Here is a 144,179-nt window from a genome sequence, read left to right as displayed (position 1 = left end):
GTTTACTGTATACCTTGGACATCCTTATTTACGATGAAGCGCTGAAATTGCATCCGAATTTAATACAAAATGCACAATGCCGACTTAAGTACAAGAGGAATGACACTCTAACTTTCTATGATTTGAACCTCTCCTGTGAGTCCAGTTTTAGATTCCGATGCTTCACTTCAGGTTTACTGTATACCTTGAACCTTCTTATTGACTATGAAGAACAGAAATTGCATCGGAATTAAATTCAAAAGGCACAATGCCGACATAAGTACAAGAGGACTGACACTCTATCTTTCTATGATTTGAACCTCTCCTGTGAGTCCAGTTTTAAATTCCGATGCTTCACTTCAGGTTTACTGTATCCGTGGGGCCTTCTTATTGACGATGAAACACAGAAATTGCATCCGAATTTAATACAAAAGGCACAATGCCACATAAGTACAAGTGGACTGACTCTTCTTACATTCTATGATTTGAACCTCTCCTGTGAGACCGGTTTTAGGTTCCGATGCTTCACTTCAAGATTACTGTATCCCTTGGACCTCCTTATTGACGATGAAGCACAGAAATTGCATCCAAATTTAGTACTAAAGGCACAACGCCGACTTAAGTACAAGAGGACTTACTCTTCTTTCTGTCTATGTTTAGAACCTTTCCTGTGAGACCAGTTTTAGTTTCCGATGCTTCACTTTAGGTTTGCTGTATTTCTTGGAACTTCTTATTGACGATGAAACACAGAAATTGCATCCGAATATAAAACAAAAGGCACAATGCCGACTTAAGTACAAGAGGACTGACACTTACTTTCAATGATTCGAACCTCTCCTGTGAGTCCAGTTTTAGATTCCGATAATTCACTTCAGGTTTACTGTATATCTTGGACCTTCTTATTGAGGATGAAACGCAGAAATTGCATCCGTATTTTCAACAAAAGGCACAATGCCGACTTTAGTACTAGAGGACTGACACTTTATCTTTCAATGATTCGAATCTCTCCTGTGTGTCCAGTTTTAGATTCCGATGCTCACTTCAGGTATACTGTATCCCTTGGACCTTCTTATTGACGATGAATCACAGAAATTAAATCGGGATTAAATACAAAAGGCACAATGCCGACTTAAGTACATGAGGACTGACACTTCTTACATTCATTGATTTGAACATCTCCTGTGAGACCGGATTTAGGTTCCGATGCTTCACTTCAGGTTTTCAGTATCCCTTGGACCTTCTTATTGACGATGAAACACAGAAATTGCATCCGATTTTAGTACAAAAGGCACAATGCCGACTTACGTACAAGAGGACTGACACTTCTCACTGTCTATGTTCAGAACCTTTCCTGTGAGACCACTTTTAGATTCCGAAGCTTCGCTTCAGGTTTACTGTATACCTTGGACCTTCTAACTGACGATGAAACACAGGAATAGCATGCGAACGTAATACATAAGGCACAATGCCGACTTAATTACAAGAGGAAAGACACGCTAACTTTCATAATTTGAACCTCTCCTGTGAGTCCAGTTTTAGATTCCGATGCTTCACTTCAGGTTTACTGTATACCTTGGTTCTTCTTATTGGCGATGAAGCACAGAAATTGCATCGGAATTAAATTCAAATGGCACAATGCCGACAAAAGTACAAGAGGACTGGAACTCTAACTTTCTATGATTTGAACCTCTCCTGTGAGTCCAGTTTTAGATTCCGATGCTTCACTTCAGGTTTACTGTATACCTTGAACCTTCTTATTGACGATGAAACACAGAAATTGCATCCAAATTTAAAACAAAAGGCACAATGCCCACTTAAGTACAAAAGGACTGACACTCTAACTTTCAATGATTTGAACCTCTCCTGTGAGCCCAGTTTTAGATTCCGATTCTTCACTTCAGGTTTACTGTATACCTTAGACCTTCTTGTTGACGATGAAACACAGCAATTGCATCGAATTAAATTCAAAAGGCACAATGCCGACTTAAGTACAAGTTGACTGACACTCAAACTATCTACGATTTGAACCGCTCCTGTGAGTCCAGTTTTAGATTCCGATGCTTCACTTCAGGTTTACTGTATCCCTTCGACCTTCTTATTGACGATGAAACACAGAAATTGCATGCGACTTTAATACAAAAGGCACAATGCTGAATTAAGTACAAGAGGACAGACACAGCTTACATTCTATGATTTGAACCTCTCCTGTGAGGACGGTTTTCGGTTCCGATGCTTCACTTCTGGTTTACTGTATACCTTCTACCTTTCTATTGCCTATGAAGCACAGAAATTGCATCCGAATTAAATACAAAAGGCACAATGACAAGTACAAGAGGACCGACTCTTCTTACTGTCTATGTTCAGAATCTTTCCTGTGATACCAGTTTTAGATTAAGAAGCTTCACTTCAGGTTTACTGTATACCTTGGACCTTCTAATTGACGATGAAACACAGAAATTGCATCCGAACTTAATACATAAGGCACAATGCCGACTTAAGTACAAGAGGACTGACACTCTAACTTTCTATGATTTGAACCTCTCCTGTGAGTCCAGTTTAAGATTCCGATGCTTCACTTCAGGTTTACTGTATACCTTGAACCTTCTTATTGACGGTTAAGCACAGAAATTGCATCGCAATGAAATTCAAAACGCACAATGCCGACTTATGTACAAGAGGACTGACACTCTAACTTTCTATGATTTAAACCTCTCCTGTGAGTCCAGTTGTAGATTCCGATTCTTCAGGTTTACTGTATACCTTGGACCTTCTTATTGACGATGAAGCACAGAAAGTGTATCCGAGTTTGATTCAAAAGGCACAATGCCGACTTAAGTACAAGCGGAATGACACTCTAACTTTCTATGACTTGAACCTCTCCTGTGGGTCTAGTTTTAGATTCCGATGCTTCACCTCAGGTTAAATGTATACCTTGGACCTTCTTATTGACGATGAAGGACAGAAATTCCATCCGAATTAAATTCTAAAGGCACAATGACGACTTAAGTACAAGAGGACCGACTCTTCTAACTGCCTATGTTTAGAACCTTCCTGTGTGTCCAGTTTTAGATTCCGATGCTTCACTTCAGGTTTACTGTATACCTTGGACATTCTTATTGATTATGAAGCACAGAAAATGCATCCGAATTTAGTACAAAAGGCACAATGCCGACTTAAGTACAAGAGGACTGACCCTCTAACTTTCTATGATTGAAACCTCTCCTGTGAGACCGGTTTTAGATTCCGATGCTTCAATTCAGGTTTACGGTATATCTTGGATCTTCTAATTGACGATGAAACACAGAAATTGCATCCGAATTTAATACAAAAGGCACCTTGCCGACTTAAGTACAAGAGGACTGACACTCTAACTTTCTATGATTTGAACCCCTCCTGAGAGTCCAGTTTTAGATTCCGATGCTTCACTTCAGGTTTACTGTATACCTTGAACCTTCTTATTGACGATGAAGCACAGAAATTGCATCGGAATTAAATTCAAAAAGCACAATGCCGACTTAAGTACAAGAGGACTGACACTTAAACTTTCTATTATTTGAACCTCTCCTGTGAGTCTAGTTTTAGATTCCGATGTTTTACTTCAGGTTTACTGTATCCCTTGGACCTTCTTATTGATGATCAAACACAGAAATTGCATCCGAATTAATAGAAAAGTCACAATGCCGACTTAAGTACAAGAGGACTGTCACTTCTTACATTCTATGATATGAACTTCTCCTGTAAGACGGGTTATAGATTGCGATGCTTCACTGCAGGTTTACTGTATCCCTTGGACCTCCTTATTGACGATGAAACACAGAAATTGCATCCAAATTTAGTACTAAAGGCACAATTCGACTTAAGTACAAGAGGACTTAGTCTTCTTACTGTCTATGTTTAGAACCTTTCCTGTGAGACCAGTTTTAGATTACGATGCTTCACTTGAGGTTTACTGTACACCTTGGACCTTCTAATTGACGATGAAACACAGAAATTGCATCCGAATTTAATTCAAAAGGCACAATGCCGACTTAAGTACAAGTGGACTTACTCTCTAACATTCTATGATTTGAACCTCTCCTGTGAGTTCATTTTTAGATTCCGATGCTTCACTTAAGGTTCACTGTAACCCTTGGACCTTCTTATTGACAATTAAACACAGAAATTGCATCCGAATTTCAAACAAAAGGGAGAATGCCGACTTTAGTACAAGAGGACTGACACTATAACTTTCAATGATTCGAACCTCTCCTGTGAGTCCAGTTTTAGATTCCGATAATTCACTTCAGGTTTACTGTATATCATGGACCTTCTTATTGACGATGAAACACAGAAATTGCATCCGAATTTGAAACAAAAGACACAATGCCGACTTTAGTACAAGAGGACTGACACATTAAATTTTAAAGATTCGAATCTCTCCTGTGAGTCCAGTTTTAGATTCCGAAGCTTTACTTCAGGTTTACTGTATTCCTTCGACCTCCTTATTGACGATGAAACACAGATATTGCATCCGGATTAAATACAGAAGGCACAATGCTGACTTAAGTACAAGAGGACTGACACTGCTTACATTCTATGATTTGAACATCTCCTGTGAGTCCGGATTTAGGTTCCGATGCTTCACTTCAGGTTTTCTGTATCCCTGGGACCTTCTTATTGACGATGAAACAAAGAAATTGCATCCGACTTTAGTACAAAAGGCACAATGCCGACTTACGTACAAGAGGACTGACACTTCTTACTGTCTATGTTCAGAACCTTTCCTGTGAGACCACTTTTAGATTCCGAAGCTTCGCTTCAGGTTTACTGTATACCTTGGACTTTCCTATTGACGATATAACACAGAAATAGCATCGGAATTAAATTCAAAAGGCACAATGCGGACTTAAGTACAAGAGGACTGACACTCTAACTTTAGATGATTTGAACCTCTCCTGTAAGTCCGGTTTTAGATTCCGATGCTTCACTTCAGGTTTACTGTATACCTTGGACCTTCTTATTGACGATGAAACACAGAAATTGCATCGGAATTAAATTCAAAAGGCACAATGCCGACTTAAGTACAAGAGGACTGACACTCAAACTATCTATGATTTGAACCGCTCCTGTGAGTCCAGGTTTAGATTCCGATGCTTCACTTCAGGTTTACTGTATCCCTTCGACCTTCTTATTGACGATGAAACACAGAAATTGCATCCGGATTAAATACAAATGGCACAATGCCCACTTAAGTACAAAAGGACTGACACTCTAACTTTCAATGATTTGAACCTCTCCTGTGAGTCCAGTTTTAGATTCCGATGCTTCACTTCAGGTTTACTGTATACCTTGAACCTTCTTATTGACGATAAAACACAGAAATTGCATCCGAATTTAAAACAAATTGCACAATGCCCACTTACGTACAAAAGGACTGACACTCTAACTTTCAATGATTTGAACCTCTCCTGTGAGTCCAGTTTTAGATTCCGATGCTTCACTTCAGGTTTACTGTATACCTTAGACCTTCTTATTGACGATGAAACACAGCAATTGCATCGAATTAAATTCAAAAGGCACAATGCCGACTTAAGTACAAGTTGACTGACACTCTTACTTTCTATGATTTGAACCTCTCCTGTGAGTCCAGTTTTAGATTCCGAAGCTTTACTTCAGGTTTACTGTATACCTTGGACCTTCTTATTGATGATAAAACACAGAAATTGCATCGGAATTAAATTCAAAAGGCACAATGCGGACTTAAGTACAAGAGGACTGACTCTCAAACTATCTATGATTTGAACCGCTCCTGTGAGTCCAGTTTTAGATTCCGATGCTTCACTTCAGGTTTACTGTATCCCTTCGACCTTCTTATTGACGATGAAACACAGAAATTGCATCCGGATTAAATACAAGAGTCACAATGCTGACTGAAGTACAAGAGGACTGACACTGCTTACATTCTATGATATGAACCTCTCCTGTGAGACCGGTTTTAGGTTCCGATGCTTCACTTCAGGTTTACTGTATACCTTGGACCTTCTTATTGACGATGAAACACAGAAATTGGATCCAAATTTAGTACTAAAGGCACAATGCCGACATAAGTACAAGAGGACTTACTCTTCTTACTGTCTATGTTTAGAAACTTTCCTGTGAGACCAGTTTTAGATTCCGATGCTTCACTTCAGGTTTACTGTATACCTTGGACCTTCTAATTGACGATGAAACACAGAAATTGCATCCGAATTTAATTCAAAAGGTACAATGCCGACTTAAGTACAAGAGGACTGACACTCAAACTTTCTATGATTTGAATCTCTCCTGTGAGTCCATTTTTAGATTCCGATGCTTCACTTAAGGTTCACTGTAAACCTTGGACCTTCTTATTGACGATGAAACACAGAAATTGCATCCGAATTTAAAACAAAAGGCACAATGCCGACTTAAGTACAAGAGGACTAACACTATAACTTTCAATGATTCGAACCTCTCCTGTGAGTCCAGTTTTAGATTCCGATAGTTCACTTCAGGTTTACTGTATATCTTGGACCTTCTTATTGACGATGAAAAACAGAAATTGCATCCGAATTTTTAACAAAAGGCACAAAGCCGACTTTAGTACAAGAGGACTGACGCTTTAACTTTCAATGATTCGAATCTCTCCTGTGTGTCCAGTTTTCGATTCCGATACTTCACTTCAGGTTTACTCTATACCTTGGACCTTGTTATTGACGATGAAAAAATGAAATTGCATTGAATTAAATTCAAAAGGCACAATGCCGACTTAAGTACAAGAGGACTGACACTCTAACTTTAGATGATTTGAACCTCTCCCGTGAGTCCGGTTTTAGATTCCGATGCTTCACTTCATGTTTGCTGTATACCTTGGACCTTCTTATTGACGATGAAACACAGAAATTGCATCGGAATTAAATTCAAAAGGCACAATGCCGACTTAAGTACAAGAGGACTACACTCGAACTTTCTATGATTTGAACCTCTCCTGTGAGTCCAGTTTTAGATTCGGATGCTTCACTTCAGGTTTACTGTATACCTTGGACCTTCTTATTGACGATGAAACACAGAAATTGCATCGGAATTAAATTCAAAAGGCACAATGCCGACTTAAGTACAAGAGGACAGACACTCTAACTATCTATGATTTGAACCTCTCCTGTAATTCCAGTTTTAGATTCCGAATCTTCACTTCAGGTTTACTGTATCCCTTGGACCCTCTTATTGACGATGAAGCACAGAAATTGCCTCCGAATTTAATACAAATGGCACAATGCTGTCTTAAGTACAAGAGGAATGACAGTCTAACTTTCTATAATTTCAACCTCTCCTGTGAGTCCAGTTTTAGATTCCGATGCTTCACTTCAGGTTTACTGTATCCCTGGGGCCTTCTTATTGACGATGAAACACAGAAATTGCATCCAAATTAAATTCAAAAGGCACAATGCCACATAAGAACAAGAGGACTGACTCTTCTTACATTCTATGATTTGAACCTCTCCTGTGAGTCCAGTTTTAGATTCCGATGCTTCACTTCAGGTTTACTGTATACCTTGGACCTTCTTATTAACGATGAAACACAGAAATTGCATCGAATTAAATTCAAAAGGCACAATGCCGACTTAAGTACAAGAGGACTGACACTCTAACTTTCTATAATTTGAACCTCTCCTGTGAGTCCAGTTTTAGATTCCGATGCTTCACTTCAGGTTTACTGTATACCTTGGACCTTTTTATTGACGATGAAACACAGAAATTGCATCGGAATTAAATTCAAAAGGCACAATGCCTCTTAAGTAGAAGAGGACTGACACTCTAACTATCTATGATTTGACCCTCTCCTGTAATTCCAGTTTTAGATTCCGATTCTTCGCTTCAGGTTTACTGTATCCCTTGGACCCTCTTATTGACGATGAAGCACAGAAATTGCATCCGAATTTAATACAAATATAACAATGCCCACGTAAGTACAAGAGGAATAACACTCTAACTTTCAATGATTTGAACCTCTCCTGTGAGTCCAGTTTTAGATTCCGATGCTTCACTTCAGGTTTACTGTATCCCTGGGGCCTTCTTATTGACGATGAAACACAGAAATTGCAACCGAATTAAATACAAAAGGCACAATGACACATAAGTACAAGAGGACTGACTCTCCTTACATTCTATGATTTGAACCTCTCCTGTGAGACCGGTTTTAGGTTCCGATGCTTCACTTCAAGTTTACTGTATCCCTTGGACCTCCTTATTGACGATGAAACACAGAAATTGCATCCGATTTTAGTACAAAAGGCACAATGCCGACTTACGTACAAGAGGACTGACACTTCTTACTGTCTATGTTCAGAACCTTTCCTGTGAGACCACTTTTAGATTCCGAAGCTTCGCTTCACGTTTACTGTATACCTTGGACCCTCTAATTGACGAAGAAACACAGGAATAGCATGCGAACGTAATAGATGAGGCACAATGCCGACTTAAGTACAAGAGGACTGACACTCTAACTTTCTATGTTTTGAACCTCTCCTGTGAGTCCAGTTTTAGATTCCGATTCTTCACTTCGGGTTTACTGTATACCTTGGACCTTCTTATTGACGATGAAGCACAGAAACTGCATCCGAATTTAATACAAATGGCACAATGCCAACTTAAGTACAAGAGGTATGACACACTAACTATCATAATTTGAACCTCTCATGTGAGTCCAGTTTTAGATTCCGATGCTTCACTTCAGGTTTACTGTATACCTCGGATCTTCTTATTGACGATGAAGCACAGAAATTGCATCGGAATTAAATTCAAATGGCACAATGCCGACAAAAGTACAAGGGGAATGACACTCTAACATTCTATGATGTGAACCTCTCCTGTGAGTCCAGTTTTAGATTCCGATGCTTCACTTCAGGTTTACTGTATACCTTGGACCTTCTTATTGACGATGAAGCACAGAAATTGCATCGGAATTAAATTCAAAAGGCACAATGACGACGTAAGTACAAGAGGACTGACACCTCTTACAGTCTATGTATGGAACCTCTCCTGTGAGGCCAGTTTTAGTTTCCGATTCTTCACTTCAGGTTTACGGTATACCTTGGACCTTCTTATTGACGATGAAACACAGAAATTGCATCCGATTTTAGTACAAAAGGCACAATGCCGACTTACGTACAAGAGGACTGACTCTTCTTACTGTCTATGATCAGAACTTTTCCTGTGAGACCACTTTTAGATTCCGAAGCTTCACTTCAGGTTTACTGTATCCCTTGGACCTTCTTATTGACGATGAAACAGAGAAATTGCATCCGATTGTAGTACAAAAGGCACAATGCCGACTTACGTACAAGAGGACTGTCACTTCTTACTGTCTATGCTCAGAACCTTTCCTGTGAGACCTGTTTTAGATTCCGAAGCTTCACTTCAGTTTTACTGTATACCTTGAACCTTCTTATTGACGATGAAGCACAGAAATTGCTTCGGAAAGAAATTCAAAAGGCACAATGCCGACTTAAGTACTAGAGGACTGACACTTTAATTTTCTATGATTTAAACCTCTCCTGTGAGTCCAGTTGTAGATTCCGATACTTCACTTCAGGTTTACTGTATACCTTAGACCTGCTTATTGACGATGAAGGACAGAAATTACATCCGAGTTTAATACAAAAGGCATAATGCCGACTTAAGTACAAGAGGAATGACACTCTAACTTTCTATGATTTGAACCTCGCCTGTGAGTCCAGTTTTAGATTGCGATGCTTCACTTCAGGGTACTGTATACCTTGGACGTTCATATTGCCCATGAAGCACAGAGATTACATCCGAATTAAATTCAAAAGCACATTGACGACTTAAGTACAAGAGGACTGACTCTTCTTACTGCCTATGTTTAGAACCTCTCCTGTGAGTCCAGCTTTAGTTTCCGATGCTTCACTTCCGGTTTACTGTATACCTTGAACCTTCTTATTGACGATGAAGCACAGAAATTGCATCGGAATTAAATTCAAAAGGCACAATGACGACTTAAGTACAAGAGGACTGACTCTTAAACTTTCTATAATTTGAACCTCTCCTGTGAGTCCAGTTTTAGATTCCGATGCTTCACTTCATGTTTACTGTATCCCTTTGGACCTTCTTATTGGCGCTGAAACACAGAAATTGCATCGGAATTAAATTCAAAAGGCACAATGCTTCTTAAGTACAAGAGTACTGACACTCTAACTATCTATGATTTGAACCTCTCCTGTAATTCCAGTTTTAGATTCCGATTCTTCACTTCGGGTTTACTGTATACCTTGGACCTTCTTATTGACGATGAAGCACAGAAACTGCATCCGAATTTAATACAAATGGCACAATGCCAACTTAAGTACAAGAGGTATGACACACTAACTATCATAATTTGAACCTCTCATGTGAGTCCAGTTTTAGATTCCGATGCTTCACTTCAGGTTTACTGTATACCTTGGACCTTCGTATTGACGATGAAGCACAGAAATTGCATCGGAATTAAATTCAAAAGGCACAATGACGACGTAAGTACAAGAGGACTGACACCTCTTACAGTCTATGTATAGAACCTCTCCTGTGAGGCCAGTTTTAGTTTCCGATGCCTCACTTCAGGTTTACGGTATACCTTGGACCTTCTTATTGACGATGAAACACAGAAATTGCATCCGATTTTAGTACTAAAGGCACAATGCCGACTTACGTACAAGAGGACTGACTCTTCTCACTGTCTATGATCAGAACCTTTCCTGTGAGACCACTTTTAGATTCCGAAGCTTCACTTCAGGTTTACTGTATCCCTTGGACCTTCTTATTGACGATGAAACAGAGAAATTGCATCCGATTGTAGTACAAAAGGCACAATGCCGACTTACGTACAAGAGGACTGTCACTTCTTACTGTCTATGTTCAGAACCTTTCCTGTGAGACCTGTTTTAGATTCCGAAGCTTCACTTCAGTTTTACTGTATACCTTGAACCTTCTTATTGACGATGAAGCACAGAAATTGCATCCGAGTTTAATACAAAAGGCACAATGCCGACTTAAGTACTAGAGGACTGACACTTTAATTTTCTATGATTTAAACCTCTCCTGTGAGTGCAGTTGTAGATTCCGATTCTTCACTTCAGGTTTACTGTATACCTTGGACCTGCTTATTGACGATGAAGGACAGAAATTACATCTGAGTTTAATACAAAAGGCATAATGCCGACTTAAGTACAAGAGGAATGACACTCTAACATTCTATGATTTGAACCTCGCCTGTGAGTCCAGTTTTAGATTGCGATGCTTCACTTCAGGGTACTGTATACCTTGGACCTTGTTATTGACGATGAAACACAGAAATTGCATCCAAATTTAGCACAAAAGGCACAATGCCGACTTAAGTAAAAGCGGACTGACACTCTAACTTTCTATGATTTGAACCTCTCCTGTGAGTCCGGTTTTAGATTCCGATGCTTCACTTAAGGTTTACTGTAACCCATGGCCTTGTTATTGACGATGAAACACAGAAATTGCATCCGAATTTAAAACAAAATGCACAATGGCGACTTAAGTTCAAAAGGACTGACACTGTAACTTTCAATGATTTGAACCTCTCATGTGAGTCCAGTTTTAGATTCCGATGCTTCACTTCAGGTTTACTGTATAATATGGACCTCCTTATTAACGATGAAACACAGAAATTGCATCGAATTAATTTCAAAAGGCACAATGCCGACTTAAGTACAAGAGGACTGACACTCTAACTTTCCATGATTTGAACCTATCCTGTGAGTCCAGTTTTAGATTCCGATGCTTCACTTCAGCTTTACTGTATACCTTGGACCTTCTTATTGACGATGAAACACAGAAATTGCATCGGAATTATATTCAAAAGGCACAATTCCGACTTAAGTACAAGAGGACTGACACTCTAACTATCTATGATTTGAACCTCTCCTGTGAGTCTTGTTTTACATTCCGATGCTTCACTTCAGGTTTACTGTATCCCTTGGACCTTCTTATTGGCGATGAAACACAGAAATTGCATTCGGATAAAATACAAAAGGCACAATGCCGACTTAAGTAAAAGAGGACTGACACTTCTTACATTCTATGATTTGAACCTCTCCTGTGAGACCGATTTTGGATTCCGATGCTTCACTTCAGGTTTACTGTATCCCTTGGACCCTCTTATTGACGATGAAACACAGAAATTGCGTCCAATTTTAGTACAAAATGCACAATGCCGACTTACGTACAAGAGGACTGACACTTCTTACTGTCTATGTTCAGATACTTTCCTGTGAGACCAGTTTTAGATTCCGAAGCTTCACTTCAGATTTACTGTGTACCTTGGACCTTCTAATTGACGATGAAAGACAGAAATTGCATCCGAACGTAGTACATAAGGCACAATGCCGACTTAAGTACAAGAGGACTGACACTATAACTATCTATGATTTGAACCTCTCCTGTGAGTCCAGTTTTAGATTCCGATTCTTCACTTCGGGTTTACTGTATACCTTGGACCTTCTTATTGACGATGAAGCACAGAAATTGCATCGGAATTAAATTCAAATGGCACAATGCCGACATAAGTACAAGGGAAATGACACTCTAACTTTCTATGATGTGAACCTCTCCTGTGAGTCCAGATTTAGATTCCGATGCTTCACTTCAGGTTTACTGTATACCTTGGACCTTCTTATTGACGATGAAGCACAGAAATTGCATCGGAATTAAATTCAAAAGGCACAATGACGACGTAAGTACAAGAGGACTGACACCTCTTACAGTCTATGTATAGAACCTCTCCTGTGAGGCCAGTTTTAGATTCCGATGCCTCACTTCAGGTTTACGGTATACCTTGGACCTTCTTATTGACGATGAAACACAGAAATTGCATCCGATTTTAGTACAAAAGGCACAATGCCGACTTACGTACAAGAGGACTGACTCTTCTTACTGTCTATGATCAGAACCTTTCCTGTGAGACCACTTTTAGATTCCGAAGCTTCACTTCCGGTTTACTGTATCCCTTGGACCTTCTTATTGACGATGAAACAGAGAAATTGCATCCGATTGTAGTACAAAAGGCACAATGCCGACTTACGTACAAGAGGACTGTCACTTCTTACTGTCTATGTTCAGAACCTTTCCTGTGAGACCTGTTTTAGATTCCGAAGCTTCACTTCAGTTTTACTGTATACCTTGAACCTTCTTATTGACGATGAAGCACAGAAATTGCTTCGGAAAGAAATTCAAAAGGCACAATGCCGACTTAAGTACTAGAGGACTGACACTTTAATTTTCTATGATTTAAACCTCTCCTGTGAGTCCAGTTGTAGATTCCGATTCTTCACTTCAGGTTTACTGTATACCTTGGACCTGCTTATTGACGATGAAGGACAGAAATTACATCCGAGTTTAATACAAAAGGCATAATGCCGACTTAAGTACAAGAGGAATGACACTCTAACATTCTATGATTTGAACCTCGCCTGTGAGTCCAGTTTTAGATTGCGATGCTTCACTTCAGGGTACTGTATACCTTGGACGTTCTTATTGGCCATGAAGCACAGAGATTACATCCGAATTAAATTCAAAAGCACAATGACGACTTAAGTACAAGAGGACTGACTCTTCTTACTGCCTATGTTTAGAACCTCTCCTGTGAGTCCAGATTTAGATTCCGATGCTTCACTTCCGGTTTACTGAATACCTTGGACATTCTTTTTGATGATGAAGCACAGAAATTGCATCCGAATTTAGTACAAAAGGCACAATGCCGACTTAAGTACAAGAGGACTGACCCTCTAACTTTCTATGATTGAAACCTGTCCTGTGAGACCGGTTTTAGATTCCGATGCTTCAATTCAGGTTTACGGTATATCTTGGATCTTCTAATTGACGATGAAACACAGAAATTGCATCCGAATTTAATACAAAAGTCACAATGCCGACTTAAGTACAAGAGGACTGACACTCTAACTTTCTATGATTTGAACCATTCCTGAGAGTCCAGCTTTAGTTTCCGATGCTTCACTTCCGGTTTACTGTATACCTTGAACCTTCTTATTGACGATGAAGCACAGAAATTGCATCGGAATTAAATTCAAAAGGCACAATGACGACTTAAGTACAAGAGGACTGACTCTTAAACTTTCTATAATTTGAACCTCTCCTGTGAGTCCAGTTTTAGATTCCGATGCTTCGCTTAAGGTTTACTGTATACCTTGGACCTTCTTATTCATGATCAAACACAGAACTTGCATCCGAATTAATAGAAAAGTCACAATGCCGACTTAAGTACAAGAGGACTGTTACTTCTTACATTCTATGATTTGAACCTCTCCTGTGAGACCGGTTTTAGATTACGATGCTTCACTGCAGGTTTACTGTATCCCTTGGACCTTGTTATTGACGATGAAACACAGAAATTGCATCCAAATTTAGCACAAAAGGCACAATGCCGACTTAAGTAAAAGCGGACTGACACTCTAACTTTCTATGATTCGAACCTCTCCTGTGAGTCCGGTTTTAGATTCCGATGCTTCACTTAAGGTTTACTGTATCCCATGGCCTTGTTATTGACGATGAAACACAGAAATTGCATCCGAATTTAAAACAAAATGCACAATGGCGACTTAAGTTCAAAAGGACTGACACTGTAACTTTCAATGATTTGAACCTCTCATGTGAGTCCAGTTTTAGATTCCCATGCTTCACTTCAGGTTTACTGTATAATATGGACCTCCTTATTCACGATGAAACACAGAAATTGCATCGAATTAATTTCAAAAGGCACAATGCCGACTTAAGTACAAGAGGACTGACACTCTAACTTTCTATGATTTGAACCTATCCTGTGAGTCCAGTTTTAGATTCCGATGCTTCACTTCAGCTTTACTGTATACCTTGGACCTTCTTATTGACGATGAAACACAGAAATTGCATCGGAATTATATTCAAAAGGCACAATGCCGTCTTAAGTACAAGAGGACTGACACTCTAACTATCTATGATTTGAACCTCTCCTGTGAGCCTTGTTTTAGATTCCGATGCTTCACTTCAGGTTTACTGTATCCCTTGGACCTTCTTATTGGCGATGAAACACAGAAATTGCATTCGGATTAAATACAAAAGGCACAATGCCGACTTAAGTACAAGAGGACTGACACTTCTTACATTCTATGATTTGAACCTCTCCTGTGAGACCGATTTTAGATTCCGATGCTTCACTTCAGGTTTACTGTATCCCTTGGACCTTCTGATTGACGATGAAACACAGACATTGCGTCCGATTTTAGTACAAAATGCACAATGCCGACTTACGTACAAGAGGACTGACACTTCTTACTGTCTATGTTCAGATCCTTTCCTGTGAGACCAGTTTTAGATTCCGAAGCTTCACTTCAGATTTACTGTATACCTTGGACCTTCTAATTGACGATGAAAGACAGAAATTGCATCCGAACGTAGTACATAAGGCACAATGCCGACTTAAGTACAAGAGGACTGACACTATAACTATCTATGATTTGAACCGCTCCTGTGAGTCCAGTTTTAAATTCCGATTCTTCACTTCAGGTTTACTGTATCCCTTGGACCCTCTTATTGACGATGAACCACATAAATTGCATCCGAATTTAATACAAATGGCACAATGCCGACTTAAGTACAAGAGGAATGACACTCTAACTTTCTATGATTTGAACCTCTCCTGTGAGTCCAGTTTAAGATTCCGATGCTTCACTTAAGGTTTACTGTATACCTTGGACCATCTTATTGACGATGAAACACATAAACTGCATCGGAATTAAATTCCAAAGGCATAATGACGACGTAACTACAAGAGGACTGACACTTCTTACAGTCTATGTATAGAACCTCTCCTGTGAGGCCAGTTTTAGTTTCCGATGCTTCACTTCAGGTTTACTGTATACCTTGTACCTTCTTATTGACGATGAAACACAGATATTGCATCCGATTTTAGTACAAAAGGCACATTGCCGACTTACGTACAAGAGGACTGACTCTTCTTACTGTCTATGTTCAGAACCTTTCCTGTGAGACCACTTATAGATTCCGAAGCTTCACTTCAGGTTTACTGTATCCCTTGGACCTTCTTATTGACGATGAAACAGAGAAATTGCATCCGATTGTAGTACAAAAGGCACAATGCCGACTTAAGTACAAGAGGACTGACACTCTAACTTTCTATGATTGAAACCTGTCCTGTGAGACCGGTTTTAGATTCTGATGCTTCACTTCAGGTTTACTGTATACCTTGAACTTTCTTATTGACGATGAAGCACAGAAATTGCATCGGAATTAAATTCAAAAGGCACAATGACGACTTAAGTACAAGAGGACTCACTCTTAAACTTTCTATGATTTGAACCTATCCTGTGTGTCCAGTTTTAGATTCCGATGCTTCACTTAAGGTTTACTGTACACCTTGGACCTTCTTATTGATGATCAAACACAGAAATTGCATCCGAATTAATAGAAAAGTCACAATGCCGACTTAAGTACAAGAGGATTGTCACTTCTTACATTCTATGATTTGAACCTCTCCTGTGAGACTGGTATTAGATTGCGATGCTTCACTGCAGGTTTACTGTGTCCCTTGGACCTTCTTATTGACGATGAAACACAGAAATTGCATCCAAATTTAGTACAAAAGGCTCAATGCCGACTTAAGTACAAGAGGACTGACACTCTAACTTTCTATGATTTGAACCTCTCTGTGAGTCCGGTTTTAGATTCCGATGCTGCACTTAGGGTTTTCTGTATCCCATGGCATTATTATTGACGATGAACACAGAAATTGCATCCGAATTTAAAACAAAATGCACACATGCCGACTTAAGTACAAAAGGACTGACACTGTAACTTTCAATGATTTGAACCTCTGCTGTGAGTCCAGTTTTAGATTCCGATGCTTCACTTCAGGTTTACTGTATAATTTGGACCTTCTTATTAACGATGAAAAACAGAAATTGCATCGAATTAAATTCAAAAGGCACAATGTTGACTTAAGTACAAGAGGACTGACACACTAACTTTCTATGATATGAACCTCTCCTGTGACTCCAGTTTTAGATTCCGATGCTTCACTTCAGGTTTACTGTATACCTTGGACCTTGTTATTGACGATGAAACACAGAAATTGCATCGGAATTATATTCAAAAGGCACAATGCCGACTTAAGTACAAGAGGACTGACACTCTAACTATCTATGATTTGAACCTCTCCTGTGAGTTCGGTTTTAGATTCCGATGCTTCACTTAAGGTTTACTGTATCCCTTGGACCCTCTTATTGGCGATGAAACACAGAAATTGCATCCGGATTAGATACAAAAGGCACAATGCCGACTTAATTACAAGAGGACTGACTGTTCTTACATTCTGTGATTTGAACCTCTCCTGTGAGACCGGTTTTAGATTACGATGCTTCACTTCAGGTTTACTGTATCCCTTGGACCTTCTTATTGACGATGAAACACAGAAATTGCATCCGATTTTAGTACAAAAGGCACAATGCCGACTTAAGTACAAGATGACTGGCACTCTAACTTTCTATGATTTGAACCTTCCTGTGAGACCGGTTTTAGATTCCGATGCTTCACTTCAGGTTTACTGTATACCTTGGACCTTCTAATTGACGTTGAAACACAGAAATTGCATCCGAATTAATACATAAGGCACAATGCCGAATTAAGTACAAGAGAAAAGACACTCTAACTATCTATGATTAGAACCTCTCCTGTGAGACCAGTTTTAGATTCCGATGCCTCACTTCAGGTTTACTGTATACCTTGGACCTTCTTATTGACGATGAAGCACAGATATTGCATCCGAATTTAATACAAAAAGCACAATGCCGACTTAAGTACAAGAGGACTGATACTCTAAATTTCTATGATTTGAACCTCTCCTGTGAGACCAGTTTTAGATTCCGATGCTTCACTTCAGGTTTACTGTATACCTTGGACCTTCTAATTGACGTTGAAACACAGAAATTGCATCCGAATTTAATACATAAGGCACAATACCGAATTAAGTACAAGAGAAATGACACTCTAACTTTCTATGATTTGAACCTCTACTTTGAATCCATTTTTAGATTACGATGCTTCACTTCAGGTTTACCATATACCTTGGACTTTCTTATTGCCGATAAAGCACAGATATTGCATCCGAATTAAATTCAAAAGGCACAATGACGACTTAAGTACAAGAGGACTGTCTCTTCTTACTGCCTTTGTTTAGAACCTCTCCTGTGAGTCCAGTTCTGGATTCCGATGCTTCACTTCAGGTGTCCTGTATACCTTGAACCTTCTTATTGATGATGAAGCACAGAAATTGCATCGGAAATAAATTCAAAAGGCACAATCCCGACTTAAGTACAAGACGACTGACACTTTAACTTTCTATGATTTGAACCTCTCCTGTGAGTCCAGTTTTAGATTCCGATGCTTCACTTCAGGTTTACTGTATCCCTTGGACCTTGTTATTGATGATCATACACAGAAATTGCACCCGAATTAAATAGAAAAGGCACAATGACGACTTAAATACAAAAGGACTGACACTTCTTACATTCTATGTTTAGAACCTCTCCTGTGAGACCGGTTTTAGATTGCGATGCTTCACTTCAGGTTTACTGTATACGCAGGACCTTCTTATTGACGATGAAAACAGATATTGCATCCAAATTTAGTACAAAAGGCACAATGCCGACTTAAGTACAAGAGGACTGACTCTTCTTACAGTCTATGTTTAGAACCTTTCTTGTGAGACCAGGTTTAGATTCCAATGCTTCACTTCAGGTTTACTGTATACCTTGGACCTTCTATTTGACGATGAATCACAGAAATTGCAACCGAATTTAATTCAAAAGGCACAATGCCGACTTAAGTACAAGAGGACTGACACTCTAACGTTCTATGATTTGAACCTCTCCTGTGAGTCCAGTTGTAGATTCCGATTCTTCACTTCAGGTTTACTGTATACCTTGTACCTTCGTATTGACGATGAAGCACAGAAATTGCGTCCGAATTAAATTCAAAAGGCACAATGACGACTTAAGTACAAGAGAACTGACTCTTCTTACTGTCTATATTCAGAACCTCTCCTGTGAGTCCAGTTTTAGATTCCGATGCTTCACTGCAGGTTTACTGTATTCCTCGGACCTTCTTATTGACGATGAAGCACACAAATTGCATCCGAATTTAGTACAAAAGGCACAATGCCGACTTAAGTACAAGTTGACTGACACTCTAATTTTTATGATTTAAACCTCTCCTGTGAGACCTGTTTTATTATCCGGTGCTTCAATTCAGGTTTACTGTATACCTTGGATCTTCTAATTGACGATGAAACACAGATATTGCATCCGAATTTAATACAAAAGGCAAAATGCCGACTTAAGTACAAGAGAACTGACACTCTAACTTTCTATGATTTGAACCTCTCCTGTGAGTCCAGTTTTAGATTCCGATGCTGCACTTCAGGTTTACTGTATACCTTGAACCTTCTTATTGACGATGAAGCACAGAAATTACTTCGGAATTAAATTCAAAAGGCACAATGCCGACTTAAGTACAAGAGGACTGACACATAAACTTTCTAAGAATGGAACCTCTCCTGTGAGTCCAGTTTTAGATTCCGATGCTTCACTTCAGGTTTACTCTATCCCTTGGGCCCTCTTATTGACGATCAAACACAGAAATTGCATCCGAATTAAATACAAAAGGCACAATACCGACTTAAGTACAAGAGGACTGACACTTCTTACATTCTATGATTTGAACCTCTCCTGTGAGACCGGTTTAAGATTCCGATGCTTCACAACAGATTAACTGTATCCCTTAGACCTTCTTATTGTCGATGAAACACAGATTGCATCGGAAATAAATTCAAATGGCACAATGCCGACTTAAGTACAAGACGACTGACACTCTAACTTTCTATGATTTGAACCTCTCCTGTGAGTCCAGTTTTATATTCCGATTCTTCACTTCAGGTTTACTCTGTACCTTGGACGTTCTTATTGACGATGAAGCACAGAAATTGCATTTGAATTGAAAACAAAAGGCACAATGCCGAGTTAAGTAAAATAGCACTGTCACTGACAATGATTTGAACCTTTCCTGTGAGTCCAGCTTTAGATTCTGATGCTTGACTTCAGGTTTACTGTATAACTTGGACCTTCTTATTGTCGATGAAACACAGAAATTGCATCGAATTAAATTCAAAAGGCACAATGCCGACTTAAGTACAAGAGGACTGACACTCTAAGTATCTATGATTTGAACCTCTCCTGTGAGTCCAGTTTTAGATTCCGATGCTTCACTTCAGGTTTACTGTATCTCTTGGACCTTCTTATTGACGATGAAATACAGAAATTGCATCCGAACGTAATACATAAGCCACAATGCCGACTTAAGAACAAGAGGACTGACACTCTAACTTTATATGATTTGAACCTCTCCTGTGAGTCCAGTTTTAGATTCCGATTCTTCACTTCAGGTTTACTGTATACGTTGGACCCTCTTATTGACGATGAAACTCAGAAATTGCATCCGAATTTAACACAAATGGCACAATGCCGACTTAAGAACAAGAGGAATGGCACCATAACTTTCTATGATTTGAACCTCTCCTGTGAGTCCAGTTTTAGATTCCGATGCATCACTTCAGGTTTACTGTATACCTTGGACTTACTTACTGACGATGAAGCACAGAAATTGAATCGGAATTAAATTCAAAAGGCACAATGAAGACGTAAGTACAAGAGGACTGACACTTCTTAATGTCTATGTTTAGAACCTCTCCTGTGAGGCCAATTTTAGATTCCGATGCTTCACTTCTGGTTTACTGTATACCTTGGACCACCTTATTGACGATGAAGCACAGAAATTGCATCCGAATTTAATACAAAATGCACAATGCCGACTTAAGTACAAGAGTGCTGACACTCTAACTTACTATGATTTGAACCTCTACTGTGAGACCGGTTTTAGATTCCGATGCTTCACTTCAGGTTTACTGTATACCTTGGACCTTCTTATTGACGATGAAGCACAGAAATTGCATCTGAATTTAGTACAAAAGGCACAATGGCGACTTAAGTACAAGAGGACTAACTCGTCTTACTGCCTATGTCTAGAACCTCTCCTGTGAGACCAGTTTTAGATTGCGATGCTTCACTTCAGGTTTACTGTATACCTTGTACCTTCTTATTGACGATGAAACACAGAAATTGCATCCGAATTTAATTCAAAAGGCACAATGCCGACTTAAGTACAAGAGGACTGACACTCTAACTGTCTTCGATTTGAACCTCCCCTGTGAGTGCAGTTGTAGATTCCGATGCTTCACTTCAGGTTTACTGTATACCTTGGACGTTCTTATTGCCGATGAAGCACAGAAATCGCATCCGAATTAAATTCAAAACGCACAATCCCGACTTAGGTACAAGAGGACTGACACTTCTTACATTCTATGTTTAGAACCTCTCCTGTGAGACCAGTTTCAGATTGCGATGCTTCACTTCAGGTTTACTGTATACCTTGGACCTTCTTATTGACGATGAAACACAGAAATTGCATCCGAATTTAGAACAAAAGGCACAATGCCGACTTATGTACAAGAGGACTGATTCATCTTACTGCCTATATTTAGAACCTCTCCTGTGATTCCAGTTTTAGATTCCGGTGCTTCACTTCAGGTTTCCTGTATACCTTGGTATTTCGTATTGAGGATGAAGCACAGTAATTGCATCCGAATTTAGTACAAAAGGCACAATGTAGACTTAAGTACAAGAGGACTGACACTCTAACTTTTATTATTTAAACCTCTCCTGTGAGACCGGTTTTAGATTCCGATGCCTCAATTCATGTTTACGGTATACCTTGGACCTTCTTATTGATGATGAAGCACAGAAGTTGCATCCGAATTAAATTCAAAACGCACAATCCCGACTTAAGTACAATATTACTGACACTTAAACTTTCTATGATTTGAACCTCTCCTGTGAGTCCAGTTTTATATTCCGATGCTTCACTTCAGGCTTACTGTATCCCTTGGACCTTGTTATTGAAGGTCAAACACAGAAATTGCATCCGAATTAAATAGAAAAGGCACAATGCATACTTAAGTACATGAATACTGACACTTCTTACATTCTATGTTTAGAACCTCTCCTGTGAGACCGGTTTTAGATTGCGATGTCTCACTTCAGGTTTACTGTATACCTTGGACCTTCTTATTGACGATGAAACACAGAAACTGCATCCGAACTTAATTCAAAATGCACAATGCCGACTTAAGTACAAGAGGACTGACACTCTAACTTTCTACGATTTGAACCTCCCCAGTGAGTCCATTTGTAGATTCCTATTCTTCACTTCAGGTTTACTGTCTACCTTCGACCTTCTTATTGACGATGAAGAACAGAAATTGTATCCGAGTTTAATACAAAAGGCACAATGGCGACTTAAGTACAAGAGGAATGACACTCTAATTTTCTATGATTTGAACCTCTCCTGTGAGTCCAGTTTTAGATTCCGATGCTTCACTTCAGGTTTACTGTATACCTTGGACCTTCTTATTGACGATGAAACACAGAAATTGCATCCGAATTAAATTCAAATGCACAATGACGACTTAAGTACAAATGTACTGATTCTTCTTACTGTCTATATTTAGTACCTCTCCTGTGAGTACAGTTTTAGATTCCGATGCTTCACTTCAGGTTTACTGTATACCTTGGACCATCGTGTTGACGATGAAGCACAGAAATTGCATCCGAAATTAGTACAAAAGGCAAAATGCCGACTTAAGTACCAGATGACTGGCACTCTAACTTTTATAATTTAAACCTCTCCTGTGAGACCGGTTTTAGATTCCGATGCTTCAATTCAGGTTAACTGTATACCTTGGACCTTCTAATTGACGACGAAACACAGATATTGCTTCCGAATTTAATACAAAGGCAAAATGCCGACTTAAGTACAAGAGGACTGATACTCTTCCTTTCTATGATTTGAACCTCTCCTGTGAGTCCTTTTTTAGATTCCGATGTTTCACTTCAGGTTTACTGTATACCTTGACCCTTCTTATTGACGATGAAACACAGAAATTGCATCCGAGTTTAATACAAAAGGCACAATGCCGACTTAAGAAAAAGAGGACTGACTCGTCTTACTGCCTATGTTTAGAACATCTCCTGTGAGACCAGTTTTAGATTGCGATGCTTCACTTCAGGTTTACTGTATACCTTGTACCTTCTTATTGACGATGAAACACAGAAATTGCATCCGAATTTAATTCAAAAGGCACAATGCCGACTTAAGTACAAGAGGACTGACACTCTAACTGTCTACGATTTGAACCTCCCCTGTGAGTGCAGTTGTAGATTCCGATGCTTCACTTTAGGTTTACTGTATACCTTCGACGTTCTTATTGCCGATGAAGCACAGAAATCGCATCCGAATTAAATTCAAAACGCACAATCCCGACTTAGGTACAAGAGGACTGACACTTCTTACATTCTATGTTTAGAACCTCTCCTGTGAGACCAGTTTTAGATTGCGATGCTTTACTTCAGGTTTACTGTATACCTTGGACCTTCTTATTGACGATGAAACACAGAAATTGCATCCGAATTTAGAACAAAAGGCACAATGCCGACTTATGTACAAGAGGACTGATTCTTCTTACTATCTATATTTAGAACCTCTCCTGTGAGTCCAGTTTTAGATTCCGGTGCTTCACTTCAGGTTCCCTGTATACCTTGGTATATCGTATTGAGGATGAAGCACGGAAATTGCATCCGAACTTAGTACAAAAGGCACAATGTAGACTTAAGTACAAGAGGACTAACACTCTAACTTTTATTATTTAAACCTCTCCTGTGAGACCGGTTTTAGATTCCGATGCCTCAATTCAGGTTTACGGTATACCTTGGACCTTCTTATTGACGATTAAGCACAGAAATTGCATCCGAGGTTAATACAAAAGTCCCAATGCCGACTTAAGTACAAGAGGAATGACACTCTAATTTTCTATGGTTTGAACCTCTCCTGTGAGTCCAGTTTTAGATTCCGATGCTTCACTTCAGGTTAAATGTATACCTTGGACCTACTTATTGATGATGAAGCACAGAAATTGCATCCGAATTAAATTCAAACCGCACAATCACGACTAAAGTACAATATTACTGACACTTAAACTTTCTATGATTTGAACCTCACCTGTGAGTCCAGTTTTAGATTCCGATGCTTCACTTCAGGTTTACTGCATCCCTTGGACCTTGTTATTGAAGGTCAAACACAGAAATTGCATCCGAATTAAATAGAAAAGGCACAATGCATACTTAAGTACATGAATACTGACACTTCTTACATTCTATGTTTAGAACCTCTCCTGTGAGACCGGTTTTAGATTGCGATGTTTCACTTCAGGTTTACTGTATACCTTGGACCTTCTTATTGACGATGAAACAAAGAAACTGCATCCGAACTTAATTCAAAATGCACAATGCCGACTTAAGTACAAGAGGACTGACACTCTACGTTTCTATGATTTGAACCTCTCCTGTGAGTCCTTTTTTAGATTCCGATGTTTCACTTCAGGTTTACTGTATACCTTGAACCTTCTTATTGACGAAGAAGCAGAGAAATTGCATCGGAATTAAATTCCAAAGGCACAATGCCGACTTAAGTAAAAGATAACTGACACTTAAACTTTCTATGATTTGAACCTCTCCTGTGAGTCCAGTTTAAGATTCCGATGCTTCACTTCAGGTTTACTGTATCCCTTGGACCTTGTTATTGACGATCAAAGACAGAAATTGCATCCGAATTAAATTTAAATGGCACAATACCGACTTAAGTACAAGAGGACTGACACTTCTTACATTCTATGATGTCAACCTCTCCTGTGAGACCGGTTTAAGATCCCGATGCTTCACTTCAGGTTTACTGTATTCCTTGGACTTTCTTATTGTCGATGAAACAAAGAAATTGCATCCAAATTTAGTACAAAAGGCACAATGCCGACTTAAGTACAAGAGGACTGACTCTTCTTACTGTCTATGTTTAGAACCTTTCCTGTGAGATCCGGTTCAGATTCCAATGCTTCACGTCAGGTTTACTGTATACCTTGGACCTTCTAATTGACGATGAAACACAGAAATTGCATCAGAATTTAATTCAAACGGCACAATGTCGACTTAAGTACAAGAGGACTGGCACTCTAACTTCCTATGATTTGAACCTCCCCTGTGAGTCCAGTTGTAGCTTCCGATTCTTCACTTCAGGTTTACTATCTACCTTGGACCTTCTTATTGCCGATGAAGCACAGAAATTGCATCCGAATTAAATTCAAAAGGCACAATGACGACTTAAGTACAAGAGGACTGACTCTTCTTACTGCCTATGTTTGGCACCTCTCCTGTGAGTCCAGTTTTAGATCCCGCTGCTTCACTTCAGGTTTACTGAACACCTTGGACCTGCTTATTAACGATGAAGCACAGAAATTGCATCCGAGTTTAATACAAAATGCACAATGCCGACTTAAGTACAAGAGGAATGACGCTCTAACTTTCTATGATTTGAACCTCTCCTGTGAGTCCAGTTTTAGATTCCAATGCTTCACTTCAGGTTTACTGTATACCTTGGACCTTCTTATTGACGATGAAGCACAGAAATTGCATCCGAATTAAATTCAAAAGGCACAATGACGACTTAAGTACAAATGGACTGATTCTTCTTACTGTCTATATTTAGAACCTCTCCTGTGAGTACAGTTTTAGATTCCGATTCTTCACTTCAGGTTTACTCTATACCTTGGACCTTCGTATTGACGATGAAGCACAGAAATTGCATCCGAAATGAGTACAAAAGGCAAAATGCCGACTTAAGTACCAGAGGACTGACACTCTAACTTTTATAATTTAAACCTCTCCTGTGAGACCGGTTTTAGATTCCGACGCTTCAATTCAGGTTAACTGTATACCTTGGACCTTCTAATTGACGATGAAACACAGATATTGCATCCGAATTTAATACAAAAGGCAAAATGCCGACTTAAGTACAAGAGGACTGACACTCTACCTTTCTATGATTTGAACCTCTCCTGTGAGTCCTTTTTTAGATTCCGATGTTTCACTTCAGGTTTACTGTATACCTTGAACCTTCTTATTGACGAAGAAACAGAGAAATTGCATCGGAATTAAATTCCAAAGGCACAATGCCGACTTAAGTACAAGAGGACTGACACTTAAACTTTCTATGATTTGAACCTCTCCTGTGAGTCCAGATTTAGATTCCGATGCTTCACTTCAGGTTTACTGTATCCCTTGGACCTTCTTATTGACGATCAAAGACAGAAATTGCATCCGAATTAAATTGAAAAGGCACAATACCGACTTAAGTACAAGAGGACTGACACTTTGCATCCAAATTTAGTACAAAAGGCACAATGCCGACTTAAGTACAAGAGGACTGACTCTTCTTACTGTCTATGTTTAGAACCTTTCCTGTGAGATCCGGTTTAGATTCCAATGCTTCACTTCAGGTTTACTGTATCCCATGGACCTTCTAATTGACGATGAAACACAGAAATTGCATCACAATTTAATTCAAATGGCACAATGCCGACTTAAGTACAAGAGGACTGACACTTAAACTTTCTATGATTTGAACCTCTCCTGTGAGTCCAGTTTTAGATTCCGATGCTTCACTTCAGGTTTACTGTATCCCTTGGACCTTCTTGTTGACGATCAAAGACAGAAATTGCATCCGAATTAAATTTAAAAGGCACAATACCGACTTAAGTACAAGAGGTCTGACACTTCTTACATTCTATGATGTCAACCTCTCCTGTGAGACCGGTTTTAGATTCCGATGCTTCACTTCAGGTTTACTGTATTCCTTGGACTTTCTTATTGTCGATGAAACACAGAAATTGCATCTGAATTTAATACAAAAGGCACAATGCCAACTTAAGTACAAGAGGACTGACACTCTAACGTTTATGATTTAAACCTCTCCTGTGAGACCGGTTTTAGATTCCGATGCTTCAATTCAGGTTTACTGTATACCTTGGACCTTCTAATTGACAATGAAACAAAGAAATTGCATCCAAATTTAGTACAAAAGGCACAATGCCGACTTAAGTACAAGAGGACTGACTCTTCTTACTGTCTATGTTTAGAACCTTTCCTGTGAGATCCGGTTTAGATTCCTATGCTTCACTTCAGGTTTACTGTATCCCATGGACCTTCTAATTGACGATGAAACACAGAAATTGCATCAGAATTTAATTCAAATGGCACAATGCCGACTTAAGTACAAGAGGACTGACACACTAACTTTCTATGAGTTGAACCTCCCCTGTGAGTCCAGTTGTAGCTTCCGATTCTTCACTTCAGGTTTACTGTCTACCTTGGACCTTCTTATTGACGATGAAGCACAGAAATTGCATCCGAGTTTAATACAAAGGGCGCAATGCCGACTTAAGTACAAGAGGAATGACACTCTAACTTTCTTTGGTTTGAACCTGTCCTGTGAGCCCAGTTTTAGATTCCGATGCTTCACTTCAGGTTTACTGTATACCTTGGACCATCTTATTGTCGATGAAGCACAGAAATTGCATCCGAATTAAATTCCATGGCACAATGACGACTTAAGTACAAGAGGACTGACTCTTCTTACTGTCTATATTTACCTCTCCTGTGAGTCCAGTTTTAGATTCCGATGCTTCACTTCAGGTTTACTGTATTCCTTGGACCTTCTTATTGACGATGAAGCACAGAAATTGCATCTGAATTTAGTACAAAAGGCACAATGCCGACTTAAGTGCAAGAGGGCTGACACTCTAACTTTTATTATTTAAACCTCTCCTTAGAGACCGGTTTTAGATTCCGATGTTTCAATTCAGGTTTGCTGTATACCTTGGACCTTCTAATTGACGATGAAACACAGATATTGCATCCGAATTTAATACATAAGGCACAATGCCGACTTAAGTACAAGAGGACTGACTCTTCTTGCTGCCTATGTTTAGAACTTCTCCTGTGAGTCCAGTTTTAGATTCCGATGCTTCACTTCAGGTTTACTGTAGACCTTGGACCTTCTTCTTCTTCTTCTTCTTTCGATTTCGGCCATCTTTGGACCACGTTCAACAATTCACTTGCCCGGCTTTTTGATCTTTTTTTATCTCTTCCCAATATTCCCTCATCATTTTCGAGTGGTTCCTCCTCCGCTCTTCCGACCATTTCCTGTTATTATTCTTTAGTTTCGTTCCTTCTGGAAAACACTTAATTTCGTTCACTATTTGTCTAAACTTTTCCCTGTCCCTGATTGACTCACGGGGGACATTAAAATAGGCCAAATCCTTTTTCACCATCTGTATCCATTTATTGTTGGTTTTTTCGTTCCTGTTACTATGTCTAAACACTTTTCTTGTTAGTCTGTTTCCATCCATCCTCGACAGGTGACCATAAATCGTTAGTCTGCGTTTACGCATTGCCTCACTCACTTTCTCAATAGTTTTGTATATTTCCTTATTACTCTTTAGCTTGTACTCTTCTCCAATCTTTCTCGGTCCTAATATTTTTCTCAAAATTTTCCTTTCTTTCTTTTCCATGTTTTCTATTTCCCCCTTTTTGTTAAGAGTTAGGCACTCCGATGCATACAGGCATTCTGGTCTAATGACAGTTTTATAATGTCTTAATTTAGCTTGAATCGAAATGTTTTTTTCGTTATATATGTCTTTGGTTTTTTGAAAAGCAAATTCCATTTTCCTTGCTCTCGCCTGGTTTGCACTCTTGTCTAAACCATTCACTTGAATTATTTCACCTAAATACTTAAATTTTTCTACTCTCTTAATATTGCCGTATTTAGTAATAAGATATTTCTTGTTATTTCTATGATTAGACATATACACGGTTTTTTCAAATGAAATCTGCAGTCCAGCTCTGGCCGAAACTTCTTGTAGTTTCTCCACGTAGTTCTGAGCTATTTCTTCGTTTTCTGTAATTATTGCCAGATCGTCTGCAAAAGCTAAACAGTCCACTTCTATTTTTTCTTTTTTTGTTCCAATTCTGATGTCATTCTTGGTGCCTTTGAGTTCTTCTTTCCATATTCTCAATATCTTTTCCAGTACGCAGTTGAAGAGGATTGGGGATAAACCATCACCTTGTCTAACACCTGTTTTAATTTCGAACTTCCTTGAAATTTCACCCATAAATTTAACTTTGGCCTTACTGTTTGTTAGCGTCTGTTTGATAAATTGAATTGTTTTCGTATCGACCCCAAATTCTTCCAATACTTTCAGTAATGTTTCTCTATCTACCGAGTCGTATGCTTTTTTGAAATCTACAAATACTATTGCAAATCTCTGGCCTCTTGAGATTCTGTAACGAATTAGTGTTTTCAGGTTAAATATTTGTTCAACACAGGATCTACCTTGTCTAAAACCTGCTTGATATTCACCTATTTTTTTATCCAGAACTGGCTCCACGATTTGAAGTAATTTCCTTGACAAAATTTTGTATCCTACTGGTAGTAGCGAGATCCCTCTATAATTATTAACATTCATCTTATCCCCCTTTTTGTGTAGTGGGTGTATCAGGGCACACTGCCAGTCTTCAGGAATTCTTTCTTCGTCCCAGATCTTCTTAAACATATGTTCCAAAACTTGTGGGAGGTTGGTATCCATTATTTTTAGGATTTCTGGTACTATGGAGTCTTCACCTGGGGCTTTATTGTTTTTTAGACTGTGTATTATGTGTTTTATTTCTTCAGCGTCTGGAGGTTTTGACTCGGTATTAGTATTTCGGTGGTTTTCAAAACTCATTTTATCTTTGGGTGGTTCACAATTTAGTAGATTCTCGAAATATTTTGCTAATATTTCACAATTAGTCTTGTTTGTCAAACCTAGCTTGTCCTCTTCATCTTTAAAACATAAATTTGGGGATTGGTATTTGGTTAGCTGTTTTCTAAAAGTTTTGTAGATATCTCTAGAATTATTTCTTTTAAAGTCTTCCTCAATCTGTTCTAGGTTATCCTGAAATTGTCTTCTTTTTTTATTACGGAAAAGCTTAGCTGTTTCTCTTCTCTGGATTTTATAATTGTCAAGATCTTGAGGATCTTTTGTGGAGTTCCATTTCTGCCACAATTTCTGTCTCTTCTCCAGGTTCTCATCACATTCATTGTCCCACCATGGATGTCTTCTTACTCTTTTCACGAAACAATTTTCTTTTGTTATTTCAACTATTTCGTTTTTGATCTCCTCCCATCCCGCTTCCTTATTTATTGTGGATATGCCATCGCTATCTTTGTGCAATGCTCTTTGAAACCGTTGTTTAATTTCTTCATTTTTTAACGTTTCTGTGTTATATTTTGGAATTTTGTAAAAGGTTTTCTTCTCTTTTCGAAATGGGAGTGGTCTGAATTTAATCGTAGTCAAATAGTGGTCTGAATCAACATCAAGGCTTTTCAGCACTTTAGTGTTTTGAATTTCTTCTTGACAATGAAGTGAGATAGCCACATGGTCAATTTGGAATTCTCCGAGAAGTGGATTTGGTGATCTCCATGTTTTAGTTTTTCGGCTCAGCTTTTTGAAATGTGTTGTCATTATTTTCAAGTTGAAATGCCTACATACCTCTATAAGCCTTTCTCCATTTTTTGAAGTTCTTTTGTGACCTAGGAAGAGGCCTACTGTTCCATGGTATTTTTTCTCCCTTCCTATTTGTGCGTTAAAATCGCTTACTAACATTTTTATGTTCTTCTTTGAGCATCTATCCAGTTCCATTTCAAGTATCTCCCAAAATTCTTCAACTTTCTCCGGGTTATTTTTGTTGTCCTGGTTTATGGGTGCATGGCAGTTGATTATAGAGTATCCTTTGTTTTTACATTTAATCTCAAGAATGGATAGTCTCTCAGAACTCGAGTAGAAGTTAGTAACTGAATCTAAAATTGAGTGATGTACCAGAAATGCTGTTCCCAGGTATGGCATTTGTTTCATTAAGATTTTACCTGGTTTTCCTTTAAATAAACGATAGTTTTCAAAATCTAAAGCAGTTTCATCTAAAAACCTTGTTTCTTGTAATGCACATATTAAAATTTCTTTCTGGTTCAGCTTTTCAATCAATAATTTCAATTTTCCTACTTTAATTAGAGAGTTTACATTTAGGGTTGCAAACATAGTTGCTTTCTTAAATTTCAGTGTTGAGGGCTGCATACATGTTGGTTGGGGACCTCCAAAATCCTTTGACCCCTTTGCATTGTTTCTACGAACAACGGAGGATTTGCCATTCGGTCTACCTCTTGGAGTAGTGTCTATCTTTGACGACGTTCCCATCATGCTTTGCAGTAATTGTTGGATAATAAATGGGGGATCGGGTTGCCCCGAATCCGAAAATAAAACCAAGGTAGTAAGCCCTGGAGTTAGCTCTTCCGCTCTCTCTGCCGTTGGGAAATTGTTCCTCTTCCGCCATTGAGACCGTTGGCTGGGTTTCACCTAGTAACCCTAGGCAGGGGCCCTATGACAGGGTGCTACCATCTGGAGCCGGACGGACCCTGGTTTTTTTACGAGGTTGTTACTCCTCCCCCTCCACACTTCCCCATCCTCTTGTTTTTAGATGGGCCCGGGCTTGGGACCGGCTTGCGGCGGTGTTCTTGGACCTTCTTATTGATGATGAAGCACAGAAATTGCATCCGAATTAAATTCAAAACGCACAATCCCGACATAAGTACAAGAGGACTGACACTTCTTACATTCTATGTTTAAAACCTCTCCTGTGAGACCGGTTTTAGATTGCGATGCTTCACTTCAGGTTTACTGTATACCTTGGACCTTCTTATTGACGATGAAACACAGAAATTGCATCCAAATTTAGAACAAAAGGCACAATGCCGACTTATGTACAAGAGGACTGACTCTTCTTACTGTCTATGTTTAGAACCTTTCCTGTCAGACCAGGTTTAGATTCCAATGCTTCACTTCAGGTTTACTGAATACCTTGGACCTTCTAATTGACGATGAAACACAGAAATTGCATACGAATTTAATTCAAAAGGCACAATGTAGACTTAAGTACAAGAGGACTGACACTTAAACTTTCTATGATTTGAACCTCTCCTGTGAGTCCAGTTTTAGATTCCGATGTTTCACTTCAGGTTTACTGTATCCATTTGACCTTCTTATTGATGATCAAACACAGAAATTGCATCCAAATGAAATAGAAAAGGCACAATGCCTACTTAAGTACAAGAATACTGACCCTTCTTACATTCTATGTTTAGAACCTCTCCTGTGAGACCAGTTTTAGATTGCGATGCTTCACTTCAGGTTTACTGTATACCTTGTACGTTCTTACTGACGATGAAACACAGAAATTGCATCCGAATTTAATTCAAAAGGCACAATGCCGACTTAAGTACAAGAGGACTGGCACTCTAACTTTCTACGATTTGAACCTCCCCGGTGAGTCCAGTTGTAGATTCCGGTGCTTCACTTCAGGTTTACTGTATACCTTGGACGTTCTTATTGCCGATGAAGCACAGAAATTGCATCCGAATTAAATTCAAAACGCACAATCCCGACTTAAGTACAAGAGGACTGACACTTCTTACATTCTATGTTTAGAACCTCTCCTGTGAGACCGGTTTTAGATTGCGATGGTTCACTTCAGGTTTACTGTATACCTTGGACCTTCTTATTGACGATGAAGCACAGAAATTGCATCCGAATTAAATTCAAAAGGCACAATGACGACTTAAGTACAAATGGACTGATTCTTCTTACTGTCTATAATTAGAACCTCTCCTGTGAGTACAGTTTTAGATTCAGATGCTTCACTTCAGGTTTACTGTATACCTTGAGCTTCGTATTGACGATGAAGCACAGAAATTGCATCCAAAATTAGTACAAAAGGCAAAATGCCGACTTAAGTACAAGAGGACTGACAATCTAACTTTTATACTTTAAACCTCTCCTGTGAGACCGGTTTTAGATTCCGATGCTTCATTTCAGGTTAACTGTATACCTTGGACCTTCTAATTGACGATGAAACACAGATATTGCATCCGAATTTAATACAAAAGGCAAAATGCCGACTTAAGTACAAGAGGACTGACAATCTAACTTTCTATGATTTGAACCTCTCCTGTGAGTCCTTTTTTAGATTCCGATGTTTCACTTCAGGTTTACTGTATACCTTGTACCTTCTTATTGACGAAGAAGCAGAGAAATTGCATCGGAATTAAATTCCAAAGGCACAATGCCGACTTAAGTACAAGAGGACTGACACTTAAACTTTCTATGATTTGAACCTCTCCTGTGAGTCCAGTTTTAGATTCCGATGCTTCACTTCAGGTTTACTGTATCCCTTGGACCTTCTTATTGACGATCAAACACAGAAATTGCATCCGAATTAAATTTAAAAGGCACATTACCGACTTAAGTACAAGAGGACTGAAACTTCTTACATTCTATGATGTCAACCTCTCCTGTGAGACCGGTTTTAGATTGCGATGCTTCACTTCAGGTTTACTGTATTCCTTGGAACTTCTTATTGTCGATGAAGCACAGAAATTGCATCTGAATTTAATACAAACGGCACAATGCCGACTTAAGTACAAGAGGACTGACACTCTAACTTTTATGATTTAAACCTCTCCTGTGAGACCGGTTTTAGATTGTGATGCTTCACTTCAGGTTTACTGTATACCTTGTACCTCCTTATTGACGATGAAACACAGAAATTGCATCCGAATTTAATTCAAAAGGCACAATGCCGACTTAAGTACACAAGGACTGACACTCTAACTTTCTACGATTTGAACCTCCCCGATGAGTCCAGTTGTAGATTCCGATGTTTCACTTCCGGTTTACTGTATACCTTGGACGTTCTTATTGCCGATGAAGCACAGAAATTGCATCCGAATTAAATTCAAAACGCACAATCCCGTTTTAAGTACAAGAGGACTGACACTTCTTACATTCTATGTTTAGAACCTCTCCTGTGAGACCGGTTTTAGATTGCGATGCTTCACTTCAGGGTTACTGTATACCTTGTACCTTCTTATTGACGATGAAACACAGAAATTGCATCAGAATTTAATTCAAAAGGCACAATGCCGACTTAAGTAAAAGAGGACTGACGCTCTAACTTTCTACGATTTCAACCTCCCCGGTGAGTCCAGTTGTAGATTCAGATGCTTCACTTCAGGTTTACTGTATACCTTGGACGTTCTTATTGCCGATGAAGCACAGAAATTGCATCCGAATTAAATTCAAAGCGCACAATCCCGACTTCAGTACAAGAGGACTGACACTTCTTACATTCTATGTTTAGAACCTCTCCTGTGAGACCGGTTTTAGATTGCGATGATTAAATTCAGGTTTACTGTATACCTTGGACCTTCTTAATGACGATGAAACACAGAAATTGCATCCGAATTTAGTACAAAAGGCACAACGTAGACTTAAGTACAAGAGGACTGACACTCTAACTTTTATTATTTAAACCTCTCCAGTGAGACCGGTTTTAGATTCCGATGCCTCAATTTAGGTTTACCGTATACCTTGCACCTTCTTATTGACGATGAAGCACAGAAATTGCATCCGAGTTTAATACAAAAGGCACAATGCCGACTTAAGTACAAGAGGAATGACACTCTAACTTTCTATGATTTCAACCTCTCCTGTGAGTCCAGTTTTAGGTTCCGATGCTTCAATTCAGGTTTACTGTATACCTTGGACCTTCTTATTGATGATGAAGCACAGAAATTGGATCCGAATTAAATTCAAAACGCACAATCCCGACTTAAGTACAAGATTACTGACACTTAAACTTTCTATGATTTGAACCTCTCCTGTGAGTCCAGTTTTAGATTCCGATGCTTCACTTCAGGTTTACTGTATCCCTTGGACCTTCTTATTGATGATCAAACACAGAAATTGCATCCGAATTAAATAGAAAAGGCACAATGCCGACTTAAGTACAGGAGGACCGACACTTCTTACATTCTATGTTTAGAACCTCTCCTGTGAGACCGGTTTTAGATTGCGATGCTTCACTTCAGGTTTACTGTATACCTTAGACCTTCTTATTGACGATGAAACACTTAAATTGCATCCGAATTTAGAACAAAAGACACAATGCCGACTTAAGTACAAGAGGACTGACACTCTAACTTTCTATGATTGGAACCTCCCCTGTGAGTCCAGTTGCAGATTCCGATTCTTCACTTCAGGTTTACTGTCTACCTTGGACCTTCTTATTGACGATGAAGCACAGAAATTGCATCTGAGTTTAATATAAAATGCAAAATGCCGACTTAAGTACAAGAGGACTGACTCTTCTTTCTGCCTATGTTTAGAACCTCTCCTGTGAGTCCAGTTTTAGATTCCGATGCTTCACTTCAGGTGTACTGTATACCTTGAACCGTCTTATTGACGATGAAGCAGAGAAATTGCATCGGAATTAAATTCCAAAGGCACAATGCCACCTTAAGTACAAGAGGACTGACACTTAAACTTTCTATGATTTGAACCTCTCCTGTGAGTCCAGTTTTAGATTCCGATGCTTCACTTCTGGTTTACTGTATCCCTTGGGCCTTCTTATTGACGATCAAACACAGAAATTGCATCATAATTAAATTTAAAAGGCACAATACCGACTTAAGTACAAGAGGACTGACACTTCTTAAATTCTATGATGTCAACCTCTCCTGTGAGACCGGTTTTAGATTCCGATACTTCACTTCAGGTTTACTGTATCCCTTGGACCTTCTTATTGCCGATGAAACACAGAAATTGCATCCGAATTTAATACAAAAGGCACAATGCCGACTTAAGTACAAGAGGACTGACTCTTCTTAATATTTATGTTTAGAACCTTACCCTGTGAGACCAGTTTCAGATTCCGATGCTTCACTTCAGGTTTACTGTACACCTTCGACCTTCTAATTGACGATTAAACACAGAAATTGCAACCGAAATTAATTCAAAAGTCACAATGCCGACTTAAGTACAAGAGGACTGACACCATATCTTTCTTTGATTTGAATATCTCCTGTGAGATCGGTTTAAGATTGCGATGCTTCACTTCTGGTTTACTATATACTTTGGACCTTCTTATTGACGATGAAACAGAGAAATTGCATCCAAATTTAGTACAAAAGGCACAATGCCGACTTAAGTACAAGAGGACTGACTCTTCTTACTGTCTATGTTTAGAACCTTTCCTGTGAGACCCGGTTTAGATTCCAATGCTTCACTTCAGGTTTACTGTATACCTTGGACCATCTTATTGCCGATGAAGCACAGAAATTGCATCCGAGTTTAATACAAAACGCACAATGCCGACTTAAGTACAAGAGGAATAACACTTCAACTTTCTATGATTTGAACCTCTCCTGAGTCCAGTTTTAGATTCCGATGCTTCACTTCAGGTTTACTGTATACCTTGGACGTTCTTATTGCCGACGAAGCACAGAAATTGCATCCGAATTAAATTCAAAAGGCACATTGACGACTTAAGTACAAGAGGAGTGTCTCTTCTTACTGCCTATGTTTGGCACCCCTCCTGTGAGTCCAGTTTTAGATTCCGCTGCTTCACTTCAGGTTTACTGAACACCTTGGAACTTCTTATTGACGATGAAGCACAGAAATTGCATCCGAGTTTAATACTAAAGGCACAATGCCGACTTAAGTACAAGAGGAATGACACTCTAACTTTCTATGATTTGAACCTCTCCTGTGAGTCCAGTTTTAGATTCCGATGCTTCACTTCAGGTTTACTGTATACCTTGGACCTTCTTATTGACGATGAAGCACAGAAATTGCATCCGAATTAAATTCTAAAGGCACAATGACGACTTAAGTACAAGTGGACTGATTCTTCTTACTGTCTATATTTAGAACCTCTCCTGTGAGTACAGTTTTAGATTCCGATGCTTCACTTCAGGTTTACTGTATACCTTGGACCTTCGTATTGACGATGAAGCACAGAAATTGCATCCGAAATTAGTACGAAAGGCACAATGCCGACTTAAGTACAGGAGGACTGACACTTTAACTTTCTATGATTTGAACCTCTCCTGTGAGTCCAGTTTTAGATTCCGATGTTTCACTTAAGGTTTACTGTATCCCTTTGAACTTCTTATTGATGATCAAATACAGAAATTGCATCCGAATTAAATAGAAAAGGCATAATGTCTACTTAAGTACAAGAATACTGACACTTCTTACATTCTATGTTTAGAACCTCTCCTGTGAGATCGGTTTTAGATTGCGATGCTTCACTTCAGGTCTACTGTATACCTTGACCTTCTTATTGACGATGAAACACAGAAATTGCATCTGAATTTAATTCAAAAAGCACAATGTCGACTTAAAAACAAGAGGACTGACACTCTAACTTTCTACGATTTGAACTTCCCCGGTGAGTCCAGTTGTAGATTCCGATGTTTCACTTCAGGTGTACTGTATACCTTGGACGTTCTTATTGCCGATGAAGCACAGAAATTGCATCCGAATTAAATTCAAAACGCACAATCCCGACTTAAGTAGAAGAGGACTGACACTTCTTACATTCTATGTTTAGAACCTCTCCTGTGATACCGGTTTTAGATTGCTATGCTTCAGTTCAGGTTTACTGTATGCCTTGGACCTTCTAATTGACGATGAAACACAGAAATTGCATCCGAATTTAGAACAAAAGGCACAATACCGACTTATGTACAAGAGGACTGATTCTTCTTACTGTCTATATTTAGAATCTCTCCTGTGAGTCCAGTTTTAGATTCCGATGCTTCACTTCAGGTTTACTGTATACCTTGGAACTTCGTATTGACGATGAAGCACAGAAATTGCATCCGAATTAAGTACAAAAGGCACAATGTAGACATAAGTACAAGAGGACTGACACTCTAACTTTTATTATTTAAACCTCTCCTGTGAGACCGGTTTTAGATTCCGATGCCTCAATTTAGGTTTACTGTATACTTTGGACCTTCTTATTGACGATGAAGCACAGAAATTGCATCCGAGTTTAATACAAAAGGCACAATGCGGACTTAATTAACAAGAGGAATGACACTCTAACTTTCTATGATTTGAACCTCTCCTGTGAGTCCAGTTTTAGATTCCGATGCTTCACTTCAGGTTTACTGTATACCTTGGACCTTCTTGTGGAAGATGAAGCACAGAAATTGCATCCGAATTAAATTCAAAACGCACAATCCCGACTTAAGTACAAGATTACTGACACTTAAACTTTCTATGATTTGAACCTCTCCTGTGAGTCCAGTTTTAGATTCCGATGCTTCACTTCAGGTTTACTGTATCCCTTGGACCTTCTTATTGATGATCAAACACAGAAATTGCATCCGAATTAAATAGAAAAGGCACAATGCCGACTTAAGTACAGGAGGACCGACACATCTTACATTCTATGTTTAGAACCTCTCCTGTGAGACCGGTTTTAGATTGCGATGCTTCACTTCAGGTTTACTGTATACCTTAGACCTTCTTATTGACGATGAAACACTTAAATTGCATCCGAATTTAGAACAAAAGACACAATGCCGACCTAAGTACAAGAGGACTGACACTCTAACTTTCTATGATTGGAACCTCCCCTGTGAGTCCAGTTGCAGATTCCGATTCTTCACTTCAGGTTTACTGTCTACCTTGGACCTTCTTATTGACGATGAACCACAGAAATTGCATCTGAGTTTAATATAAAATGCACAATGCCGACTTAAGTACAGGAGGACTGACTCTTCTTTCTGCCTATGTTTAGAACCTCTCCTGTGAGTCCAGTTTTAGATTCCGATGCTTCACTTCAGGTGTACTGTATACCTTGAACCGTCTTATTGACGATGAAGCAGAGAAATTGCATCGGAATTAAATTCCAAAGGCACAATGCCACCTTAAGTACAAGAGGACTGACACTTAAACTTTCTATGATTTGAACCTCTCCTGTGAGTCCAGTTTTAGATTCCGATGCTTCACTTCTGGTTTACTGTATCCCTTGGGCCTTCTTATAGACGATCAAACACAGAAATTGCATCATAATTAACTTTAAAAGGCACAATACCGACTTAAGTACAAGAGGACTGACACTTCTTAAATTCTATGATGTCAACCTCTCCTGTGAGACCGGTTTTAGATTCCGATACTTCACTTCAGGTTTACTGTATCCCTTGGACCTTCTTATTGCCGATGAAACACAGAAATTGCATCCGAATTTAATACAAAAGGCACAATGCCGACTTAAGTACAAGAGGACTGACTCTTCTTAATATTTATGTTTAGAACCTTACCCTGTGAGACCAGTTTCAGATTCCGATGCTTCACTTCAGGTTTACTGTACACCTTCGACCTTCTAATTGACGATTAAACACAGAAATTGCAACCGAAATTAATTCAAAAGGCACAATGCCGACTTAAGTACAAGAGGACTGACACCATATCTTTCTTTGATTTGAATATCTCCTGTGAGATCGGTTTAAGATTGCGATGCTTCACTTCTGGTTTACTATATACTTTGGACCTTCTTATTGACGATGAAACAGAGAAATTGCATCCAAATTTAGTACAAAAGGCACAATGCCGACTTAAGTACAAGAGGACTGACTCTTCTTACTGTCTATGTTTAGAACCTTTCCTGTGAGACCCGGTTTAGATTCCAATGCTTCACTTCAGGTTTACTGTTTACCTTGGACCATCTTATTGCCGATGAAGCACAGAAATTGCATCCGAGTTTAATACAAAACGCACAATGCCGACTTAAGTACAAGAGGAATAACACTTCAACTTTCTATGATTTGAACCTCTCCTGAGTCCAGTTTTAGATTCCGATGCTTCACTTCAGGTTTACTGTATACCTTGGACGTTCTTATTGCCGACGAAGCACAGAAATTGCATCCGAATTAAATTCAAAAGGCACATTGACGACTTAAGTACAAGAGGACTGTCTCTTCTTACTGCCTATGTTTGGCACCCCTCCTGTGAGTCCAGTTTTAGATTCCGCTGCTTCACTTCAGGTTTACTGAACACCTTGGAACTTCTTATTGACGATGAAGCACAGAAATTACATCCGAGTTTAATACTAAAGGCACAATGCCGACTTAAGTACAAGAGGAATGACACTCTAACTTTCTATGATTTGAACCTCTCCTGTGAGTCCAGTTTTAGATTCCGATGCTTCACTTCAGGTTTACTGTATACCTTGGACCTTCTTATTGACGATGAAGCACAGAAATTGCATCCGAATTAAATTCTAAAGGCACAATGACGACTTAAGTACAAGTGGACTGATTCTTCTTACTGTCTATATTTAGAACCTCTCCTGTGAGTACAGTTTTAGATTCCGATGCTTCACTTCAGGTTTACTGTATACCTTGGACCTTCGTATTGACGATGAAGCACAGAAATTGCATCCGAATTTAGTACGAAAGGCACAATGCCGACTTAAGTACAGGAGGACTGACACATTAACTTTCTATGATTTGAACCTCTCCTGTGAGTCCAGTTTTAGATTCCGATGTTTCACTTAAGGTTTACTGTATCCCTTTGAACTTCTTATTGATGATCAAATACAGAAATTGCATCCGAATTAAATAGAAAAGGCATAATGTCTACTTAAGTACAAGAATACTGACACTTCTTACATTCTATGTTTAGAACCTCTCCTGTGAGATCGGTTTTAGATTGCGATGCTTCACTTCAGGTCTACTGTATACCTTGTACCTTCTTATTGACGATGAAACACAGAAATTGCATCTGAATTTAATTCAAAAAGCACAATGTCGACTTAAAAACAAGAGGACTGACACTCTAACTTTCTACGATTTGAACTTCCCCGGTGAGTCCAGTTGTAGATTCCGATGTTTCACTTCAGGTGTACTGTATACCTTGGACGTTCTTTTTGCCGATGAAGCACAGAAATTGCATCCGAATTAAATTCAAAACGCACAATCCCGACTTAAGTAGAAGAGGACTGACACTTCTTACATTCTATGTTTAGAACCTCTCCTGTGATACCGATTTTAGATTGCTATGCTTCAGTTCAGGTTTACTGTATGCCTTGGACCTTCTAATTGACGATGAAACACAGAAATTGCATACGAATTTAGAACAAAAGGCACAATACCGACTTATGTACAAGAGGACTGATTCTTCTTACTGTCTATATTTAGAATCTCTCCTGTGAGTCCAGTTTTAGATTCCGATGCTTCACTTCAGGTTTACTGTATACCTTGGAACTTCGTATTGACGATGAAGCACAGAAATTGCATCCGAATTAAGTACAAAAGGCACAATGTAGACATAAGTACAAGAGGACTGACACTCTAACCTTTATTATTTAAACCTCTCCTGTGAGACCGGTTTTAGATTCCGATGCCTCAATTTAGGTTTACTGTATACCTTGGATCTTCTTATTGACGATGAAGCACAGAAATTGCATCCGAGTTTAATACAAAAGGCACAATGCGGACTTAATTAACAAGAGGAATGACACTCTAACTTTCTATGATTTGAACCTCTCCTGTGAGTCCAGTTTTAGATTCCGATGCTTCACTTCAGGTTTACTGTATACCTTGGACCTTCTTGTGGAAGATGAAGCACAGAAATTGCATCCGAATTAAATTCAAAACGCACAATCCCGACTTAAGTACAAGATTACTGACACTTAAACTTTCTATGATTTGAACCTCTCCTGTGAGTCCAGTTTTAGATTCCGATGCTTCACTTCAGGTTTACTGTATCCCTTGGACCTTCTTATTGATGATCAAACACAGAAATTGCATCCGAATTAAAAAGAAAAGGCACAATGCCGACATAAGTACAAGAGGACTGACACTTCTTACATTCTATGTTTAGAACCTCTCCTGTGAGACCGGTTTTAGATTGCGATGCTTCACTTCAGGTTTACTGTATACCTTGGACCTTCTTATTGACGATGAAACATAGAAATTGCATCCGAATTTAGAAAAATGGCACAATGCCAACTTAAGTACAAGTGGACTGACACTCTAACTTTCTATGATTTGATCCTTCCCTGTGAGTCCTGTTGCAGATTCCGATTCTTCACTTCAGGTTTACTGTCTACCTTGGACCTTCTTATTGACGATGAAGCACAGAAATAGCATCTGAGTTTAATATAAAATGCACAATGCCGACTTAAGTACAAGAGGAATGACACTCTAACTTTCTATGATTGGAACCTCCCCTGTGAGTCCAGTAGCAGATTCCGATGCTTCACTTCAGGTTTACTGTATACCTTGGACGTTCTTATTGCCGATGAAGCACAGATATTGCCTCCGAATTAAATTCAAAATGCACAATGACGACTTAAGTACAAGAGAACTGACTCTTCTTTCTGCCTACGTTTAGAACCTCTCCTGTGAGTCCACTTTTAGATTCCGTTGCTTCACTTCAAGTTTTTCTGTATACCTTGAACCTTCTTATTGACGATGAGGCACAGAAAGTGCATCGGAATTAAATTCGAAAGGCACAATCCCGACTTAAGTACAAGAGAACTGACACTTAAACTTTCTATGATCTGAACCTCTGCTGTGAGTCCAGTTTTAGATTCCGATGCTTCACTTCAGGTTTACAGTATACCTTAGACCTTCTTATTGACGATGAAGCACTGAAATTGCATCCGAATTAAATTCAAAAGGCACAATGACGACTTAAGTACAAGTGGACTGATTCTTCGTACTGTCTATATTTAGAACCTCTCCTGTGAGTACAGTTTTAGATTCCGATGCTTCACTTCAGGTTTACTGTATTCCTTGGACCTTCTTATTGACGATGAAGCACAGAAATTGCATCCGAATTTAGTACAAAAGGCACAATGCCGACTTACGTACAAGAGGACTGACACTCTAACTTTTATAATTTAAACCTCTCCTGTGAGACCGGTTTTAGATTCCGATGCTTCAATTCATGTTAACTGTATACCTTGGACCTTCTAATTGACGATGAAACACAGATATTGCATTAGAATTTAATACAAAAGGCAAAATGCCGACTTAAGTGCAAGAGGACTGACACTGTAACTTTCTATGATTTGAACCTCTCCTGTGTGTCCTTTTAGGATTCCGATGTTTCACTTCAGGTTTACTGTTTACCTTGAACCTTCTTATTGACGAAGAAGCAGAGAAATTGCATCGGAATTAAATTCCAAAGGCACAATGCCGACTTAAGTACAAGAGGACTGACACTTAAACTTTCTATGATTTGTACCTCTCCTGTGAGTCCAGTTTTGGATTCCAATGCTTCACTTCAGGTTTACTGTATCCCTTGGACCTCCTTATTAACGATCAAACACAGAAATTGCATCCGAATTAAATTTAAAAGGCACAATACCGACTTAAGTACAAGAGGACTGACACTTCTAACATTCTATGATGTCAACCTCTCCTGTGAGACCGGTTTTAGATTCCGATGCTTCAATTCAGGTTTTGTATACCTTGGACCTTCTTATTGATGATGAAACGGAGAAATTGCATCCTAATTTAGTACAAAAGGCACAATGGCGACTTAAGTACAAGAGGGCTGACTCTTCTTACTGTCTATGGTTACAACCTTTCCTGTGAGACCCGGTTTAGATTCCAATGCTTCACTTCAGGATTACTGTATACCTTGGACCTTCTAATTGACGATGAAACACAGAAATTGCATCAATATTTAATTCAAACGGCACAACGCCGTTTTAAGTACACGAGGACTGACACTCTAACTTTCTATGATTTGAACCTCCCCTGTGAGTCCAGTTGTAGCTTCCGATTCTTCACTTCAGGTTTACTGTCTACCTTGGACATTCTTATTGACGATGAAGCACAGAAATTGCATCCGAGTATAATACAAAAGGCACAATGCCGACTTAAGTACAAGAGGAACGACACTCTAACTTTCTTTGATTTGAACCTCTCCTGTGAGCCATGTTTTAGATTCCGATGCTTCACTTCAGGTTTACTGTATACCTTGGACCATCTTATTGACGATGAAGCACAGAAATTGCATCCGAATTAAATTCCAAAGGCACAATGACGACTTAAGTACAAGAGGACTGACTCTTCTTACTGTCTATATTTACAACCTCTCCTGTGAGTCCAGTTTTAGATTCCGATGATTCACTTCAGGTTTACTGTATTCCTTGGACCTTCTTATTGACGATGAAGCACAGAAATTGCATCCGAATTTAGTACAAAAGGCACAATGCCGACTTAAGTACAAGAGGACTGACACTCTAACTTTTATGATTTAAACCTCTCCTGTGAGACCGGTTTCAGATAATGATGCTTCAATTCAGGTTTACTGTATACCTTGGACCTTCTAATTGACGATGAAACACAGATATTGCATCCGAATTTAATACATAAGGCACAATGCCGACTTAAGTACAAGAGGAATGACACTCTAACTTTCTATGATTTGTACCTCTCCTGTGAGTCCAGTTTTAGATTCCAATGCTTCACTTCAGGTTTACTGTATACCTTGGACGTTCTTATTGCCGATGAAGCACAGTAATTTTATCGGAAAGGAATTCAAAAGGCACAATGCCGACTTAAGTACAAGAGGGCTGACACTCTAATTTTCTATGATTTAAACCTCTCCTGTGAGTCCAGTTGTAGATTCCGATGCTTCACTTCTGGTTTACTGTATACCTTGGATGATCGTATTGAGGATGAGGCACAGAAATTGCATCCGAATCAAATTCAAAAGGCAGAATGACGACATAAGTACAAGAGGACTGACTCTTCTTACTGCCGATGTTTACAACATCTCCTGTGAGTCCAGTTTTAGATTCCGAGCTTCACTTCAGGTTTACAGTATACCTTGGACCTTCTAATTGTCGATGAAACACAGAAATTGCATCCGAATTTAAAACAAAAGGCACAATGCCGACTTAAGAACAGGAGTACTGACTATTCTTAATATCTATGTTTAGAACCTTTCCTGTGAGACCAGGTTTAGATTCCGATGCTTCACTTCAGGTTTACTGTATACCGTGGACCTTCTAATGGACGATGAAACACAGAAATTGCATCCGAGTTTAATACAAAAGGCACAATGCCGACTTAAGTACAAGAGGAATGACACTCTAACTTTCTATGATTTGAACCTCTCCTGTGAGTCCAGTTTTAGATTCCAATGCTTCACTTCAGGTTTACTGTATACCTTGGACGTTCTTATTGCCGATGAAGCACAGTAATTGCATCCGAATCAAATTCAAAAGGAACAATGACGACTTAAGTATAACAGGACTGACTCTTCTTACTGCCTTTGTTTAGAACCTCTCCTGTGAGTCCAGTTTTAGATTCCGATGCTTCACTTCAGGTTTATTGTGCTCCTTGGACCTTCTTGTTGACGATGAAGCACAGAAATTGCATCCGAGTTTAATACAAAAAGTACAATGACGACTTAAGTACAAGAGGACTGACACTCTAACTTTCTATGATTGAAACCACTCCTGTGAGACCCGTTTTAGATTCCGATGCTTCAATTCAGGTTAACTGTATATCTTGGACCTTCTAATTGACGATAAAACACAGAAATTGCATCGGAATTAAATTCAAAAGGCACAATCCCGACTTAAGTAGAAGAGGACTGACACTTAAACATTCTATGTTTAGAACCTCTCCTGTGAGACGGGTTTTAGATTGCGATGCTTCACTTCAGGTATACTGTATACCCAGGACATACTTATTGACGATGAAACACAGAAACTGCATCCAACTTTAGTACAAAATGCACAATGCCGACATAAGTACAAGAGGACTGACTCTTCTTACTGTGTATCTTTAGAACCTTTCCTGTGAGACCAGGTTTAGATTCCAACGTTTCACTTCAGGTGTACTGTATACCTTTGATCTTCTAATTGACGATGAAACACAGAAATTGCATCCGAATTTAATTCAAAAGGCACAATGCCGACTTAAGTACTAGAGGACTGACACTCTAACTTTCTATGATTTGAACCTCCCCTGTGAGTCCAGTTGTAGCTTCCGATTCTTCACTTCAGGTTTACTGTCTACCTTGGACCTTCTTATTGACGATGAAGCACAGAGATTGCATCCGAGTATAATACAAAAGGCACAATGCCGACATAAGTACAAGAGGAATGACACTCTATTTTTCTTTGATTTGAACCTCTCCTGTGAGCCATGTTTTAGATTCCGATGCTTCACTTCAGGTTTACTGTATACCTTGGACCATCTTATTGACGATGAAGCACAGAAATTGCATGCGAATTAAATTCCAAAGGCACAATGACGACTTAAGTACAAGAGGACTGACTCTTCTTACTGTCTATATTTACAACCTCTCCTGTGAGTCCAGTTTTGGATTCCGATGCTTCACTTTAGGTTTACTGTATTCCTTGGACCTTCTTATTGACGATGAAGCACAGAAATTGCATCGGAATTCAGTACAAAAGGCACAATGCCGACTTAAGTACAAGAGGACTGACACTCTAACTTTTATGATTTAAACCTCTCCTGTGAGTCCAGTTTTAGATTCCGCTGCTTCACTTCTGGTTTACTGTATCCCTTGGATGATCGTATTGCCGATGAGGCACAGAAATTCCATCCGAATCAAATTCAAAAGGCAGAATGACGACTTAACTACAAGAGGACTGACTCATCTTACTGCCGATGTTTAGAACGTCTCCTGTGAGTCCAGTTTTAGATTCCGATGCTTCACTTCAGGTTTACTGTATACCTTGGACCTTCTAATTGTCGATGAAACACAGAAATTGCATCCGAATTTAAAACAAAAGGCACAATGCCGACTTAAGTACAAGAGGACTGACTCTCCTTAATATCTATGTTTAGAACCTTTCCTGTGAGACCAGGTTTAGATTCCGATGCTTCACTTCGGGTTTACTGTATACCTTGGACCTTCTTATTGACGATGAAACAGAGAAATTGCATCCAAATTTAGTACAAAAGGAACAATGCCGACTTAAGTACAATAGGACTGACTCTTCTTACTGTCTATACTTAGAACCTTTCCTGTGAGACCCGGTTTAGATTCCAATGCTTCACTTCAGGTTTACTGTATACCTTGGACCTTCTTACTGACGATGAAGCACAGAAATTGCATCCGAATTTAGTACAAAAGGCACAATGCCGACTTAAGTACAAGAGGACTGACACTCTAACTTTTATGATTTAAACCTCTCCTGTGAGACCGGTTTTAGATTGCGATGCTTCAATTCAGGTTTACTGTATACCTTGGACCTTCTAATTGACAACGAAACAAGGAAATTGCATCCGAATTTAATACATAAGGGACATTGCCGACTTAAGTACAAGAGGACTGACACACTAACTTTCTATGATTTGAACCTCTCCTGTGAGGTAAGTTTTAGATTCCGATGCTTCTCTTCAGGTTTACTATATACCTTGAACCTTCTTATTGACGATGAAGCACAGAAATTGTATCGGAAAGAAATTAAAAAGGCACAATGCCGACTTAAGTACAAGAGGACTGACACTCTAATTTTCTATGATTTAAACCTCTTTTGTGAGTCCAGTTGTAGATTCCGATTCTTCACTTCAGGTTTACTGTATACCTTGGAACATCTTATTGCCGATGAAGCACAGAAATTGCATCCGAGTATAATACAAAACGCACAATGCCGATTAAGTACAAGAGGAATAACACTTTAACTTTCTATGATTTGAACCTCTCCTGAGTCCAGTTTTAGATTCCGATGCTTCACTTCTGGTTTACTGTATACCTTGGACGTTCTTATTGCCGATGAAGCACAGAAATTGCATCCGAATTAAATTCAAAAGGCACAATGACGACTTAAGTACAAGTGGACTGACTCTTCTTATTGCCTATGTTTGGCACCTCTCCTGTGAGTCCAGTTTTAGATTCCGCTGCTTCACTTCAGGTTTACTGAACACCTTGGACCTTCTTATTGACGATGAAGCACAGAAATTGCATCCGACTCTAATACTAAAGGCACAATGCCGACTTAAGTACAAGAGGAATGACACTCTAACTTGCTATGATTTGAACCTCTCCTGTGAGTCCAGTTTTAGATTCCGATGTTTCACTTCAGGTTTACTGTATACCTTAGACCTTCTTATTGACGATGAAGCACAGAAATTGCATCCGAATTAAATTCAAAAGGCACAATGACGACTTAAGTACAAGTGGACTGATTCTTCTTACTGTCTATACTTAGAACCTCTCCTGTGAGTACAGTTTTAGATTCCGATGATTCACTTCAGGTTTACTGTATACCTTGGACCTTCGTATTGACGATGAAGCACAGAAATTGAATCCGAATTTAGTACAAAAGGCACAATGCCGACTTACGTACAAGAGGACTGACACTCTAACTTTTATAATTTAAACCTCTCCTGTGAGACCGGTTTTAGATTCCGATGCTTCAATTCAGGTTATCTGTATACCTTGTACCTTCTAATTGACGATGAAACACAGATATCGCATTAGAATTTAATACAAAAGACAAAATGCCGACTTAAGTACAAGAGGACTGACACTGTAACTTGCTATGATTTGAACCTCTCCTGTGTGTCCTTTTTTAGATTCCGTTGTTTCACTTCAGGTTTACTGTATACCTTGAACCTTCTTATTGACGAAGAAGCAGAGAAATTGCATCGGAATTAAATTCCAAAGGCACAATGCCGACTTAAGTACAAGAGGACTGACACTTAAACTTTCCATGATTTGAACCTCTCCTGTGAGTCCAGTTTTAGATTCCGATGCTTCACTTCAGGTTTACTGTATCCCTTGGACCTTCTTATTGACGATCAAACACCGGAATTGCATCCGAATTAAATTTAAAAGGCACAATACCGACTTAAGTACAAGAGGACTGACACTTCTAACATTCTATGATGTCAACCTCTCCTGTGAGACCGGTTATAGATTCCGATGCTTCAATTCAGGTTTACTGTATACCTTGGACCTTCTTATTGACGATGAAACAGAGAAATTGCATCCTAATTTAGTACAAAAGGCACAATGCCGACTTAAGTACAAGAGGACTGACACTTCTTACTGTCTATGGTTACAACCTTTCCTGTGAGACCCGGTTTAGATTCCAATGCTTCACTTCAGGATTACTGAATACCTTGGACCTTCTAATTGACGATGAAACACAGAAATTGCATCAGAATTTAATTCAAACTGCACAATGCCGACTTAAGTACAAGAGGACTGACACTCTTACTTTCTATGATTTGAACCTCCCCTGTGAGTCCAGTTGTAGCTTCCGATTCTTCACTTCAGGTTTACTGTCTACCTTGGACCTTCTTATTGGCGATGAAGCACAGAAATTGCATCCGAGAATAATACAAAAGGCACAATGCCGACTTAAGTACAAGAGGAATGACACTTTAACTTTCTTTGATTTGAACCTCTCCTGTGAGCCATGTTTTAGATTCCGATGCTTCACTTCAGGTTTACTGTATACCTTGGACCATCTTATTGACGATGAAGCACAGAAATTGCATCCGAATTAAATTCCAAAGGCACAATGACGACTTAAGTACAAGAGGACTGACTCTTCTTACTGTCTATATTTACAACCTCTCCTGTGAGTCCAGTTGTAGATTCCGATTCTTCACTTCAGGTTTACTGTATACCTTGGAACATCTTATTGCCGATGAAGCACAGAAATTGCATCCGAGTATAATACAAAACGCACAATGCCGATTAAGTACAAAAGGAATAACACTTTAACTTTCTATGATTTGAACCTCTCCTGAGTCCAGTTTTAGATTCCGATGCTTCACTTCAGGTATACTGTATACCTTGGACGTTCTTATTGCCGATGAAGCACAGAAATTGCATCCGAATTACATTCAAAAGGCACAATGACGACTTAAGTACAAGTGGACTGACTCTTCTTATTGCCTATGTTTGGCACCTCTCCTGTGAGTCCAGTTTTAGATTCCGCTGCTTCACTTCTGGTTTACTGAACACCTTGGACCTTCTTATTGACGATGAAGCACAGAAATTGCATCCGACTCTAATACTAAAGGCACAATGCCGACTTAAGTACAAGAGGAATGACACTCTAACTTTCTATGATTTGAACCTCTCCTGTGAGTCCAGTTTTAGATTCCGATGTTTCACTTCTGGTTTACTGTATACCTTAGACCTTCTTATTGACGATGAAGCACAGAAATTGCATCCGAATTAAATTCAAAAGGCACAATGACGACTTAAGTACAAGTGGACTGATTCTTCTTACTGTCAATACTTAGAACCTCTCCTGTGAGTACAGTTTTAGATTCCGATGATTCACTTCAGGTTTACTGTATACCTTGGACCTTCGTATTGACGATGAAGCACAGAAATTGCATCCGAATTTGGTACAAAAGGCACAATGCCGACTTAAGTACAAGAGGACTGACACTCTAACTTTTATAATTTAAACCTCTCCTGTGAGACCGGTTTTAGATTCCGATGCTTCAATACAGGTTAACTGTATACCTTGGATCTTCTAATTGACGATGAAACACAGATATTGCATTAGAATTTAATACAAAAGACAAAATGCCGACTTAAGTACAAGAGGACTGACACTGTAACTTTCTATGATTTGAACCTCTCCTGTGTGTCATTTTTTAGATTCCGATGTTTCACTTCAGGTTTACTGTATACCTTGAACCTTCTTATTGACGAAGAAGCAGAGAAATTGCATCGGAATTAAATTCCAAAGGCACAATGCCGACTTAAGTACAAGAGGACTGACACTTAAACTTTCCATGATTTGAACCTCTCCTGTGAGTCCAGTTTTAGATTCCGATGCTTCACTTCAGGTTTACTGTATCCCTTGGACCTTCTTATTGACGATCAAACACAGAAATTGCATCCGAATTAAATTTAAAAGGCACAATACCGACATAAGTACAAGAGGACTGACACTTCTAACATTCTATGACGTCAACCGCTCCTGTGAGACCGGTTTTACATTCCGATGCTTCAATTCAGGTTTACTGTATACCTTGGACCTTCTTATTGACGATGAAACAGAGAAATTGCATCCTAATTTAGTACAAAAGGCACAATGCCGACTTAAGTACAAGAGGACTGACTCTTCTTACTGTCTATGGTTACAACCTTTCCTGTGAGACCCGGTTTAGATTCCAATGCTTCACTTCAGGATTACTGTATACCTTGGACCTTCTAATTGACGATGAAACACAGAAATTGCATCAGAATTTAATTCAAACTGCACAATGCCGACTTAAGTACTAGAGGACTGACACTCTTACTTTCTATGATTTGAACCTCTCCTGTAAGTCCAGTTTTAGATTCCGATGTTTCACTTCAGGTTTACTGTATACCTTAGACCTTCTTATTGACGATGAAGCACAGAAATTGCATCCGAATTAAATTCAAAAGGCACAATGACGACTTAAGTACAAGTGGACTGATTCTTCTTACTGTCTATACTTAGAACCTCTCCTGTGAGTACAGTTTTAGATTCCGATGATTCACTTCAGGTTTACTGTATACCTTGGACCTTCGTATTGACGATGAAGCACAGAAATTGAATCCGAATTTAGTACAAAAGGCACAATGCCGACTTACGTACAAGAGGACTGACACTCTAACTTTTATAATTTAAACCTCTCCTGTGAGACCGGTTTTAGATTCCGATGCTTCAATTCAGGTTATCTGTATACCTTGTACCTTCTAATTGACGATGAAACACAGATATCGCATTAGAATTTAATACAAAAGACAAAATGCCGACTTAAGTACAAGAGGACTGACACTGTAACTTGCTATGATTTGAACCTCTCCTGTGTGTCCTTTTTTAGATTCCGTTGTTTCACTTCAGGTTTACTGTATACCTTGAACCTTCTTATTGACGAAGAAGCAGAGAAATTGCATCGGAATTAAATTCCAAAGGCACAATGCCGACTTAAGTACAAGAGGACTGACACTTAAACTTTCCATGATTTGAACCTCTCCTGTGAGTCCAGTTTTAGATTCCGATGCTTCACTTCAGGTTTACTGTATCCCTTGGACCTTCTTATTGACGATCAAACACCGAAATTGCATCCGAATTAAATTTAAAAGGCACAATACCGACTTAAGTACAAGAGGACTGACACTTCTAACATTCTATGATGTCAACCTCTCCTGTGAGACCGGTTATAGATTCCGATGCTTCAATTCAGGTTTACTGTATACCTTGGACCTTCTTATTGACGATGAAACAGAGAAATTGCATCCTAATTTAGTACAAAAGGCACAATGCCGACTTAAGTACAAGAGGACTGACACTTCTTACTGTCTATGGTTACAACCTTTCCTGTGAGACCCGGTTTGGATTCCAATGCTTCACTTCAGGATTACTGAATACCTTGGACCTTCTAATTGACGATGAAACACAGAAATTGCATCAGAATTTAATTCAAACTGCACAATGCCGACTTAAGTACAAGAGGACTGACACTCTTACTTTCTATGATTTGAACCTCCCCTGTGAGTCCAGTTGTAGCTTCCGATTCTTCACTTCAGGTTTACTGTCTACCTTGGACCTTCTTATTGGCGATGAAGCACAGAAATTGCATCCGAGAATAATACAAAAGGCACAATGCCGACTTAAGTACAAGAGGAATGACACTTTAACTTTCTTTGATTTGAACCTCTCCTGTGAGCCATGTTTTAGATTCCGATGCTTCACTTCAGGTTTACTGTATACCTTGGACCATCTTATTGACGATGAAGCACAGAAATTGCATCCGAATTAAATTCCAAAGGCACAATGACGACTTAAGTACAAGAGGACTGACTCTTCTTACTGTCTATATTTACAACCTCTCCTGTGAGTCCAGTTGTAGATTCCGATTCTTCACTTCAGGTTTACTGTATACCTTGGAACATCTTATTGCCGATGAAGCACAGAAATTGCATCCGAGTATAATACAAAACGCACAATGCCGATTAAGTACAAAAGGAATAACACTTTAACTTTCTATGATTTGAACCTCTCCTGAGTCCAGTTTTAGATTCCGATGCTTCACTTCAGGTTTACTGTATACCTTGGAGTTCTTATTGCCGATGAAGCACAGAAATTGCATCCGAATTACATTCAAAAGGCACAATGACGACTTAAGTACAAGTGGACTGACTCTTCTTATTGCCTATGTTTGGCACCTCTCCTGTGAGTCCAGTTTTAGATTCCGCTGCTTCACTTCTGGTTTACTGAACACCTTGGACCTTCTTATTGACGATGAAGCACAGAAATTGCATCCGACTCTAATACTAAAGGCACAATGCCGACTTAAGTACAAGAGGAATGACACTCTAACTTTCTATGATTTGAACCTCTCCTGTGAGTCCAGTTTTAGATTCCGATGTTTCACTTCTGGTTTACTGTATACCTTAGACCTTCTTATTGACGATGAAGCACAGAAATTGCATCCGAATTAAATTCAAAAGGCACAATGACGACTTAAGTACAAGTGGACTGATTCTTCTTACTGTCAATACTTAGAACCTCTCCTGTGAGTACAGTTTTAGATTCCGATGATTCACTTCAGGTTTACTGTATACCTTGGACCTTCGTATTGACGATGAAGCACAGAAATTGCATCCGAATTTGGTACAAAAGGCACAATGCCGACTTAAGTACAAGAGGACTGACACTCTAACTTTTATAATTGAAACCTCTCCTGTGAGACCGGTTTTAGATTCCGATGCTTCAATTCAGGTTAACTGTATACCTTGGATCTTCTAATTGACGATGAAACACAGATATTGCATTAGAATTTAATACAAAAGACAAAATGCCGACTTAAGTACAAGAGGACTGACACTGTAACTTTCTATGATTTGAACCTCTCCTGTGTGTCATTTTTTAGATTCCGATGTTTCACTTCAGGTTTACTGTATACCTTGAACCTTCTTATTGACGAAGAAGCATAGAAATTGCATCGGAATTAAATTCCAAAGGCACAATGCCGACTTAAGTACAAGAGGACTGACACTTAAACTTTCCATGATTTGAACCTCTCCTGTGAGTCCAGTTTTAGATTCCGATGCTTCACTTCAGGTTTACTGTATCCCTTGGACCTTCTTATTGACGATCAAACACAGAAATTGCATCCGAATTAAATTTAAAAGGCACAATACCGACATAAGTACAAGAGGACTGACACTTCTAACATTCTATGACGTCAACCGCTCCTGTGAGACCGGTTTTACATTCCGATGCTTCAATTCAGGTTTACTGTATACCTTGGACCTTCTTATTGACGATGAAACAGAGAAATTGCATCCTAATTTAGTACAAAAGGCACAATGCCGACTTAAGTACAAGAGGACTGACTCTTCTTACTGTCTATGGTTACAACCTTTCCTGTGAGACCCGGTTTAGATTCCAATGCTTCACTTCAGGATTACTGTATACCTTGGACCTTCTAATTGACGATGAAACACAGAAATTGCATCAGAATTTAATTCAAACTGCACAATGCCGACTTAAGTACAAGAGGACTGACACTCTTACTTTCTATGATTTGAACCTCCCCTGTGAGTCCCGTTGTAGCTTCCGATTCTTCACTTCAGGTTTACTGTCTACCTTGGACCTTCTTATTGACGATGAAGCACAGAAATTGCATCCGAGTATAATACAAAAGGCACAATGCCGACTTAAGTACAAGAGGAATGACACTTTAACTTTCTTTGATTTGAACCTCTCCTGTGAGCCATGTTTTAGATTCCGATGCTTCACTTCAGGTTTACTGTATACCTTGGACCATCTTATTGACGATGAAGCACAGAAATTGCATCCGAATTAAATTCCAAAGGCACAATGACGACATAAGTACAAGAGGACTGACTCTTCTTACTGTCTATATTTACAACCTCTCCTGTGAGTCCAGTTTTAGATTCCGATGCTTCACTTCAGGTTTACTGTATTCCTTGGACCTTCTTATTGACAATGAAGCACAGAAATTGTATCCGAATTTAGTACAAAAGGCACAATGCCGACTTAAGTACAAGAGGACTGACACTCTAACTTTTATGATTTAAACCTCTCCTGTGAGACCGGTTTTAGATTCCGATGCTTCAATTCAGGTTTACTGTATACCTTGGACCTTCTAATTGACGATGAAACACAGATATTGCATCCGAATTTAATACATAAGGCACAATGCCGACTTAAGTACAAGAGGACTGACTCTCTAACTGTCTATGATTTGAACCTCTCCTGTGAGTCCAGTTTTAGATTCCGATGCTTCACTTCAGGTTTACTGTATACCTTGAATCTTCTTATTGAGGATGAAGCACAGAAATTTTATCGGAAAGGAATTCAAAAGGCACAATGCCGACTCAAGTACAAGAGGGCTGACACTCTAATTTTCTATGATTTAAACCTCTCCTGTGAGTCCAGTTTTAGATTCCGATGCTTCACTTCTGGTTTACTGTATACCTTGGATGATCGTATTGCCGATGAGGCACAGAAATTGCATCCGAATCAAATTCAAAAGGCAGAATGACGTCTTAAGTACAAGAGGACTGACTCTTCTTACTGCCGATGTTTTGAACGTCTCCTGTGAGTCGAGTTTTTGATTCTGATGCTTCACTTCAGGTTTACTGTATACCATGGACCTTCTAATTGTCGATGAAACACAGAAATTGCATCCGAATTTAAAACAAAAGGCACAATGCCGACTTAAGTACAAGAGGACTGACTCTTCTTAATATCTATGTTTAGAACCTTTCCTGTGAGACCAGGTTTAGATTCCGATGCTTCACTTCAGGTTTACTGTATACCTTGGACTTTCTAATTGACGATGAAACACAGAAATTGCATCCGAGTTTAATACAAAAGGCTCAATACCGACTTAAGTACAAGAGGAATGACACTCTAACTTTCTATGATTTGAACCTCTCCTGTGAGTCCAGTTTTAGATTCCGATGCTTCACTTCAGGTTTACTGTATACAATGGACATTCTTATTGCCGATGAAGCACAGTAATTGCATCCGAATCAAATTCAAAAGGAAAAATGACGACTTAAGTACAACAGGACTGACTCTTCTTACTGCCTTTGTTTAGAACCTCTCCTGTGAGTCCAGTTTTAGATTCCGATGCTTCACATCAGGTTTATTGTGCTCCTTGGACCTTCTTATTGACGATGAAGCACAGAAATTGCATCCGAGTTTAATACAAAAAGTACAATGACGACTTAAGTACAAGAGGACTGACACTCTAACTTTCTATTATTGAAACCTCTCCTGTGAGACCCGTTTTCGATTCCGATGCTTCAATTCAGGTTAACTGTATATCTTGGACCTTCTAATTGACGATGAAACACAGAAATTGCATCGGAATTAAATTCAAAAGGCACAATCCCGACTTAAGTAGAAGAGGACTGACACTTAAACATTCTATGATTTGAACCTCTCCTGTGAGTCCAGTTTTAGATTCGGATGCTTCACTTCAGGTTTACTGTATCCCATGGACCTTCTTATTGATGATCAAACACAGAAATTGCATGCGAATTAAATAGAAAAGGCACAATGCCGACTTAAGTACAAGAGGACTGACACTTCTTACATTCTATGTTTAGAACCTCTCCTGTGAGACGGGTTTTAGATTGTGATGCTTCACTTCAGGTTTACTGTATACCCAGGACATACTTATTGACGATGAAACACAGAAATAGCATCCAAATTTAGTACAAAAGGCACAATGCCGACATAAGTACAAGAGGACTTACTCTTCTTACTATGTATGTTTAGAACTTTTCCTGTGAGACCAGGTTTAGATTCCAATGTTTCACTTCAGGTGTACTGTATATCTTTGACCTTCTAATTGACGATGAAACACAGAAATTGCATCCGAATTTAATTCAAAAGGCACAATGCCGACTCAAGTACTAGGGGTGACTCTCTAACCTTCTATGATTTGAACCACTCCTGTGAGTCCAGTTTTAGATTCCGATTCTTCACTTCAGGTTTACTTTATACCTTAGACCTTCGTATTGACGATGAAGCACAGAAATTGCATCCGAATTAAATTCAAAAGGCACAAAGACGACTTAAGTACAAGAGGAATGACACTTCTCTCATTCTATGTTTAGAACCTCTCCTGTGAGACCGGTTTTAGTTTGCGATGCTTCTCTTCAGGTTTACTGTATACCTTGGACCTTCCTATTGACGATGAAGCACAGAAATTGCATCCGAATTAAATTCAAAAGGCACAAAGACGACTTAAGTACAAGAGGAATGACACTTCTCTCATTCTATGTTTAGAACCTCTCCTGTGAGACCGGTTTTAGTTTGCGATGCTTCTCTTCAGGTGTACTGTATATCTTTGACCTTCTAATTGACGATGAAACACAGATATTGCATCCGAATTTAATTCAAATGGCACAATGCCGACTTAAGTACAAGAGGACTGCCACTCTAACTTTCTACGATTTGAACCTCCCCTGTGAGTCCAGTTGTAGATTCCGATTCTTCACTTCAGGTTTACTGTCTACCTTGGACCTTCTTACTGACGATGAAGCACAGAAATTGCATCCGAGTTTAATACAAAAGGCACATTGCCGACTTAAGTACAAGAGGAATGACACTCTAACTTTCTATGATTTGAACCCCTCCTGTGAGTCCAGTTTTAGATTCCGATGCTTCACTTCAGGTCTACTGTATACCTTGGACCTTCTTATTGACGATGAAGCACAGAAATTGCATCCGAAATAAATTCAAAAGGCACAATGACGACTATAGTACAAGAGGACTGGTTCTTCTTACTGTCTATATTTAGAACCTCTCCTGTGAGTCCAGTTTTAGATACCGATGCTTCACAAAAGGTTTACTGTGTACCTTGGACCTTCGTATTGACGATGAAGCACAGAAATTGCATCCGAATTTAGTACAAAAGGCACAATGCCGACTTAAGTACAAGAGGACTGACACTCTAACTTTTATAATTTAAACCTCTCCTATGAGTCCGGTTTTAGATTCCGATGGTTCAATTTAGGTTTACTGTATACCTTGGACCTTCTAATTGACGATGGAACACAGATATTGCATCCGAATTTAATACAAAATGCAAAATGCCGACATAAGTACAAGAGGACTGACACTCTAACTTTCTATGATTTGAACCTCTCCTGTGAGTCCTTTTTTAGATTCCGATGCTTCACTTCAGTTTACTGTATACCTTGAACCTTCTTATTGACGATGAAGCTGAGAAATTGCATCGGAATTAAATTCCAAAGGCACAATGCCGACTTAAGTACAAGAGGACTGACACTTAAACTTTCTATGATTTAAACCTCTCCTGTGAGTCCAGTTTTAGATTCCGATGCTTCACTTCAGGTTTACTGTATCCCTTGGACCTTCTTATTGACGATCAAACACAGAAATTGCATGCGAATTAAATTTAAAAAGCACAATACCGACTTAAGTACAAGAGAACTGACACTTCCTACATTCTATGATGTCAACCTCTCCTGTGAGACCGGTTTTAGATTTCGATGCTTCACTTCAGGTTTACTGTATCCCTTGGAGCTTCTTATTGTCGATGAAACACAGAAATTGCATCCGAATTTAATACAAAAGGCACAATGCCGACTTAAGTACAGGGTGGCGCAGATCGATCGGGTGGTTTTGAAGTGGACTGTACGTCTGGAGGGGGGGAGCCAGGTGTTCGGCGACTTCGTCCTGTGGTGGGGGGGGGGGGGGGACGGGAAGTTTCAGTTGCAGGCTGGCAGTCAGTCGCGATGGCTACGTGGTCCGTTGAGCATCGTGTTTTCGCAGTGGAAGAGTTCATACGCAATAACGAGTCAATTGTTGCTGTGACGCGTGCCTTTCGCCGGCGTTTCAACATCCCACCTCGCGGTAGTGTTCCTAAGCGAGATACGATATTGAGTTGGGTGCATAATTTCCGCACTACTGGTCCATGTGCTCCAAAATGTACGCCTAGACCGCCAACAATAACAACGCCTGAGAACGTGGAGCGTGTGAGACGCGATGTCACTGCGAGCCCACGTCGATCAACGAGACGTCGTGCTCAAGCTCTTGGAATGTCACGTCGGAGCCTTCAAAGGATTCTTAACGAAGAACTGAAATTCCACCCCTATAAAATCCTGTTGGTACAGAAGATTCTCCCAACAGATCATCTTCAAAGGCTTCAGTTTAGCCAACAGATGTTGGAGTTATTGGAAGATGTAAACCTGAATATCATGATGTCTGACGAGGCTCACTTTCACATTAACGGATACGTAAACAAGCAAAATTGCCGTTACTGGGCCGACACTAACCCAAGAGATCTACACCAACGGCCTCTCCATAGTGACAAAGTGACGGTTTGGTGTGGGGTTTCTAAGTTAGGGATAATTGGTCCTTACTTTTTTGAAAATGAAAGGGAGCAGGCGGTTACTGTTAATTCGCAGCGTTATGTGAACATGATTGAAGATTTTCTCCTCCCACAACTTGAAGAGATCAATTACGACATGGGCAATATGTGGTTCCAACAAGACGGGGCAACTGCACATACCGCTAGGATATCAATGCAAGCTGTACGCGCTCTGTTCCCTGGCCGTTTGATTTCCCGTAATGGAGATGTCCATTGGCCCCCTCGCTCGCCGGACCTCACGGTATGTGACTTTTTCTTATGGGGCTATTTAAAAGCAAGGGTCTACATGAACAAACCCCGGACAATTCAGGAGTTGAAGGCAGCAATTCACACCGAAATCACATCAATTCCTGGTGATGTGCTTGAGCGGGCAATGCGGAACGTTAAGGACCGACTCCAAGAATGCGTCGCTCGAGAAGGAGGGCATTTGATGGATGTAATTTTTAAAAACTAACATTACTATTTTTTAGTTAATAAACTTCCATTGTAACTACACGTTTTGCACTTTATTTCAATCCAATACCTTTACAATTGACAGTTTGACAAGTATTTTAAAACCACCCGATCCATCTGCGCCACCCTGTACAAGAGGACTCACTCTTCTTATTATCTATGTTTAGAACCTTTCCTGTGAGACCAGTTTTAGATTCCGATGCTTCACTTCATGTTTACTGTATACCTTGGATCATCTTATTGACGATGAAGCACAGAAATTGCATTCTAATTAAAAACCAAAGGCACAATGGCGACTCAAGTACAAGACGACTGACCCTTCTTACTGTCTATATTTACAACCTCTCCTGTGAGTCCAGTTTTAGATTCCGATGCTTCACTTCAGGTTTACTGTATTCCTAGGACCTTCTTATTGACGATGAAGCACAGAAATTGAATCGGAAAGAAATTCAAAAGGCACAATGCCGACTTAAGTACAAGAGGACTGACACTCTAACTTTCTATGATTTGATCCTCCCCTGTGAGTCCAGTTGTAGATTCCGATTCTTCACTTCAGGTTCACTGTCTACCTTGGACCTTCTTATTGACGATGAAGCACAGAAATTGCATCCGAGTTTAATACAAAAGGCACAATGCCGACTTAAGTACAAGAGGAATGACACTCTAACTTTCTATGATTTGAACCTCTCCTGTGAGCCCAGTTTTAGTTTCCGATGCTTCACTTCAAGTTTACTGTATACCTTGGATCATCTTATTGACGATGAAGCACAGAAATTGCATTCTAATTAAAAACCAAAGGCACAATGGCGACTAAAGTACAAGACGACTGACCCTTCTTACTGTCTATATTTACAACCTCTCCTGTGAGTCCAGTTTTAGATTCCGATGCTTCACTTCAGGTTTACTGTATTCCTTGGACCTTCTTATTGACGATGAAGCACAGAAATTGTATCGGAAAGAAATTCAAAAGGCACAATGCCGACTTAAGTACAAGAGGACTGACACTCTAACTTTCTATGATTTAAACCTCTCCTGTGAGACCGGTTTTAGATTCCGATGCTTCAATTCAGGTTTACTGTATACCTTGGACCTTCTAATTGACGATGAAACACAGATATTGCATCCGAATTTAATACATAAGGCACAATGCCGACTTAAGTACAAGAGGAATGGCACTTTAACTTTCTATGATTTGAACCTCTCCTGTGAGTCCAGTTTTAGATTCCGATGCTTCACTTCAGGTTTACTGTATACCTTGGACGTTCTTATTGCCGATGAAGCACAAAAATTGCATCCGAATTAAATTCAAAAGGCACAACAACGACTTAGGTAAAAGAGGACTGACTCTTCTTACTGCCTATGTTTAGAACCTCTTCTGTGAGTCCAGTTTTAGATTCCGATGCTTCACTTCAGGTTTACTGTACACCTTGGACCTTCTTATTGACGATGATGCACAGAAATTGCATCCGAGTTTAATACAAAAGGCACAATGCCGACATAAGTACAAGAGGACTGACACTCTTACTTTCTATGAATTAAACCTCTCCTGTGAGACCGGTTTTAGATTCCGATGCTTCAATTCAGGTTTACTGTATATCTTGGACCTTCTAATTGACGATGAAACACAGAAATTGCATACGAATTTAATACAAAAGGCAGAATGCCGACTTACGTACAAGAGGACTGACACTCTAACTTTCTATGATTTCACCCTCTCCTGTGAGTCAAGTTTTGGATTCCGATACTTCACTTCAGGTTTACTGTATATCTTGAACCATCTTATTGACGATGAAGCACAGAAATTGCATCGGAATTAAATTCAAAAGGCACAATCCCGACTTAAGTACAAGAGGACTGACACTTAAACTTTCTATGATTTGAACTTCTCCTGTGAGTCCAGTTCAAGATTCCGATGCTTCACTTCAGGTTTACTGTATCCCTTGGACCTTCCTATTGATGATCAAACACAGAAATTGCATCTGAATTAAATAGAAAAGGCACAATGCCGACTTAAGTACAAGAGGACTGACACTTCTTACACTCTATGTTTCGAAACTCTCCTATGAGACCGGTTTTAGATTGCGATGCTTCACTTCAGGTTTACTGTATACCCAGGACCGTCTTATTGACGATGAAACACAGAAATTCCATCCAAATTTAGTACAAAAGGCACAATGCCGACTTAAGTACAAGAGGACTGACTCCTCTAACTGTCTATGTTTAGAACCTTTCCTGTGAGAACAGGTTTAGATTCCAATGCTTCACTTCAGCTGTACTGTATACCTTGGACCTTCTAAATGATGATGAAACACACAAATCTCGTCCGAATTTAATTCAAAAGGCTCAATGCCTACTTAAGTACAAGAGGACTGACACTTCTTACATTCTATGTTTAGAACCTCTCCTGTGAGATCGGTTTGAGATTGCGATGCTTCACTTCAGGTTAACTGTATACCTTGGACCATCTTATTGACGATGAAGCACAGAAATTGCATCCGAATTAAAAACCAAAGGCACAATGACGACTTAAGTACAAGAAGACTGACACTTCTTACTGTCTATACTTACAACCTCTCCTTTGAGTCCAGTTTTAGATTCCGATGCTTCACTTCAGGTTTACTGTATTCCTTGGACCTTCTTATTGACGAGTAAGCACAGAAATTGCATCCGAATTTAGTACAAAAGGCACAATGCCGACTTAAGTACAAGAGGACTGACACTCTAACTTTTATGATTTAAACTTCTCCTGTGAGACCGGTTTTAGATTCCTATGCTTCAATTCAGGTTTACTGTATACCTTGGACCTTCTAATTGACGATGAAACACAGATATTGCATCCGAATTTAATACATATGGCACAATGCCGACTTAAGTACAAAAGGACTGACACCCTAACTTTCTATGATTTGAACCTCCCCTGTGAGCCCAGTTTTAGATTCCGATGCTTCACTTTAGGTTAACTGTATGCCTTGAACCTTCTTATTGACGATGAAGCACAGAAATTGTATCGGAAAGAAATTCAAAAGGCACAATGCCGACTTAAGTACAAGAGGACTGACACTCTAACTTTCTATGATTTCAACCGCTCTTGTGAGTCCAGTTATAGATTCCGATGCTTCACTTCAGGTTTACTTTATACCTTGGACCTTCTTACTGACGATGAAGCACAGAAATTGCATTAGAATTTAATACAAAAGGCACAATGCCGACTTAAGTACAAGAGGACTGACACTCTAACTTTCTATGATTGGAACCTCTAATGTGAGTCCAGTTTTAGATTCCGATGCTTCACTTCAGGTTTACTGTATACCTTACACCTTCTTATTGACGATGAAGCACAGAAATTGCATCCGAATTAAATTCAAAAGGCACAATAACGACTTAAGTACAAGAGGACTGACTCTTCTTACTGCCTATGTTTAGAACCTCTCCTGTGAGTCCAGTTTTAGATTCCGATGCTTCACTTCAGGTTTACTGTACACCTTGGACCTTCTTATTGACGATGAAGCACAGAAACTGCATCCGAGTTTAATACAAAAGGCACAATGAAGACTTAAGTACAAGAGGACTGACACTCTATCTTTCTATGAATTAAACCTCTCCTGTTAAACCGGTGTTAGATTCCGATGCTTCAATTCAGGTTTACTGTATATCTTGGACCTTCTAATTGACGATGAAACACAAAAATTGCATACGAATTTAATACAAAAGGCACAATGCCGATTTACGTACAAGAGGACTGACTCTCTAACTTTCTATGTTTTCACCCTCTCCTGTGAGTCCAGTTTTGGATTCCGATGCTTCACTTCAGGTTTACTGTATACCTTGAACCATCTTATTGACGATGAAGCACAGAAATTGCATCGGAATTAAATTTAAAAGGCACAATCCCGACTTAGGTACAAGAGGACTGACACTTAAACTTTCTATGATTTGAACTTCTCATGTGAGTCCAGTTTTAGATTCTGATGCTTCACTTCAGGTTTACTTTATCCCTTGGACCTTCTTATTGATGATCAAACACAGAAATTGCATCCGAATTAAATAGAAAAGGCACAATGCCGACTTAAGTACAAGAGGACTGACACTTCTTACATTCTATGTTTACAACCTCTCCTGTGAGACCGACTTTAGATTGCGATGCTTCACTTCAGGTTTACTGTATACACAGGACAGTCTTATTGACGATGAAACACAGAAATTGCATCCAAATTTAGAACAGAAGGCACAATGCCGACTTAAGTACAAGAGGACTGACTCTTCTTACTGTCTATGTTTAGAACCTTTCCTGTGAGACCCGGTTTAGATTCCAATGCTTCACTTCAGGTTTACTGTATACCTTGGACCTTCTAATTGACGATGAAACACAGAAATTGCATTCGAATTTAATTCAAAAGGCACAATGCCAACTGAAGTACAAGAGGACTGACACTCTAACTTTCTATGATTTGAACCTCCCCTGTAAGTCCAGTTGTAGATTCCTATTCTTCACTTCAGGTTTACTGTGTACCTTGGACCTTCTTATCGACGATGAAGCATAGAAATTGCATCCGAGGTTAATACAAAAGGCACAATGCCCACTTAAGTACAAGAGGAATGACACTCTAACTTTCTATGATTTGAACCTCTCCTGTGAGCCCAGTTTTAGATTCCGATGCTTCACTTCAGGTTTACTGTATACCTTGGACGATCTTATTGACGATGAAGCACAGAAATTGCATCCGAATTAAAAACCAAAGGAACAATGACGACTTAAGTACAAGAAGACTGACCCTTCTTACTGTCTATATTTACAACCTCTCCTGTGAGTCCAGTTTTAGATTCCAATGCTTCACTTCAGGTTTACTGTATTCCTTGGACTTTCTAATTGACGATTAAGCACAGAAATTGCATCCGAATTTAGTACAAATGACACAATGCCGACTTAAGTACAAGAGGATTGACATTCTAACTTTTATGATTTAAACCTCTCCTGTGAGACCGGTTTTAGATTCCGATGCATCAATTCAGGTTTACTGTATACCTTGGACCTTCTAATTGAAGATGAAACACAGATATTGCATCGGAATGTAATACATTAGGCACAATGCCGACTTAAGTACAAGAGGGCTGACACTCTTACTTGCTATGATTTCAACCTCTCCTGTGAGCCCAGTTTTAGATTCCGATGCTTCACTTTAGGTTTACTGTATGCCTTGAACCTTCTTATTGACGATGAAGCACAGAAATTGTATCGGAAAGAAATTCAAAAGGCACAATGCCGACTTAAGTACAAGAGCACTGACACTCTAATTTTTTATGATTTAAACCTCTCCTTTGAGTCCAGTTGTAGATTCCGATTCTGCACTTGAGGTTTACTGTACACCTTGGACGATCTTATTGACGATGAAGCACAGAAATTGCATCCGAGTTTAACTCAAAGGCACAATGCCGACTTAAGTACAAGAGGAATGGCACTCTAACTTTCTATGATTTGAACCTCTCCTGTGAGTACAGTTTTAGATTCCGATGCTTCACTTTAGGTTTACTGTATGCCTTGAACCTTCTTATTGACGATGAAGCACAGAAATTGGAAAGAAATTCAAAAGGCACAATGCCGACTTAAGTACAAGAGGACTGACACTTCTTACATTCTATGTTTAGAACCTCTCCTGTGAGATCGGTTTGAGATTGCGATGCTTCACTTCAGGTTTACTGTATACCATGGACCTTCTTATTGACGATGAAACACAGAAATTGCATGGGAATTAAATTCAAAATGAACAATGCTGACTTAAGTACAAGAGGACTCACTCTTCTTAATATCTATGTTTAGAACCTTTCCTGTGAGACCAGTTTTAGATTCCGATGCTTCACTTCATTTTTACTGTATACCTCGGACCTTCTAATTGACGATGAAACACAGAAATTGCATCCGAAATTAATTCAAAAGGCACAATGCCGACTTAAGTACAAGAGGACTGACACCCTATCTTTCTATGATTTGAACATCTCCTGTGAGACCGGTTTAAGATTGCAATGTTTCACTTCAGGTTTACTGTATACCTTGGACCTTCTTATTGACGATGAAGCACAGAAATTGCATCCGATTTTAATACAAAAGGCACCATGCCGACTTTAGTACTAGAGGACTGACACTTTAACTTTCTATGATTTGAACCTCTCCTGTGAGCCCAGTTTTAGATTCCGATGCTTCACTTTAGGTTTACTGTATGCCTTGAACCTTCTTATTGACGATGAAGCACAGAAATTGGAAAGAAATTCAAAAGGCACAATGCCGACTTAAGTACAAGAGGACTGACACTCTAACTTTCTATGATTTGAACCGCTCTTGTGAGTCCAGTTTTAGATTCCGATGCTTCTCTTCAGGTTTACTTTATACCTTGGACCTTCTTACTGACGATGAAGCACAGAAATTGCATCCGAATTTAATACAAAAGGCACAATGCCGACTTAAGTACAAGAGGACTGACACTCTAACTTTCTATGATTGGAACCTCTAATGTGAGTCCAGTTTTAGATTCCGATGCTTCACTTCAGGTTTACTGTATACCTTACACCTTCTTATTGACGATGAAGCACAGAAATTGCATCCGAATTAAATTCAAAAGGCACAATAACGACTTAAGTACAAGACGACTGACTCTTCTTACTGCCTATGTTTAGAACCTCTCCTGTGAGTCCAGTTTTAGATTCCGATGCTTCACTTCAGGTTTACTGTACACCTTGGACCTTCTTATTGACGATGAAGCACAGAAATTGCATCCGAGTTTAATACAAAAGGCACAATGAAGACTTAAGTACAAGAGGAGTGACACTCTAACTTTCTATGAATTAAACCTCTCCTGTTAAACCGGTTTTAGATTCCGATGCTTCAATTCAGGTTTACTGTATATCTTGGACCTTCTAATTGACGATGAAACACAGAAATTGCATACGAATTTAATACAAAAGGCACAATGCCGACTTACGTACAAGACGACTGACTCTCTAACTGTCTATGATTTCACCCTCTCCTGTGAGTCCAGTATTGGATTCCGATGCTTCACTTCAGGTTTACTGTATATTTTGAACCATCTTATTGACGATGAAGCACAGAAATTGCATCGGAATTAAATTCAAAAGGCACAATCCTGACTTAAGTACAAGAGGACTGACACTTAAACTTTCTATGATTTGAACTTCTCCTGTGAGTCCAGTTTTAGATTCCGATGCTTCACTTCAGGTTTACTTTTTCCCTTGGACCTTCTTATTGATGATCAAACACAGAAATTACATCTGAATTAAATAGAAAAGGCACAATGCCGACTTAAGTACAAGAGGAATGACACTTCTTACTTTCTAAGTTTACAACCTTTCCTGTGAGACCGGTTTTAGATTGCGATGCTTCACTTCAGGATTTTTGTATACCTTGGACCTTCTTATTGACGATGAAGCACAGAAATTTTATCGGAATTAAATTGAAAAGGCACAATGCCTACTTAAGTACATGAGGACTAACACTAACTTTCTATGATTTGATCCTCTCCTGTGAGTCCAGTTTTAGATTCCGATGCTTCACTTCAGGTTTACTGTATCCCTTGGATCTTCTTATTGACGATGAAACACAGAAATTGCATCGGAATTAAACACACAAGGCACAATGCCGACCTAAGTACAAGAGGACTGATACTTCTTACATTCTATGATTGGAACCTCTCCTGTGAGTCCAATTTAGATTCCGATGCATCACTTCAGGATTATTGTATACCTTGGACCTTCTTATTGACGATGAAGCACAGAAATTTAATCGGAATTAAATTGAAAAGGCACAATGCCTACTTAAGTACATGAGGACTAACACTCTAACTTTCTATGATTTGATCCTCTCCTGTGAGCCATGTTTTAGATTCCGATGCTTCACTTCAGGTTTACTGTATATCTTGGACCTTCTAATTGACGATGAAACAAAGAAATTGCATCGGAATTTAATTCAAATGGCACAATGCCGACATAAGTACAAGTGGACTGACACTCTAACTTTCAATGATTTGATTCTCTCCTGTGAGTCCAGTTTTAGATTGCGATGCTTCATTTCACGTTTACTGTATCCCTTGGACCTTCCTATGGACGATGGAACACAGAAATTGCAACCGAATTTAATACAAAAGGCACAATGCCGACTTAAGTACAAGAGCACTGAAACTCTGACTTTCTACGATTTTAACCTCTCCTGTGAGTCCAGTTATAGATTCCGATGCTTCACTTCAGGTTTAATGTATTCCTTGGACCTTCTTATTGACGATGAAGCACAGAAATTGCATCCGAATTTAGTACAAAAGGCACAATGCCGACTTAAGTACAAGAGGACTGACACTCTAACTTTTACGATTTAAACCTCTCCTGTGAGACCGGTTTTAGATTCCGATGCTCAATTCAGGTTTACTGTATACCTTCGACCTTCTAATTGACGATGAAACATAGATACTGCATCCGAATTTATTACATAAAGCACAATGCCGACTTAAGTACAAGAGGACTGACACTCTACTTTTCTATGATTTAAACCACTCCCTTGAGTCCAGTTGTAGATTCCGATTCTTCACTTCAGGTTTACTGTATCCCTTGGACCTTTTTAATGACGATGAGACACAAAAATTGCATCCGGATTTAATACAAAAGGCACAATGCCGACATAAGTACAAGAGGAATGGCACTCTAACTTTCTATGATTTGAACCTCTCCTGTGAGTCCAGTTTTAGATTCCGATGCTTCACTTCAGGTTTACTGTATACCTTGGACGTTCTTATTGCCGATGAAGCACAGAAATTGCATCCGAATTAAATTCAAAAGGCACAATAACGACTTAAGTACAAGAGGACTGACTCTTCTTACTGCCTATGTTTAGAACCTCTCCTGTGAGTCCAGTTTTAGATTCCGATGCTTCACTTCAGGTTTACTGTACACCTTGGACCTTCTTATTGACGATGAAGCACAGAAATTGCATCCGAGTTTAATACAAAAGGCACAATGCCGACTTAAGTACAAGAGGACTGACACTCTAACTTTCTATGAATTGAACCTCTCCTGTGAGACCGGTTTTAGATTCCGATGCTTCAATTCAGGTTTACTGTATATCTTGGACCTTCTAATTGACGATGAAACACAGAAATTGCATACGAATTTAATACAAAAGGTACAATGTCGACTTACGTACAAGAGGACTGACTCTCTAACTTTCTATGTTTTCACCCTCTCCTGTGAGTCCAGTTTTGGATTCCGATGCTTCACTTCAGGTTTTCTGTATACCTTGAACCATCTTATTGACGATGAAGCACAGAAATTGCATCGGAAATAAATTCAAAAGGCACAATCCCGACTTAAGTACAAGAGGACTGACACTTAAACTTTCTATGATTTGAACATCTCCTGTGAGTCCAGTTTTAGATTCCGATGCTTCACTTCAGGTATACTTTATCCCTTGGACCTTCTTATTGATGATCAAACACAGAAATTGTATCCGAATTAAATAGTAAAGGCACAATGCTGACTTAAGTACAAGAGGACTGACACTTCTTACATTCTATGTTTACAACTTCTCCTGTGAGACCGGTCTTAGATTGCGATGCTTCACTTCAGGTTTACTGTATACCTTGGACCTTGTAATTGACGATGAAACACAGAAATTGCATCCGAATTTAATTCAAAGGGCACAATGCCGACTGAAGTACAAGAGGACTGACACTCTAACTTTCTATGATTTGAACCTCCCCTGTGAGTCCAGTTGTAGTTTCCTATTCTTCACTTCAGGTTTACTTTCTACCTTGGACCTTCTTATTGACGATGAAGCACAGAAATTGCATCCGAGGTTAATACAAAAGGCACAATGCCGACTTAAGTACAAGAGGAATGACACTCTAACTTTCTATGATTTGAACCTCTCCTGTGAGCCCAGTATTAGATTCCGATGCTTCACTTCAGGTTTACTGTATACCTTGGACTTTCTAATTGACTATGAAACACACAAATTGCATCCGAATTTAATTGAAAAGGCACAATGCCGACTTAAGTACAAGAGGACTGACACTCTAACTTTCTATGATTTGAACCTCTCCTGTGAGTCCAGTTATAGATTCCGATTCTTCACTTCATGTTTACTGTATATCTTGGACCTTCGTATTGACGATGAAGCACAGAACTTGCATCCGAAATAAGTCAAAAGGAAAAATGACGACTTAAGTACAAGAGGACAGACACTTCTTACATTCTATGTTTTGAACCTCTCCTGTGAGACCGGTTTGAGATTGCGATGCATCACTTCAGGTTTACTGTATACCTTGGACCTTCTTATTGACGATGAAACACAGAAATTTCATCGGAATTAAATTCAAAAGGCGCGATGCCGACTTAAGTACAATAGGACTGACACTCTAACTTTCTATGATTTGAACCTCTCCTGTGAGTCCAGTTTTAGATTTGATTCTTCACTTAGGTTTACTGTATACCTTGGACCTTCTTATTGACGATGAAGCTCAGAAATTGCATCCGAATTTAATACAAAAGGCACAATGCCGACTTAAGTGCAAGACGACTGACACTCTAACTTTCTATGATTTGAACATCTCCTGTGAGTCCAGTTTCAGATCCCGATGCTTCACTTCAGGTTTACTGTATACCTTGGACCTTCTTATTGACGATGAAATACAGAAATTGCATCGGAATTAAATTCAAAAGGCATAATGCCGACTTAAGTACAAGAGGACTGACTCTTCTTAATATCTGTGTTTAGAACCTTTCCTGTGAGACCAGTTTTAGATTCCGATGCTTCACTTCATGTTTACTGTATACCTTTGACCTTCTAATTGACGATGAAACACAGAAATTGCATCCGAAATTAATTCAAAATGCACAATGCCGACTTAAGTACAAGAGGACTGGCACCCTGTCGTTCTATGATTTGAACATCTCCTGTGAGACCGGTTTAAGATTGCAATGCTTCACTTCACGTTTACTGTATACCTTGGACCTTCTAATTGACGATGAAACACAGAAATTGCATCCGAATTTAATTCAAAGGGCACAATGCCGACTTAAGTACAAGAGGACTGACACTCTAGCTTTCTATGATTTGAACCTCCCCTGTGAGTCCAGTTGTAGATTCCTATTCTTCAGTTCAGGTTTACTGTATGCCTTGAACCTTCTTATTGACGATGAAGCACAGAAATTGCATCCGAATTTAGTACAAAAGGCACAATGCCGACTTAAGTACAAGAGGTCTGACACTCTAACTTTTACGATTTAAACCTCTCCTGTGAGACCGGTTTTAGATTCCGATGCTCAATTCAGGTTTACTATATACCTTGGCCCTTCTAATTGACGATGAAACATAGATACTGCATCCGAATTTAATACATAAAGCACAATGCCGACTTAAGTACAAGAGGACTGACACTCTAACTTTCTTTGATTTGAACCTCTCCTGTGAGTCCAGTTTTAGATTCCGATGCTTCACTTTAGACTTACTGTATACCTTGAACCTTCTTATTGACGATGAAGCACAGAAATTGTATAGGAAAGAAATTCAAATGGCACAATGCCGACTTAAGTACAAGAGGACTGACACTCTACTTTTCTATGATTTAAACCTCTCCTTTGAGTCCAGTTGTAGATTCCGATTCTTCACTTCAGGTTTACTGTATCCCTTGGACCTTTTTAATGACGATGAGACACTACAATTGCATCCGGATTTAATACAAAAGGCACAATGCCGACATAAGTACAAGAGGAATGGCACTCTAACTTTCTATGATTTGAACCTCTCCTGTGAGTCCAGTTTTAGATTCCGATGCTTCACTTCAGGTTTACTGTATACCTTGGACGTTCTTATTGCCGATGAAGCACCGAAATTGCATCCGAAATAAATTCAAAAGGCACAATAACGACTTAAGTACAAGAGGACTGACTCTTCTTACTGCCTATGTTTAGAACCTCTCCTGTGAGTCCAGTTTTAGATTCCGATGCTTCACTTCAGGTTTACTGTACACCTTGGACCTTCTTATTGACGATGAAGCACAGAAATTGCATCCGAGTTTAATACAAAAGGCACAATGCCGACTTAAGTACAAGAGGACTGACACTCTAACTTTCTATGAATAGAACCTCTCCTGTGAGACCGGTTTTAGATTCCGATGCTTCAATTCAGGTTTACTGTATATCTTGGACCTTCTAATTGACGATGAAACACAGAAATTGCATACGAATTTAATACAAAAGGCACAATGTCGACTTACGTACAAGAGGACTGACTCTCTAACTTTCTATGTTTTCACCCTCTCCTGTGAGTCCAGTTTTGGATTCCGATGCTTCACTTCAGGTTTTCTGTATACCTTGAACCATCTTATTGACGATGAAGCACAGAAATTGCATCAGAAATAAATTCAAAAGGCACAATCCCGACTTAAGTACAAGAGGACTGACACTTAAACTTTCTATGATTTGAACTTCTCCTGTGAGTCCAGTTTTAGATTCCGATGCTTCACTTCAGGTATACTTTATCCCTAGGACCTTCTTATTGATGATGAAACACAGAAATTGTATCCGAATTAAATAGTAAAGGCACAATGCCGACTTAAGTACAAGAGGACTGACACTTCTTACATTCTATGTTTACAACCTCTCCTGTGAGACCGGTTTTAGATTGCGATGCTTCACTTCAGGTTTACTGTATACCTTGGACCTTGTAATTGACGATCAAACACAGAAATTGCATCCGAATTTAATTCAAAGGGCACAATGCCGACTGAAGTACAAGAGGACTGACACTCTAACTTTCTATGATTTGAACCTCCCCTGTGAGTCCAGTTGTAGATTCCTATTCTTCACTTCAGGTTTACTGTCTACCTTGGACCTTCTTATTGACGATGAAGCACAGAAATTGCATCCGAGGTTAATACAAAAGGCACAATGCCGACTTAAGTACAAGAGGAATGACACACTAACTTTCTATGATTTGAACCTCTCCTTTGAGCCCAGTTTTAGATTCCGATGCTTCACTTCTGGTTTACTGTATACCTTGGACTTTCTAATTGACTATGAAACACACAAATTGCATCCGAATTTAATTGAAAAGGCACAATGTCGTCTTAAGTACAAGAGGACTGACACTCTAATTTTCTATGATTTGAACCTCTCCTGTGAGTCCAGTTATACATTCCGATTCTTCACTTCAGGTTTACTGTATATCTTGGACCTTCGTATTGACGATGAAGCACAGAACTTGCATCCGAAATAATTCAAAAGGAAAAATGACGACTTAAGTACAAGAGGACAGACACTTCTTACATTCTATGTTTTGAACCTCTCCTGTGAGACCGGTTTGAGATTGCGATGCTTCACTTCAGGTTTACTGTATACCTTGGACCTTCTTATTGACGATGAAACACAGAAATTTCATCGGAATTAAATTCAAAAGGCGCGATGCCGACTTAAGTACAAGAGAACTGACACTCTAACTTTCTATGATTTGAACTTCTCCTGTGAGTCCAGTTTTAGATTTGAATCTTCACTTAGGTTTACTGTATACCTTTGAACCTTCTTATTGACGATGAAGCTCAGAAATTGCATCCGAATTTAATACAAAAGGCACAATGCCGACTTAAGTGCAAGACGACTGACACTCTAACTTTCTATGATTTGAACATCTCCTGTGAGTCCAGTTTCAGATCCCGATGCTTCACTTCAGGTTTACTGTATACCTTGGACCTTCTTATTGACGATGAAATACAGAAATTGCATCGGAATTAAATTCAAAAGGCACAATGCCGACTTAAGTACAAGAGGACTGACTCTTCTTAATATCTGTGTTTAGAACCTTTCCTGTGAGACCAGTTTTAGATTCCGATGCTTCACTTCATGTTTACTGTATACCTTGGACCTTCTAATTGACGATGAAACACAGAAATTGCATCCGAAATTAATTCAAAATGCACAATGCCGACTTAAGTACAAGAGGACTGGCACCCTATCTTTCTATGATTTGAACATCTCCCGTGAGACCGGTTTAAGATTGCAATGCTTCACTTCAGGTTTACTGTATACTTTGGACCTTCTTATTGACGATGAAACAGAGAAATTGCGTCCAAATGTAGTACAAAAGGCACAATGCCGACTTAAGTACAAGAGGACTGACTCTTCTTACTGTCTATGTTTAGAACCTTTCCTGTGAGACCCGGTTTAGATTCCAATGCTTCACTTCAGGTTTACTGTATACCTTGGACCTTCTAATTGACGATGAAACACAGAAATTGCATCCGAATTTAATTCAAACGGCACAATGCCGACTTAAGTACAAGAGGACTGACACTCTAACTTTCAATGATTTGAACCTCCCCTGTGAGTCCAGTTGTAGATTCCTTTTCTTCAGTTCAGGTTTACCGTATGCCTTGAACCTTCTTATTGACGATGAAGCACAGAAATTGTATCGGAAAGAAATTCAAAAGGCACAATGCCGACTTAAGTACAAGAGAACTGACACTCTAATTTTCTATGATTTAAACCTCTCCTTTGAGTCCAGTTGTAGATTCCGATTCTTAACTTGAGGTTTACTGTACACCTTGGACGATCTTATTGACGATGATGCACAGAAATTGCATCCGAGTTTAATTCAAAGGCACAATGCCGACTTTAGTACAAGAGGAATGGCACTCTAACTTTCTATGATTTGAACCTCTCCTGTGAGTCCAGTTTTAGATTCCGATGCTTGACTTCAGGTTTACTGTATACCTTGGACCTTCTTATTGCCGATGAAGCACAGAAATTGCATCCGAATTAAATTCAAAAGGCACAATAACGATTTACGTACAAGAGGACTGACTCTTCTTACTGCCTATGTTTAGAACCTCTCCTGTGAGTCCAGTTTTAGATTCCGATGCTTCACTTCAGGTTTACTGTGTACCTTGGACCTTCTTATTGACGATGAAGCTCAGAAATTGCATCCGAATTTAATACAAAAGGCACAATGCCCACTTAAGTGCAAGAGGACTGACACTCTAACTTTCTATGATTTGAACATCTCCAATGAGTCCAGTTTCAGATCCCGATGCTTCACTTCAGGTTTACTGTATACCTTGGACCTTCTTATTGACGATGAAGCACAGAAATTGCATCTGAATTAAATTCAAAAGGGACAATGCCGACTTAAGTGCAAGAGGACTGACACTCTAACTTTCTATGATTTAAACCTCTCCTGTGAGTCCAGTTTTAGATTCCGATGCTTCACTTCAGGTTTACTGTATACCTTGGACCTTCTTATTGACGATAAAGCACAGAAATTGCATCGGAATTAAATTCAAAAGGCACAATGCCGAGTTAAGTACAAGAGGACTGACACTCTAACTTTCTATGATTTGAACCGCTCTTGTGAGTCCAGTTTTAGATTCCGATGCTTCACTACAGGTTTACTTCATACCTTGGACCTTCTTACTGACGATGATGCACAGAAATTGCATCCGAATTTAATACAAAAGGCACAATGCCGACTTCAGTACAAGAGGACTGACACTCTAACTTTCTATGATTGGAACCTCTAATGTGAGTCCAGTTTTAGATTCCGATGCTTCACTTCAGGTTTACTGTATACCTTAGACCTTCTTATTGACGATCAAGCACAGAAATTGCATCCGAATTAAATTCAAAAGACACAATGCCGACTTAAGTTCAAGACGACTGACACTCTAACTTTATATGATTTGGACCTTTCCTGTGAGTTCACTTTTAGATTCCGATGCTTCACTTCAGGTTTACTGTATCCCTTGGACCTTCTTATTGTCGATGAAACACAGTAATTGCATCCGAATTTAATGCAAAATGCACAATGCCGACGTAAGAACAAGAGGACTGACATCTAATTTTCTATGATTGGAACCTCTCCTGTGAGTCCTGTTTTAGATTCCAATGCTTCACTTCAGGTTTAATGTATACCTTGGACCTTCTTGTTGACGATGAAACACAGAAATTTCATCGGATTTAAATTCAAATGGCATAATGCCGACTTAAGAACAAGAGGACTGACACTCTAACTTTCTATGATTTGAACCTCTCCTGTGACTCTAATTTTAGATTCCGATGCTTCACTTCAGGATTATTGTATACCTTGGACATTCCTATTGACGATGAAGCACAGAAATTTTATCGGAATTAAATTGAAAAGGCACAATGCTTACTTAAGTACATGAGGACTAACACTCTAACTTTCAATGATTTGATCCTCTCCTGTAAGTCCAGTTTTAGATTCCGATGCTTCACTTCAGGTTTACTGTATCCCTTGGATCTTCTTATTGACTATGAAACACAGAAATTGCATCGGAATTAAACACAAAAGGCACAGTGCCGACTTAAGTATAAGAGGACTGATACTTCTTACATTCTATGATTTGAACCTCTCCTGTTAGACTGGTTTAAATTCCGATGCTTCACTTCTGGTTTACTGTATACCTTGGACCTTCTTATTGACGATGAAACACAGAAATTGCATCTGAATTCAATACAATAGGCACAATGCCGACTTAAGTACAAGAGGACTGACTCTTCTTACTGTCTATGTTTAGATCCTCTCCTGTGAGTACAGTTTTAGATTCCGATGCTTCACTTCAGGTTTAATGTATTCCTTGGACATTCTTATTGACGATGAAGCACAGAAATTGCATCCGAATTTAGTACAAAAGGCACAATGCCGACTTAAGTACAAGAGGACTGACACTCTAACTTTCTTTGATTTGAACCTCTCCTGTGAGTCCAGTTTTAGATTCCGGTGCTTCACTTTAGATTTACTGTATACCTTGAACCTTCTTATTGACGGTGAAGCACAGAAATTGTATCGGAAAAAATTCAAAAGCACAATGCCGACTTAAGGACAAGAGGACTGACACTCTACTTTTCTATGTTTTAAACCTCTCCTTTGAGTTCAGTTGTAGATTCCGATTCTTCACTTCAGGTTTACTGTATCCCTTGGACCTTTTTAATGACGATGAGACACAATAATTGCATCCGGATTTAATACAAAAGCACAATGCCGACGTAAGTACAAGAAGAACGGCCCTCTAACTTTCTATGATTTGAACCTCTCCATTGAGTCCAGTTTTAGATTCCGATGCTTCACTTCTGGTTTACTGTATACCTTGGACGTTCTTATTGCCGATGAAGCAGCGAAATTGCATCTGAATTAAATTCAAAAGGCACAATAACGACTTAAGTACAAGAGGACTGACTCTTCTTACTGCCTATGTTTAGAACCTCTCCTGTGAGTCCAGTTTTAGATTCCGATGCTTCACTTCATTTTTACTGTACACCTTGGACCTTCTTATTGATGATGAAGCACAGAAATTGCATCCGAGTTTAATACAAAAGGCACAATGCCGACTTAAGTACAAGAGGACTGACACTCTAACTTTCTATGAATTGAACCTCTCCTGTGAGACCGGTTTTAGATTCCGATGCTTCAATTCAGGTTTACTGTATATCTTGGACCTTCTAATTGACGATGAAACACAGAAATTGCATACGAATTTAATACAAAAGGCACAATGCCGACTTACGTACAAGAGGACTGACTCTCTAACTTTCTATGTTTTCACCCTCTCCTGTGAGTCCAGTTTTGGATTCCGATGCTTCACTTCAGGTTTACTGTATACCTTGAACCATCTTATTGACGATGAAGCACAGAAATTGCGTGGGAATGAAATTCAAAAGGCACAATCCCGACTTAAGTACAAGAGGACTGACACTTAAACTTTCTATGATTTGAGCTTCTCCTGTGAGTCCAGTTTTAGATTCCGATGCTTCACGTCAGGTTTACTTTATCCCATGGACCTTCTTATTGATAATCAAACACAGAAATTGCATCCGAATTAAATAGAAGAGGCACAATGCCGACTTAAGTACAAGAGGACTGACACTTCTTACATTCTATGTTTACAACCTCTCCTGTGAGACCGGTTTTAGATTGCGATGCTTCACATCAGGTTTACTGTATACCCAGGACCGTCTTATTGACGATGAAACACAGAAATTGCATCCAAATTTAGTACAAAAGGCACAATGCCGACTTAAGTACAAGAGGACTGACTCTTCTTACTGTCTTTGTTTAGAACCTTTCCTGTGAGACCAGGTTTCGATTCCAATGCTTCACTTCAGGTGTACTGTATACCTTGGACCTTCTAATTGACGATGAACCACACAAATCGCATCCGAATTTAATTCAAAACGCACAATGCCGACTTAAGTACAAGAGGACTGACACTCTAACTTTCTATGATTTGAACCTCTCCTGTGAGTCCAGTTATAGATTCCGATTTTTTACTTCAGGTTTACTGTATATCTTGGACCTTCGTATTGGCGATGAAGCACAGAACTTGCATCCGAATTAAATTCAAAAGGAAAAATGACGACTTAAGTACAAGAGGACTGCCACTTCTTACATTCTATGTTTTGAACCTCTCCTGTGAGACCGGTTTGAGATTGCGATGCTTCACTTCAGGTTTACTGTATACCTTGGACCTTCTTATTGACGATGAAACACAGAAATTGCATCGGAATTAAATTCAAAAGGCGCGATGCCGACTTAAGTACAGGAGGACTGACTCTTCTTACTGTCTATATATAGAACCTTTCCTGTGAGACCCGGTTTAGATTCCAATGCTTCACTTCAGGTTTACTGTATACCTTGGACCTTCTAATTGACGATGAAACACAGAAATTGCATCCAAATTTAGTACAAAAGGCACAATGCCGACTTAAGTACAAGAGGACTGACACTCCAACTTTCTATGATTTGAACCTCCCCTGTGAGTCTAGATGTAGATTCCTATTCTTCACTTCAGGTTTACTGTCTACCTTGGACCTTCTTATTGACGATGAAGCACAGAAATTGCATCCGAGGTTAATACAAAAGGCACAATGCCGACTTAAGTACAAGAGGAATGACACTCTAACTTTCTATGATTTGAACCTCTCCTGTGAGCCCAGTTTTAGATTCCGATGCTTCACTTCAGGTTTACTGTATACCTTGGACCATCTTATTGACGATGAAGCACAGAACTTGCATCTGAATTAAATTCAAAAGGAAAAATGACGACTTAAGTACAAGAGGACTGACACTTCTTATATTCTATGTTTTGAAACTCTCCTGTGAGACCGGTTTGAGATTGCGATGCTACACTTCAGTTTTACTGTATACCTTGGAACTTCTTATTGACGATGAACCACAGAAATTGCATCGGAATTACATTCAAAAGGCGCGATGCCGACTTAAGTACAAGAGGGTTTACACTCTAACTTTCTTTGATTTGAACCTCTCCTGTGAGTCCAGTTTTAGATTCCGAATCTTCACTTCAGGTTTACTGTTTACCTTGGACCTTCTTATTGACGATGAAGCTCAGAAATTGCATCCGAATTTAATACAAAAGGAACAATGCCGACTTAAGTGCAAGAGGACTGACACTCTAACTTTCTATGATTTGATCATCTCCTGTGAGTCCAGTTTCAGATCCCGATGCGTCACTTCAGGTTTACTGTATACCTTGGACCTTCTTATTGACGATGAAGCACAGAAATTGCATCTTAATTAAATTCAAAAGGGACAATGCCGACTTAAGTACAAGAGGACTGACACTCTAACTTTCTATGATTTTAACCTCTCCTGTGAGTCCAGTTTTAGATTCCGATGCTTCACTTCAGGTTTACTGTATACCTTGGACCTTCTTATTGTCGATGAAGCACAGAAATTGCATCGGAATTAAATTCAAAAGGCACAATGACGACTTAAGTACAAGAGGACTGACTCTTCTTACATTCTATGTTTAGAACCTCTCCTGTGAGACCTGTTTGAGATTGTGAAGCTTCACTTCAGGTTTACTGTATACCTTGGACATTCTTATTGACGATGAAATACAGAAATTGCATCGGAATTAAATTCGAAAGGCACAATGCCGACTGAAGTACAAGAGGACTGACTCTTCTTAATATCTATGTTTAGAACCTTTCCTGTGAGACCAGTTTTAGATTCCGATGCTTCACTTCATGTTTACTGTATACCTTGGACCTTCTAATTGACGATGAAACACAGAAATTGCATCCAAATTAATTCAAAAGGCACAACGCCGACTTGAGTACAAGAGGACTGGCACCCTATCTTTCTATGGTTTGAACATATCCTGTGAGACCGGTTTAAGATTCCAATGCTTCACTTCAGGTTTACTGTATACCTTGGACCTTCTTATTGACGATGAAACAGAGAAATTTCAACCAAATGTAGTACAAAAGCACAATGCCGACTTAAGTACAGGAGGACTGACTCTTCTTACTGTCTATGTTTAGAACCTTTCCCGTGAGACCCGGTTTAGATTCCAATGCTTCACTTCAGGTTTACTGTATACCTTGGACCTTCTAATTGACGATGAAACACCGAAGTTGCATCCAAATTTAGTACAAAAGGCACAATGCCGACTTAAGTACAAGAGGACTGACACTCCAACTTGCTATGATTTGAACCTCCCCTGTGAGTCCAGTTGTAGATTCCTATTCTTCACTTCAGGTTTACTGTCTACCTTGGACCTTCTTATTGACGATGAAGCACAGAAATTGCATCCGAGGTTAATACAAAAGGCACAATGCCACTTAAGTACAAGAGGAATGACACTCTAACTTTCTATGATTTGAACCTCTCCTGTGAGCCCAGTTTTAGATTCCGATGCTTCACTTCAGGTTTACTGTATACCTTGGACCATCTTATTGACGATGAAGCACAGAACTTGCATCCGAATTAAATTCAAAAGGAAAAATGACGACTTAAGTACAAGAGGACTGACACTTCTTACATTCTATGTTTTGAAACTCTCCTGTGAGACCGGTTTGAGATTGCGATGCTTCACTTCAGGTTTACTGTATACCTTGGACATTCTTATTGACGATGAACCACAGAAATTGCATCGGAATTACATTCAAAAGGCGCGATGCCGACTTAAGTACAAAAGGACTTACACTCTAACTTTCTATGATTTGAACCTCTCCTGTGAGTCCAGTTTTAGATTCCGAATCTTCACTTCAGGTTTACTGTTTACCTTGGACCTTCTTAATGACGATGAAGCTCAGAAATTGCATCCGAATTTAATACAAAAGGTACAATGCCGACTTAAGTGCAAGAGGACTGACACTCTAACTCTCTATGATTTGAACATCTCCTGTGAGTCCAGTTTCAGATCCCGATGCGTCACTTCAGGTTTACTGTACACCTTGGACCTTCTTATTGACGATGAAGCACAGAAATTGCATCTTAATTAAATTCAGAAGGGACAATGCCGACTTAAGTACAAGAGGACTGACACTCTAACTCTCTATGATTTAAACCTCTCCTGTGAGTCCAGTTTTAGATTCCGATGCTTCACTTCAGGTATACTGTATACCTTGGACCTTCTTATTGACGATGATGCACAGAAATTGCATCGGAATTAAATTCAAAAGGCGCAATGACGACTTAAGTACAAGAGGACTGACTCTTCTTAATATCTATGTTTAGAACCTTTCCTGTGAGACCAGTTTTAGATTCCGATGCTTCACTTCATGTTTACTGTATACCTTGGACATTCTAATTGACGATGAAACACAGAAATTGCATCCAAATTAATTCAAAAGGCACAACGCCGTTTTAAGTACAAGAGGACTGGCACCCTATCTTTCTATGGTTTGAACATCTCCTGTGAGACCGGTTTAAGATTGCAATGCTTCACTTCAGGTTTACTGTATACCTTGGACCTTCTAATTGACGATGAAACAGAGAAATTTCATCCAAATGTAGTACAAAAGCACAATGCCGACTTAAGTTCAGGAGGACTGACTCTTCTTACTGTCTATGTTTAGAACCTTTCCTGTGAGACCCGGTTTAGATTCCAATGCTTCACTTCAGGTTTACTGTATACCTTGGACCTACTAATTGACGATGAAACACAGAAATCGCATCCAAATTTAGTACAAAAGGCACAATGCCGACTTAAGTACAAGAGGACTGACACTCCAACTTGCTATGATTTGAACCTCCCCTGTGAGTCCAGTTGTAGATTCCTATTCTTCACTTCAGGTTTACTGTCTACCTTGGACCTTCTTATTGACGATGAAGCACAGAAATTGCATCCGAGGTTAATACAAAAGGCACAATGCCGACTTAAGTACATGAGGAATGACACTCTAACTTTCTATGATTTGAACCTCTCCTGTGAGCCCAGTTTTAGATTCCGATGCTTCACTTCAGGTTTACTGTATACCTTGGACCATCTTATTGACGAATAAGCACAGAAATTGCATCGGAATTAAATTCAAAAGGAAAAATGACGACCTAAGTACAAGAGGACTGACACTTCTTACATTCTATGCTTTGAAACTCTCCTGTGAGACCGGTTTGAGATTGCGATGCTTCACTTCAGGTTTACTGTATACCATGGACCTTCGTATTGACGATGAACCACAGAAATTGCATCGGAATTAAATTCAAAAGGCGCGATGCCGACTTAAGTACAAGAGGACTTACACTCTAACTTTCTATGATTTGAACCTCTCCTGTGAGTCCTGTTTTAGATTCTGAATCTTCACTTCAGGTTTACTGTATACCTTGGACCTTCTTATTGACGATGAAGCTCAGAAATTGCATCCGAATTTAATACAAAAGGCACAATGCCGACTTAAGTGCAAGAGGACTGACACTCTAACTTTCTATGATTTGAACATCTCCTGTGAGTCCAGATTTAGATTCCGATGCTTCACTTCAGGTTTACTGTATACCTTGGATCTTCTTATTGTCGATGAAGCACAGAAATTGCATCGGAATTAAAATCAAAAGGCACAATGACGACTTAAGTACAAGAGGAGCGACACTTCTTACATTCTATGTTTAGAACCTCTCCTGTGAGACCGGTTTGAGATTGCGATGCTTCACTTCAGGTTTACTGTATACCTTGGACATTCTTATTGACGATGAAATACAGAAATTGCATCGGAATTAAATTCAAAAGGCACAATGCCGACTTAAGTACAAGAGGAGTGACTCTTCTTAATATCTATGCTTAGAACCTTTCCTGTGAGACCAGTTTTAGATTACGATGCTTCACTTCATGTTTACTGTATACCTTGGACCTTCTAATTGACGATGAAACACAGAAATTGCATCCAAATTAATTCAAAAGGCACAATGCCGACTTAAGTACCAGAGGACTGGCACCCTATTTTTCTATGATTTGAACATCTCCTGTGAGACCGGTTTAAGATTGCAATGCTTCACTTCAGGTTTTCTGTATACCTTGGAACTTCTTATTGACGATGAAACAGAGAAATTGCATCCAAATGTAGTGCAAAAGGCACAATGCCGACTTATGTACAGGAGGACTGACTCTTCTTACTGTCTATGTTTAGAACCTTTCCTGTGAGACCCGGTTTAGATTCCAATGCTTCACTTCAGGTTTACTGTATACCTTGGACCATCTAATTGACGATGAAACACAGAAATTGCATCCGAATTTAATTCAAAAGGCACAATGCCGACTTAAGTACAAGAGGACTGACACTCCAACTTTCTATGATTTGAACCTCCCCTGTGAGTCCAGTTGTAGATTCCTATTCTTCACTTCAGGTTTACTGTCTACCTTGGACCATCTTATTGACGATGAAGCACAGAAATTGCATCCGAGGTTAATACAAAAGGCACAATGCCGACTTAAGTACAAGAGGAATGGCACTCTAACTTTCTATGATTTGAACCTCTCCTGTGAGTCCAGTTTTAGATTCCGATGCTTCACTTCAGGTTTACTGTATATCTTGAACCTTTGTATTGACAATGAAGCACAGACATTGCATCCGAATTAAAATCAAAAGGCACAATGACGACTTAAGTACAAGAGGACTGACACGTCTTACATTCTATGTTTAGAACCTCTCCTGTGAGACCGGTTTGAGATTGCGATGCTTCACTTCAGGTTTACTGTATACCTTGGACATTCTTATTGACGATGAAATACAGAAATTGCATCGGAATTAAATTCAAAAGGCACAATGCCGACTTAAGTACAAGAGGACTGACTTTTCTTAATATCTATGTTTAGAACCTTTCCTGTGAGACCAGATTTAGATTCCGATGCATCACTTCATGTTTACTGTATACCTTGGACCTTCTAATTGACGATGAAACACAGAAATTGCATCCAAATTAATTCAAAAGGCACAATGCCGACTTAAGTACAAGAGGACTGGCCCCCTATCTTTCTATGATTTGAACATCTCCTGTGAGTACGGTTTAAGATTGCAATGCTTCACTTCAGGTTTAATGTATACCTTGGACCTTCTTATTGACGATGAAACAGAGAAATTGCATCCAAATGTAGTACAAAAGGCACAATGCCGACTTAAGTACAGGAGGACTGACTCTTCTTACTGTCTATGTTTAGAACCTTTCCTGTGAGACCCGGTTTAGATTCCAATGCTTCACTTCAGGTTTACTGTATACCTTGAACCTTCTAATTGACGATGAAATAAAGAAATTGCATCCGAATTTAATTCAAAAGGCACAATGCTGACTTAACTACAAGAGGACTGACACTCCAACTTTCTATGATTTGAACCTGCCCTGTGAGTCCAGTTGTAGATTCCTATTCTTCACTTCAGGTTTACTGTCTACCTTGCACCTTCTAATTGACGATGAAGCACAGAAATTTGCATCCGAGGTTAATACAAAAGGCACAATGCCGACTTCAGTACAAGAGGAATGACACTCTAACTTTCTTTGATTGGAACCTCTCCTGTGAGCCCAGTTTTAGATTCCGATGCTTCACTTCAGGTTTACTGTATACCTTGGACCATCTTATTGACGATGAAGCACAGAAATTGCATCCGAATTAAAAACCAAAGGCACAATGACGACTTAAGTACAAGAAGACTGACCCTTCTTACTGTCTATATTTACAACCTCTCCTTTGAGCCCAGTTTTAGATTCCGATGCTTCACTTTAGGTTTACTGTATGCCTTGAACCTTCTTATTGACGATGAAGCACAGAAATTGTATCGGAAAGAAATTCAAAAGGCACAAGCCGACTTAAGTACAAGAGGACTGACACTCTAATTTTCTATGATTTGAACCGCTCTTGTGAGTCCAGTTTTAGATTCCGATGCTTCACTTCAGGTTTACTTTATACCTTGGACCTTCTTACTGACGATGAAGGACAGAAATTGCATCCGAATTTAATACAAAAGGCACAATGCCGACTTAAGTACAAGAGGACTGACACTCTAACTTTCTATGATTGGAACCTCTAATGTGAGTCCAGTTTTAGATTCCGAAGTTTCACTTCAGGTTTACTGTATACCTTACACCTTCTTATTGACGATGAAGCACGGAAATTGCATCCGAATTAAATTCAAAAAGCACAATCCCGACTTAAGTACAAGAGGACTGACACTTAAACTTTCTATGATTTGAACTTCTCCTGTGAGTCCAGTTTTAGTTTCCGATGCTTCACTTCAGGTTTACTTTATCCCTTGGACATTCTTATTGATGATCAAACACAGAAATTGCATCCAAATTAAATAGAAAAGGCACTATGCCGACTTAAGTACAAGAGGACTGACACTTAAACTTTCTATGATTTGAACTTCTCCTGTGAGACCGGTTTTAGATTGCGATGCTTCACTTCAGGTTTACTGTATACCCAGGACCGTCTTATTGACGATGAAACACAGAAATAGCATCCAAATTTAGTACTAAAGGCACAATGCCAACTAAAGTACAAGAGGACTGACTCTTCTTACTGACTATGTTTAGAACCTTTCCTGTGAGATCAGGTTTAGATTCCAATGCTTCACTTAAGTTGTACTGTATACCTTGGACCTTCTAATTGACGATGAAACACACAAATTGCATCCGAATTTAATTCAAAAGGCACAATGTCGACATAAGTACAAGAGGACTGACACTCTAACATTCTATGATTTGAACCTCTCCTGTGAGTCCAGTTTTAGATTCCGAATCTTCACTTCAGGTTTACTGTATACGTTGGACCTTCTTATTGACGATGAAGCTCAGAAATTGCATCCGAATTTAATACAAAAGGCACAATGCCGACTTAAGTGCAAGAGGACTGACACTCTAACTTTCTATGATTTGAACATCTCCTGTGAGTCCAGTTTCAGATCCCGATGCTTCACTTCAGGTTACTGTATACCTTGGACCATCTTATTGACGATGAAGCACAGAAATTTGCACGGAATTAAATTCAAAAGGAAAAATGACGACCTAAGTACAAGAGGACTGACACTTCTTACATTCTATGTTTTGAAACTCTCCTGTGAGACCGGTTTGAGATTGCGATGCTTCACTTCAGGTTTACTGTATACCATGGACCTTCTTATTGACGATGAACCACAGAAATTGCATCGGAATTAAATTCAAAAGGCGCGATGCCGACTTAAGTACAAGAGGACTTACACTCTAACTTTCTATGATTTGAACCTCTCCTGTGAGTCCTGTTTTAGATTCTAAATCTTCACTTCAGGTTTACTGTATACCTTGGACCTTCTTATTGACGATGAAGCTCATAAATTGCATCCGAATTTAATACAAAAGGCACAATGCCGACTTAAGTGCAAGAGGACTGACACTCTAACTTTCTATGATTTGAACATCTCCTGTGAGTCCAGTTTCAGATCCCGATGCTTCACTTCAGGTTTACTGTATACCTTGGACCTTCTTATTGACGATGAAGCACAGAAATTGCATCTTAATTAAATACAAAAGGGACAATGCCGACTTAAGTACAAGAGAACTGACCCTCTAACTTTCTATGATTTAAACCTCTCCTGTGAGTCCAGATTTAGATTCCGATGCTTCACTTCAGGTTTACTGTATACCTTGGATCTTCTTATTGTCGATGAAGCACAGAAATTGCATCGGAATTAAAATCAAAAGGCACAATGACGACTTAAGTACAAGAGGAGCGACACTTCTTACATTCTATGTTTAGAACCTCTCCTGTGAGACCGGTTTGAGATTGCGATGCTTCACTTCAGGTTTACTGTATACCTTGGACATTCTTATTGACGATGAAATACAGAAATTGCATCGGAATTAAATTCAAAAGGCACAATGCTGACTTAAGTACAAGAGGACTGACTCCTCTTAATATCTATGCTTAGAACCTTTCCTGTGAGACCAGTTTTAGATTCCGATGCTTCACTTCATGTTTACTGTATACCTTGGACCTTCTAATTGACGATGAAACACAGAAATTGCATCCAAATTAATTCAAAAAGCACAATGCCGACTTAAGTACCAGAGGACTTACACTCTAATTTTCAATGATTTGAACATCTCCTGTGAGACCGGTTTAAGATTGCAATGCTTCACTTCAGGTTTACTGTATACCTTGGAACTTCTTATTGACGATGAAACAGAGAAATTGCATCCAAATGTAGTACAAAAGACACAATGCCGACTTATGTACAGGAGGACTGACTCTTCTTACTGTCTATGTTTAGAACCTTTCCTGTGAGACCCGGTTTAGATTCCTATTCTTCACTTCAGGTTTACTGTCTACCTTGGACCATCTTATTGACGATGAAGCACAGAAATTGCATCCGAGGTTAATACAAAAGGCACAATGCCGACTTAAGTACAAGAGGAATGACACTCTAACTTTCTATGATTTGAACCTCTCCTGTGAGCCCAGTTTTAGATTCCGATGCTTCACTTCAGGTTTACTGTATACCTTATACTATCTTATTGACGATGAAGCACAGAAATTGCATCCGAATTAAAAACCAAAGGCACAATGATGACTTAAGTACAAGAAGACTGACCCTTCTTACTGTCTATATTTACAACCTCTCCTGTGAGTCCTGTTTTAGATTCCGATGCTTCACTTCAGGTTTACTGTATTCCGTGGACCTTCTTATTGACGATTAAGCACAGAAATTGCATCCGAATTTAGTACAAAAGGCACAATGCCGACTTAAGTACAAGAGGACAGACATTCTAACTTTTATGATTTAAACCTCTCCTGTGAGACCGGTTTTAGATTCCGATGCTTCAATTCAGGTTTACTGTATACCTTGGACCTTCTAATTGAAGATGAAACACAAATATTGCATCCGAATTTAATACATAAGGCACAATGCCGACTTAAGTACAAGAGGACTGACTCTCTAACTTTCTATGATTTGAACCTCTCCTGTGTGCCCAGTTTTACATTCCGATGCTTCACTTTAGGTTTACTGTATGCCTTGAACCTTCTTATTGACGATGAAGCACAGAAATTGTATCGGAAAGAAATTCAAAAGACACAATGCCGACTTAAGTACAAGAGGACTGACACTCTAATTTTCTATGATTTAAACCTCTCCTTTGAGTCCAGTTGTAGATTCCGATTCTTCACTTGAGGTTTACTGTACACCTTGGACGATCTTATTGACGATGAAGCACAGAAATTGCATCCGAGTTTAATTCAAAGGCACAATGCCGACTTAAGTACAAGAGGAATGGCACTCTAACTTTCTATGATTTGAACCTCTCCTGTGAGTCCAGTTTTAGATACCGATGCTTCACTTCAGGTTTACTGTATATCTTGGACGTTCTTATTGCCGATGAAGCACAGAAATTGCATCCGAATTAAAATCAAAAGGCACAATGACGACTTAAGTACAAGCGGACTGACACTTCTTACATTCTATGTTTAGAACCTCTCCTGTGAGGCCGGTTTGAGATTGCGATGCTTCACTTCAGGTTTACAGTATACCTTGGACATTCTTATTGACGATGAAATACAGAAATTGCATCGGAATTAAATTCAAAAGGCACAATGCCGACTTAAGTACAAGAGGACTGACTTTTCTTAATATCTATGTTTAGAACCTTTCCTGTGAGACCAGTTTTAGATTCCGATGCTTCACTTCATGTTTACTGTATACCTTGGACCTTCTAATTGACGATGAAACACAGAAATTGCATCCAAATTAATTCAAAAGGCACAATGCCGACTTAAGTACAAGAGGACTGGCCCCCTATCTTTCTATGATTTGAACATCTCCTGTGAGTACGGTTTAAGATTGCAATGCTTCACTTCAGGTTTACTGTATACCTTGGACCTTCTTATTGACGATGAAACAGAGAAATTGCATCCAAATGTAGTACAAAAGGCACAATGCCGACTTAAGTACAGGAGGACTGACTCTTCTCACTGTCTATGTTTAGAACCTTTCCTGTGAGACCCGGTTTAGATTCCAATGCTTCACTTCAGGTTTACTGTATACCTTGAACCTTCTAATTGACGATGAAATAAAGAAATTGCATCCGAATTTAATTCAAAAGGCACAATGCCGACTTAAGTACAAGAGGACTGACACTCCAACTTTCTATGATTTGAACCTCCCCTGTGAGTCCAGTTGTAGATTCCTATTCTTCACTTCAGGTTTACTGTCTACCTTGCACCTTCTTATTGACGATGAAGCACAGAAATTGCATCCGAGGTTAATACAAAAGGGACAATGCTGACTTCAGTAAAAGAGGAATGACACTCTAACTTTCTATGATTTGAACCTCTCCTGTGAGCCCAGTTTTAGATTCCGATGCTTCACTTCTGGTTTACTGTATACCTTGGACCATCTTATTGACGATGAAGCACAGAAATTGCATCCGAATTAAAAACCAAAGGCACAATGACGACTTAAGTACAAGAAGACTGACCCTTCTTACTGTCTATATTTACAACCTCTCCTTTGAGTCCAGTTTTAGATTCCGGTGCTTCACTTCAGGTGTACTGTATTCCTTGGACCTTCTTATTGACGATTAAGCACAGAAATTGCATCCGAATTTAGTACAAAAGGCACAATGCCGACTTAAGTACAAGAGGACTGACACTCTAACTTTTATGATTTAAACCTCTCCTGTGAGACCGGTTTTAGATTCCGATGCTTCAATTCAGGTTTACTGTATTCCTTCGACCTTCCAATTGACGATGAAACACAGATATTGCATCCGAATTTAATACAAAAGGCGCAATGCCGACTTAAGTACAAGAGGACTGACACTCTAACTTTCTATGATTTGAACCTCTCCTATGAGCCCTGTTTAAGATTCCGATGCTTCACTTTAGGTTTACTGTATGCCTTGAACCTTCTTATTGACGATGAAGCACAGAAATTGTATCGGAAAGAAATTCAAAAGGCACAATGCCGACTTAAGTACAAGAGGACTGACACTCTAATTATCTATGATTTGAACCGCTCTTGTGAGTCCAGTTTTAGATTCCGATGCTTCACTTCAGGTTTACTTTATACCTTGGACCTTCTTACTGACGATGAAGCACAGAAATTGCATCCGAATTTAATACAAAAGGCACAATGCCGACTTAAGTACAAGAGGACTGACACTCTAACTTTCTATGATTGGAACCTCTAATGTGAGTCCAGTTTTAGATTCCGAAGCTTCACTTCAGGTTTACTGTATACCTTACACCTTCTTATTGACGATGAAGCACAGAAATCGCATCCGAATTAAATTCAAAAGGCACAATAACGACTTAAGTACAAGAGGACTGACTCTTCTTACTGCCTATGTTTAGAACCTCTCCTGTGAGTCCAGTTTTAGATTCCGATGCTTCACTTCAGGTTTACTGTACACCTTGGACCTTCTTATTGACGATGAAGCACAGAAATTGCATCCGAGTTTAATACAAAAGGCACAATGAAGACTTATGTACAAGAAGACTGACACTGTAACTTTCTATGAATTATACCTCTCCTGTTAAACCGGTTTTAGATTCCGATGCTTCAATTCAGGTTTACTGTATATCTTGGACCTTCTAATTGACGATGAAGCACAGAAATTGCATCGGAATTAAATTCATAAAGCACAATCCCGACATAAGTACAAGAGGACTGACACTTAAATTTTCTATGATTTGAACTTCTCCTGTGAGACCGGTTTTAGATTGCGATGCTTCACTTCAGGTTTACTGTATACCCAGGACCGTCTTATTGACGATGAAACACAGAAATAGCATCCAAATTTAGTACTAAAGGCACAATGCCGACTAAAGTACAAGAGGACTGACTCTTCTTACTGACTATGTTTAGAACCTTTCCTGTGAGATCAGGTTTAGATTCCAATGCTTCACTTCAGTTGTACTGTATACCTTGGACCTTCTAATTGACGATGAAACACACAAATTGCATCCGAATTTAATTCAAAAGGCACAATGTCGACTTAAGTACAAGAGGACTGACACTCTAACTTTCTATGATTTGAACCTCTCCTGTGAGTCCAGTTATATATTCCGATTCTTCACTTCAGGTTTACTGTATATCTTTGACCTTCGTATTGACGATGAAGCACAGAACTTGCATCCGAATTAAATTCACAAGGCAAAATGACGACTTCAGTACAAGAGGGCTGACACTTCTTACATTCTATGTTTTGAACCTCTCCTGTGAGACCGGTTTGAGATTGCGATGCTTCACTTCAGGTTTACTGTATACCTTGGACCTTCTTATTGACGATGCAACACAGAAATTGCATCGGAATTAAATTCAAAAGGTACAATGCCGACTTAAGTACAAGAGGACTGACACTCTAACATTCTATGATTATAACCTCTCCTGTGAGTCCAGTTTTAGATTCCGAATCTTCACTTCAGGTTTACTGTATACGTTGGACCTTCTTATTGACGATGAAGCTCAGAAATTGCATCCGAATTTAATACAAAAGGCACAATGCCGACTTAAGTGCAAGAGGACTGACACTCTAACTTTCTATGATTTGAACATCTCCTGTGAGCCCAGTTTCAGATCCCGATGCTTCACTTCAGGTTTACTGTATACCTTGGACCTTCTTATTGACGATGAAGCACTGAAATTGCATCTGAATTTAATTCAAAAGGGACAATGCTGACTTAAGTACAAGAGGACTGACACTCTAACTTTCTATGATTTAAACCACTCCTGTGAGTCCAGTTTTAGATTCCGATGCTTCACTTCAGGTTTACTGTATACCTTGGACCTTCTTATTGACGATGAAGCACAGAAATTGCATCGGAATTAAATTCAAAAGGCACAATGCCGAGTTAAGTACAAGAGGACTGACACTCTAACTTTCTATGATTTGAACCGCTCTTGTGAGTCCAGTTTTAGATTCCGATGCTTCACTACAGGTTTACTTCATACCTTGGACCTTCTTACTGACGATGATGCACAGAAATTTCATCCGAATTTAATACAAAAGGCACAATGCCGACTTCAGTACAAGAGGACTGACACTCTAACTTTCTATGATTGGAACCTCTAATGTGAGTCCAGTTTTAGATTCCGATGCTTCACTTCAGGTTTACTGTGTACCTTAGACCTTCTTATTGACGATCAAGCACAGAAATTGCATCCAAATTAAATTCCAAAGGCACAATGCCGACTTAAGTTCAAGAGGACTGACACTCTAACTTTATATGATTTGGACCTTTCCTGTGAGTTCACTTTTAGATTCCGATGCTTCACTTCAGGTTTATTGTATCCCTTGGACCTTCTTATTGTCGATGAAACACAGAAATTTCATCCGAATTTAATGCAAAAGGCACAATGCCGACTTAAGAACAAGAGGACTGACATCTAACTTTCTATGATTGGAACCTCTCCTGTGAGTCCTGTGTTAGATTCCAATGCTTCACTTCAGGTTTACTGTATACCTTGGACCTTCTTGTTGACGATGAAACACAGAAAATTCATCGGATTTAAATTCAAATGGCACAATGCCGACTTAAGTACAAGAGGACTGACACTCTAACTTTCTATGATTTGAACCTCTCCTGTGTGTCCAATTTTAGATTCCGATGCTTCACTTCAGGATTATTGTATACCTTGGACCTTCTTATTGACGAAGCACAGAAATTTTATCGGAATTAAATTGAAAAGGCACAAAGCCTACTTAAGTACATGAGGACTAACACTCTAACTTTCTATGATTTGATCCTCTCCTGTGAGTTTTGTTTTGGATTCCGATTCTTCACTTCAGGTTTACTGTATCCCTTGGATCTTCTTATTGACGATGAAACACAGAAATTGCATCGGAATTAAACACAAAAGGCAGAATGCCGACTTAAGTACAAGAGGACTGATACTTCTTACATTCTATGATTTGAACCTCTCCTGTGAGACCGGTTTAAATTCCGATGCTTCACTTCAGGTTTACTGTATACCTTGGACCTTCTTATTGACGATGAAACACAGAAATTGCAACTGAATTCAATACAATAGGCACAATGCCAACTTAAGTACAAGAGGACTGACTCTTCTTACTGTCTATGTTTAGATCCTCTCCTGTTAGTACAGTTTTAGATTCCGATGCTTCACTTCAGGTTAACTGTATCCCTTGGACCTTCTTATTGACGATGAAACACAGAAATTGCATCGGAATTAAATTTAAAAGGCACAATGCCGACATATGTACAAGAGGACAGACACTCTAACTATCTATGATTTGAACATCTCCTGTGAGTCCAGTTTTAGATTCCGATGATTCACTTCAGGTTTACTGTGTATCTTGGACCTTCTTATTGACGATGAAACAAAGAAATTGCATCGGAATTAAATTCAAATCGCACAATGCCGACATAAGTACAAGTGGACTGACACTCTAACTTTCAATGATTTGATCCTCTCCTGTGAGTCCAGTTTTAGATTGCGATGCTTCATTTCACGTTTACTGTATCCCTTGGACCTTCCTATTGACGATGAAACACAGAAATTGCATCCGAATTTAATACAAAAGGCACAATGCCGACTTAAGTACAAGAGGACTGAAACTCCGACTTTCTACGATTTGAACCTCTCCTGTGAGTCCTGTTTTAGATTCCGATGCTTCACTTCAGGTTTAATGTATTCCTTGGACCTTCTTATTGACGATGAAGCATAGAAATCGCATCCGAATTTAGTACAAAAGGCACAATGCCGACTTAAGTACAAGAGGACTGATATTTCTTACATTCTATGATTTAAACCTCTCCTGTGAGACCGGTTTTAGATTCCGATGCTCAATTCAGGTTTACTGTATACCTTGGACCTTCTATTTGACGATGAAACACAGATACTGCATCCGAATTTAATACATAAAGCACAATGCCGACTTAAGTACAAGAGGTCTGACACTCTAACTTTCTTTGATTTGAACCTCTCCTGTGAGTCCAGTTTTAGATTCCGATGCTTCACTTTTGATTTACTGTATACCTTGAACCTTTTTATTGACGATGAAGCACACAAATTGTATCGGAAAGAAATTCAAAAGGCACAATGCCGACTTAAGTACAAGAGGACTGACACTCTACTTTTCTATCATTTGAACCTCTCCTTTGAGTCCAGTTGTAGGTTCCGATTCTTCACTTCAGGTTTACTGTATCCCTTGGACCTTTTTAATGACGATGAGACACAAAAATTGCATCCGGATTTAATACAAAAGGCACAATGCCGACATAAGTACTAGAGGAATGGCACTCTAACTTTCTATGATTTGAACCTCTCCTGTGAGTCCAGTTTCAGATTCCGATGCTTCACTTCAGGTTTACTGTATACCTTGGACGTTCTTATTGCCGATGAAGCACAGAAATTGCATCCGAATTAAATTCAAAAGGCACAATAACGACTTAAGTACAAGAGGACTGACTCTTCTTACTGCCTATGTTTCGAACCTCTCCTGTGAGACCAGTTTTAGATTCCGATGCTTCACTTCAGGTTTACTGTACACCTTGGACCTTCTTATTGACGATGAAGCACAGATATTGCATCCAAGTTTAATACAAAAGGCACAATGCCGACTTAAGTAGAAGAGGACTGACACTCTAACTTTCTATGAATTGAACCTCTCCTGTGAGACCGGTTTTAGATTCCGATGCTTCAATTCAGGTTTACTGTATACCTTGGACCTTCTAATTGACGATGAAACACAGATATTGCATCCGAATTTAATACATAAGGCACAATGCCGTTTTAAGTACAAGAGGACTGACTCTCTAACTTTCTATGATTTCACCCTGTCCTGTGAGTCCAGTTTTGGATTCCGAAGCTTCACTTCAGGTTTGCTGTATATCTTGAACCATCTTATTGACGATGAAGCACAGAAATTGCATCGGAATTAAATTCAAAAGGCACAATCCCGACTTAAGTACAAGAGGACTGACACTTAAACTTTCTATGATTTGAACTTGTCTTGTGAGTCCAGTTTTAGATTCCGATGATTCACTTCAGGTTTACTCTATCCCTTGGACCTTCTTATTGATGATCAAACACAGAAATTGCATCCGAATTAAATAGAAAAGGCACAATGCCGACTTAAGTACAAGAGGCCTGACACTTCTTACATTCTATGTTTAGAACCTCTCCTGTGGGACCGGTTTTAGATTGCGATGCTTCACTTCAGGTTTACTGTATCTCCAGGACCTTCTTATTGACGATGAAACACAGAAATTGCATCCAAATTTAGTACAAAAGGCACAATGCCGACTTAAGTACAAGAGGACTGACTCTTCTTAATGTCAATGTTTAGAACCTTTCCTGTGAGACCAGGTTTAGATTCCAATGCTTCACTTCAGGTGTACTGTATACCTTGGACCTTCTAATTGACGATGAAACACACAAATTGCATCCGAATTTAATTCAAAAGGCACAATGCCGCCTTAAGTAGAGGAGGACTGACACTCTAACTCTCTTTGATTTGAACCTCTCCTGGAGTCCAGTTTTAGATTCCGATTCTTCACTTCAGGTTTACTGTATAACTTGGACCTTCGTATTGACGATGAAGTACAGAAATTGCATCCGAATTAAATTCAAAAATCACAATGACGCCTTAAGTACAAGAGGACTGACACTTCTTACATTCTATGTTTAGAACCTCTCCTGTGAGACCGGTTTTACATTGCGATGCTTCACTTCAGGATTACGGTATACCTTGGACCTTCTTATTGACGATGAAACACAGAAATTGCATCGGAATTAAATTCAAAAGGCACAATGCCGACTTAAGTACAAGAGGACTGACACTCTAACTTTCTATGATTTGAACCTCTCCTGTAAGTGCAGTTTTAGATTCCGAATCTTCACTTCAGGTTTACTGTTTACCTTGGACCTTCTTATTGACGATGAAGCTCAGAAATTGCATCCGAATGTAATACAAAAGGCACAATGCCGACTTAAGTGCAAGAGGACTGACACTCTAACTTTCTATAATTTGAACATCTCCTGTGAGTCCAGTTTTAGATCCCGATGCTTCCCTTCAGGTTTACTGTATACCTTGGACCTTCTTATTGACGATGAAGCACAGAAATTGCATTGGAATTAAATTCAAAAGGCACAATGCCGACTTAAGTACAAGAGGACTGACACTCCAACTTTCTATGATTTGAACCTCTCCTGTAAGTCCAGTTTTAGATTCCGATGCTTCACTTCAGGTTTACTGTATACCTCAGACCTTCTTATTGACGATGAAGCACAGAAATTGCATCGGAATTAAATTCAAAAGGCACAATAACGACTTAAGTACAAGAGGACAGACTCTTCTTACTGCCTATGTTTAGAACCTCTCCTGTGAGTCCAGTTTTAGATTCAGATGCTTCACTTCAGGTTTACTGTACACCTTGGACCTTCTAATTGACGATGAAGCACAGAAATTGCATCCGAGTTTAATACAAAAGGCACAATGCCGACTAAAGTACAAGAGGACTGACACTCTAATTTTCTATGAATTAAACCTCTCCTGTGAGACCGGTTTTAGATTCCGATGCTTCAATTCAGGTTTACAGTATATCTTGGACCTTCTAATTGACGATGAAACACAGAAATTGCATACGAATTTAATACAAAAGGCACAATGCCGACTTACGTACAAGAGGACTGACTCTCTAACTTTCTATGATTTCACCCTCTCCTGTGAGTCCAGTTTTGGATTCCAATGCTTCACTTCAGGTTTACTGTATACCTTTAACCATCTTATTGACGATGAAGCACAGAAATTTCCAACGGAATGAAATTCAAAAGGCACAATCCCGACTTAAGTACAAGAGGACTGACACTTAAACTTTCTATGATTTGAACTTCTCCTGTGAGTCCAGTTTTAGATTCCGATGCTTCACTTCAGGTTTACTCTATCCCTTGGACCTTCTTATTGATGATCAAACACAGAAATTGCATGCGAATTAAATAGAAAAGGCACAATGCCGACTTAAGTACAAGAGGACTGACACTTCTTACATTCTATGTTTAGAACCTCTCCTGTGAGACCGGTTTATATTGCGATGCTTCACTTCAGGTTTACTGTATAACCAGGACTTTCTTATTGACGATGAAACACAGATATTGCATCCAAATTTAATACAAAAGCACAATGCCGACTTAAGTACAAGATGACTGACTCTTCTTACTGTCAATGTTTAGAACCTTTCCTGTGAGACCAGGTTTAGATTCCAATGCTTCACTTCAGGTGTACTGTATACCTTGGACCTTCTAATTGACGATGAAACACAAAAATTGCATCCGAATTTAATTCAAAAGGCACAATGCCGACATAAGTAGAAGAGGACTGACACTCTAATTTTCTATGATTTGAACATCTCCTGGAGTCCAGTTTTAGATTCCGATTCTTCACTTCAGGTTTACTGTATAACTTGGACCTTCGTATTGACGATGAAGCACAGAAATTGCATCCGAATTAAATTCAAAAGGCACAATGACGCCTTAAGTACAAGAGGACTGACACTTCTTACATTCTATGTTTAGAACCTCTCCTGTGAGATCGGTTTTAGATTGCGATGCTTCACTTCAGGTTTACTGTATACCTTGGACCTTCTTATTGACGATGAAACACAGAAATTGCATCGGAATTAAATTCAAAAGGCACAATGCCGACTTATGTACAAGAGGACTGACACTCTAACTTCCTTTGATTTGAACAGCTCTTGTGAGTCCAGTTTTAGATTCCGATGCTTCGCTTCAGGTTTACTTTATACCTTGGACCTTCTTACTGACGATGAAGCACAGAAATTGCATCCGAATTTAATACAAAAGGCACAATGCCGACTTAAGTACAAGAGGATTGACACTCTAACTTTCTATGATTGGAACCTCTAATGTGAGTCCAGTTTTAGATTCCGATGCTGCACTTCAGGTTTACTGTATACCTTACAACTTCTTATTGACGATGAAGCACAGAAATTGCATCCGAATTAAATTCAAAGGGCACAATAACGACTGAAGTACAAGAGGACAGACTCTTCTTACTGCCTATGTTTAGAACCTCTCCTGTGAGTCCAGTTTTAGATTCCGATGCTTCACGTCAGGTTTACTGTACACCTTGGACCTTCTAATTGACGATGAAGCACAGAAATTGCATCCGAGTTAAATACAAAAGGCACAATGCCGACTTAAGTACATGAGGACTGACACTCTAACTTTCTATGAATTAAACCTCTCCTGTGAGACCGGTTTTAGATTCCGATGCTTCAATTCAGGTTTACTGTATATCTTGGACCTTCTAATTGACGATGAAACACAGAAATTGCATACGAATTTAATACAAAAGGCACAATGCCGACTTACGTACAAGAGGACTGACTCTCTAACTTTCTATGATTTCACCCTCTCCTGTGAGTCCAGTTTTGGATTCCGATCCTTCACTTCAGGTTTGCTGTATACCTTGAACCATCTTATTGACGATGAAGCACAGAAATTACAACGGAATGAAATTCAAAAGGCACAATCCCGACTTAAGTACAAGAGGACTGACACTTAAACTTTCTATGATTTGAACTTCTCCTGTGAGTCCAGTTTTAGATTCCGATGCTTCACTTCAGGTGTACTGTATCCCTTGGACCTTCTTATTGATGATCAAACACAAAAATTGCATCCGAATTAAATAGAAAAGGCACAATGCCGACTTAAGTACAAGAGGACTGACACTTCTTACATTCTATGTTTAGAACCTCTCCTGTGACAGCGGTTTTCGATTGCGACGCTTTACTTCAATTTTTCTGTATACCCAGGACCTTCTTATTGACGATGAACACAGAAATTGCATCCAAATTTAGTACAAAAGGCACATAGCCGAGTTAAGTACAAGAAGACTGACTCTTCTTACTGTCTATGTTTAGAACCTTTCCTGTAAGACTAGGTTTAGATTCCAATGCTTCACTTCAGGTGTACTGTATACCTTGGACCTTCTAATTGACGATGAAACACACAAATTGCATCCGAATTTAATTCAAAAGGCAAAATGCCGACTTAAGTACAAGAGGACTGACACTCTAACTTTCTATGATTTGAACCTCTCCCGTGAGTCCAGTTTTAGATTCCTATTTTTCACTTCAGGTTTACTGTATAACTTGGACCTTCGTATTGACGATGAAGCACAGAAATTGCATCCGAATTAAATTCAAAAGGCACAATGACGACTTAAGTACAAGAGGAATGACACTCTAACTTTCTATGATTTGAACCGCTCTTGTGAGTCCAGTTTCAGATTCCGATGCTTCACTTCAGGTTTACTTTATACCTTGGACCTTCTTACTGACGATGAAGCACAGAAATTGCATCCGAATTTAATACAAAAGGCACAATGCCGACTTAAGTACAAGAGGACTGACACTCTAACTTTCTCTGATTGGAACCTCTAATGTGAGTCCAGTTTTAGATTCCGATGCTTCACTTCAGGTTTACTGTTTACCTTACAACTTCTTATTGACGATGAAGCACAGAAATTGCATCCGAATTAAATTCAAAAGGCACAATAACGACTTAAGTACAAGAGGACTGACTCTTCTTACTGCCTATGTTTAGAACCTCTCCTGTGAGTCCAGTTTTAGATTCCGATGCTTCACTTCAGGTTTACTGAACACCTTGGACCTTCTTATTGACGATGAAGCACAGAAATTGCATCCGAGTTTAATACAAAAGGCACAATGAAGACATAAGTACAAGAGGACTGACACTCTAACTTTCTATGAATTATACCTCTCCTGTTAAACCGGTTTTAGATTCCGATGCTTCAATTCAGGTTTACTGTATATCTTGGACCTTCTAATTGACGATGAAGCCCAGAAATTGCATCGGAATTAAATTCAAAAGGCACAATCCCGACTTAAGTACAAGAGGACTGACACTTAAACTTTCTATGATTTGAACTTCTCCTGTGTGTCCAGTTTTAGATTCCGATGCTTCACTTCAGGTTTACTTTATCCCTTGGACCTTCTTATTAATGATCAAACACAGAAATTGCATCCAAATTAAATAGAAAAGGCACAATGCCGACTTAAGTACAAGAGGACTGACACTTCTTACTTTCTATGTTTACAACCTCTCCTGTGAGACCGGTTTCAGATTGCGATGCTTCACTTCAGGTTTACTGTATACCCAGGACCGTCTTATTGACGATGAAACACAGAAATTGCATCCAAATTTAGTAGTAAAGGCACAATGCCGACTTAAGTACAAGAGGACTGACTCTTCTTACTGACTATGTTTAGAACCTTTCCTGTGAGACCAGGTTTAGATTCCAATGCTTCACTTCAGTTGTACTGTATACCTTGGACCTTCTAATTGACGATGAAACACACAAATTGCATCCGAATTTAATTCAAAAGGCACAATGTCGACATAAGTACAAGAGCACTGACACTCTAACTTTCTATGATTTGAACCTCTCCTGTGAGTCCAGTTATACATTCCGCTTCTTCACTTCAGGTTTACTGTATATCTTGGACCTTCGTATTGACGATGAAGCACAGAACTTGCATCCGAATTAAATTCAAAAGGCAAAATGACGACTTCAGTACAAGAGGGCTGACACTTCTTACATTCTATGTCTTGAACCTCTCCTGTGAGACCGGTTTGAGATTGCGATGCTTCACTTCAGGTTTACTGTATCCCTTGTACCTTCTTATTGACGATGAAACACAGAAATTGCATCGGAATTAAATTCAAAATGTACATTGCCGACTTAAGTACAAGAGGACTGACACTCTAACTTTCTATGATTTGAACCTCTCCTGTGAGTTCAGTTTTAGATTCCGAATCTTCACTTCAGGTTTACTGTATACGTTGGACCTTCTTATTGACGATGAAGCTCAGAAATTGCATCCGAATTTAATACAAATGGCACAATGCCGACTTAAGTGCTAGAGGACAGACACTCTAACTTTCTATGATTTGAACATCTCCTGTGAGTCCAGTTTGAGATCCCGATGCTTCACTTCAGGTTTACTGTATAGCTTGGACATTCTTATTGACGATGAAGCACTGAAATTGCATCTGTATTAAATTCAAAAGGGACAATGCCGACTTAAGTACAAGAGGACTGACACTTTAACTTTCTATGATTTAAACCTCTCCTGTGAGTCCAGTTTTAGATTCCGATGCTTCACTTCAGGTTTACTGTATACCTTGGACCTTCTTATTGACGATGAAGCACAGTAATTGCATCGGATTTAAATTCAAATGGCACAATGCCGACTTAAGTACAAGAGGACTGACACTCTAACTTTCTATGATTTGAACCTCTCCTGTGTGTCCAATTTTAGATTCCGATGCTTCACTTCAGGATTATTGTATACCTTGGACCTTCTTATTGAAGATGAAGCACAGAAATTTTATCGGAATTAAATTGAAAAGGCACAATGCCTACTTAAGTACATGAGGACTAACACTCTAACTTTCTATGATTTGATCCTCTCCTGTGAGTCCAGTTTTGGATTCCGATGCTTCACTTCAGGTTTACTGTGTATCTTGGACCTTCTTATTAACGATGAAACAAAGAAATTGCATCGGAATTAAATTAAAATGGCACAATGCCGACATAAGTACAAGTGGACTGACACTCTAACTTTCAATGATGTGATCCTCTCCTGTGAGTCCAGTTTTAGATTGCGATGCTTCATTTCACGTTTACTGTATCCCTTGGACCTTCCTATTGACGATGAAACACAGAAATTGCATCCGAATTTAATACAAAAGGCACAATGCCGACTTAAGAACAAGAGGACTGAAACTTCGACTTTCTACGATTTGAACCTCTCCTGTGAGTCCTGTTTTAGATTCCGATGCTTCACTTCAGGTTTAATGTATTCGTTGGACCTTCTTATTGACGATGAAGCACAGAAATTGCATCCGAATTTAGTACAAAAGGCACAATGCCGACTTAAGTACAAGAGGACTGATACTTCTTACATTCTATGATTTAAACCTCTCCTGTGAGACCGGTTTTAGATTCCGATGCTCAATTCAGGTTTACTGTATACCTAGGACCTTCTAATTGACGATGAAACACAGATACTGCATCCGAATTTAATACATAAAGCACAATGCCGACTTAAGTACAAGAGGACTGACACTCTAACTTTCTTTGATTTGAACCTCTCCGTTGAGTCCAGTTTTAGATTCCGATGCTTCACTTTAGATTTACTGTATACCTTGAACCTTCTTATTGACGATGAAGCACAGAATTTGTATCGGAAAGAAATTCAAAAGGCACAATGCCGACTTAAGTACAACAGGACTGACACTCTACTTTTCTATCACCTAAACCTCTCCTTTGAGTCAAGTTGTAGATTCCGATTCTTCACTTCAGGTTTACTGTATCCCTTGGAGCTTTTTAATGACGATGAGACACAAAAATTGCATCCGGATTTAATACAAAAGGCACAATGCCGACATAAGTACAAGAGGACTGACACTCTAACCTTCTATGAATTGAACCTCTCCTGTGAGACCGTTTTTAGATTCCGATGCTTCAATTCAGGTTTACTGTTTACCTTGGACCTTCTAATTGACGATGAAACACAGATATTGCATCCGAATTTAATACATAAGGCACAATGCCGTTTTAAGTACAAGAGGACTGACTCTCTAACTTTCTATGATTTCACCCTGTCCTGTGAGTCCAGTTTTGGATTCCGAAGCTTCACTTCAGGTTTGCTGTATATCTTGAACCATCTTATTGACGATGAAGCACAGAAATTGCATCGGAATTAAATTCAAAAGGCACAATCACGACTTAAGTACAAGAGGACTGACACTTAAACTTTCTATGTTTTGAACTGGTCCTGTGAGTCCAGTTTTAGATTCCGATGCTTCACATAAGGTTTACTCTATCCCTGGGACCTTCTTATTGATGATCAAACACAGAAATTGCATCCGAATTAAATAGAAAAGGCACAATGCTGACTTAAGTACAAGAGGCCTGACACATCTTACATTCTATGTTCAGAACCTCTGCTGTGAGACCGGTTTTAGATTGCGATCCTTCACTTCAGGTTTACTGTATAACCAGGACCTTCTTATTGACGATGAAACACAGAAATTGCATCCAAATTTAGTACAAAAGGCACAATGCCGACTTAAGTACAAGAGGACTGACTCTTCTTACTGTCAATGTTTAGAACCTTTCCTGCGAGACCAGGTTTAGATTCAAATGCTTCACTTCAGGTGTAGTGTATACCTTGGATCTTCTAATTGACGATGAAACACACAAATTGCATCCGAATTTAATTCAAAAGGCACAATGCCGTCTTAAGTAGAGGAGGACTGACACTCTAGCTTTCTTTGATTTGAACCTCTCCTGGAGTCCAGTTTTAGATTCCGATTCTTCACTTCAGGTTTACTGTATAATTTGGACCTTCGTATTGACGATGAAGTGCAGAAATTGCATCCGAATTAAATTCAAAAATCACAATGACGCTTGAAGTACATGAGGACTGACACTTCTAACATTCTATGTTTAGAACCTCTCCTGTGAGACCGGTTTTAGATTGCGATGCTTCACTTCAGGTTTACTGTATACCTTGGACCTTCTTATTGATGATGAAACACAGAAATTGCATCGGAATTAAATTCAAAAGGCACAATGCCGACTTAAGTACAAGAGGACTGACACTCTAACTTTCTATGATTTGAACCTCTCCTGTGAGTGCAGTTTTAGATTCCGAATCTTCACTTCAGGTGTACTGTATACCTTGGACCTTCTTATTGACGATGAAGCTCAGAAATTGCATCCGAATTTAATACAAAAGGCACAATGCCGACTTAAGTGCAAGAGGACTGACACTCTAACTTTCTATAATTTGAACATCTCCTGTGAGTCCAGTTTTAGATCCCGATGCTTCACTTCAGGTTTACTGTATACCTTGGACCTTCTTATTGACGAAGAAGCACAGAAATTGCATCGGAATTAAATTCAAAAGGGACAATGCAGACTTAAGTACAAGAGGACTGACACTCTATGTTTCTATGATTTGAACCTCTCCTGGAAGTCCAGTTTTAGATTCCGATGCTTCACTTCAGGTTTACTATATACCTTAGACCTTCTTATTGACGATGAAGCACAGAAATTGCATCGGAATTAAATTCAAAAGGCACAATGCCGACTTAAGTACAAGAGGACTGACACTCTAACTTCCTTTGATTCGAACAGCTCTTGTGAGTCCAGTTTTAAATTCCGATGCTTCACTTCAGGTTTACTTTATACCTTGGACTTTCTTACTGACGATGAAGCACAGAAATTGCATCCGAATTTAATACAAAAGGCACAATGCCGACTTAAGTACAAGCGGATTGACACTCTAACTTTCTATGATTGGAACCTCTAATGTGAGTCCAGTTTTAGATTCCGATGCTTCACTTCAGGTTTACTGTATACCTTACAACTTCTTATTGACGATGAAGCACAGAAATTGCATCCGAGTTTAATACAAAAGGCACAATGCCGACTTAAGTACAAGAGGACTGACATTCTAATTTTCTATGAACTAAACCTCGCCTGTGAGACCGGTTTTAGATTCCGATGCTTCAATTCAGGTTTACAGTATATCTCGGACCTTCTAATTGACGATGAAACACAGAAATTGCATACGAAAATAATACAAAAGGCACAATGCCGACTTACGTACAAGAGGACTGACTCTCTAACTTTCTATGATTTCACCCTCTCCTGTGAGTCCAGTTTTGGATTCCAATGCTTCACTTCAGGTTTACTGTGTACCTTGAACCATCTTATTGACGATGAAGCACAGAAATTTCCAACGGAATGAAATTCAAAAGGCACAATCCCGACTTAAGTACAAGAGGACTGACACTTAAACTTTCTATGATTTGAACTTCTCCTGTGAGTCCAGTTTTAGATTCCGATGCTTCACTTCAGGTTTACTGTATACCTTGGACCTTCTAATTGACGATGAAACACAGATATTGCATCCGAATTTTATACATAAGGCACAATGCCGTTTTAAGTACAAGAGGACTGACTCTCTAACTTTCTATGATTTCACCCTGTCCTGTGAGTAAAGTTTTGGATTCCGATGCTTCACTTCAGGTTTGCTGTATATCTTGAACCATCTTATTGACGATGAAGCACAGAAATTGCATCGGAATGTAATTCAAAAGGCGCAATCCCGACTTAAGTACAAGAGGACTGACACTTAAACTTTCTATGATTTGAACTTCTCCTGTGAGTCCAGTTTTAGATTCCGATGCTTCACTTCAGGTTTACTCTATCCCTTGGACCTTCTTATTGATGATCAAACACAGAAATTGCATCCGAATTAAATAGAAAAAGCACAATGCCGACTTAAGTACAAGAGGACTGACCCTTCTTACATTCTATGTTCAGAACCTCTCCTGTGAGACCGGTTTATATTGCGATGCTTCACTTCAGGTTTACTGTATAACCAGGACCTTCTTATTGACGATGAAACACAGAAATTGCATCCAAATTTAGTACAAAAGGCACAATGCCGACTTAAGTACAAGAGGACTGACTCTTCTTACTGTCAATGTGTAGAACCTTTCCTGTGAGACCAGGTTTAGATTCCAATGCTTCACTTCAGGTGTACTGCATACCTTGGACCTTCTAAATGACGATGAAACACAAAAATTGCATCCGAATTTAATTCAAAAGGCACAATGCCGACTTAAGTAGAAGAGGACTGACACTCTAACTTTCTATGATTTGAACATCTCCTGGAGTCCAGTTTTAGATTCCGATTCTTCACTTCAGGTTCACTGTATAACTTGGACCTTCGTATAGACGATGAAGCACAGAAATTGCGTCCGAATTAAATTCAAAAGGCACAATGACGCCTTAAGTACAAGAGGACTAACACTTCTTACATTCTATATTTAGACCCTCTCCTGTGAGACCGATTTTAGATTGCGATGCTTCACTTCCGGTTTACTGTATACCTTGGACCTTCTTATTGACGATGAAACACAGAAATTGCATCGGAATTAAATTTAAAAAGCACAATGCCGACTTATGTACCAGAGGACTGACACTCTAACTTCCTTTGAATTGAACAGCTCTTGTGAGTCCAGTTTTAGATTCCGATGCTTCGATTCAGGTTTACTTTATACCTTGGACCTTCTTACTGACGATGAAGCACAGAAATTGCATCCGAATTTAATACAAAAGGCACAATGCCGCCTTAAGTACAAGAGGATTGACACTCTAACTATCTATGATTGGAACCTCTAATGTGAGTCCAGTTTTAGATTCCGATGCTGCACTTCAGGTTTACTGTAAACCTTACAACTTCTTATTGACGATGAAGCACAGAAATTGCATCCGAAATAAATTCAAAGGGCAGAATAACGACTGAAGTACAAGAGGACAGACTCTTCTTACTGCCTATGTTTAGAACCTCTCCTGTGAGTCCAGTTTTAGATTTCGATGCTTCACGTCAGGTTTACTGTACACCTTGGACCTTCTAATTGACGATGAAGCACAGAATTTGCATCCGAGTTTAATACAAAAGGCACAATGCCGACTTAAGTACAAGAGGACTGACACTCTAACTTTCTATGAATTAAACCTCTCCTGTGAGACCGGTTTTAGATTCCGATGCTTCACTTCAGGTTTTCTTGATACCTTGGACCTTCTTACTGACGATGAAGCACAGAAATTGCATCCGAATTAAATTCAAAAGGCACAATGCCGACTTAAGTACAAGAGGCCTGACACTCTAACTTTCTATGATTGGAACCTCTCCTGTGAGTCCTGTTTTAGATTCCGATGCTTCACTTCAGGGTTTCTGTATACCTTGGACCTTCTTGTTGACGATGAAACAGAGAAATTTCATCGGATTTAAATTCAAATGGCACAATGCCGACTTAACTACAAGAGGACTGACACTCTAACTTTCTATGATTTCAACCTCTCCTGTGAATCCAATTTTAGATTCCGATGCTTCACTTTAGGATCATTGTATACCTTGGACCATCTTATTGACGATGAAGCACAGAAATTTTATCGGAATTAAATTGAAAAGGCACAATGCCTACTTAAGTACAAGAGGTCTGACACTCTAACTTTCTATGATTTGATCCTCTCCTGTGAGTCCAGTTTTAGATTCCGATGCTTCACTTCAGGTTTACTGTATCCCTTGGATCTTCTTATTAACGATGTAACACAGAAATTGCATCGGAATTAAACACAAAAGGCACAATGCCGACTTAAGTACAAGAGGACTGATACCTCTTACATTCTATGATTTGAACCTCTCCTGTGAGACCGGTTTAAATTCCGATGCTTCACTTCAGGGTTACTGTATACCTTGGACCTTCTTATTGACGATGAAACACAGAAATTGCATCTGAATTCAATACAATAGGGACAATGCCGACTTAAGTACAAGAGGACTGACTCTTCATACTGTCTATGTTTAGAACCTCTCCTGTGAGTCCAGTTTTGGATTCCGATGCTTCACTTCAGGTTTACTGTATCCCTTGGACCTTCTTAATGACGATGATACACAGAATTTGCATCGGAATTAAATTCAAAAGGCACAATGCCGACATATGTACAAGATGACAGACACTCTAATTTTCTATGATTTGATCCTCTCCTGTGAGTCCAGTTTTAGATTCCGATGCTTCACTTCAGGTTTACTGTATCCCTTGGACCTTCTCATTGACGAATAAACACAAAAATTGCATCGTAATTTTAAAAAAAAGGCACAATGTCGAATTAAGTAGAAGAGGACTGACTCTTCTTACTGTCTATGTTTAGAACTTTTCCTGTGAGACCAGTTTTAGATTCCGATGCTTCTGTTCAGGTTTACTGTATCCCTTGCCCATTCTAATTGACTATGAAACACACAAATGGCATCGTAATGAAATACAAAAGGCACAATGCCGACTTCAGTGTCAGAAGACTGACTCTTCTTACTATCTATGTTATGAACATTTAGTTTGAGACCAGATTTAGATTCCGATGCTTCACTTCAGGTTTACTGTATACCTTGGACCTTCTTATTGACGATGAAGCACATATGTTGCATCGGAATTAAATTCAAAAGGCACAATGCCGACTTAAGTTCAAGAGGACTGACACTCTAACTTCATATGATTTGGACCTCTCCTGTGAGTCCAGTTTTAGATTCCGATGCTTCACTTCAGGTTTACTGTATCCCTTGGACCTTCTTATTGTCGATGAAACACAGAAATTGCATCCGAATTTAATACAAAAGGCACAATGCAGACTTAAGAACAAGAGGACTGACACTCTAACTTTCAATGATTTGATCCTCTCCTGTGAGTCCAGTTTTAGATTGCGATGTTTCATTTCACGTTTACTGTATCCCTTAGACCTTCTTATTGACGATGAAACACAGAAATTGCATCCGAATTTAATACAAAAGGCACAATGCCGACTTAAGTACAAAAGGACTGACACTCTAACTTTCTATGATTTGACCCCTTCTGAGAGTCCAGTTTTACATTCCGATGCTTCACTTCAGGTTTACTGTATACCTTGAACCTTCTTATTGACGGTTAAGCACAGAAATTGCATCGCAAAGAAATTCAAATCGCACAATGCCGACTTATGTACAAGAGGACTGACACTAACTTTCTATGATTTAAACCTCTCCTGTGAGTCCAGTTGAAGATTCCGATTCTTCACTTCAGGTTTACTGTATACCTTGGACGTTCTTATTGCCGATGAAGCACAGAAATTGCATCCGAATTAAATTCAAAAGGCACAATAACGACTTAAGTACAAGAGGACTGACTCTTCTTACTGCCTATGTTTCGAACCCCTCCTGTGAGTCCAGTTTTAGATTCCGATGCTTCACTTCAGGTTTACTGTACACCTTGGACCTTCTTATTGACGATGAAGCACAGAAATTGCATCCGAGTTTAATACAAAAGGCACAATGCCAACTTAAGTACAAGAGGACTGACACTCTAACCTTCTATGAATTGAACCTCTCCTGTGAGACCGGTTTTAGATTCCGATGCTTCAATTCAGGTTTACTGTTTACCTTGGACCTTCTAATTGACGATGAAACACAGATATTGCATCCGAATTTAATACATAAGGCACAATGCCGTTTTAAGTACAAGAGGACTGACTCTCTAACTTTCTATGATTTCACCCTGTCCTGTGAGTCCAGTTTTGGATTCCGAAGCTTCACTTCAGGTTTGCTGTATATCTTGAACCATCTTATTGACGATGAAGCACAGAAATTGCATCGGAATTAAATTCAAAAGGCACAATCACGACTTAAGTACAAGAGGACTGACACTTAAACTTTCTATGTTTTGAACTGGTCCTGTGAGTCCAGTTTTAGATTCCGATGCTTCACTTCAGGTTTACTCTATCCCTGGGACCTTCTTATTGATGATCAAACACAGAAATTGCATCCGAATTAAATAGAAAAGGCACAATGCTGACTTAAGTACAAGAGGCCTGACACTTCTTACATTCTATGTTCAGAACCTCTGCTGTGAGACCGGTTTTAGATTGCGATCCTTCACTTCAGGTTTACTGTATAACCAGGACCTTCTTATTGACGATGAAACACAGAAATTGCATCCAAATTTAGTACAAAAGGCACAATGCCGACTTAAGTACAAGAGGACTGACTCTTCTTACTGTCAATGTTTAGAACCTTTCCTGTGAGACCAGGTTTAGATTCAAATGCTTCACTTCAGGTGTAGTGTATAACTTGGATCTTCTAATTGACGATGAAACACACAAATTGCATCCGAATTTAATTCAAAAGGCACAATGCCGTCTTAAGTAGAGGAGGACTGACACTCTAGCTTTCTTTGATTTGAACCTCTCCTGGAGTCCAGTTTTAGATTCCGAATCTTCACTTCAGGTTTACTGTATACCTTGGACCTTCTTATTGACGATGAAGCTCAGAAATTGCATCCGAATTTAATACAAAAGGCACAATGCCGACTTAAGTGCAAGAGGACTGACACTCAAACTTTCTATAATTTGAACATCTCCTGTGAGTCCAGTTTTCGATCCCGATGCTTCACTTCAGGTTTACTGTATACCTTGGACCTTCTTATTGACGAAGAAGCACAGAAATTGCATCGGAATTAAATTCAAAAGGGACAATGCCGACTTAAGTACAAGAGGACTGACACTCTATCTTTCTATGATTTGAACCTCTCCTGGAAGTCCAGTTTTAGATTCCGATGCTTCACTTCAGGTTTACTATATACCTTAGACCTTCTTATTGACGATGAAGCACAGAAATTGCATCGGAATTAAATTCAAAAGGCACAATGCCGACTTAAGTACAAGAGGACTGACACTCTAACTTCCTTTGATTCGAACAGCTCTTGTGAGTCCAGTTTTAAATTCCGATGCTTCACTTCAGGTTTACTTTATACCTTGGACTTTCTTACTGACGATGAAGCACAGAAATTGCATCCGAATTTAATACAAAAGGCACAATGCCGACTTAAGTACAAGCGGATTGACACTCTAACTTTCTATGATTGGAACCTCTAATGTGAGTCCAGTTTTAGATTCCGATGCTTCACTTCAGGTTTACTGTATACCTTACAACTTCTTATTGACGATGAAGCACAGAAATTGCATCCGAGTTTAATACAAAAGGCACAATGCCGACTTAAGTACAAGAGGACTGACATTCTAATTTTCTATGAATTAAACCTCGCCTGTGAGACCGGTTTTAGATTCCGATGCTTCAATTCAGGTTTACAGTATATCTTGGACCTTCTAATTGACGATGAAACACAGAAATTGCATACGAAAATAATACAAAAGGCACAATGCCAACTTACGTACAAGAGGACTGACTCTCTAACTTTCTATGATTTCACCCTCTCCTGTGAGTCCAGTTTTGGATTCCAATGCTTCACTTCAGGTTTACTGTGTACCTTGAACCATCTTATTGACGATGAAGCACAGAAATTTCCAACGGAATGAAATTCAAAAGGCACAATCCCGACTTAAGTACAAGAGGAGTGACACTTAAACTTTCTATGAATTGAACTTCTCCTGTGAGTCCAGTTTTAGATTCCGATGCTTCACTTCAGGTTTACTGTATACCTTGGACCTTCTAATTGACGATGAAACACAGATATTGCATCCGAATTTTATACATAAGGCACAATGCCGTTTTAAGTACAAGAGGACTGACTCTCTAACTTTCTATGATTTCACCCTGTCCTGTGAGTCCAGTTTTGGATTCCGATGCTTCACTTCAGGTTTACTCTATCCCTTGGACCTTCTTATTGATGATCAAACACAGAAATTGCATCCGAATTAAATAGAAAAAGCACAATGCCGACTTAAGTACAAGAGGACTGACCCTTCTTACATTCTATGTTTAGAACCTCTCCTGTGAGACCGGTTTATATTGCGATGCTTCACTTCAGGTTTACTGTATAACCAGGACCTTCTTATTGACGATGAAACACAGAAATTGCATCCAAATTTAGTACAAAAGGCACAATGCCGACTTAAGTACAAGAGGACTGACTCTTCTTACTGTCAATGTGTAGAACCTTTCCTGTGAGACCAGGTTTAGATTCCAATGCTTCACTTCAGGTGTACTGCATACCTTGGACCTTCTAAATGACGATGAAACACAAAAATTGCATCCGAATTTAATTCAAAAGGCACAATGCCGACTTAAGTAGAAGAGGACTGACACTCTAACTTTCTATGATTTGAACATCACCTGGAGTCCAGTTTTAGATTCCGATTCTTCACTTCAGGTTCACTGTATAACTTGGACCTTCGTATAGACGATGAAGCACAGAAATTGCGTCCGAATTAAATTCAAAAGGCACAATGACGCCTTAAGTACAAGAGGACTAACACTTCTTACATTCTATATTTAGAACCTCTCCTGTGAGACCGATTTTAGATTGCGATGCTTCACTTCAGGTTTACTGTATACCTTGGACCTTCTTATTGACGATGAAACACAGAAATTGCATCGGAATTAAATTTAAAAAGCACAATGCCGACTTATGTACCAGAGGACTGACACTCTAACTTCCTTTGAATTGAACAGCTCTTGTGAGTCCAGTTTTAGATTCCGATGCTTCGATTCAGGTTTACTTTATACCTTGGACCTTCTTACTGACGATGAAGCACAGAAATTGCATCCGAATTTAATACAAAAGGCACAATGCCGCCTTAAGTACAAGAGGATTGACACTCTAACTTTCTATGATTGGAACCTCTAATGTGAGTCCAGTTTTAGATTCCGATGCTGCACTTCAGGTTTACTGTTAACCTTACAACTTCTTATTGACGATGAAGCACAGAAATTGCATCCGAAATAAATTCAAAGGGCAGAATAACGACTGAAGTACAAGAGGCCTGACACTCTAACTTTCTATGATTGGAACCTCTCCTGTGAGTCCTGTTTTAGATTCCGATGCTTCACTTCAGGGTTTCTGTATACCTTGGACCTTCTTGTTGACGATGAAACAGAGAAATTTCATCGGATTTAAATTCAAATGGCACAATGCCGACTTAACTACAAGAGGACTGACACTCTAACTTTCTATGATTTCAACCTCTCCTGTGAATCCAATTTTAGATTCCGATGCTTCACTTTAGGATCATTGTATACCTTGGACCTTCTTATTGACGATGAAGCACAGAAATTTTATCGGAATTAAATTGAAAAGGCACAATGCCTACGTAAGTACAAGAGGTCTGACACTCTAACTTTCTATGATTTGATCCTCTCCTGTGAGTCCAGTTTTAGATTCCGATGCTTCACTTCAGGTTTACTGTATCCCTTGGATCTTCTTATTAACGATGAAACACAGAAATTGCATCGGAATTAAACACAAAAGGCACAATGCCGACTTAAGTACAAGAGGACTGATACTTCTTACATTCTATGATTTGAACCTCTCCTGTGAGACCGGTTTAAATTCCGATGCTTCACTTCAGGTTTACTGTATACCTTGGACCTTCTTATTGACGATGAAACACAGAAATTGCATCTGAATTCAATACAATAGGGACAATGCCGACTTAAGTACAAGAGGACTGACTCTTCATACTGTCTATGTTTAGAACCTCTCCTGTGAGTCCAGTTTTGGATTCCGATGCTTCACTTCAGGTTTACTGTATCCCTTGGACCTTCTTAATGACGATGATACACAGAATTTGCATCGGAATTAAATTCTAAATGCACAATGCCGACATATGTACAAGATGACAGACACTCTAATTTTCTATGATTTGATCCTCTCCTGTGAGTCCAGTTTTAGATTCCGATGCTTCACTTCAGGTTTACTGTATCCCTTGGACCTTCTCATTGACGAATAAACACAAAAATTGCATCGTAATTTTAAAAAAAAGGCACAATGTCGAATTAAGTAGAAGAGGACTGACTCTTCTTACTGTCTATGTTTAGAACTTTTCCTGTGAGACCAGTTTTAGATTCCGATGCTTCTGTTCAGGTTTACTGTATCCCTTGCCCATTCTAATTGACTATGAAACACACAAATTGCATCGTAATGTAATACAAAAGGCACAATGCCGACTTCAGTATCAGAAGACTGACTCTTCTTACTATCTATGTTATGAACATTTAGTTTGAGACCAGATTTAGATTCCGATGCTTCACTTCAGGTTTACTGTATACCTTGGACCTTCTTATTGACGATGAAGCACATATGTTGCATCGGAATTAAATTCAAAAGGCACAATGCCGACTTAAGTTCAAGAGGACTGACACTCTAACTTCATATGATTTGGACCTCTCCTGTGAGTCCAGTTTTAGATTCCGATGCTTCACTTCAGGTTTACTGTATCCCTTGGACCTTCTTATTGTCGATGAAACACAGAAATTGCATCCGAATTTAATACAAAAGGCACAATGCAGACTTAAGAACAAGAGGACTGACACTCTAACTTTCAATGATTTGATCCTCTCCTGTGAGTCCAGTTTTAGATTGCGATGTTTCATTTCACGTTGACTGTATCCCTTAGACCTTCTTATTGACGATGAAACACAGAAATTGCATCCGAATTTAATACAAAAGGCACAATGCCGACTTAAGTACAAAAGGACTGACACTCTAACTTTCTATGATTTGACCCCTTCTGAGAGTCCAGTTTTACATTCCGATGCTTCACTTCAGGTTTACTGTATACCTTGAACCTTCTTATTGACGGTTAAGCACAGAAATTGCATCGCAAAGAAATTCAAATCGCACAATGCCGACTTATGTACAAGAGGACTGACACTAACTTTCTATGATTTAAACCTCTCCTGTGAGTCCAGTTGAAGATTCCGATTCTTCACTTCAGGTTTACTGTATACCTTGGACCTTCTTATTGATGATGAAGCACAGAAATTGCATCTGAGTTTAATACAAAAGACACAGTGCCAACTTAAGTACAAGAGGAATGACACTCTAACTTTCTATGATTTGAACCTCTCCTGTGTGTCCAGTTTTAGATTCTGATGCTTCACCTCAGGTTTGCTGTATACCTTGGACCTTCTTATTGACGATGAAGCACAGAAATTGTATCCGAATTAAATTGAAAAGGCGCAATGACGACTTAAGTACAAGAGGACTGACTTTTCTTAATGCCTATGTGTAGAACCACTCCTGTGAGTCCAATTTTAGATTCCGATGCTTCACTTCAGGTTTAATGTATCCCTTGGACCTACTTAATGGTGACGAAACACAGAAGTTGCATCCGGATTAATTACAAAATTCACAATGCCTACTTAAGTACATGAGGACTGACCCTTCTTACATTCTATGTTTAGAACCTCTCCTGTGAGACCGGTTTATATTGCGATGCTTCACTTCAGGTTTACTGTATAACCAGGACCTTCTTATTGACGATGAAACACAGAAATTGCATCCAAATTTAGTACAAAAGGCACAATGCCGACTTAAGTACAAGAGGACTGACTCTTCTTACTGTCAATGTGTAGAACCTTTCCTGTGAGACCAGGTTTAGATTCCAATCCTTCACTTCAGGTGTACTGCATACCTTGGACCTTCTAAATGACGATGAAACACAAAAATTGCATCCGAATTTAATTCAAAAGGCACAATGCCGACTTAAGTAGAAGAGGACTGACACTCTAACTTTCTATGATTTGAACATCTCCTGGAGTCCAGTTTTAGATTCCGATTCTTCACTTCAGGTTCACTGTATAACTTGGACCTTCGTATAGACGATGAAGCACAGAAATTGCGTCCGAATTAAATTCAAAAGGCACAATGACGCCTTAAGTACAAGAGGACTAACACTTCTTACATTCTATATTTAGAACCTCTCCTGTGAGACCGATTTTAGATTGCGATGCTTCACTTCAGGTTTACTGTATACCTTGGACCTTCTTATTGACGATGAAACACAGAAATTGCATCGGAATTAAATTTAAAAAGCACAATGCCGACTTATGTACCAGAGGACTGACACTCTAACTTCCTTTGAATTGAACAGCTCTTGTGAGTCCAGTTTTAGATTCCGATGCTTCGATTCAGGTTTACTTTATACCTTGGACCTTCTTACTGACGATGAAATACAGAAATTGCATCCGAATTTAATACAAAAGGCACAATGCCGCCTTAAGTACAAGAGGATTGACACTCTAACTTTCTATGATTGGAACCTCTAATGTGAGTCCAGTTTTAGATTCCGATGCTGCACTTCAGGTTTACTGTTAACCTTACAACTTCTTATTGACGATGAAGCACAGAAATTGCATCCGAAATAAATTCAAAGGGCAGAATAACGACTGAAGTACAAGAGGCCTGACACTCTAACTTTCTATGATTGGAACCTCTCCTGTGAGTCCTGTTTTAGATTCCGATGCTTCACTTCAGGGTTTCTGTATACCTTGGACCTTCTTGTTGACGATGAAACAGAGAAATTTCATCGGATTTAAATTCAAATGGCACAATGCCGACTTAACTACAAGAGGACTGACACTCTAACTTTCTATGATTTCAACCTCTCCTGTGAATCCAATTTTAGATTCCGATGCTTCACTTTAGGATCATTGTATACCTTGGACCTTCTTATTGACGATGAAGCACAGAAATTTTATCGGAATTAAATTGAAAAGGCACAATGCCTACGTAAGTACAAGAGGTCTGACACTCTAACTTTCTATGATTTGATCCTCTCCTGTGAGTCCAGTTTTAGATTCCGATGCTTCACTTCAGGTTTACTGTATCCCTTGGATCTTCTTATTAACGATGAAACACAGAAATTGCATCGGAATTAAACACAGAAGGCACAATGCCGACTTAAGTACAAGAGGACTGATACTTCTTACATTCTATGATTTGAACCTCTCCTGTGAGACCGGTTTAAATTCCGATGCTTCACTTCAGGTTTACTGTATACCTTGGACCTTCTTATTGACGATGAAACACAGAAATTGCATCTGAATTCAATACAATAGGTACAATGCCGACTTAAGTACAAGAGGACTGACTCTTCATACTGTCTATGTTTAGAACCTCTCCTGTGAGTCCAGTTTTGGATTCCGATGCTTCACTTCAGGTTTACTGTATCCCTTGGACCTTCTTAATGACGATGATACACAGAATTTGCATCGGAATTAAATTCTAAATGCACAATGCCGACATATGTACAAGATGACAGACACTCTAATTTTCTATGATTTGATCCTCTCCTGTGAGTCCAGTTTTAGATTCCGATGCTTCACTTCAGGTTTACTGTATCCCTTGGACCTTCTCATTGACGAATAAACACAAAAATTGCATCGTAATTTTAAAAAAAAGGCACAATGTCGAATTAAGTAGAAGAGGACTGACTCTTCTTACTGTCTATGTTTAGAACTTTTCCTGTGAGACCAGTTTTAGATTCCGATGCTTCTGTTCAGGTTTACTGTATCCCTTGCCCATTCTAATTGACTATGAAACACACAAATTGCATCGTAATGTAATACAAAAGGCACAATGCCGACTTCAGTATCAGAAGACTGACTCTTCTTACTATCTATGTTATGAACATTTAGTTTGAGACCAGATTTAGATTCCGATGCTTCACTTCAGGTTTACTGTATACCTTGGACCTTCTTATTGACGATGAAGCACATATGTTGCATCGGAATTAAATTCAAAAGGCACAATGCCGACTTAAGTTCAAGAGGACTGACACTCTAACTTCATATGATTTGGACCTCTCCTGTGAGTCCAGTTTTAGATTCCGATGCTTCACTTCAGGTTTACTGTATCCCTTGGACCTTCTTATTGTCGATGAAACACAGAAATTGCATCCGAATTTAATACAAAAGGCACAATGCAGACTTAAGAACAAGAGGACTGACACTCTAACTTTCAATGATTTGATCCTCTCCTGTGAGTCCAGTTTTAGATTGCGATGTTTCATTTCACGTTTACTGTATCCCTTAGACCTTCTTATTGACGATGAAACACAGAAATTGCATCCGAATTTAATACAAAAGGCACAATGCCGACTTAAGTACAAAAGGACTGACACTCTAACTTTCTATGATTTGACCCCTTCTGAGAGTCCAGTTTTACATTCCGATGCTTCACTTCAGGTTTACTGTATACCTTGAACCTTCTTATTGACGGTTAAGCACAGAAATTGCATCGCAAAGAAATTCAAATCGCACAATGCCGACTTATGTACAAGAGGACTGACACTAACTTTCTATGATTTAAACCTCTCCTGTGAATCCAGTTGAAGATTCCGATTCTTCACTTCAGGTTTACTGTATACCTTGGACCTTCTTATTGATGATGAAGCACAGAAATTGCATCTGTGTTTAATACAAAAGACACAGTGCCAACTTAAGTACAAGAGGAATGACACTCTACCTTTCTATGATTTGAACCTCTCCTGTGTGTCCAGTTTTAGATTCTGATGCTTCACCTCAGGTTTGCTGTATACCTTGGACCTTCTTATTGACGATGAAGCACAGAAATTGTATCCGAATTAAATTGAAAAGGCGCAATGACGACTTAAGTACAAGAGGACTGACTTTTCTTAATGCCTATGTGTAGAACCACTCCTGTGAGTCCAATTTTAGATTCCGATGCTTCACTTCAGGTTTAATGTACCCCTTGGACCTACTTAATGGTGACGAAACACAGAAATTGCATCCGGATTAATTACAAAATTCACAATGCCTACTTAAGTACATGAGGACTGACACTTCTTACATTCTATGATTTGAACCTCTCCTGTGAGACCGGTTATAGATTCCGATGCTTCACTTCCGGTTTATTGTATCCTTTGGACCTTCTTATTGACGATGAAACACAGAAATTGCATCCGAATTTAGTACAAAAGGCACAATGCCGACATCCGTACAAGAAGACTGACACGTCTTACTGTCTATGTTAAGAACCTTTCCTGTGAGACCAGTTTTAGATTCCGAAGCTTCACTTCAGGTTGACTGTATACCTTGGACCTTCTAATAGACGATGAAACACTGAAATTGCATCCGAACGAAATACATAAGGCACAATGCCGACTTAAGTTCAAGTGGACTGACACTCTAACTTTCTATGATTTGAACCCCTCCTGTGAGTCCAGTTTTTGATTCCGATTCTTCACTTCAAGTTTACTGTATACCTTGGACCTTCTAATTGACGATGAAGCACAGAAATTGCATCCGAGTTTAATACAAAAGGCACAATGCCGACTTAAGTACAAGAGGACTGACACTTAAACTTTCTATGAGTTGAACTTCTCCTGTGAGTCCAGTTTTAGATTCCGATGCTTCACTTCAGGATTACTTTATCCCTTGGACCTTCTTATTGATGATCAAACACAAAAATTGCATCCGAATTAAATACAAAAGGCACAATGCCGACTTAAGTACAAGAGGACTGACACTTCTTACTTTCTATGTTTACAACCTCTCCTGTGAGAGCGGTTTTAGGTTGCGACGCTTCACTTCAAGTTTACTGTATACCCAGGACCTTCTTATTGACGATGAAACACAGAAATTGCATCCAAATTTAGTACAAAAGGCACAATGCCGAGTTAAGTACAAGAAGACTGACTCTTCTTACTGTCTATGTTTAGAACCTTTCCTGTAAGACCAGGTTTAGATTCCAATGCTTCACTTCAGGTGTACTGTATACCTTGGACCTTCTAATTGACGATGAATCACACAAATTGCATCCGAATTTAATTCAAAAGGCACAATGCCGACTTAAGTACAAGAGGACTGACACTCTAACTTTCTATGATTTGAACCTCTCCTGTGAGTCCAGTTTTAGATTCCGATTCTTCACTTCAGGTTTACTGTATAACTTGGACCATCGTATTGACGATGAAGCACAGAATTTGCATCCGAATTAAATTCAAAAGGCACAATGACGACTTAAGTACAAGAGGACTGACACTTCGTACATTCTATGTTTAGAACCTCTCCTGTTTGACCGGTTTTAGATTGCGATGCTTCACTTCAGGTTTACTGTATACCTTGGAAATTCTTATTGACGATGAAACACAGAAATTGCATTGGAATTAAATTCAAAAGGCTCAATGCCGACTTAAGTACAAGAGGACTGACACTATAACTTTCTATGATTTGAACCGCTCTTGTGAGTCCAGTTTTAGATTCCGAATCTTCACTTCAGGTTTACTGTATACCTTGGACCTTCTTATTGACGATGAAGCTCAGAAATTGCATCCGAATTTAATACAAAAGGCACAATGCCGACTTAAGTGCAAGAGGACTGACACTCTAACTTGCTATGATTTGAACATCTCCTGTGAGTCCAGTTTTAGATCCCGATGCTTCACTTCAGGTTAACTGTATACCTTGGACCTTCTTATTGACGCTGAAGCACAGAAATTGCATTGGAATTAAATTCAAAAGGGACAATGCCGACTTAAGTACAAGAGGACTGGCACTCTAACTTTCTAGGATTTCAACCTCTCCTGTGAGTCCAGTTTTAGATTCCGATGCTTCACTTCAGGTTTATGTATACCTTGGACCTTCTTATTGACAACGAAGCACAGAAATTGCATCGTAATTAAATTCAAAATTCACAATGCCGACTTAAGAACAAGAGGACTGACACTTTAACTTTCTATGATTGGAACCTCTAATGTGAGTCCAGTTTTAGATCCCGATGCATCACTTCAGGTTTACTGTATACCTTGGACCTTCTTATTGACGATGAAGCACAGAAATTGCATCGGAATTAAATTCAAAAGAGACAATGCCGACATAAGTACAAGAGGACTGACACTCTAACTTTCTATGATTTGTACCTCTCCTGTGAGTCCAGTTTTAGATTCCGATGCTTCACTTCAGGTTTATCGTATACCTTGGACCTTCTTATTGACGATGAAGCACAGAAATTGCATCGGAATTAAATTCAAAAGGCACAATGCCGACTTACGTACAAGAGGACTGACACTCTAACTTTCTATGATTGGAACCTCCAGTGTGAGTCCAGTTTCAGATTCCGATGCTTCACTTCAGGTTTACTGTATACCTTAGACCTTCTTATTGACGATGAAGCACAGAAATGGCATCCGAGTTAAATTCAAAAGGCAGAATGCCGACATATGTACAAGATGAGAGACACTCTAATTTTCTATGATTTGATCCTCTCCTGTGAGTCCAGTTTTAGATTCCGATGCTTCACTTCAGGTTTACTCTATACCTTGGACCTTCTTATTGACGATGAATCTCAGAAATTGCATCCGAATGTAATACAAAAGGCACAATGCCGACTTAAGTGCAAGAGGACTGACACTCTAAGTTTCTATGATTTGAACATCTCCTGTGAGTCCAGTTTTAGAACCCGATGCGTCACTTCAGTTTTACTGTATACCTTGGACCTTCTTATTGACGCTGAAGCACAGAAATTGCATTGGAATTAAATTCAAAAGGGACAATGCCGACTTAAGTACAATAGGACTGACACTCTAACTTTCGATGATTTCAACCTCTCCTGTGAGTCCAGTTTTAGATTGCGATGCTTCACTTCAGGTTTATGTATACCTTGGACCTTCTTATTGACGATGAAGCACAGAAATTGCATCGGAATTAAATTAAAAAGGCACAATGCCGACTTAAGTACAAGAAGACTGACACTCTAACTTTCTATGATTGTAACCTCTAATGTGAGTCCAGTTTTAGTACGCAATGCTTCACTTCAGGTTTATGTATACCTTGGACCTTCTTATTGACGATGAAGCACAGAATTTGCATCGGAATTAAATTCAAAAGGGACAATGCCGACATAAGTACAAGAGGACTGACACTCTAACTTTCTATGATTTGTACCTCTCCTGTGAGTCCAGTTTTAGATTCCGTTGCTTCACTTCAGGTTTACTGTATACCTTGGACCTTCTTATTGACGATGAAGCACAGAAATTGCATCGGAATTAAATTCAAAAGGCACAATGCCGACTTAAGTACAAGAGGACTGACACTCTAACTTTCTTTGATTTGAACCGCTCTTGTGAGCCCAGTTTTAGATTCCTATGCTTCACTTCAAGTTTTCTTGATACCTTGGACCTTCTTACTGACGATGAAGCACAGAAATTGCATCCGAATTAAATTCAAAAGGCACAATGCCGACTTAAGTACAAGAGGCCTGACACTCTAACTTTCTATGATTGGAACCTCTCCTGTGAGTCCTGTTTTAGATTCCGATGCTTCACTTCAGGGTTTCTGTATACCTTGGACCTTCTTGTTGACGATGAAACAGAGAAATTTCATCGGATTTAAATTCAAATGGCACAATGCCGACTTAACTACAAGAGGACTGACACTCTAACTTTCTATGATTTCAACCTCTCCTGTGAATCCAATTTTAGATTCCGATGCTTCACTTTAGGATCATTGTATACCTTGGACCTTCTTCTTGACGATGAAGCACAGAAATTTTATCGGAATTAAATTGAAAAGGCACAATGCCTACTTAAGTACAAGAGGTCTGACACTCTAACTTTCTATGATTTGATCCTCTCCTGTGAGTCCAGTTTTAGATTCCGATGCTTCACTTCAGGTTTACTGTATCCCTTGGACCTTCTTATTGACGATGAAACACAGAAATTGCATCTGAATTCAATACAATAGGGACAATGCCGACTTAAGTACAAGAGGACTGACTCTTCATACTCTCTATGTTTAGAACCTCTCTTGTGAGTCCAGTTTTGGATTCCGATGCTTCACTTCAGGTTTACTGTATCCCTTGGACCTTCTTAATGACGATGATACACATAATTTGCATCGAAATTAAATTCAAAAGGCACAATGCCGACATATGTACAAGATGACAGACACTCTAATTTTCTATGATTTGATCCACTCCTGTGAGTCCAGTTTTAGATTCCGATGCTTCACTTCAGGTTTACTGTATCCCTTGGACCTTCTCATTGACGAATAAACTCAAAAATTGCATCGTAATTTTATAAAAAAGGCACAATGTCGAATTAAGTAGAAGAGGACTGACTCTTCTTACTGTGTATGTTTAGAACTTTTCCTGTGAGACCAGTTTTAGATTCCGATGCTTCTGTTCAGGTTTACTGTATCCCTTGCCCCTTCTAATTGACTATGAAACACACAAATTGCATCGTAATGAAATACAAAAGGCACAATGCCGACTTCAGTATCAGAAGACTGACTCTTCTTACTATCTATGTTATGAACATTTAGTTTGAGACAAGATTTAGATTCCAATGCTTCACTTCAGGTTTACTGTATACCTTGGACCTTCTTATTGACGATGAAGCACATATGTTGCATCGTAATTAAATTCAAAAGTCACAATGCCGACTTAAGTTCAAGAGGACTGACACTCTTACTTCATATGATTTGGACCTCTCCTGTGAGTCCAGTTTTAGATTCCGATGCTTCACTTCAGGTTTACTGTTTCCCTTGGACCCTCTTATTGTCGATGAAACACAGAAATTGCATCCGAATTTAATACAAAAGGCACAATGCAGACTTAAGAACAAGAGGACTGACACTCTAACTTTCAATGATTTGATCCTCTCCTGTGAGTCCAGTTTTAGATTGCGATGCTTCATTTCACGTTTACTGTATCCCTTGGACCTTCTTATTGACGATGAAACACAGAAATTGCATCCGAATTTAATACAAAAGGCACAATGCCGACTTAAGTAGAAGAGGACTGAAACTCTGACTTTCTACGATTTGAACCTGTCCTGTGAGTCCAGTTTTAGATATCGATGCTTCACATCAGGTTTACTGTATACCTTGGACCTAATTATTGACGATGAAACACAGAAATTGCATCGGAATTAAATTCAAATGGCACAATGCCGACTTAAGTACAAGAGGATTGACACTCTAACTTTCTACGAATTGAACCTCTCCTGTGAGTCCAGTTTTAGATTCCGATGCTTCCCTTCAGGTTTACTGTATCCCTTGGACCATCTCATTGACGATTAAACACAGAAATTGCATCGTAATTTTAGAAAAAAGGCACAATGTCGACTTGAGTACAAGAGGACTGACTCTTCTTACTGTCTATGTTTAGAACTTTTCCTGTGAGATCAGTTTTAGATTCCGATGCTTCTGTTCAGGTTTACTGTATCCCTTGCACCTTCTAATCGACTATGAAACACACAAATTGCATCGTAATTAAATACAAAATGCACAATGCCGACTTCAGTACCAGAAGACTTACTCTTCTAACTATCTATGTTATGAACATTTAGTTTGAGACCAGATTTAGATTCCGATGCTACACTTCAGGTTTATTGTTTCCCTTGGACCTTCTTATTGACGATGAAGCACAGATATTGCATCTGAATTTAATACTAAAGGCACAATGCCGACTTAAGTACCAGAGGACTGAAACTCTGACTTTCTACGATTTGAACCTATCCTGTGAGTCCACTTTTAGATTCCGATGCTTCACTTCAGGTTTACTGTATACCGCGGACTTTCTTATTGACGATGAAGCACAGTAACTGCATCGGAATTAAATTCAAAAGGCACAATACCGACTTAAGTACAAGAAGACTGACACTCTAACTTTCTATGATTTGAACCTCTCCTGTGAGTCCAGTTTTAGTGTCCGATGCTTCACTTCAGGTTTACTGTATACCTTGGAACTTCTTACTGTCGATGAAGGACAGAAATTGCATCGGAATTAAATTCAAAAGGCACAATGCCGACTTAAGTACAAGAGGACTGACACTCTAACTTTGTATGATCTGAATCTCTCCTGTGAGTCCAGTTTTAGATTCCGATGCTTCATTTCAGGTTTACTGTATACCTTGGACCTTCTTATTGACGATGAAACACAGAAATTCCATCGGAATTAAATTCAAAAGGCATAATGCCGACTTAAGTACAAGAGGACTGACACTCTAACTTTGTATTATCTGTATCTCTCCTGTGAGTCCACTTTTAGTTTCCGATGCTTCACTTCAGGTTTACTGTTTACCTTGGACCTTCTTATTGACGATAAAGCACTGGAATTGCATCGGAATTAAATTGAAATGGTACAATGCCAACTCTACTACAAGAGAGGTGACTCTTCCTACTGTCTATGTTTAGAACCTCTCCTGTGAGTCCAGTTTTGGATTCCGATGCTTAACTTCAGGTTTACTGTATCCCTTGGACCTTCTTACTAACGATGAAACACAGAAATTGCATCCGAATTTAATACAAAAGGCACAATGCCGACTTAAGTGCAAGAGGACTGAAAATCTGCCTTTCTACGATTATAACCTCTCCTGTGAGTCCAGTTTTAGATTCCGATGCTTCACTTCAGGTTTATTGTATACCTTGGACCTTCTTATTGACGATGAAGCACAGAAATTGCATCGGAATTAAATTCAAAAGGCACAATGCCGACTTAAGTACAAGAGGACTGACACTCTAACTTTCTATGATATGTACCTCTCCTGTGAGTCCAGTTTTAGATTCCGATGCTTCACTTCAGGTTTATTGTATACCTTGGACCTTCTTATTGACGATGAAGCACAGAAATTGCATCGGAATTAAATTCAAAAGGCACAATGCCGACTTAAGTACAAGAGGACTGACACTCTAACTTTCTATGATTTGAACCGCTCTTTTGAGTCCAGTTTTAGATTACGATGCTTCACTTCAGGTTTACTTTATACCTTGGACCTTCTTACTGACGATGAAGCACAGAAATTGTATCCGAATTTAATACAAAAGGCACAATGCCAACTTAAGTTCAAGAGGACTGACACTCTAACTTTCTATGATTGGAACCTCCAGTGTGAGTCCAGTTTTAGATTCCGATGCTTCACTTCTGGTTTACTGTATACCTTGGACCTTCTTATTGACGATGAAGCTCAGAAATTGCATCCGAACTTAATACAAAAGGCACAATGCCGACTTAAGTGCAAGAGGACTGACACTCTAACTTTCTATGATTTGAACATCTCCTGTGAGTCCAGTTTTAGATCCCGATGCTTCACTTCAGTTTTACTGTATACCTTGGACCTTCTTATTGACGATGAAGCACAGAAATTGCATCGGAATTAAATTCAAAAGGGACAATGCCGACTTAAGTACAAGAGGACTGACACTCTAACTTTCTATGATTGCAGCCTCTCCTGTGAGTCCAGTTTTAGATTCCGATGCTTCACTTCAGGTTTATGTATACCTTGGACCTTCTTATTGACGATGAAGCACAGAAATTGCATCGGAATAAAATTAAAAGGGCACAATGCCGACTTAAGTACAAGAAGACTGACACTCTAACTTTCTATGATTGGAACCTCTAATGTGAGTCCAGTTTTAGTACCCGATGCTTCACTTCAGGTTTACTGTATACCTTGGACCTTCTTATTGACGATGAAGCACAGAAATAGCATCGGAATTATATTCAAATGGCACAATGCCGACTTAAGTAAAAGAGGACTGACACTCTAACTTTCTAAGATTTGAACCGCTCTTGTGAGTCCAGTTTTTGATTCCTATGCTTCACTTCAGGTTTACTTTATACCTTGGACCTTCTTACTGACGATGAAGCACAGAAATTGCATCCGAATTAAATTCAAAAGGCACAATGCCGACTTAAGTACAAGAGGCCTGACACTCTAACTTTCTATGATTGGAACCTCTCCTGTGAGTCCTGTTTTAGATTCCGATGCTTCACTTCAGGGTTTCTGTATACCTTGGACCTTCTTGTTGACGATGAAACAGAGAAATTTCATCGGATTTAAATTCAAATGGCACAATGCCGACTTAACTACAAGAGGCCTGACACTCTAACTTTCTATGATTTCAACCTCTCCTGTGAGTCCAATTTTAGATTCCGATGCTTCACTTTAGGATCATTGTATACCTTGGACCTTCTTATTGACGATGAAGCACAGAAATTTTATCGGAATTAAATTGAAAAGGCACAATGCCTACTTAAGTACAAGAGGTCTGACACTCTAACTTTCTATGATTTGATCCTCTCCTGTGAGTCCAGTTTTAGATTCCGATGCTTCACTTCAGGTTTACTGTATCCCTTGGATCTTCTTATTGACGATGAAACACAGAAATTGAGTCGGAATTAAACACAAAAGGCACAATGCCGACTTAAGTACAAGAGGACTGATACTTCTTACATTCTATGATTTGAACCTCTCCTGTGAGACCGGTTTAAATTCCGATGCTTCACTTCAGGTTTACTGTATACCTTGGACTTTCTTATTGACGATGAAACACAGAAATTGCATCTGAATTCAATACAATAGGCACAATGCCGACTTAAGTACAAGAGGACTGACTCTTCTTACTGTCTATGTTTAGAACCTCTCCTGTGAGTCCAGTTTTGGATTCCGATACTTCACTTCAGGTTTATTGTATGCCTTTGACCTTCTTAATGACGATGATACACAGAAATTGCATCGGAATTAAATTCAAAAGGCACAATGCCGACATATGTACAAGATGACAGACACTCTAATTTTCTATGATTGATCCTCTCCTGTGAGTCCAGTTTTAGATTCCGATGCTTCACTTCAGGTTTACTGTATACCTTGGACCTTCTCATTGACGAACAAACACAGAAATTGCATCGTAATTTTAAAAAAAAGGCACAATGTCGAATTAAGTAGAAGAGGACTGACTCTTCTTACTGTCTATGTTTAGAACTTTTCCTGTGAGACCAGTTTTAGATTCCGATGCTTCTGTTCAGGTTTACTGTATCCCTTGCACCTTCTAATTGACTATGAAACACACAAATTGCATCGTAATGAAATACAAAAGGCACAATGCCGACTTCAGTACCAGAAGACTGACTCTTCTTACTATCTATGTTATGAACATTTAGTTTGATACCAGATTTAGATTCCGATGCTTCACTTCAGGTTTACTGTATCCCTTGGAACTTCTTATTGACGATGAAGCACAGATATTGCATCCGAATTTAATACTAAAGGCACAATGCCGACTTAAGTACCAGAGGACTGAATCTCTGACTTTCTACGATTTGAACCTATCCTGTGAGTCCAGTTTCAGATTCCGATGCTTCACTTCAGGTTTACTGTATACCTTGGACCTTCTTATTGACGATGAAACACAGAAATTGCATCGGAATTAAATTCAAAAGGTATAATGCCGACTTAAGTACAAGAGGACTGACACTCTAACTTTCTATGATTTGAACCCCTCCTGTGAGTCCAGTTTTAGATTCCGATGCTTCACTTCAGGTTTACTGTTTACCTTGGACCTTCTTATTGACGATAAAGCACAGGAATTGCATCGGAATTGAATTCAAAAAGCACAATGCCAGCTTAAGTACAAGAGGACTGACACTCTAACTTTCTATGATTTGAACCTCTCCTGTGAGTCCAGTTTTAGATTCCGATGCTTCACTTCAGTTTTACTCTATCCCTTGGACCTTCTTATTGTCGATGAAACACAGAAATTGCATCCAAATTTAATAGAAAAGACACAATGCCGTCTTAAGTACAAAAGGACTGACACTCTGACTTTCTATGATTTGAACCTCTCCTGTGAGTCCAGTTTTAGATTCCGATGCTTCACTTCAGTTTTACTCTATCCCTTGGACCTTCTTATTGTCGATGAAACACAGAAATTGCATCCAAATTTAATAGAAAAGACACAATGCCGTCTTAAGTACAAAAGGACTGACACTCTGACTTTCTATGATTTGAACCTCTCCTGTGAGTCCAATTTTAGATTCCGATGCTTCACTTCAGGATTACTGTATACCTTGGACATTCTTATTGACGATGAAGCACAGAAATTGCATCGGAATTAAATTCAAAAGGCACAATGCCGATTTAACTACAAGAGTGCTGACTCTTCCTACTGTCTATGTTTAGAACCTCTCCTGTGAGTCCAGTTTTAGATTCCGATGCTTAACTTCAGTTTTACTGTATCCCTTGGACCTTCTTATTGACGATGAAACACAGAAATTGCATCCGAATTTAATACAAAAGGCACAATGCCGACTTAAGTACAAGAGGACTGAAACTCTGCCTTTCTCCGATTTTAACCTCTCCTGTGAGTCCAGTTTTTGATTCCGATGCTTCACTTCAGGTTTACTGTATACCTTGGACCTTCTTATTGACGATGAAGCACATAAATTGCATCGGAATAAAATTCAAAAGGCACAATGCCGACTTAAGTACCAGAAGACTGAAACTCTGACTTTCTACGATTTGAACCTATCCTGTGAGTCCCGTTTTACATTCCGATGCTTCACTTTAGGTTTACTGTATACCGTGGACTTTCTTATTGACGATGAAGCACAGAAACCGCATCGGAATTAAATTCAAAAGGCACAATACCGACTTATGTACAAGAAGACTGACACTCTAACTTTCTATGATCTGAATCTCTCCTGTGAGTCCAGTTTTAGATTCCGATGCTTAACTTCAGGTTTACTGTATCCCTTGGACCTTCTTATTGACGATGAAACACAGAAATTGCATCCGAATTTAATACAAAAGGCACAATGCCGACTTAAGTACAAGAGGACTGAAACTCTGCCTATGTACGATTTTAACCTCTCGTGTGAGTCCAGTTTTAGATTCCGATGCTTCACTTCAGGTTTACTGTTTACCTTGGACCTTCTTATTGACGATGAAACACAGAAATTGCATCCGAATTTAATACAAAAGGCACAATGCCGACTTAAGTACAAGAGGACTGAAACTCTGCCTATGTACGATTTTAACCTCTCGTGTGAGACCAGTTTTAGATTCCGATGCTTAACTTCAGGTTTACTGTATCCCTTGGACCTTCTTATTGAAGATGAAACACAGAAATTGCATCCGAATTAAATTCAAATGGAACAATGCCGACTTAAGTACAAGAGGATTGACACTCTAACTTTCTATGATTTGAACCTCTCCTGTGAGTCCAGTTTTAGATTCCGATGCTTCACTTCAGGTTTACTGTATCCCTTGGACCATCTCATTGACGATTAAACACAGAAATTGCAGCGTAATTTTAGAAAAAAGGCACAATGTCGACTTGAGTACAAGAGGACTGACTCTTCTTACTGTCTATGTTTAGAACTTTTCCTGTGAGACCAGTTTTAGATTCCGATGTTTCTGTTCAGGTTTACTGTATCCCTTGCACCTTCTAATTGACTATGAAACACACAAATTGCATCGTAATTAAATACAAAAGGCACAATGCCGACTTCAGTACCAGAAGACTGACTCTTCTTACTATCTATGTTATGAACATTTAGTTTGAGACCAGATTTAGATTCCGATGCTTCACTTCAGGTTTACTGTATCCCTTGGACCTTCTTATTGACGATGAAGCACAGAAATTGCATCCGAATTTAATACTAAAGGCACAATGCCGACTTAAGTACCAGAGGATTGAAACTCTGACTTTCTACAATTTGAACCTATCCTGTGAGTCCACTTTTAGATTCCGATGCTTCACTTCAGGTTTACTGTATACCGTGGACTTTCTTATTGACGATGTAGCACAGAAACTGCATCGGAATTAAATTCAAAAGGCACAATGCCGACTTAAGTACAAGAGGACTGACACTCTAATTTTGTATGATCTGAATCTCTCCTGTGAGACCAGTTTTAGAATCCGATGCTTCACTTCAGGTTTACTGTATACCTTGGACCTTCTTATTGACGATGAAACACAGAAATTCTATCGGAAATAAATTCAAAAGGCATAATGCCGACTTAAGTACAAGAGGACTGACACTCTAACTTTCTATGATTTGAACCTCTCCTGTGAGTCCAGTTTTAGTTTACGATGCTTCACTTCATGTTTACTGTTTACCTTGGACCATCTTATTGACGATAAAGCACAGGAATTGCATCGGAATTAAATTGAAATGGTACAATGCCAACTTAACTACAAGAGAGGTGACTCTTCCTACTGTCTATGTTTAGAACCTCTCCTGTGAGTCCAGTTTTAGATTCCGAAGCTTAACTTCAGGTTTACTGTATCCCTTGGACCTTCTTACTAACGATGAAACACAGAAATTGCATTTGAATTTAATACAAAAGGCACAATGCCGACTTAAGTACAAGAGGACTGAAAATATGCCTTTCTACGATTTTAACCTCTCCTGTGAGTCCAGTTTTAGATTCCGATGCTTCACTTCAGGTTTACTGAATACCTTGGACCTACTTATTGACGATGAAGCACATAAATTGCATCGGAATAAAATTCAAAAAGCACAATGCCGACTTAAGTACCAGAGAACTGAAACTCTGACTTTCTACGATTTGAACCTATCCTGTGAGTCCCGTTTTAGATTCCGATGCTTCACTTCAGGTTTACTGTATACCGTGGACTTTCTTATTGACGATGAAACACAGAAATTGCATCGGAATTAAATTCAAAAGGCATAATGCCGACTTAAGTACAAGAGGACTGACACTCTAACTTTCTACGATTTGAACCTCTCCTGTGAGTCTAGTTTTAGTTTCCGATGCTTCACTTCAGGTTTAATGTTTACCTTGGACCTTCTTATTGACGATAAAGCACAGGAATTGCATCGGACTTAAATTCAAAAAGCACAATGCCGACTTAAGTACAAGAGGACTGACACTCTAACTTTCTATGATTTGAACCTCTCCTGTGAGTCCAGTTTTAGATTCCGATGCTTCACTTCAGGTTTACTGTATCCCTTGGACATTCTTATTGTCGATGAAACACAGAAATTGCATCTGAATTTAATACAAAAGACACAATGCCGACTTAAGTACAAGAGGACTGACACTCTAACTTTCTATGATTTGAACCTCTCCTGTGAGTCCAATTTTAGATTCCGATGCTTCATTTCAGGATTACTGTATACCTTGGACCATCTTATTGACGATGAAGCACAGAAATTGCATCGGAATTAAATTCAAATGGCACAATGCCGACTTAACTACAAGAGAGCTGACTCTTCCTACTGTCTATGTTTAGAACCTCTCCTGTGAGTCCAGTTTTAGATTCCGATGCTTAACTTCAGGTTTACTGTATCCCTTGGACCTTCTTACTGACGATGAAACACAGAAATTGCATCCGAATTTAATACAAAATACACATTGCCGACTTCAGTACAGGAGGACTGAAACTCTGCCTTTCTACGATTTTAACCTCTCCTGTGAGTCCAGTTATAGATTGTGATGCTTCACATCAGGTTTACTGTATACCTTGGACCTTCTTATTGACGATGTAGCACATAAATTGCATCGGAATGAAATTAAAAAAGCACAATGCCGACTTAAGTACAAGAGGACTGACACTCTAACTTTCTATGATTTGAACCTCTCCTGTGAGTCCAGTTTTAGATTCCGATGCTTCACTTCAGGTTTACTGTATCCCTTGGACCTTCTTATTGACGATGAAGCACAGAAATTGCATCCGAATTCAATGCAAAAGGCAAAATGCCGACTTAAGTACAAGAGGACTGACACTCTAACTATCTATGATTTTAACCTCTCCTGTGAGTCCAGTTTTAGATTACGATGCTTGACTTCAGGTTTACTGTATACCTTGGACCTTCTTATTGACAATGAAGCACAGAAATCGCATCGGAATTGAATTCAAGTTGCACAATGCCGACTTAAGTACAAGAGGACTGACACTCTAACTTTATATGATTTGAACCTCTCCTGTGAGTCCAGTTTTAGATTCCGATGCTTGACTTCAGGTTTACAGTATACCTTGGACATTCTTATTGACGACGCAGCACAGAAATTGCATCGGAATGAAATTCAAAAGGCACAATGCCGACTTAAGTACAAGAGGACTGACACTCTAACTTTCTATGATTTGAACCTCTCCTGTGAGTCCAATTTTAGATTCCGATGCTTCACTTCAGGATTATTGCATACCTTGGACCTTCTTATTGACGATGAAGCACAGAAATTTTATCGGAATTAAATTGAAAAGGCACAATGCCTACTTAAGTACTGGAGGACTGAGACTCTAACTTTCTATTATTTGATCCTCTCCTGTGAGTCCAGTTTTAGATTGCGATGCTTCATTTCACGTTTACTGTATCCCTTGGACCTTCTTATTGACGATGAAACACAGAAATTGCATCGGAATTAAATACAAAAGGCAGAATGCCGACTTAAGTACAAAAGGACTGACACTTCTTACATTCTACGATTTGATCCTCTCCTGTGATACCGGATTTAGGTTCCGATGCTTCACATCAGGTTTACTGTATACCTTGGACCTTCTTATTGACGATGTAGCACATAAATTGCATCGGAATGAAATTAAAAAAGCACAATGCCGACTTAAGTACAAGAGGACTGACACTCTAACTTTCTATGATTTGAACCTCTCCTGTGAGTCCAGTTTTAGATTCCGATGCTTCACTTCAGGTTTACTGTATCCCTTGGACCTTCTTATTGACGATGAAGCACAGAAATTGCATCCGAATTCAATGCAAAAGGCAAAATGCCGACTTAAGTACAAGAGGACAGACACTCTAACTTTCTATGATTTGAACCTCACCTGTGAGTCCAGTTTTAGATTCCGATGCTTCACTTCAGGTTTACTGTATACCTTGGACCTTCTTATTGACGATGAAACAAATAAATTGCATCGGAATTAAATTCAAATGGCACAATGCCGACATAAGTACATGTGGACTGACACTCTAACTTTCAATGATTTGAACCTCTCCTGTGAGTCCTATTTAGATTGCGATGCTTCATTTCACGTTTACTGTATCCCTTGGACCTTCTTATTGACGCTGAAACACAGAAATTGCATCGGAACTAAATACAAAAGGCAGAATGCCGACTTAAGTACAAAAGGACAGACACTTCTTACTTTCTACGATTTGATCCTCTCCTGTGATACCGGTTTTAGGTTCCGATGCTGCACTTCAGATTTACTGTATCCCTTGGACCTTCTCATTGCCGATTAAACACAGATATTGCATCGTAATTTTAAAAAAAAGGCACAATGTCGACTTGAGTACAAGAGGACTGACTCTTCTTACTGTCTACTTCTACATCTACATCTACATTGATACTCCGCAAGCCACCCAACGGTGTGTGGCGGAGGGCACTTTACGTGCCACTGTCATTACCTCCCTTTCCTGTTCCAGTCGCGTATGGTTCGCGGGAAGAACGACTGTCTGAAAGCCTCCGTGCGCGCTCTAATCTCTCTAATTTTACATTCGTGATCTCCTCGGGAGGTATAAGTAGGGGGAAGCAATATATTCGATACCTCATCCAGAAACGCACCCTCTCGAAACCTGGCGAGCAAGCTACACCGCGATGCAGAGCGCCTCTCTTGCAGAGTCTGCCACTTGAGTTTAATAAACATCTCCGTAACGCTATCACGGTTACCAAATAACCCGGTGACAAAACGCGCCGCTCTTCTTTGGATCTTCTCTATCTCCTCCGACAACCCGACCTGGTACGGATCCCACACTGATGAGCAATACTCAAGTATAGGTCGAACGAGTGTTTTGTAAGCCACCTCCTTTGTTGATGGACTACATTTTCTCCCAATGAATCTCAACCTGGTACCCGCCTTACCAACAATTAATTTTATATGATCATTCCACTTCAAATCGTTCCGTACGCACACTCCCAGATATTTTACAGAAGTAACTGCTACCAATGTTTGTCCCGCTATCATATAATCATACAATAAAGGATCCTTCTTTCTATGTATTCGCAATACATTACATTTGTCTATGTTAAGGGTCAGTTGCCACTCCCTGCACCAAGTGCCTATCCGCTGCAGATCTTCCTGTATTTCGCTACAATTTTCTAATGCAGCAACTTCTCTGTATACTACAGCATCATCCGCGAAAAGCCGCATGGAACTTCCGACACTATCTACTAGGTCATTTATATATATTGTGAAAAGCAATGGTCCCATAACACTCCCCTGTGGCACGCCAGAGGTTACTTTAACGTCTGTAGACGTCTCTCCTTTGATAACAACATGCTGTGTTCTGTTTGCTAAAAACTCTTCAATCCAGCCACACAGCTGGTCTGATATTCCGTAGGCTCTTACTTTGGTTATCAGGCGACAGTGCGGAACTGTATCGAACGCCTTCCGGAAGTCAAGAAAAATAGCATCTACCTGGGAGCCTGTATGTAATATTTTCTGGGTCTCATGAACGAATAAGGCGAGTTGGGTCTCACACGATCGCTGTTTCCGGAATCCATGTTGATTCCTACATCGTAGATTCTGGGTTTCCAGAAATGACATGATACGCGAGGAAAAAACATGTTCTAAAATTCTACAAGAGATCGACGTAAGAGATATAGGTCTATAGTTTTGCGCATCTGCTCGACGACCCTTCTTGAAGACTGGGACTATCTGTGCTCTTTTCCAATCATTTGGAACCCTCCGTTCCTCTAGAGACTTGCGGTACACGGCTGTTAGAAGGGGGCAAGTTCTTTCGCGTACTCTGTGTAGAATCGAATTGGTATCCCGTCAGGTCCAGTGGACTTTCCTCTATTGAGTGATTCCAGTTGCTTTTCTATTCCTTGGACACTTATTTCGATGTCAGCCATTTTTTCGTTTGTGCGAGGATTTAGAGAAGGAACTGCAGTGCGGTCTTCCTCTGTGAAACAGCTTTGGAAAAAGGTGTTTAGTATTTCAGCTTTACGCGTGTCATCCTCTGTTTCAATGCCATCATCATCCCGTAGTATCTGGATATGCTGCTTCGAGCCACTTACTGATTTAACGTAAGACCAGAACTTCCTAGGATTTTCTGTCAAGTCGGTACATAGAATTTTACTTTCGAATTCAATGAACGCTTCACGCATAGCCCTTCTTACGCTAACTTTGACATCGTTTAGCTTCTGTTTGTCTGAGAGGTTTTGGCTGCGTTTAAACTTGGAGTGGAGCTCTCTTTGCTTTCGCAGTAGTTTCCTAACTTTGTTGTTGTACCACGGTGGATTGTTCCCGTCCCTCACAGTTTTACTCGGCACGTACCTGTCTAAAACGCATTTTACGATTGCCTTGAACTTTTTCCATAAACACTCAACATTGTCAGTGTCGGAACAGAAATTTTCGTTTTGATCTGTTAGGTAGTCTGAAATCTGCCTTCTATTACTCTTGCTAAACAGATAAACCTTCCTCCCTTTTTTTATATTCCTATTAACTTCCATATTCAGGGATGCTGCAATGGCCTTATGATCACTGATTCCCTGTTCTGTACATACAGAGTCGAAAAGTTCGGGTCTGTTTGTTATCAGTAGGTCCAAGATGTTATCTCCACGAGTCGGTTCTCTGTTTAATTGCTCGAGGTAATTTTCGGATAGTGCACTCAGTATAATGTCACTCGATGCTCTGTCCCTACCACCCGTCCTAAACATGTGAGTGTTCCAGTCTATATCTGGTAAATTGAAATCTCCACCTAAGACTATCACATGCTGAGAAAATTTATGTGAAATGTATTCCAAATTTTCTCTCAGTTGTTCTGCCACTAATGCTGCTGAGTCGGGAGGTCGGTAAAAGGAGCCAATTATTAACCTAGTTCGGTTGTTTAGTGTAACCTCTATGTTTAGAACTTTTCCTGTGAGACCAGTTTCAGATTCCAATGCTTCTGTTCAGGTTTACTGTATCCCTTGCACATTCTAATTGACTATGAAACACACAAATTGAATCGTAATTAAATACAAAAGGCACAATGCCGTCTTCAGTACCAGAAGACTGACTCTTCTTACTATCTATGTTATGAACATTTAGTTTGAGACCAGATTTAGATTCCGATGCTTCACTTCAGGTTTAGTGTATCCCTTGGACCTTCTTATTGACGATGAAGCACAGAAATTGCATCCGAATTTAATACAAAAGGCACAATGCCGACTTAAGTACAAGAGGACTGAAACTCTGCCTTTCTACGATTTTAACCTCTCCTGTGAGTCCAGTTTTAGATTCCGATGCTTCACTTCAGGTTTACTGTATACCTTGGACCTTCTTATTGACGACGAAGCACAGAGATTGCATCGGAATTCAATTCAAAAGGCACAATGCCGACTTAAGTACAAGAGGACTGACACTCTAACTTTCTATGATTTGAACCTCTCCTGTGAGTCCAGTTTTAGATTCCGATGCTTCACTTAATTTTTACTGTATCCGTTGGACCTTCTTATTCACGATGAAGCACAGAAATTGCATCCGAATTTAATACAAAAAGCAAAATACCGACTTAAGTACAAGAGGACTGACACTCTAACTTTCTATGATTTGAACCTCTCCTGTGAGTCCAGTTTTAGATTACGATGCTTGACTTCAGGTTTACTGTATACCTTGGACCTTCTTATAGACAATGAAGCACAGAAATCACATCTGAATTAAATTCAAGTTGCACAATGCCGACTTAAGTACAAGAGGACTGACACTCTAACTTTCTATGGTTTGAACCTCTCCTGTGAGTCCAGTTTTAGATTCCGATGCTTGACTTCAGGTTTAATGTATACCTTGGACCTTCTTATTGACGATGCAGCACAGAAATTGCATCGGAATGAAATTCAAAAGGCACAATGCCGACTTAAGTACAAGAAGACTGACACTCTAAATTTCAATGATATGAACCTGTCCTGTGAGTCCAATTATAGATTCCGATGCTTCACTTCAGGATTATTGTATACCTTGGACCTTGTTACTGACGATGAAACACAGAAATTTTATCGGAATTAAATTGAAAAGGCTCAATGCCTACTTAAGTACTGGAGGACTGACACTCTAAGTTTCTATGATTTGATCCTATCCTGTGAGTCCAGTTTTAGATTCCGATGCTTCACTTCAGGATTACTGTATACCTTGGACATTCTTATTGACGATGAAACAAAGAAATTGCATCGGAATTAAATTCAAATGGCACAATGCCGACATAAGTACAAGTGGACTGACACTCTAACTTTTAATGATTTGAACCTCTCCTGTGAGTCCAGTTTTAGATTGCTATGCTTCATTTCACGTTTACTGTATCCCTTGGACCTTCTTATTGACGATGAAACACAGAAATTGCATCCGAATTTATTACAAAAGGCACAATGCCGACTTAAGTACAGGTGGACTGACACTCTAACTTTCTATGATTTTAACCTCTCCTGTGAGTCCAGTTTTAGATTACGATGCTTGACTTCAGGTTTACTGTATACCTTGGACCTTCTTATTGACAATGATGCACAGAAATCGCATCGGAATTAAATCAAGTTGTACAATGCCGACTTAAGTACAAGAGGACTGACACTCTAACTTTCTATGATTTGAACCTCTCCTGTGAGTCCAGTTTTAGATTCCATTGCTTGACTTCAGGTTTACTGTATACCTTGGACCTTCTTATTGACGACGCAGCACAGAAATTGCATCGGAATGAAATTCAAAAGGCACAAGGCCGACTTAAGTACAAGAGGACTGACACTCTAACTTTCTATGATTTGAACCTCTCCTGTGAGTCCAATTTTAGATTCCGATGCTTCACTTCAGGATTATTGTATACCTTGGACCTTCTTATTGACGATGAAGCACAGAAATTTTATCGGAATTAAATTGAAAAGGCACAATGCCTACTTAAGTACTGGAGGACTGAGACTCTAACTTTCTATGATTTGATCCTCTCCTCTATGTCCAGTTTTAGATTGCGATGCTTCATTTCACGTTTACTGTATCCCTTGGACCTTCTTATTGACGATGAAACACAGAAATTGCATCGGAATTAAACACTAAATGCACAATGCCGACATAAGTACAAGAGGACTGATACTTCTTACATTCTATGACTTGAACCACTCCTTTGAGACCGGTTTAAACTACGATGCTTCACTTCAAGTTTACTGTATACCTTGCACCCTCTTATTGACGATGAAACAAAGAAATTGCATCTGAATTCAATACAATAGGCACAATGCCGACTTATGTACAAGAGGACTGACTCTTCTTACTGTCTATGTTTAGAACCTCTCCTGTGAGTCCAGTTTTAGATTCCGATGCTTCATTTCAGGTTTACAGTATCCCTTGGACCTTCTTATTGACGATGAAACACAGAAATTGCATCGGAATTAAATTCAAAAGGCACAACGCCGACATATGTACAAGAGGACAGACACTCTAACTTTCTATGATTGAACCTCTCCTGTGAGTCCAGTTTTAGATTCCGATGCTTCACTTCACGTTTACTGTATCCCTTGGACCTTCTTATTGACGATGAAACACAGAAATTGCATCCGAATTTAATACAAAAGGCGCAATGCCGACTTAAGTACAAGAGGACTGCCACTCTAACTTTCTATGATTGATCCTCTCCTGAGAGACCGGTTTTAGGTTCCGATGCTTCACATCAGGTTTACTGTATACCTTGGACCTTCTTATTGACGATGAAGCACATAAATTGCATCGGAATTAAATAAAAAAAGCACAATGCCGACTTAAGTACAAGAGGACTGACACTCTAACTTTCTATGATTTGAACCTCTCCTGTGAGTCCAGTTTTAGATTCCGATGCTTTACTTCAGGTTTACTGTATCCCTTGGACCTTCTTATTGACGATGAAGCACAGAAATTGCATCCGAATTTAATACAAAAGTCAAAATGCCGACATAAGTACAAGCGGACTGACACTCTAACTTTCTATGATTTTAACCTCTCCTGTGAGTCCAGTTTTAGATTACGATGCTTGACTTCAGGTTTACTGTATACCTTGGACCTTCTTATTGACAATGATGCACAGAAATCGCATCGGAATTAAATTCAAGTTGCACAATGCCGACTTAAGTACAAGAGGACTGACACTCTAACTTTCTATGATTTGAACCTCTCCTGTGAGTCCAGTTTAGATTCCATTGCTTGACTTCAGGTTAACTGTATACCTTGGACTTTCTTATTGACGACGCAGCACAGAAATTGCATCGGAATGAAATTCAAAAGCCACAAGGCCGACTTAAGTACAAGAGGACTGACACTCTAACTTTCTATAATTTGAACCTCTCCTATGAGTCCAGTTTTAGATTCCGATGCTTCACTACAGGTTTACTGCATCCCTTGGACCTTCTTATTGTCGATGAAACACAGAAATTACATCCGAATTTAATACAAAAGACACAATGCCGGCTTAAGTACAAGAGGACTGACACTCTAACTTTCTATGATATGAACTTTTCCTGTGAGTCCAATTTTAGATTCCGATGCTTCACTTCAGGATTACTGTATACCTTGGATCTTCTTATTGACGATGAAGCACAGAAATTGCATCGGAATTAAATTCAAAAGGCACAATGCCGACCTAACTACAAGAGTGCTGACTCTTCCTACTGTCAATGTTTAGAACCTCTCCTGTGAGTCCAGTTTTAGATTCCGATGCTTAACTTCAGGTTTACTGTATCTCTTGGACCTTCTTATTGACGATGAAACACAGAAATTGCATCCGAATTTAATACAAAGGGCACAATGCCGACATAAGGCCAAGAGGACTGAAACTCTGCCTTTCTACGATTTTAAGTTCTCCTGTGAGTCCAGTTTTAGATTCCGATGCTTCACTTCAGGTTTACTGTATCCCTTGGACCTTCTCATTGACGATGAAGCACAGAAATTGCATCCGAATTTAATACAAAAGCAAAATGCCGACCTAGGTACAAGAGGACTGACACTCTAACTTTCTATGATTTGAACCTATCCTGTGAGTCCAGTTTTAGATTCCGATGCTTGACTTCAGGTTTACTGTATACCTTGGACCCTCTTATTGACGATGAAGCACAGAAATAGCATCGGAATTAAATTCAGGTTGCACAATGCCGACTGAAGTACAAGAGGACTGACACTCTAACTTTCTATGATTTGAACCTCTCCTGTGAGCCCAATTTTAGATTCCGATGCTTCACTTCAGGATTACTGTATACCTTGGACCTTCTTATTGACGATGAAGCACAGAAATTGCATCGGAATTAAATTCAAATGGTACAATGTCGACTTAACTACAAGAGAGCTGACTCTTCCTACTGTCTATGTTTAGAACCTCTCCTGTGAGTCCAGTTTTAGATTCCGATGCTTAACTTCAGGTTTACTGTATCCCTTGGACCTTCTTACTGACGATGAAACACAGAAATTGCATCCGAATTTAATACAAAAGGCACAATGCCGACTTAAGTACAAAGGGACTGAAACTCTGCCTTTCTACGATTTTAATCTCTCCTGTGAGTCCAGTTTTAGATTCCGATGCTTCACTTCAGGTTTACTGTATACCTTGGAGCTTCTTATTGACGATGAAGCACATAAATTGCATCGGAATTAAATTCAAAAGGCACAATGCCGACTTAAGTACAAGAGGACTGACACTCTAACTTTCTATGATTTGAACATCTCCTGTGAGTCCAGCTTTAGATTCCGATGCTTCACTTCATTTTTACTGAATCCCTTGGACCTTCTTATTGACGATGAAGCACAGAAATTGCATCCGTATTTAATACAAAAGGCAAAATGCCGACTTAAGTAGAAGAGGACTGACACTCTAACTTTCTATGGTTTGAACCTATCCTGTGAGTCCAATTTTAGATTCCGATGCTTCACTTCAGGTTTACTGTATACCTTGGACCTTCTTATAGACAATTAAGCACAGAAATCGCATCGGAATTAAATTCAAGTTGCACAATGCCGACTTAAGTACAAGAGGACTGACACTCTAACTTTCTATGATTTGAACCTCTCCTGTGAGTCCAGTTTTAGATTCCGATGATTGACTTCAGGTTTACTGTATACCTTGGACCTTCTTATTGACGATGCAGCACAGATATTGCATCGGAATGAAATTCAAAAGGCACAATGCCGACTTAAGTACAAGAAGACTGACACTCTAACTTTCAATGATTTGAACCTCTCCTGTGAGTCCAATTTTAGATTCCGATGCTTCACTTCAGGATTATTGTATACCTTGGACCTTGTTACTGACGATGAAGCACAGAAATTTTATCGGAATTAAATTGAAAAGGCACAATGCCTACTTAAGTACTGGAGGACTGACACTCTAACTTTTAATGATTTGAACCTCTCCTGTGAGTCCAGTTTTAGATTGCTATGCTTCACTTCAAGTTTACTGTATCCCTTGGACCTTCTTATTGTCGATGAAACACAGAAATTGCATCCGAATGTAATACAAAAGGCACAATGCCGACTTAAGTACAAGAGGACTGAAACTCTGCCTTTCTACGATTTTAACCTCTCCTGTGAGTCCAGTTTTAGATTCCGATGCTTCACTTAATTTTTACTGAATCCCTTGGACCTTCTTGTTGTCGATGAAACACAGAAATTGCATCTGAATTTAATACAAAGACACAATGCCGACTTCAGTACAAGAGGACTGACTCTCTAACTTTCTATGATTTGAACCTCTCCTGTGAGCCTAATTTTAGATTCCGATGCTTCACTTCAGGATTACTGTATACCTTGGACCTTCTTATTGACGATGAAGCACAGAAATTGCATCGGAATTAAATTCAAATGGCACAATGCCGACTCAACTACAAGAGAGCTGACTCTTCCTACTGTCTATGTTTAGAACCTCTCCTGTGAGTCCAGTTTTAGATTCCGATGCTTAACTTCAGGTTTACTGTATCCCTCGGACCTTCTTACTGACGATGAAACACAGAAATTGCATCCGAATTTAATACAAAAGGCACAATGACGACTTAAGTACAAGAGGACTGAAACTCGGCCTTTCTACGATTTTATCCTCTCCTGTGAGTCCAGTTTTAGATTCCGATGCTTCACTTCAGGTTTACTGTATACCTTGGAGCTTCTTATTGACGATGAAGCACATAAATTGCATCGGAATTAAATTCAAAAGGCACAATGCCGACTTAAGTACAAGAGGACTGACACTCTAACTTTCTATGATTTGAACCTCTCCTGTGAGTCCAGTTTTAGATTCCGATGCTTAACTTCATTTTTACTGTATCCGTTGGACCTTCTTATTGACGATGAAGCACAGAAATTGCATCCGAATTTAATACAAATGGCAAAATGACGACTTAAGTACAAGAGGACTGACACTCTAACTTTCTATGATTTGAACCTCTCCTGTGAGTCCTGTTTTAGATTACGATGCTTGACTTCAGGTTTACTGTATACCTGGGACCTTCTTACAGACAATGAAGCACAGAAATCCCATCGGAATTAAATTCAAGTTGCTCAATGCCGACTTAAGTACAAGAGGACTGACACTCTAACTTTCTATGATTTGAACCTCTCCTGTGAGTCCAGTTTTCGATTCCGATGATTGACTTCAGGTTTACTGTATACCTTGGACCTTCTTATTGACGATGCAGCACAGATATTGCATCGGAATGAAATTCAAAAGGCACAATGCCGACTTAAGTACAAGAAGACTGACACTCTAACTTTCAATGATTTGAACCTCTCCTGTGAGTCCAATTTTAGATTCCGATGCTTCACTTCAGGATTATTGTATACCTTGGACCTTGTTACTGACGATGAAGCACAGAAATTTTATCGGAATTAAATTGAAAAGGCAAAATGCCTACTTAAGTACTGGAGGACTGACACTCTAACTTTCTATGATTTGATCCTCTCCTGTGAGTCCAGTTTTAGATTCCGATGCTTCACTTCAGGTTTACTGTATACCTTGGACCTTCTTATTGACGATGAAACAAAGAAATTGCATCGGAATTAAATTCAAATGGCACAATGCCGACATAAGTACAAGTGGACTGACACTCTAACTTTTAATGATTTGAACCTCTCCTGTGAGTCCAGTTTTAGATTGCTATGCTTCATTTCACGTTTACTGTATCCCTTGGACCTTCTTATTGACGATGAAACACAGAAATTGCATCCGAATTTAATACAAAAGGCACAATGCCGACTTAAGAACAAGAGGAATAACACTCTAACTTTCTATGATTTGAACCTCTCCTGTGAGACCGGTTTTAGGTTCCGATGCTTCACATCAGGTTTACTGTATACCTTGGAACTTCTTATTGACGATGAAGCACATAAATTGCATCGGAATTAAATTAAAAATGCACAATGCCGACTTAAGTACAAGAGGACTGACACTCTAACTATCTATGATTTGAACCTCTCCTGTGAGTCCGGTTTTAGAATCCTATGCTTTACTTCAGGTTTACTGTATCCCTTGGACCTTCTTATTGTCGATGAAACACAGAAATTGCATCCGAATTTAATACAAATGGCACAATGCCGACTTAAGAACAAGAGGAATGACACTCTAACTTTCTATGATTTGAACCTCTCCTGTGAGTCCAGTTTTAGATTCCGATGCTTCACTTCTGGATTATTGTATACCTTGGACCTTCTTACTGACGATGAAGCACAGAAATTTTATCAGAATTAAATTGAAAAGGCACAATGCCTACATAAGTACTGGAGGACTGACACTCTAACTTTCTATGATTTGATCCACTCCTGTGAGTCCAGTTTTAGATTAGGATGCTTCACTTCACGTTTACTGTATCCCTTGGATCTTCTTATTGACGATGAAACACAGAAATTGCATCCAAACTAAACACAAAATGCACAATGCCGACTTAAGTACAAGAGGACTGACACTCTAACTTTCTATGATTTGAACTTTTCCTGTGA

The sequence above is a fragment of the Schistocerca serialis genome, chromosome 11 (genome assembly GCF_023864345.2).
Source record: "Schistocerca serialis cubense isolate TAMUIC-IGC-003099 chromosome 11, iqSchSeri2.2, whole genome shotgun sequence".
NCBI lineage: Eukaryota > Metazoa > Arthropoda > Insecta > Orthoptera > Acrididae > Schistocerca > Schistocerca serialis.
The sequence above is the reverse complement of the archived record's forward strand: the minus strand, read 5'-3'. Positions refer to the sequence as shown.